The sequence below is a fragment of the Maniola hyperantus genome, chromosome 1 (assembly GCF_902806685.2).
Source record: "Maniola hyperantus chromosome 1, iAphHyp1.2, whole genome shotgun sequence".
Lineage (NCBI taxonomy): Eukaryota > Metazoa > Arthropoda > Insecta > Lepidoptera > Nymphalidae > Maniola > Maniola hyperantus.
Window position 1 is genome coordinate 14,570,467 of NC_048536.1, and position 120,084 is coordinate 14,690,550.

Here is a 120,084-nt window from a genome sequence, read left to right on the forward strand (position 1 = left end):
GCATTTACACATTCATCGAGGAGTGAAAACGTTTCACATCCCATCGTCCCGGGTTCGTCTCGCACGCAGCATGTGCTGTCAGTCGCGTAAAAATATTTGTAAGCGACGTTGTAGTTCTTGCATTTTACGAATGCGGGTGCTTCATGCTTGTATTTAATTCGTATCGGTATAAGAAAGTATACTTACTCATAATACTAAGTTACTTACTCGCGACTGATTGATCCGACAGGCAAGCACACTTATGTAATGTTCATAAGGTAACCACAAGTATAGCAGATTTCAAACTGTGCCTATTAGCATTTTTATAGGGTATACTGTGCAGTTTCAACTTTCGTGACGCGGATCTGTAATACTAATAGTATCTCAACAGGGAACTATAAAATGTTCAACATAAGTAAGGGCACTCATGATCATCATCATTGAATCTCCCGTTGAGATATTTTTAAGAAACTTAACCCTAAAACTAAAATAAATGGACATCAAATCGTCTTTATGACTATCAATTTATTTACGATAATTTTTGTTTATACAATAATCATAATCACATTGTGTACAGCAGTCTCTCTAATCTCGATCCTCATATTCACAAAGTGGGCAAATAAAAACTTTAAAAAAATTAAATAATACAATGCTAGTACCATAATATAAAAGGAAAAGGTGACTGACTGACTGACTGATCTATCAACGCAAAGCTAAAACTACTGGACGGATCGGGCTGAAATTTGGCATGCAGATAGTTATTATGACGTAGACATCCGCTAAGACAAGATTTTTTAAAATTCAACCCCTCAGGGCGTGAAATAGGGGTTCGAAATTTGTGTAGTCCGCGGGGACAAGTCGCGGGTATAAGCTAGTATGTATATATTTTTATGAGAGACAATCCGGGCTTAGTTTAACTTTTGTAATAACCACGATAAACATACAGTTCCCGACCGAAAGTAATGTACATCGGCATTTAGAATGACATTTCGGCTTTGTAGAACGTTCTCCGTCACTCATACGGCATACCTATACGACATTTCGTCGGTCTCAACGACAGAAACAGCGCTCTACAAATCTGCTATTTCCTTCTAAAGGTCGATGTACATTTCTTTCTGCCGCGTACTGTAGACGATTTGACGATTCAAAAGTACTTGTAAAAGTTTAATTGAATAAAAATATTTTTATTAGGCATACACGATGCGTACATTAAACGCAACGCATACACGATGCGTACATTAAACGCAACGCATACACGATGGGTACATTAAACGCAACGCATACACGCTGTGCGCGAGAAATCTCACTTGAAGTCACGCAGTGCATTTGTTACCAACAATCTGGCAATATATTTCAATAGTAATTTATGTATTGTACACACAAATAAAGCTTTTAATCGTCAACCACACAACACAATCCGCTGTACCAACGCAATGTTCCTTAAACACTACACTAGAAACTAAGTTAATCAACTTTCACGACACTGTATATCTTCCTGACGAACCAGAAGCAGGCCATGAACCCTATAGTGCCGGTGAGAAGGAAGAACAAAAAGACCATAATGAAGGTGTAGCCGAAGTAGAGGAAAGTGGAGGCCGCGTCGTCGATGTTGAGTTTGGTGACGAAGTAATGGCAACAGTAGATGAAGAGGTAGCCGGCGGTGGAGCCCGAGCTGAGGAAGGCCCGCCACCACCAGTGGTAGTCCTCCGCGCAGAGGTGGAAGTAGCAGAGCAGAATGGTGGTCTCGGAGCAAGTGATGACTAAGATCACGAACACGAGGAACAGGAAACCGAACATGTAGTACATCTAGAAATAAACCATACTGATATTATAAAGGCGAAAGTTTGTGTGTGTACGTGTGTATGTTTATTGCTCTTTCACACAAAAACTACTGGACGGATTGGCTTTTTTTATCTTAGTATCTTGCTAATCCCGACTAATATTATAAAGGAGAAAGTTTGTATGCGGGTATGTGTGTGTGTATGTGTGTGTGTGTGTGTATGTGTGCGTGTATGCTTGTTACTCCTTCACGCAAAAACTGGACGGAGTTGGCTGAAATTTGGAATAAAGATAGATTATACCCTGGATTAACACATAGGCTACTTTTTATCCCGGAAAATCAAAGAGTTCCCGCGGGATTATGAAAAACAATCCACGCGGACGAAGTCGCGGGCATCAGCTAGTTGCTAATAAATTTAAACAGGTGCTTGAATCTGGTGAGTTTTTAATTTTCAAGTTACTTCAAAAAAAGAAGGAGGTTCTCAGTTCTCAGACTGTATGTTTTTTTTGTATGTTTGTTACTCGATTACTCCGACAATTAAGAACCGATTTTGATGATTCTTTTTCTGTTTTGTAGGACATAACTTCAGAGGTGGTCCCATTTTAATTTGATAATGATCTGATGAATATCTTCGGAGATGGAGAACGGAACTCCTCAATGGATAAGATTAAATTGCTCGCGATCAGTGTAATAGCTTTGTAAACAGTAGGGTTTTAACCAAGCATAGCATATTTTAAACCGACATCAAAAAAGGAGGAGGTTCTCAATTGAAATGTATGTTTTTTTGTACATTGCTCTCATGTACAAAGATGAGAGAATGGCCATTTGTACACATACACCCACCATCCTGATGCACACGAGCATTGCTCTATTAATATCACAAAATAAAAATGTCATACCTGACTGGACCAGAGTGAGTTGAGTATGAAGAACAGTTGTATGAAGATGCAGCCGAAGGGTAACACGCCGCCCATCACGATTCCGGGCACGGGTTGTGTGTACAGAGACTGCTCGGGGATTTGACGCGGGATTTGATTCGTGCGGACTGGGTGCTCCAGAATCTGTTTAAAATGTATGTACATAATATAATAAGCAGTGTTAATCAATACTTTCAGTAGGTTGATTTCGTAAAACCTGCATCAATCATTATTACAATCTCAATTGTTCTGATTGGCTGAATTTGTGCGATTTTTGCTGCAACAATGCATTGTAGCTAATAGTGCGCGAGCGTCAACCAATCAGAGGTGATTGCGATCGTGACATTGAAGCTGTCATTGTACCGCAATCGTGCAGCAGGTTTTACAAAATTGAAATGAATTAACCAGTAAACACTTTATATTTTGTAGAAAATTAATTTTATCACAATTAACTTTAAAATATTATCTAAACTGAGATGCATAGAAGTATGCTCTTCTCAGACCTGGGCGCGTTTGGAACCCTCATAGCTTTAGATCCGTTGCCCAAAAAAAAAATTATCCAGCCCTTCTGTCATCTCATTATGAATTACTTAGTTTTGAGATGAGTACTTATCTCAAAAAACTGTCATGCTTTATCATAGTAATAATTATGATAATTTTCAAATAGATTTTTGAATAAAGGTCATAAATTCCCTAAAATAAGGTGTCCACTTACCCGTTTCCTAAATCCAAAGTAAGCGCCAATGAAGGTGAGAGGCACGGAGACTCCGAACCAGAGAGCCAGCAACGCAACCAAAGTGGAGAACGGTACGGCAGCGGAGGAGCCCTTGCCCCACAGCACCAGGTTCATTATGAAGAACAGGGAGAAAACCACGCTGTGAACCAACAGTTTTTTTTTCTGATACTACATACCCTTGACTGTGCCCCGATGCTGTCTAAGATGGAAGCGGGCTCACTTAGAAAGGCTATGACAGTTTCAGTAAACCTTCCCGTAAATCCATTAAAACACTTTCTGACCAACTGAGTTGTTCACATATGGAATAAATTGCCTAAGGATGTGGTTATGTCAAGTTCTGTAAACCAGTTCAAGAATAGATTGGACAAATATTTGGAAAACTCGAAGCACTTCTGATATAGGTGATAATAATACAAAAAAAATCGACCCTTCATTCAGCTGCACTTAATCTCTTTTGCAAGCTTCACACTTTACAATAACACTCAAGGGGTAGGACATACAAGACTGTGGGAGTCTGGGTGCTCAGGTTTCGTTCTCGGCCACATTAAAAGAGATTGCCCATTTTCTTAGGAGCTTTGGGCCCCCCCTAATATAATTGTTATGTCACCATGGTTCTAATTTTATTTTGTAGACAAATAATTAACTCTTTATATTCTGCAAACGATTTATATTTATTCACCCTGGTTATAAGGATATCTTATTTTTTATATTGCTGATATTGAGGTTATATTTAATTAATACTTCTTCAAAATAAATGCATGTTTACGATTCTAACTGTAATTGTGGATATTTTCAATAATAGAGTGAAAAAAGTCGTTATAAAACATAATCGTAAAAAAATAACACATTTAAAAAAAATTAATTTAAGTTTTGACACGACGCCACAAAAGAGGGCCCGTTCACGGGCGATCTCCTTTATTGGGTCCATTTTAATTGAAGGCTTAGCTTAACTGAATTTCCGATTAAGGTGCTCATCCATTTTTTTAATTAATTGGAGAAATAAAAACAGAGTATCAGTATTAGATACCAGAGAACGTAAGAGAGGAGATATAGTTCTTGCATTTCATGAGGGCGAGTGGCTCATGCTTGTGTTTAAGTCGTATCGGTATAAGTAATCACCATCAGGACCAATCAGGATTGGTCCGACATGCACGCACACTTACGCAATGCCCATGTAAACGACGTCACCACAAGTAAAGTTCACTCGCCTTCGTGAATTGCAAGAACTGTATCAGTGTACATACCCTGGACACACCATGGAGGTGAGCAGGATGTTGCTCTTCCACCGTCGGCCGCCGAAGCTCTTGTAGACCCTGGCGCTGACGTAGCCCGCGGCCGCACCCAGCAGCACCCAGGCCACGAGCGCGCACGTCATCAACGCGCCGCGGTTCGCGGGGGACAAGAAGCCCAGGCAAGCGAACGCGAGTGTTACCAGCGTCATACCGAATACCTACAATTTATTGTTGTAATGAGCATCATAGTTCAAATACTTTAAATGCATTCCTCATCAGCAGCACTAGCATGGCCACCACGGTCGAACTGTTAAACATGTATAACAGTATCAAAAGATGGATTAAGTAAAACAAGTATCATCTTTTCTTCTCTATGGCTCTTTGTACTGTGAAACTATATTTAATACTATATTTGACAACTAGTCAAATCAGTAACTTTTTATCAAACGTCAAAACGCGCGCTTAGTATGCGAGAAATTATGAAATAACAGTATGTGACGTCAAATCATAACGACGTACCTACTTTTTTAGTATTTTAGATTATTACACTTAAAACTAACAGAGGTCGTTTTTAAGTATTCTGGAAGGCGCTCTATTTATTTATTACTGAGAAACAATTTATTTTTAATGTAGGCAAATACCCAATTATTTTAGTAAGGCAGTAGGCGGGTTCTACAGCCATCACAATAACTTATAATGTACATAAAATAGATGTCGCCACAGAGTGTTTGATTTTATGCATACATCCTCAATCGCGCTACCAAAGTTTTCACTATGAAGCAGCATACAATTTCCAAAATACAACAGTCGGACCAGCTGCGCTGGCTGATGGCTCCCCAGGTATAATAATCCTGTGGAAGATGTGTGGAGTGTGTGTGTATTGCTAAAAATTCCCGTAAATTGCTAATGCCCATGGTCGCCATTTTAGTGACGTCAGCACTAGACTGAAGTTTCAAGCTGTCAAGCTGAAGTCAAAGTCAAATGATTTATTCAAAATAGGTAATAAATTACTCTTTTTGATGGTCAGATGTTGGATTTCTAAGATATAGTGGTGATAATTATTACGCAAACTTAAAACTAAAGCTACGAGGGTCCCAAACGCGCCCAGGTCTGAGAAGAGCCCACAACAAACTCAGCCGATATTTTTATTTCGGCTGATGTCAAAATGACGTCATTTCGATGTTAATGAGACATGGTTCCAGCGCAATAGCAATATGCAGGACTTATACAGTTCAGCGTATATATCAGGTATATACTCCTAATTACTGAGATAACTTACCTGTGACCCTGAGCCGAGGAATACGGCCAGTAACATACCGCGTCGCGGTGGTCTGAATACATCTCCATGGACAAGTTTCCAACCAAACTCCTCCTACAAGCAAATAAGAATGATTGAATATCAAACAATTTTGACGACCTCCTAGGCGCAGTGGTAAGCACTGTGGTCTTATTAGTGGGAGATCCCGGGTTCGATTTCTGGTCTGATGTGGTGGGAAGCTACAGCCGTGGCTGGTTACCAGACTACCGGCAAAGCCGTGACGCCAAGCGATTTAGCGTTCCGGTACGATGCCGTGTAGAAACCAAAGGGGCATGGGTTTAATAAAAACTACCATACCCTTTCCAGGTTAGCCCGCTTCCATCTTAGACTGCATTATCACTTACCACCGGGTGAGATTGCAGTCAAGGGCTAACTTGTATCTGAAGAAACAAAAATTATAGAACAATCTATCGCAGGTTCACTTCCTGTGCAATGGTCTCCTCTCAGAATGAGGAGGGTTTGGCTATAGTCTACTATGCTGGCCAAACTCTCCATAGCATTCTCAAATCTTTGAGAACACTATGTTTTTTGAGAGATTTCTCAGGCAAGCAAGTTTCCTCACGATGTTTTCCTTCACTGTTAAAACAAGTGATATTTAATTGCTCAAAATGCACATAACTCAGAAAAGTTAGAGGTGCAGGTCCAGGATCAAACGTCCTACCTCCTTTAATCACCAGGTTATCACCACCATTGTAAAGAAGTGCCATTATATTTTATGATTTATATATTTGTTTTATTTACGAGATAGCAAATTTGTAGAGCGTTGTCCCTGTCGTTGAGACCGACAAAGCGTCATATACTGACAGAGACAACGCTCTACAAAGCCGGAATGTCATTCTAAAAGCCGATGTACATTACTTTCTGCCCCGTACTATACTTTTGACATAACAGCTAACATATAGAAAAAAAAATATACATACCTGTGCGTCTTCACCACACTCCATTTGATTGTATCTAGCGATATCCTTATGCAGGGTCCTCAGCAAAATCATTGCAACCATACCACTAAGGAACAGCACAATAACCAGCGAATTTAATATGGAAAACCATTGTATATTAGTCTGTGGCATGGACTCCAGTATATAATCCCATCTCGATGACCATTTAATGGTGTTGTTCTTGATATAGGTAACACGGTAAGAGTATATTATGTTGAACTCTTCTTTGGAAAGCGCGCTTGGTATAATGAGTGGGTTGTTCCGCGCGTTACAATCCATATTTTCTTCTTTTTCGTGTTTGATGCTGGCTGGTTTAACCTGCAAATAAGTTTTTTTTTAAAGTTTTAAAACAATTTTTTTTTTCAAATAAAAAAAAACTGCTCCATGTGGTACTGACGTCATAATTGACTGAATTGCGGAATGTCAATCGCCCGTGTAAGCATAATTTTTGTTAGGTAAGCTATTTTTTAAGAAAATTCAATTCAATTTTGTTTTATGGAATGCGGCTGCAGCAGACAGGCGCAATTTACTTCGCCAATGACATGTGAAATTGAAGGGACACATTTAACAATGGTTGGTAATAGCTGAAAGAAATTCTTTTTTTTTTTTGATATTTCAAAGCCATTAGTCATTGAATGGACTTTTATCAGATTGTTATGAGTGCATTTAGGGTGCAATTCTTTCAGATATTTCAGTCTCAGGGTCTCAGGGTTCTCACGTACCTCTCTCTCATAACCAGTAGAAAGGTGCCTAGAGCCTAACTCACCTTAGCAGATATAATTCGTCCGCCATTATCACCAACACCTACATCCCACTCCTCCTCTCTGCCACTGTGGTACGTAATCTCCAGATCAACATGGTTGAACAGATAGTAGGTGCCGAATGCACTCTGTGCTGTATTCACTATGGGTGTGCAAGTATCCTAGTAAAGAAAAACATAAATTATCTAAATTTATTTATTTTAATTTTAAATACATGTCAAAAATTGCGGACCGCCAGGAATCCAACCCGCGTCTCCTAGGATCGCGCCCGACGCTCTGACCACTAAGCTACGGTACGCTTGCTGCCAGTGACGATATTTGTGATATATGCCATTTAGTAGCGACACCAGCGACACTTCGCAGCATCAAAACTACTGTCAAAGGCCCATATTACAATGCAGCTCTTTCAACGAGAAATGACATTATTTGCTTTGTAGTATATTTTTATAATTTTTTAAAATTATGTAGAAATTTCCTTGAAGTATAAGAATTTTGTGTAGGTAAAACACTAAAAAAAAATATAAAAAAAAAACTATGTTACTAAATGCTCATTAGGTAAATGTTAGTACAGTACTACCACTTTTATAAGTTAAGCAGATATGCATCCACAGAAATCTTATTTTGAAATAACGCGCAAATGTCTCAGCCAATAATAGCGCACGTCAGTAATTGGTTGTTGCCTACATGCCATGTATTATAATCATGAGTGAAATAACACGAGTCTCTGTTGTTCTTGTGTTTGAAATCTTAACATCAAGCAATAAGGATTAAGGTCTGCATTTCACTGGTGTACATTCGGTCGAGTCTGTATTTCATATAGTGAGCGTTGGCATGTGAGGTTGTTGATATATACAGAGGGGTATGGCAGTATATTAAACCCTAATCAGTTTCTATACTGTGTTGTGTTTAATCATCATAATAAAATGCAATGTGTATTTTCTTTGGCTCAAATGGCAATGACTTCTTTTAGTACATTAAATTTGAAGTATTTTTGTATGGTTATTTCTAATCCGTTTGCTTTTGAACATAGATGTTCCTTATATGGAGATAGGTGAAAAATTACTATCAAAAACATCATTAACGCTTTACTTAGTCTACATGGTGACTGATAACATCAAAACCTGATAGTGGTAATTCTGATACAATATTGTTATTTAGATTTAGAGTTTGATACAAGCTAAATCACAGATAAAAATATAATGAACTAGGTGACTGTAATAATCTGTGATTATAAGCATGAGATATGATGACTGTCAAATCACAGTGTATATAAAGGACTAAGTTACAGAAACATACAAAACATGATGGCAACATATCCATCGCTTAGACATTGTAATGAAAAGAACTGTATGATCTTTATTGTAATTCAACATACTGTGTTTTAATAATCAATAAGATCTGCTAGCTCCTTACAGATTTGCTCGATTTTATTGGTCGTTACTGCTGCATGTTAACAATTGATAGAATATCAAAGTTAGAATATTGTTGGTTTATAGATCAACAAAAACCATCCAGTGGTGATGGAAAAAAATATGACTGAAATGGACAAGAATATGTCAGGTACTTTAAGACTTGCAACTCCTGTTTTTAAAAATTACACACATGATAAATTAACTGTTTCAGTGCTACTGCAGTCCAGTTAGCGCCAGGCTTTGGTTGAGGTCTACAGAGATAACTGTACACTTCATAAATAAATAGAGTGCCAAGCCTTCAAAGCCAAAAGCTTCAAGTTTCAAGCCTTGATATTTTTTATTAAACTATACCATCATTATAAAAAGATCTTAAGAGAGAGAAAAAATACTTAAGAGGCTAAGCTGTGATAGCCTAGTGGTTAGGACGTCCAGCTTCTAATCGGAGGTTGGGGGTTCGATACCCGGCACGCACCTTTAACTTTTCGGAGTTATGTGCGTTTTAAGTAATTAAATATCACTTGCTTTAACGGTGAAGGAAGACATCGTGAGGAAACCTGCATGCCTGCGAGTTCTCCATAATGTCCTCAAAGGTGTGTGAAGTCTACCAATCCGCACATGGCCAGCGTGGTAGACTATGGCCAAACCCCTCTCACTCTGAGAGGAGACCCGTGCTCTGCAGTGAGCTGGCGATGGGTTGATCATGATGATGATACCATCATTAATTAAAATCAAAATTTTACTCACCAAATCTTTCCTGACTTGGCAACCCATAGGGAACCCAGTACTGCAATAAGTCTTTCCTCCTTCATTTACTAAGTAACACCAAGTCACAGGCATGTTGTCCAGGATCCAGTGGTGTTGGTAATAAAGTGCCATTCCCATTTTAAGGAGATTCAACTTCTTAATAGACTCCGGATCTGACGCTCTGTATTTCTTTTGACATAGGGATCGACAATTTTCATTGTGGAGAAAACTCAGTTTGTAAGGACTTGGTCGGATCCTCTCTCCAAAGACTACTTGACCAAGGTTCTCGACTGGTGACTGGGTCTCGTCAGAGAGGCAGAAGTCAAAATGGTGATACTCAAACGGTATGACAGATTCTTCTGTGTTAAGTCTGTTAACATATAGGGGTATCTCATTCTGAAATAAACAATATTATACAATTTTGTGGATTTATTTTACATTTGAATACATAGTAATTATAGTGTGTGAGATATATTAATTTCAATGAAATACTTCGCTTGCAAAAGATTAAATACAGAGTACCTAGTTTACAGGCTCTTCTGATACGTCAATTATATTATTTACAAGATTCTTTAAAGCCAAAATAATTTCTACATAGTATAAAATAAAGTCGCTTCCCGCTGTCCGTATGTATGTATGTATGTATGTATGTATGAACGCGTAAATCTTTTAAACTACGCAACAGATTTTAATGCGGTTTTCACCAACAAAAAGAGTGATTCAAGAGGAAGGTTTATAGCTATAGTTTAATTTTCAAAAAATTTGATATCCCTAGAGAAATTGAAATAATGTGATTTAGGTCGGATAAAATCGGAAGAGTTTCCGAGGCAATGACACCACATTAGTATCTACATTGGCGGGTCGCTAGTATCATATAAACAGGTTTTTTCCTTTATCAAGTTTATGTATCTGCTGACTATTTATTGCATCACATTTTTATCAATTTCTACCATTTGCAGTTTTCCTATATTATAGTATACTAAATATATTTCGTAGGTTTTAGTCATTGTTTTTCCAGCCGTTTAGTAACATTGTAAAGCAAACATCTAAGCCTAGATTATATTAAAATCAAATACCCAGTAAAATGTTCTAAAATAATAAGTACATGATCAATATTTTTTTAAGTACTTACTTAACAATATTTTTGTACTATTATTCCATTTACAAAGGTTAGGTACATAATTTTTTTGATAGTAACTGTTAAATATGAGGCACTACAATCTTATCATACATTACATATAAGTACCTATGTATGTATCTTACATATGTTAAATAATACAAGTAATTAAGTATTGCTGACACCTACCATTGTATATTGAAAGGTTTATAGAGAAATTTGCATCGAACACAATTCTTATCAAGGCTCTTGCCCAATAAAGTTAATAATTGGCTATAATAAACGTGGTTCGGTGCCATAGCGAAGCGAGAATACGACAGCCATTAGCAAGTTATCTTGGAAGTACTCAACAGTTACAAGAACTTACTTTACATGATTTCCCATTATCTTCACCGGCCTTGCAGTAATTCACGGGCGCTAGTCCGGGTAAATAAAAAGCCCTAATAGGTGTCAACAGCAGAAGTGCGCAAACCACATACAAGGATAGCCCCATGGTGTGCTGTAATTTTGTCTATTTAATGTAATTTTCTCAGCGAAAACTATCATATGTTGTACACATGGAAAGACGAAATCCACATAATCGAGTATCACTAAACTAAGACACAAATACCGGGCAATTCACCCGGGTTTTCAACAATTTTCAAAATGCCTGTTCGTCGCAATTTTACACTTCTGTCGAAAACTCGCAAACGTCACCAACAATTTGACAGATCACACCACAGAGTACTTTGTATGGATCACACACATCATAATAGAGCACAGAGTAGAAAATAATAGTCTAGCTTCGCTGGCAAGAAGCTTGAACCATTGAACCTATTTTTCTGAGTCTGGTTTTAACGTTCTTAATAATATATTTAAAAAATACTAGGAGCATGCAAACCACAGATGCAAACCACTTGAAAAAATTGTAACTAATTATATTGCTAAGTACCTATATATTTTTTTTAGCGAAAACAAAGTTTAAAAAAAATTAGATGTCTTTGTCTATGGTATTAAATTTATAGTTTATCAAATTTCATTGTCAATCTCAGAATCCTATATGTTATTGGTCTGTGCTCAGAATCGTGTTGTCTGAGTCCTTATCTGAGTCCTTTGGAGTCCTTTCTGAGTCTGAGAGTCTGAGGCATTGAGGCTTTGAGGTTAGGCCTTAAAGGACTGTTATCCAGGGCCGTAAAATAAATTAAAAAAAAAAAGAGGCTTTGAGGTGTTGTCAATCATTAAATTCTCCCGCCAATTAAACAATTGCCCGCCGGATTTGAGTTATAACCGCGGTACCAGTTTCTTTTTTAAGAAAAAAAGTAAGTAAATGTCGATCGATTTTATTTATTTGACGATCACTGCAACCTATAGGTAGGTCTACGTGCTCGCAAAACAAGTAGTCCATCCTGAAGTTATTACTATACTTATTGCGGTTTGCGAAGGTCATTGATTAAAGTTAAAGATAAAATAATATCACAAGCCCGGCTGAGAAATGCTTCTTTTTATTTTTTGTACAATACGCTCGTGTCCAGATTGGGCTAGTTTTGCGGTGTTAAGTAAGTAGGTAATTAAATGGACACTTATTTTGTATGTATATTTAATCGATCTATTTACACAAAAATACTGAGTAGCTACCCTATCTTAATTTTAATCAAGTCATTATTCTAATTAAAGTCAAAACAATAGTTGTACGTAAGAGGTGTTCAATTGAATCTACAATCACCACAACGGAGGCCTGTGAGTTCGCAAGTTTTTTTGAACGTCAACCAGGACGCCGGTGTCGTTTTCGAGGGTGAGACTGCGGGCGAAGGCCGAGATGAGGCCGAGGGCTGCGGCCGGCTTATCCGCGGGCACCATGTGACCAGCGCCTCGGATCATCACTTCTGTTAAGTTTCCAGCTGTCTTGTAATATCTGGTGGAATACAAATTACAGTAACATAAAAACATTGCAGCTCCGGTACATTTTCACAAGTTATGGTTGACGCTAAAGACTACAAAAAAATCACTTTGAATTGCACAAGTCAGAGTTCTTTATCTTTTTACCATAATTTGACAATAATTATGGGTAACCTTTGGTATGCTTTGCTTGTTATCTGAAATGGAAGTTTCACTATACCTAACGATAACTTTCTGTGGTGCAACTGGCCCATGCTTGGTTAGAGGGGAAATGGGACTGTTAGTCATGATCATGATTAACATTACAACAATTTCTTTGTAGTACATACAATTTATTTGATAGGGATAGTATAAAATAAGCTAATGCCTACGAATACGGTATTTGACAACTAGTATTGTAACTTTTTATCAAACGTCAAAACGCGCGCTTAATATGCGAGCTTCTATATGAAATACTGGTATGTGACGTCACAATCATTTGACGTGTTTTTTTTTAGTTTAATCGATAATTAAAATGGTTTTTATACTTCAAACTAACAAAGGACGTGGATTTAACGTATTTTGGAAGACCCTCTATTTACTTAATAATCACTGAGAAATAATTTCTTTTTGACATACTTGGGCCAACTGTCGAAAGTTGCATACCATTCCAGTGAAAAACTGTATTAGTATTACTTTTACTCACCCAGCTAATTTTCCGTCGTGGTACCAAGGAAGTCGCTTAGCTGATTTAAATTCTGACGTGCCGGAAAAAGAGAGCGTATCATAGGTGTTCACAGAGGGGTGGTATGCTACAATGATGTCCAGGTGGCCACTGAAATAGAAAAAAGTTAATTCAGTAAAGTACAAATTTTCTTAAAAACATTTCTAGATCCTAGAAATAGTAGGTACACTATCCAGGCCTAAAATAAAGCGATTACTGGCCGAGTAGGTAATATTGGCGAAGCCGCGTTCGAAGGCCGAGGCAAAGCGCAGGACGTCTTAAGTGATTTTACATTTTTCGCAATTTTTCCTTTACTTGCGTTTGACATTGCAAGAAGGAGTAGCCTATAGTTTTGATTTCTTTGACGGGTTTTGACAGACACACAGACATCGAAGTGATCATATAAGGGTTTCTTTTTAGGGTTCCGTACCTCAAAAGGTAAAAATAAACCCTTATAAGATCACTTTGTTGTCTGTGTCTGTGTGACCGTCTGTCCGTCGTGTCTGTCAAGAAAACCTATAGGGTACTTCCCGTTGACCTATAATCATGAAATTTGGTAGGTAGGTAGGTCTTATAGCACAATTAAAGAAATAAATCTGCAAAAAGTGAATTTGTGGTAACATCACAGAAAAAAATGTAAAATGTGTTCATGAACCAATATTGCTATTTTCCACTTTCAAAGTAAGAATACTGTACCAAGTGGAGTATCATATGAAAGGACTTTACTTGTACATTCTAAGACAGATTTTTATTTATTTTTATGCATAATAGTTTTTGATTTATCGTGTAAAATGTCGAAAAAATACGACTGTAATACGGAACTCTCGGCGCGCGAGTCTGACTCGCACTTGGTCGGTTTTTTTCTCTGGAGGTACAAAACCGTAAAAATACTAACTTGTAAAGCATGACCCTGTAGTTTTCCAGTAACTCCTCTAGCCAAGCTTTCGCACTGACCATGAAGTCGGGAACTAATTTTCTGTACACGACCCCGATTGATGTGAAGTTAGTGTTCCCAATGTGTAGGGCCCGCCTTATTTCGTCTCTCTGAAGGAAGTCGAGGTATGCGCCTCCCAAACTTATGTCGTCGTCCAAAAAGTTATAAAGATTTCCCAGCTTTGATTCCGTGAGGAACAGCTGCAGTAGATAGTTGTAGTACTGGAATAGATGTTTTTAAATATTTTATTAGTAACTAGCTGATGCCCGCGACTTCGTCCGCGTGGATGTAGGTTTTCAAAAGCCCATGGGAACTCTTTTATTTTCCGGGATAAAAGAAGGCAGGTCATGCCTGTCGTAGAGGTGATGGCCGTTGGAGCCGGAAAGTCCTTGAGTGGAGACCGCGTAGGTAGGCAAGCATAGTGTGGGACGCCCTCCAGCACGATGGACCGACGATATAAAGAGGCTGGCGGGAAGTGGCTGGATGAGGAAGGCTGAGGACCGGGTGTGGTGGCGCTCTTTAGGGAAATCCAGTGGAAACTACGATTTTCTGAAATAAAAAGTAGTCTATGTCCTTCTATAAGCTTTCTCTGTACCAAATATTGACAAACTCGGTTTAATAGATGGGCAGTAAAAACAGACAGACGCACTTTCGCATTTACAATATTAGATTAGTATGAATGTTATAGTATGGATTAACTGATCGGACACCTGCCACTAACAAAGGGCTTGATCTACCAATTTAAATTGCCTCAGCAAGCTATGGAGAAGACTATGTTAAGAGTTTATCTGAAGGATAGGTGTCAAATCAAGTTCCCAATAGCCAAAACCGTCAGCAAATTGAAGTGGCAGTGGGCAGGCCACGTTTCGGTGGGAGCGTGATGGCCCTCAAGCAAGATGGGCTGACGATATAAAGAGAGTGGCGAAAAGTCGCTGGATGACTGAAGACCTGGTGTTGTGGCACTCTTTGGAAAAGGCCCATGTTTAGCAGTGGACGTTCACAGGCTGAAATGATGATATATCCTTAAGTACCCATTAAGATGCCCATGAATAAAAACCATAATAATTTTAAGTAAGATTACAATAAAATATCAATTAAGTGTTATCAGGAACGAAAGAGAGTTAACGAAAAAGTCAGTTGGTTCATATACTTTCTCCGCGCGTCAAACTCTTAGTATGGAATAGTTGATTATTTTTCGTGATTTCAGGGTAGGCTTCATGGTAAAGTATTCCCTTTCCTGATAGGGTTATCATGCAGTTTCACTAATTTATGTCCATATTTTGTGACGGTGTTACCTATATTTACAAAGCTTCCCTGTATACTACGTTATGTGAAACTTCTTGCATTGCACCTATACCAGCGTACTCAACATAGTTTATGTCTGGCGAGTAGCAAAATCCACTCCTTTCTTTATCAGTCCACGGCAGCGCGTCTTCGGCGGAGTCTTCAGATGAAATAGACATTCTGTTCAAAAAATGCCGTAGACGATCATCGGTCAAGCGAGACTGACGCTGCTCTTGTGTCTCTGTTCCGCGAATTTCTGCTATTCTGTCTCTCTCTGACGATAAAACAATGCTATACTGTTGATTCCGGTGGTCATAATTATCCCTAGCCATGACCAAGCGCTCCTGGTGCTGAGTGAATGACTCAGATTCCCGAGACAGGGCGTGACGCTGACTGTCAGCCGTCAAACGCGCTTCACGCTGTATATACGTCTCAGAAGCGCGAGACTCAGCATGACGCTGACTGTCAGCAGTCAAGCGCTCCTGGCGCTGAGTAAAAGTCTCAGATTCCCGAGACTGGGCGTAACGCTGACTGTCAGCCGTCAAGCGCGCTTCACGCTGTGTATACGTCTCAGAAGCGCGAGACTCAGCATGACGCTGACTGTCTGCAGTCAAGCGCTCCTCGTGCTGAGTAAAAGTTTCGGATTCGCGAGAATGGGCGTGACGCTGGCTGTCAGCCGTCAAACGCGCTTCACGCTGTGTATACGTCTCAGAAGCGCGGGACTCAGCATGACGCAGACTGTCTGCAGTCAAGCGCTCCTCGTACTGAGTAAAAGTTTCGGATTCGCGAGAATGGGCGTGACGCTGGCTGTCAGCCGTCAAACGCGCTTCACGCTGTGTATATGTCTCAGAAGCGCGAGACTCGGCATGACGCTGACTGTCAGCCGTCAAGCGCTCCTCGCGCTGAGTACGTGTCTCGGATGTCAGAGACTCAGCGTGTCTCTGGGCGTCAGCAGTTAAACGTGATTCACGACCTGAAGTTGACTCATTGGCACGATACTGAGTCGTTCTCGCACGCATGGATGCCAAACGGGAGTCACGTTGAATAGAAGAGCTAGATTCAGCATAGTCCATTTGCCAGTCTAGCATTATGTTCTTCTTCGGTTTCTTGAGAAACTCTCAGTCTCTTTCTGGCAGCATTTCTCGTAGACTGAGAAAGATTAGGTCTCTTTCTAGAGGGCATTTTTATAAAAAGTACAAAAAGCACATATAAAACAACGGTAAACAATGGTCAATTTGTCATTATAGCTAAAAGAAAATTAAACCTAACGAATAAAGCTTATTTTTTACAACGAAAGTAAAATTTTACATTCTAATTATTTACAACAAAAAACTCTTGCATGTACCTTTGCCATATCCATGCCATATCTTAACAAAATCCAAAAAATTGCAATCCAAAAAATCAAGCACTTAATATTTATAGAAGATAGTTTGTAGTATCTACCACAAAAAACGCCTGCATAAACCTATGCTATAACCAAACATAATCCTAAAAATACAGAAGAAACCAAGTACCTACTTAATAATATATATTATAGAAGAACAATAATCAAGTAGGTACCGACCTAATTAGTAACTAAATAGTTCTGAAAAGAACTTTTTATACGATTTTAAATTCCAGATATTCAGATCAGATTTCAATTTTTAAGCTCAATTTGGATGCGTGTATAAGATAAATGGTTAGAGTTGCTATTTATTTCTTGAAATTGCTACTAAACTCTTTAGATTTTGCTTAAGAATTAATTCTAAACCATAGACATTTTATTTGTAAACAGAGGCACGTCAAAATGATAGAAGAAATACTACAGACGTGACAGAACAATTAACAGATTATAAATGGCAAATCTATGGTACTTACATGGCAAAACATAATAAAGATTTTATTATATTTTAGAAATAAAGTAATTGTAGATTTAAATAGAGTATAATGTGGTATTTAAAGTATATAAATTTAGTAGAGTTTAAACTCTATTGACTCTATTGAATTTAATATTTACATGGTATCACTATATTTTTATACAGAGGGTGGGAGTTAATCCCAGCCTATAAATGGCTCTGCTTTGACTGTAGAGATTATTAATTTTCCTATTTTTAATAAGAAGCTGTGACATACCTACAGGTACGAATATTGTTGATTTTATATTTCTATTGTTATACTATGTATGTTGTTTTATGTGTTGGTTAATGTGTAATTTATTATACATCTGGTATTCCTTTGTAATAGTTTATGCTTATACCCTATGTGGGTTGGATATGTTATGGTAATACCTACCATAGTTGTATCAATTTTTCAATAATTGTGAATAGACACCGCCGAGTTTTTTCTTGCCAGTTCTTTCTCTCGGTAGATATGCTTTTTCGAACTGGCGGTAGATTTTTCTTAAAGGAAATAATAAATTATATAATGATAAAGCAATAATTAATGGTAAAGATAAACTTTGATTTGGAGGGACTTTTCCCTGAATAAAACAGTTTATTTCCTTATACAATCTTTTATTTTGTTTTCTACCTTCAACCACGCCCTAGCTTTTTGATAACGAACTAAGGTTTAGGCTCTCAGTAGGTGATTCCTGACTCTATTGTCTCTATACTTCTGAGGCTAATCTAGCATCAGAAGTGGGATACGATATGGCTGAATTGTGCCTTTTCTAATGCAGTTTGTACAAGTTTCAGAAATACCGGCGAATTCGGATGGCTTTGTGAAAAGCCATCAAAGATGTTCCAACAGGCGTTGTGATGACTGACGTCCACGAGAGGTACCACAATGGACATTGGATACCCTAAATCTGGAAATCTTAATATGAAAATATGGTATGAAAAAAAAGTGAAAGTGAATTAAAACTTTTTTGCAAGACAATTTTTCAGGCAGGTAGGCCTTAGAAAGTTTTATTGCGTAATCATGGACCTATTAATACTCTGTGTAATGTAGTAACACAGTTTCATAGTACCTGTCGTCATTTATTTGTTTTAAAACTAATTGTATTATAGAAATAAAGATGTGGGTACTAAATAAATAAAATTTTTGCGGGTAATTTTGTGTTCAGTATAGATGTTCTGTTTCAATGACTCAGATTAATGTTTGAAGGTGTTTAATCGCATGATGTCCCAGCTAGTACAACAAATCGATATTACGTAAATTAATGTTAAAAATTTGCAGGTAGTTAGTTGGTATGAAATTTTTATTTAATGATCATACGATAAAATGTGGTTAAATGTCAGACTGACCGAGCGGTGAAAAACTAAAGCAAGTTTGTCAGTAAATATTTACTGATGATTAATTTGTGTTCTATTTTAATTTACGTCTGACGTCTAGCCGTATATTCGTAATTTATATGATAGTGATGTTGACATTGAATCATTGAATATTGTTTTACGAGTGATGAGTCATCTTACTTTTTTTTTTAGTTATGTTCTTGAGGCATTTCCTATGTAAGTACTTCGAGAACGAAGTACTTTTCAGGTTGGCCGAATAGATGTTTATTAATTATTTATGTGTTACATAATGACAGAGAAAAAAAGAACAGAGAAAAAAAAAAGAACAAAAAAAAAAAGAACAAAAAAAAAATTTTTTTGTTGTAGTTTTGTTTCAGAAATACACATTCCATTATTCGTTAAAATATGTTGATGATTCATTGATCAGAAATTGCGATTAGCGTGGCCATTTTGTTATTTTGCTATTGACTTTGCATCGGAGTTCTCACTCGCAAAACGTAGAGACGAAAGATTTGTGATACCTACCTACAATAGTTTAGAAATTTTGTTTGAGTTTATTTTTGTAGTTTTTATATATGGATAGGTTAGGCTGCTGATGTCTTATCCTGTTGCTATGCCGCTAAGTCCCATTCAGCAGGGGAATAGGTACCTTGCAATAAAGGCCGGAGGCAATTGTCAGATTATAGAATAGTAGCTACTGATTGTTTGATGTCATTGTTTTTTTATAAATACCCACCGTTATGTAATGTGATGTAATGGATCTGCCAAACCACACTTGGCCAGCGTGGTGGACTATGGTCAAACCTAAAACTTAAATTTAGAATATTGGAATTTAGAGATTCTTGACTACCCACTTGTGTTTGATATTTTTTAATTCCGTGGGTTTTTGTTTTGAATAATACTTTTTATTTTTTGACGTTTTTGATGTTTGAAGTGTTTAACTATTTTTGATATTGATAACTTCTTTGACGATCTTTTTAGTGTAAATTATTTTTGTGTGATATTTTTTGACATTTAATTTTTGATACCTACCTTTATGTTTTTATTTACGATCTTTTTGGATTTTTATATTTTATTGTGGAAAAATGTTTTGGTATTTATTTAAAAAGGAAGGTTGTTGGCACATCATTGGATGTGGGAAGCAACAAATGTTTTTGTATAGTCCAAGGACTGATTGCAGATAGACAAAAAGAGATTGAATAGAAAATATTTTTGAAAGTAAATAACGATAATTAGATAAGTTTACTCTTTGATTATTTTTACTTCTTCTAACATAGTAGTTAGTTTTGTTTTGATATATCTTACATATAATTACTTTTTATATACCTACCCTTTGTTTTTGACTTTGGTACTTTAGGAGTAAGAGTCGATGGTATTTTATTATTTTTGCAAAATTATTAACTTGAAATTGAAAAAAAGTTCTTATGATTTAACTTATTTTGAAATATTAATATTTTTGTAACTTTTTCATTTTGATGGTTCTTTTTTATGAAACATATTATTTTAAATTCTGATAATTTACAATTTGTTCAGTTGCAATTTTTCTTTGTTTAATATTCATCTCTATATTTTATTGGAATTTATTTAAAACTTTGATCAAATGTTCGATCAATGGAAAAATTGTATAGTGATATATGGATCAAAACCAATGGTGTTAAGGGACAATTTTATGATGGTTTACGATGTTGCCTTAAAACCAATGGTGTTGAAGGATATTTTGTAGATGATACTTTAAAACGTTGGAACCAACGGTGTTGAAAAGTATTTTTATAATATCGCTTTAATACCAGTGGTGTTAAAAATATTTTTTGATATTGGTTTAAAACCAATGGGGTTAAAGGATATCTTGTTTGGAAACATTTATGTGCTGTGGCGAGAAAAATATTTCTTGTATTTTTGAGAGTAAACTGTGTGGTAATTTTGTATGTCACACACATGTTTAAAATGTTTTTTTAAATTTTGTTGGAAGCCACAGACATGTTGTTTGAAAAAAAAAAAAAAAAAAATGTTTTGATGTTGTTAAAAATTTACTTTACGAATTGTTTGTTTTTATTTTGTTGCTTCGAGAACGAAGCAATTGTCAGTTTGGCCGTATAAGATAAATGGTTAGAGTTGCTATTTATTTCTTGAAATTGCTACTAAACTCTTTAGATTTTGCTTAAGAATTAATTCTAAACCATAGACATTTTATTTGTAAACAGAGGCACGTCAAAATGATAGAAGAAATACTACAGACGTGACAGAACAATTAACAGATTATAAATGGCAAATCTATGGTACTTACATGGCAAAACATAATAAAGATTTTATTATATTTTAGAAATAAAGTAATTGTAGATTTAAATAGAGTATAATGTGGTATTTAAAGTATATAAATTTAGTAGAGTTTAAACTCTATTGACTCTATTGAATTTAATATTTACATGGTATCACTATATTTTTATACAGAGGGTGGGAGTTAATCCCAGCCTATAAATGGCTCTGCTTTGACTGTAGAGATTATTAATTTTCCTATTTTTAATAAGAAGCTGTGACATACCTACAGGTACGAATATTGTTGATTTTATATTTCTATTGTTATACTATGTATGTTGTTTTATGTGTTGGTTAATGTGTAATTTATTATACATCTGGTATTCCTTTGTAATAGTTTATGCTTATACCCTATGTGGGTTGGATATGTTATGGTAATACCTACCATAGTTGTATCAATTTTTCAATAATTGTGAATAGACACCGCCGAGTTTTTTCTTGCCAGTTCTTTCTCTCGGTAGATATGCTTTTTCGAACTGGCGGTAGATTTTTCTTAAAGGAAATAATAAATTATATAATGATAAAGCAATAATTAATGGTAAGATAAACTTTGATTTGGAGGGACTTTTCCCTGAATAAAACAGTTTATTTCCTTATACAATCTTTTATTTTGTTTTCTACCTTCAACCACGCCCTAGCTTTTTGATAACGAACTAAGGTTTAGGCTCTCAGTAGGTGATTCCTGACTCTATTGTCTCTATACTTCTGAGGCTAATCTAGCACGTGCGTCACGTAGGGAGCCAACCGCGCGTCTGAGCCGCGCGGAAACTTGCCACTTAGCATTAAATTTAAAGGTAATTTGGACACGTCAGTTGCGTAGGACGCCGACCGTGCGACTGCGCCGCGCGGCTACCTATGTCCTATCCTATAGATGTTTCTTTCCCCTTGCGCCGCCTTCTCCACTCCCGTCCCCGCGAATGGATGCTAGCAGACACCAGTTTACATTGCATATTATGAGCACTGTATAGATACCATGAAAATTAATATTGTATTAATAAGTACCTACTTATTGTATTAATTATTGTATTAATAAGTACCTACTTATAGAACAGTTCTGCTCTAAGCTTTGTTTGCTTTGTGGGGAAAATTAACCCTGCAGTATGCAATATTAACTGTCTCCTTTGGAATGGTCTAATTTTCACAACAGGTCTATCCATTAAGCCTATACGATAAAGTGGGAACGCCAGCTTAAGATGAGCCATACGTTCAAAGGTTTCTGCATATTCCGAGTTTCAAGCTATTTGGACCATAAACTGAGGGTTATTATGTCTATTATTTCTGAACTACAAAACTGATGACTTTAAAATATTTACAGAACAATCTTTAAAATATCCCCTTTCTAACAAAAAAGGAATGAATGAAATCGGACTACGCGTTAATGAATTACAGCTCAGTATACATTTTAACTTTCAACCCCTCTCCTAAGGGAACCATGCTGAATTTCGGGATAAAAAGTATCCTATGTTAGACCTCATAGTATGACCTCAAATCGTACCAAGTTTCATTGGAATCCATTCAGTAGTTTCAGCGTGATGCGCGGCCGTGATACAGACAGACAGACAGACAGATAGACAGACAGACAGACAAAAATGAAAAAAATTACAGTTTTGGGTTCAGTATCGATTATAGAGTGCCCTCGAAAAAAAATTTTCAAAATATCTTCAATGTACAGAATTTGACCTGTTACAGTTTTATTATAAGTATTGATTTAAGTAATTAATTATTATTACCATAAGGTAGGTAAGTACTACATCTTACAAATTCAACAATCGACAATCAAAAAGTTTACAACGGTACCCAATTTGAATAAATGATTCGACTTTGACTTTGATTTCCAAAGATAGTTTTATTAAAATTTCTTAAATTTTTTTTTTTTTTAAATAGATATAAAAATTACAAATCAAAAGGTGCCCAGACTAAGTATGCTAACCGAGGTAAAGCCAGCCCTCCGGCCACCCGTAAGACAAGATGACAAGTCCTTAAAAATCGCTTAAGTGCGAGTCGGACTCGCACACGAAGGGTTCCGTACCATCGTACAAGAAATAAAACACTTTTTAATTATTTTAAATTTTCATAAAGGCACCTCTGAATTTTTTAGTAGGTATTTGTTGCTATATCGGGAGTAGCATTATGTGAAAATTTCAGGTATTATGGGTCATGACTGAGAGATACAGCCCGCGGACAAACAGACGGACGGACGGACAGCGGAATCTTAATAATAGGGTCCCGTTGGCACCCTTCGTGTACGAAACCCCTAAACAGGATCCAAAATATTAAATTTCTTTAAAGTACCTAAATAGGAAATCTTAGGAAATCCATGCCATACTTACAGCGTATGCTTTCAGCATTTCCCCTGAGTTGATGAACTGAACGACTGCAGTTTCCAGTTGGACCATGAAGTTGGCAACTTTGTCATCAACAAGACCGATTTCACGCACAAAATAACTGTATCGTTGCAAGGATAGAGGATCTATGAATCCATTCCCAATAGCTAAGCCCTGCAAAAATTTAATGAAGTGGCAATTAGATATAGAATAAATTTAATAGAATGCTAAGTATATGATGCCCGCGATTTTGTCCGCGTGGATTTAGGTCTAAAATCACATCGCTCTACTAAGTAAGTACATTTAGTTCTCTTGCGACGTGATTGAAGGACAAATGCGTGTAAAATAGCATGCCATCCGTAGGAAGTGCTTTATTTTCCCGGGATAAAAATTAGCTTATGTCAATTTTCAAGTCCTCAACTATACTCACCTACGCAAAAAATAACACTGATCCGTAGCTCTGTTACGGCGTGATTGAAGGACAAATAAACAAATAAATACACTGACGTATTTATCAGTACCCTTATTATAAATGCGAAAGTGTGTTTGTTTGTTGGTTTGTCCTTCAATCACGTCGCAACGGTGCAATGGATTGACGTGATTTTTTGCATGGGTATAGATAAAGACCTGGAGAGTGACATAGGCTACTTTTATCTTTATTTTAAATTTATCCCAGAAAATCAAAGAGTTCCCACGGGATTTTTAAAAACCTAATTCCACGCGGACGAAGTCGCGGGCATCAGCTTGTAATATTATAAAGCAGGGGTGGGTATAAATAAAATGTTATATTCTCACCTGTAGATTTATCGGCTCATCCTGTTCCCTATTCCAGAGTATTTGAACCCCGAGGGAAGGGATATGTTTGCCGGCATAGGACTCCCCTGCAATCGTCAGTGGTGCCTTTCGAAGTTCAGGGAATAACGTCAGGAATTGCTGTAACGCCGTGTACAAGTTTTCACCAATCTGTGAAATAATACCCATCAGTAAATCAGTAGGTACCTATCACATGATGATGATGATGATGATGATGATGGTGATGATGATAATGATGATGATGATGATAATGATGATGATGATGATAATGATGATGATGATGGTGATGATGATGATAATGATGATCTTTATAAAAAGTACAAAAAATAATTTTGATTGCCAAAGTACATACCTACTCAAATATTGATATACAGAGAGAGCCAGCGCGTGCCAGACCTTCTAAAGTTTAAAAGTTTAAGGGTGTTTGGCAGGGGGTTGCCACGATGTTAGACGTGTGTCTGGCATGACGTGATTTCTAATACTATTTCGAAGAAAAAAAAATTGACGTTATATTTTGACGTAAGATTTTTATAGCATTTTCCTGTTACCTCCAAAAGCCAACATCAAACAAACGTTCCTCCCAGTGTTGGGGACAATACGCAGAGAAACTTTCCGCTTTTATAAAATAACGAAGGTCTGGCACGCGCTGGCTCTTAGTCTATTATAAAATAGTGACATATTGATTCATAATAATAAAACTAATATATTCGATCGATGTATTAAACGAATCTAAGCAATTGAACTTAAAATTACAGATCGAAAATATCATCTAAACCACAAACCACCGCAACGAGGCAGGGTGCCCAGAACGCTGGCAGCGTTACCTCGTTGAATGCCCAGACTAATATGCTGACCGAGGTAGCTGCCAGCCCTCCGGTCCTCAGTTCATAATAATATGAGGACCATATTTTTTTAATTTGCTTACAGTAGTCTGATTGGTCGCGAAGCCACGGTCGTCGTCAGTGAAGCTGAACCCGGTGCCAACCGGGTTGTCGATGAATAGAAGAGAATGGTTCTTGCCCCAGGAGTATTTTTTTTCTGCGAAAGACGACAATATATTGTTATAGCCCAGCTCTAGTCATGCTGAATTAGGCTGGATTTCAATCAAATGTTCAATTTAATGCACATTATTCAGAATCCTATCAGCATGGTACCTACTTATTTCTTTATCGCTAAGGTGAATGACATTTGTATATTGTATGGAATCAGGCGTTACTTTGCGGAAATCCATGATATACAATGAACCAAAAGCTTAATAAGCTAAAATCAGGCAAACAATGGTGGCTGCTTTTTCCTGCATGTTTGGCAGTGGGAGGGCGGGCGGTGCATGTCGCTTGCTGCATTGTTTCAGCGGATTATAGCAGATTAAGCTTTTAAATCATTGTATTTCATGACTTTTTTCATTATTCACATAAAAAAAACCGACCAAGTGCGAGTCAGGCTCGCGCAATGAGGGTTCCGTACTACATTCGTATTTTTTCGACATTTTGCACGATAATTCAAAAACTATGATGCATAAAAATAAATAAAAATTTGTTTTAGAATGTACAGGTGAAGACCTTTCATATGATATAGTCACTCACTTCGAAAGTTGAAAATACTAATTATTAGTTCATGACCACAATTTAATTTTTTTTGTGTGATCTAACCCTAAATTCACGGTTTTCAGACTTTATCCCAAATATCAGCTATAAGATCTACCTACCTGCCAAATTTCATGATTCTAGGTCAACGGGAAGTACCCTGTAGGTTTCTTGACAGACAGACGGACAGACCACTACCCAGATCCTCCCGCATATAACTCTAACCGCCGTACTCAGAGTCGCTAATCGTTACTTAAGATTGAGTTAAAACGAGACAGATTTATGTGAGAGATATAGCTCTGTCTCGTTTTAACTAAACTTAAGTAACGATTAAGCGACTCTGAGTACGGCGGTAAGTGTTTTTGAGTCTTCGATTTAACAGTTATTGTCAGATGTTCGTGACGGCTTAGTGAGGCATGAAGATTGAAGACTACAAAAATGCTCAATTCGGACTTCCAAAGTCGGTTGCCCATTTAGTTACGGACTGGGTGATAATTTAATATTCGTTGTCATAACTAAGCACACGCCCCTCTGCACTTCTTTATAGTGGTTGAATACTATCTTGAGCCGTTGCTGTGGAAACAACCAAGACTTTGCTCTGTGCAGTAGGGGATCTACGTCCAGCGATGGGCCTCTATCTTGAAACAACGACAAAGAAAACCAGGAAACCAGAATTCCGATGCGGTTTTCGATTGGTTCAGTAATACTATTTTGTTTTGTAACACCTACCTTCAATCTGGAAATCGTCTAAAACTGTAAAAGGTCCTATTTCAGTAAAGAGGCCGTACAGAGAAGATGCGCCAGGACCTCCTTGAAGCCAAATAATCCAGGGAGTCTCTTCAACAGACTTGTCTGTCACAGGGAAATACCAGAAAAAGAGATTTGAGTTATACTCTTTGTTAACCTGCAATAGAACGAGAACGATCACAAAAAATTAGAAAACTGTACATATCTAAATATATAAAAGGAAAAGGTGACTGACAGACTGACTGATCTATCAATGCACAGCTCAAATTACTGGACGCATCGGGCTGCAATTTGACATGCAGATAGCTATTATGACGTAGGCATCCGCTAAGCAAGGATTTTTGAAAATTCGACACCTAAGGGGGTGAAACAGGGGTTTAAATTTGTGTAGTCCACGCGGATGAAGTCGCGGGCATAAGTTAGTCTACTATAAGAAGAGTAGAATCGAATAACCTTTCTAACACAGTGATGGCTCTACCGCGGTTGTTTGACAGCTACAATGTCACGATCGCAATCATCTCTGATTGGTTAATGCTCGCTCACTATTGGCTACAATGCATTGTTGCAACAAGAATCGCACAAATTCAGCCAATCAGAACAATTGAGATTGTAATAATGATTGATGCAGGTTTTAGACAATCGCCCTACTGATTCAATTCCTATTTGAGTTACTTAATAAAATTGGTTTTACATGGATGCTGGCTTTAACTTCTTCTTGCATCACTTATAGCTATTACTTATATATTTACCTAAGAATTTGAAAGCACTTACAAAATTTTAAATTTGAACTTACGGTATTAATCTAGAAGAAACTTGGCGTCGATAAAAAAAATAAGAAAAATCTTACTGTTAAATATCCTGAATAGCTGTCCATATCGGGCAAAATGAAGTCAGGGTCCACATAAGCAGCTCGCCTTGCTTCTTCAAGCTTATTCGCTTCTATCAAGGGAGTTAACAGCAAGGGTTCTCCTCCTTCATAACCTGCTCTAGTCCATGCAGGTTGGTATGTTCTTTCCATGAATGTGATAATCGGCTCCGGAGCTTCTCCTGGTGGTAATTCGGGTAAGGAATAGCTGCGGTCCGCGGTTAAAACTTGATGTAAGCATCTAGAAAAAAAAAACTTATCATTTATCATTATCGGATTCCATTACAAACAACTTTGCTCATTATGGCGACTGTTTGACTTAACAGAATTCCCAGAGACTCGACAGAGATGAGAGAAGTTTAAGAAAAACTCATTCCCTTATACAAATATCAATTAAAGCATGAAAATTAAAATAAATAAAAGCTAGCTATAATTGAATATTTTAGTCACAATATAAAAAAAAATCAGTAATAAATTTCGCATCATCAACACAAAAAAGCTTCGTTAAGTTTACGCTGTTGCGTAGTATAGCGTAAAAGATTTCTTCGGCACTCGAGCAGCAAGTTCCCACGGTATTAAATCAGGTTTCATCTGTAAAGCTTTTAAATTAAGTAGGTATACTTAATGTTTATTGATAGATATTTAGTGTAGGTATAAAGGTACCAAATTATTACTTAATACTTTTGTTAGTAGGTAAAGCTGAATATAAGTAAAGTTAAAATTCTAAATATAGATTTTTTAGCATTCACGAATCCTATTTTCCTCACTCAGATTTTTTAAGATTGTAAGAACATAATCTTGGCCAGAGCCCTGTATGAAACCGGTATGGTTTATAATTCAGATCATTACCTACTGCTAAATTGTCTAGAAACTCTTAAATTGTTGTAAAGTTCTACAATTAAGTAACTATGATAAGATATTTCCATCGCGACGAAACTGGACCCAGATCCAAATCTTTGAAAAGGAAACCAAAAAAATACTTACGTAAAAAGGATCAGCCATTTTGCGAGCATATTGGTATTTGAATAAATCCTGATGAGTAGCGAATATTAAAAAACAAAATCAAACTAAGTAAAGCTGTGTTCCTCCCCTGGGGGATGCCGGGCGAATGGAGCCTTGTATACCCGCTGCCGCTTGTCTATACTGCGCCTTGAACTTGGATTTATCTCGATCTATCTACAGAGTGCTCCGCAAAAAAATTGCGAACAGCATAATACTCGTATAAGTACACTTAGAATAATAAATTATGTTCTCCTAAGCGGATTTCGGCCACGGCTGCCAACTTCCGAAGACTAGCCATCTACGCAGGATAAAATATATCCATAGTCCGATGAGCCTACAATCCGAAGAGGGATGTGCGGGGTGATTCGCTTATTCAGTTTCTAACACTGAATGATAGCCACCGAGCTCATTTTTTAATCCGTTGAAGGGTTTCTACGAAAAACATTTTAATATCACCCAGTGAAGCAGCAACGTAGAACCAACCAACCTCGGTGGCTATCGTTCAGTGATATAAGTACACTGAGTTAGCGAATCACCTAGCTGGACCAGGATCAAGAGCTGTACATGCTCTTCAGGGCACTACGCGCGTCAGGCTCAGGCCACTGTTAACATACTTCCCTGAGACATGGCATGCAAAGAAATCTTTAAATCACTCAAAGGACGACGTGAAAGCTATCCTTGGAGTTTCTCTACGTAATCAGAAATGAAGAGACCCGATGAAGAACCAAAATACTTAGTTAACGGATTGCGAAGCTATAATGATAATTATAATTGAAAAGCGGTGTTGATACTAATTTATATCTCTCTAGCTTATTCCCGCGACTTCGTCCGCGTGGGCTGCATTTTCAAACCCCAATTTTACCTCTTTAGGGGTTGAATTTTCAAAAATCCTTTCTTAGCCGATGCCTACGTAGCTATCTGCATGCCAGATGCCCGATCCATCCAGTACTTTGAGCTGTACGATGATAGATATTCAGTCAGTCAGCCAGTCAATCAGTCAGCTGACTGCTGAGAGACGACATCAAACAAGTTGTAAGACGGCTCCCTATGACATGTTTGGTGTGCCAAACGGACGTCCACCGATTTCATCAATGTCTGGAAATCGGTGGCATTAGTTAAAATGAGGCGCATCTATAACTACTTGAACGAATCAATGCCAGTGAGGCTGCCAGTTAAAGAGCAGCTTTATTACAACGCTATGCGGTGCATAGTGTATGGAGATATAAGTAAGAAAAAAATATAAGTAAGAATCTTATGAAATAATTTGCAAGTGCAAAAAGGTTGCAAAAAAAAGTAAAATGAATCTTCCATAACAAATCGGGATCACACTGTAGAGACAGAGCGAACAGGTATAGGGTACCAATGACCTGATTAGCATAAACGCGCTCCCACGCTCCCGACATTTGCGATAGATTCTTGCACGCTCTTAAAATGTGATTTGCTCTATATTTAGGATGTTGATAGTAAAACACCGATGCGTTACAGTTGCTACGTGTCCCGCGTGTGTAATTGTAAGTAATCACTTCCAACTTACAACCCGGCCCGTAGCGAGAAGTTCCCACGCTCGACGTTTTTTTCTGACTCGTAACACCTAATTGTACATTCAAATTATGTGTTCGCGATATCGGCGATCATCTGTGAGATAAGAGGCGGCTTCGGATGACGAGTCTCCTTAAATATTCGATTTTGTTGTTCAACGTGCTGATTGACAGACTTCACACACCTTTGGCAATATTATGGAAAGGTAGCTCAGGCATGCTTGGGACAATGTTGATGTTGGTAGGTTGGTACGTGGTTTCCACTTCATAACAACTCTACTAAAAGCGGCCAATGGTTCCGCGACAATGTGGCCTAACCAGTAACCACTGACACTTCAGTTTACTATTGACGTTTAGACAACCTAAGCACGGTAATATTATCATAATTACCGTGACCTAAGATACCTATAAGCTGTCTTATCTAAAATAGGCCATTTCATAGCGTGCTTGGCAACTTTGATACTACCTTTAAAGTTGCTAAGCAAACATAATCTTAGGTTCACTGTAAATATTAGCATATTAAGATGCTCAACCGTTACTTGCGACTTGAGAGCCTAGATAATTATAATCTACTCTATAACTAACTACTTAGCAGACAGCGTCTCAAAAGTACCCAGTTCTATTAAGGTAAGAGCATCCTAGACCTACCTATACCTACGCAATCATGGATGTACTCGCTATGTACTTAACAAGTCAAGACCAAGTCTTTATTAAAATTCCACATTTGCGCAACATATTAGATTTCTACTAAAATTGTAGATCCTACTTTTTAATGATAACGATTTAATGATGAAAGTGGAGATTTTTTTTAAATTTATAGACAAGCCATCAGACCTGCTGGCAAGATTCTAACGCGCTACTAAACGTCTTTATGTGTACGCTCTAAGGCTGAAATCTATAGAGCGCACTTTGACTTTGCTCAGACTTAAGATCGAGTTAAAACGAGACAAAGTTATGTGAGAGCTGTAGCTCTGTCTCGTTTTAACTCTGTCTTAATTCTAAGCAAAGCCGGAGTGCGCTCTAGAGTCTAGCCTCTATAGATCTCACCTAAGACGCGTTTGGACCCAGCGTTCTTGAATCTCTATGGTATGGGAGTGCTGTACCAAGTATCATCGGGTTTGAAGCCGTTGCTTCATACCTAATATTATATCAATTCACCATCAGAAATTCCCGAATCCCCATGGCTTAGGAGTTCAGTACCTTGCAGCATCAGGATTGAGGAGTTGGGATCCGAAGTTCAATCATGTAGTCTACGCTTGGTACCCTAATTAATACTGCATTTCTTGCAATCACTATAGTTTAGAAGCGTTGTGCCCTGCATCACCAAGGTCGAGGAGTTGGAACTTGGAGTCCAAGCATAAAGTCGTTACTTGGTACTTATAATATTAATTCATTATGAATAAGCTTCCTGAATCGTGATGACTTAGGTGGGCAATAACCCTGCAGCATCAGGATTAAGAAATTGGATTGGATCCAGAAATTTTTATGGGATCACCACGGAAACTTCTGCTGTAATTTTGCACATCGGTCCAGAAACCTCGAAAAAATCGTTAAAAAAACGGGCCGAATTGAGAACCAACTGCTTTTTGGAAGTCAGTTAAAAATCCTACCATCAGCATGATCAACCTATCACCGGCTCACTACAGAGCACGGGTCTCCTCTCAGAGCGAGAAGGGTTTTGGCCATAGTCTACCACGCTGGCCATGTGCGGATTGGTAGACTTAACACACCTTTGAGAACATTATGGAGAACTCTCAGACTTGCAGGTTTCCTCACAATGTTTTACTTCACCATTAAAGCAAGTGATAGTTAATTAATTAAAACGCACATAACTCCGAAAAGTTAGAGGTGCATGCCCGGGATCGAACCCCCGACCTCCGATTAGAAAAATATACCAATTACTAAAATATACCATGATTTAATTGAATTACTAAGTGTTTTATTCCATTAAATCTTCTTCCAGGGCGTTATGATTAGGAACGGCCTAATCGATCCGCTTAGCATGTTGCACCACAGGGAGCCTTGCAGAATCCTCGGTATCCTGAGCAACGACCAGATAAACAAGGTCAACATACTCGAGCGCGTCGCTGTTTACTTGATTGACCACAAAAACTGGACGCTGACTTCCCAGGTATGAAGGGTATAGTCATTAGTGAGAGAGACCTTTTGTGTGAAGTTATGAGATGCCTTGTAAGATAGTATTAATTGGAAGACATATTATTATGAGCATGAGCTTTTTATGAACTTTTACCATCGATGTATAACTTTTACGAAATAAGTACCTAACTAGATAGAAATATACTCAATAGATTGTTATTCTGTTAAATTATACCTACTTAACTAACCTAAGTGTAGGCCCGTGGTACAACCATGTACTTACCACGGGCAAAGTTGCGGTCAAAAGCTAGTCTACTATGAAACCAAAACGTTTTAGGATAAAGTGTAATAGGTATTCAATACGTAACAAGCCAAAAACCGAACACAAGGTTATAATTTATCTATATTACTTAGTAAAAATTCTAATATAAGTGAGCTAATTTAATTAATGAACCAATTTTAATGAACCACAATTGATTTTGAACATTATTTTGAATGATAATTTAAATTGGCTCTAATTCAGATAGTTCAGCGGTATAAAAGGCTACGGAAAATTCAGTAGGTACCTACTTCATTAGCGATTGTTTAGTTGGTAACTGGTTGGTAAGCTTCCAGCTTACGTAGACATGAAGTTAAAACTACTGTTCCTATTATTGTAAGTACTTTTAGATTTTATACTTAGGTAACTAGCTAACCCGCCCGGCTATTTTAAACGAAGCCGGGGTTTCGTTTAAAAAAAAATCCTTTGTAGTCTGGGTCTGTAACTCTGTACTAGCCCCTAGTCAGGGCTGTTAACCAGTCATACGTACGCCAGGGCAGGCTCCAGGCTGACTGGCTGGCTGGCTTTCAGGAGAGGGGGATGCGTAAATGCATTTCCCAGCGTTAAAAAAAAAAGGCTCAACCTGCTCTGTAAAATTTTATGCAGTCTGCCAATCCGCACTGCGGGGTGATTCGCTAACTCAGTTTCTAACACTGAATGATAGTCACCGAGCTCATTTTTTAATCCTTTGAAAGTTTTCTAGGAAAAAATCCCAGTGAAGCAGCAATGTAGAACCACCCAACCTCGGTGGCTATCATTTAGTGTTAGACACTGAATTAGCGAATCACCTAGCTAGTTTAGCAATCCGCACTTGGCTAGCGTGGTAGACTACGGCCAAAACCCATCTCACTTTAAGAGGAGACCTGTTCTCTGCAGCGAGAAGGCGATGGGTTGATCATGATGGTGCTACAGAGGTATACGTATTATATTTTGTAGATGCGCTCAAAACATCGTAAGCGCTCATCAGAACAAGCGCAAGTTCCTGAACAAAGGTGATGGTTACCGAAATCTGCTCGAACGAACCTACGTGTCAGGTTACGAAGGAGCACCGGCAAGCGACGCGCAGTGTGGAGAGCCCCTCATCTTGACTCCGTACATACAGCAGAACAAGACATGTGAAGCTAGGCGTGCAGCGTACGTGGATTCCAAGCATTTTATACCTGGAGTTGACAGCTATGCTGGGTACTTGACTGTGAGTTTTTACCTATTCTATTGTGATACAAATACCTTATACCTGCCTATACATATTATTCAGTTCAGTATTAGTTCAGGATTTTGTTGCGGCAACCTCGGTTCTGTAGTGCATCAGCTATGTTTGCTGAGGCGCGGACAGATGGCTTCGATGCCATCTGGCGCAAGAAAACAGCATCACTATTGTCCAGAGTCCGAGGAAGCAGCAACGGGATCCTGCGCATGATAGCGGACAAAATGGATAGTCCTCTGATGGGGAAACTCGTGCAGAGGACTAAATCCCTTTTAGTTATTAAGTACTAACATAGTGATTAAGTATTTTGTTACTAACTCCTTAGTGTTTAAGTATTAACATAGTTATTAAGTATTTATATTTACTAACACATAATGGATCAATTGTTGTTAATAAATAAATTGAAATTGAAATTATATCACAGGTACCTAGTTTATTTATAACTAGCTTATGCTCGCGACTTCGTCCGCGTGGACTACACCAATTTCAAACCCCTATTTCACCCCCTTAAAGGTTGAATTTTCAAAAACCCTTTCTTAGCGGATACCTACGTCGTACTAGCTATCTGCATGCCTTTCAGCCTGATCCGTACAGTAGTTTGAGCTGTGCTTTAATAGATCAGTCAGTCAGTCAGTCAATCAGTCACCTTTTCCATTTATATATTTAGATAAGTAGGTACATATCTATTACATGAGCCTCTACTTTAATTTTTTTTAGGAACCACTTTAATAATAATTTGAATAGTAAAAAAGTTTTAAAGTTTTCAGAATTAGGTGCAAGAGGAATTTTGTTGCAGGTTTCGTCAAATCCTCATGACTCTGATTCTCATGACTCATGATTCTGTTGCTATTAAATGACGAGAAATGAATATCAGTAAATTTTAATTTTAATTCGTCTTGAAATGTCCATCAGTAATATAGTCGGGTAGTCTACTCACTCTAGAAGAAAATCTCCTTAGAGTGAACAAAACAGCCAGTAACGTATAATATTTATTGTGTCATTTCTGCTTTCGTTTAATTTTCCCCCTACTCAGGTGAACAAAGAATACAACAGCAACCTGTTCTTCTGGTATTTTCCCGTCATGAAGAAGCCGGTCAATGAAACCCCGCTGATCCTCTGGCTTCAGGGCGGCCCCGGAAGTTCCTCGTTGTACGGCCTGTTCGAGGAAATAGGCCCTTACACGATCACCAAGGACTTAAAAATCGAAGGTAAGTAAATATACTATTGCCAATTTTATCACTCATTCTTAATTTAAAAAAATCGGCAAGTGCGAGTCAGGCTCGCGCAACGAGGGTTCCGTACTACAGTCGTATTTTTCGACATTGTGCACGATAATTCGAAAACTATAATGCATAAAAATAAATAAAAATCGGTTTTATAATGCGCAGGTGAAGCTCTTTCATATGATACCCCACTTGATATAGTTATCTTACTTCGAAAATTGAAAATACTAATTTTTAATTCATGACCACATTTTTTTTTGTGTGATGTAACTACAAATTCACGGTTTTCAGATTTTTCCCCTAATGTCTGATATAAGACCTACCTACCTACCAAATTTCATGATTCGAGGTCAACGGAAAGTACCCTGTAGGTTTCTTGACAGACAGACAGACAGACAATAAAGTGATCCTATAAGGGTTCCGTTTTTCCTTTTGAGGTACGGAACCCTAAAAATCGGCCTAGAGCGAGGCAGACTCGCGCACCGAGAGACTTCGAAAGGATAATACATATACCTAAGTAGAAATAATTATTTATTTATTTGGTTTGATAGTTTGAACGTTTTATGGTGCTACAAATTAATAATTCAAGAAGAAAGTGCGTTTCCTTTTTTAAATTGTTAATTTCTTGTATTTGAATTTTGAAAATGAATCACACGCGATTAAAAAAATAATATTTTGCAGCAAAGAACCATTCTTGGAGTAAGGAGCACTCCCTCCTGTTCATTGACAACCCGGTGGGCACCGGCTTCAGCTTTACCGACTCCGATGACGGGTATTCCACAAATCAAACCGCGGTGAGGCACCAAAAAAAAAACAATTAATAGAGCTCTACTAATTACCTTAAAAAATAGTTACTTTAAAAAATATTTATGTTCCTACTGAATATTTAATATTGTAGGTACATAAAATGCGTTTGTTAAATCGAGGTTATCATTAAAATTTATGAATTTCTTACTAACAAAATTGCCTGAAAGCATCGACCACCGAGCACTAAACATGAAACTTAGGTTATACCTATAGGTAGGTATGTGTCGGTATCTAGTCACATTTGCTATTGTAACAATTGCCATTTAAAATGCCTACCTTTTCTGATTTTCTTGTAGAGCTAGCGCGCACCATGGTAAATTTCCGTACGTTTTTTCCCCGCAAAATCTGCGAACTATACTTAGAACTTCATAGAAGCGCGCGCAATGCGGAATCGATTCCGCACCGGATTTTGATACATATACATTCAAATTTACGGATTTTAAAACACACCACAACTCACCTCACCGTGGTGCACGCTAGCCCTTATAAGAAACTGGTTCCAAAACGCGGCGCCGCGTCGGTAGTCTGGACTTTTCATAAGTGCCATAAGTTGATCTACCTACATGAAATAATCAGTAGGTACCCTTATTATAAATGCGAAAGTGTTTGTTTGTTGGTTTGTCCTTCAATCACGTCGCAACGGTACGACGGATTGACGTGATTTTTTGCATGGGTACCTACTACTCGTGCGCAATAAGTTGAGACCCTGGGGGGCGGTGACGCCACAGACGCGTGCTTGTACTGTAGACAAAAATCGAAGCGCGTTGTCGTTGCGTGACGTGTAAGCAAGTACGAGACTAAGATGTTAAAAAAATGGCGTTGTCTACAGTACAACACGGGAGCTAGAGGGAAAGTTACAGGGGAAGCTGGCGGAGGGTTGCATTCCAGGCGAGTCTCAACTTATCGCGCACGAGTAGTATAGTTTTTACCTGGAGTGACATATGCTACTTTTTATCCCGAAAAATCAAAGAGTTCCCACGGGATTAACAAAAAACCTAATTCCACGCGAAGTCGCGGGCATCAGCTAGTTAAATATCATTTCATGTCATATGGTTCATTAAAAACCTGCCAATGAAATACAGATTGGTGAAAACCTATACAAGGCTCTGCAGCAGTTCTTCACAATATTCCCTGAACTTCGCAAGGCGCCATTTATCATCGCGGGAGAGTCGTACGCCGGCAAGCACATCCCTTCCGTAGCGATCCAGATCCTATGGCACAAAGACAAGGACCAACCTATCAATCTACAGGTAGGTAGACTATGACTGAAACCCTTTTTAGGGTTCCGTAGTAAACCCGGAACCCTTATAGTTTCGCCATGTCCGTCCGTCTGTCTGTCTGTTCGTCCGTCCGTCCTCGGTTAATCTCAGAGACTATCAGTGCTAGAAATCTGTAATTTGGCATGGGTATAAATATTAATCACACCGACAAAGTGATGAAATAAAATTTTGATATTTTTTTTTTAGGGTAGCTCCCCTACATGTAAAATGGGGATGAACTTTTTTTTCTCGTCTACCCCATAGTGTGGGGTATCGTTGAATAGTTCTTTTAAAAATACTGTGGGTCTGGGAAAATCATTTTTTGATTACTAGATCCGTTTGTAAAATATGTTTTAAAATGTTAATTTTTATTAGAGTCAAGTGTCCCCCCCCCCCTCTATCAGCCAAATGGTAGTATATAGGAACGTGAAAAAATTCACAGCAGTAGTATATAGAATCAATTTTAAAGGAAAACTATCATGGCTAAGTAGGGTTCACAGGTTAAGGAGTTACATCTGTTTTTCGAGGATTGTGACTACGGAACCCTACACTGCGCGTGGCCCACCACGCACTTGGCCGGTTTTTTATTCTGAGTGGAGATCCGTGCTCTGTATAATGAGCCAGCGATGGGTTGATCACGTTGATCATGATGATGATTATACCTACTGACTTTTTGGTGTTATGACTAAACTGATGAAAATCTAATCAAAAATGAAAACCACACAGGGCATAGCAATCGGCAACGGTTTCGTAGACCCGGTGACGCTGCAGGGGACCAGTTACGTGGCTCGAGAGATTGGCCTACTGGACGACAAGGATGCCGACAAAGTACGTGAAGCGGAAAAGGAAGTGGTCAAGTGCATAAACGAGAACAAACTTATGGAAGCTTTTGATGTAAGTAATAATAATAATCAGTACCCTTATTATAAATGCGAAATTGTGTTTGTTTGTTGGTTTGTCCTTCAATCACGTCGCAACGGTGCAACGGATTGACGTGATTTTTTGCATGGGTATAGATAAAGACCTACTTTTTATCCCAGAAAACCAAAGAGTATTCCCACGGGATTTTTAAAACCTAATTCCACGTGGACGAAGTCGCGCGCATCAGCTAGTGCCTAATAAAATAACAATAATAAAGCTATTATAAATACTATCTGTCCCGGCTGTACTGTACTCACGTGTGTAGTCGACGTTAGCCCGACTAGTTTCGAACCCATCCGGGGTCCTTTTCAAGGGAGTCCGTCCGCGCACGCGCCGCGGTTTTGACTGCGGGGCTCTACGGGCAGCGGCACGTGCGTCCCGCAGTCAAAACCGCGGCGCGTGCGCGGACGGACTCCCTTGAAAAAGGACCCCGGATGGGTTCGAAACTAGTCGGGCTAACGTCGACTACACACGAAAGTAAGCCGGGACAGATAGTATTTATAATGGAAATCACTCACGGTAGTTTAAACGCTAAAATAATAAAGCTTTATTTAATTCCATACAAAGTAGTTGACACTTGACAGTAAAGTTACAGTGAGTAAGTGATTAGGTAGTAAATAAAATTATTAGATACGTATAAATCTTTCGCCTTTTGATGTAAGTATCAGTCCGTAAATTAATCGAGTCTCCCAATAAGATATTAAGTAAGTCCGCGTGGACTACACAAATTTCAAACCCCTTTTTTGCCACCTTAGCGGTTGAACTTTCAAAAATCCTTTCTTATCGGATGTCTACGTCATAATAGCTAAGTACCTATATCTGAAATTTCAGCCTGATTCGTCCAGTAGTTTGAGCTGTGCGTTGAAAGATCAGTAGGTATCTATGTTTGTCAAACAGCTTTTCCTTTTACCTAAGTTAGGATATGTTTAGATCATCAAATTAAATAAGTGTTGGCAATCAAACAGGCGATAAAATCCGGCTGGAATATCTGACTGAGGTACTTAGGTACCGAAAAACCGAATCACACGCGGTCGAATTCGCGGGCATGAGCTAGTCAAATATAAACGGGCCTTACAAAGAACATAAAATAATTTGACGTCTTGTTTTATGACGTAGACACCCGCTGTGAATGAATTTTTGAAAATTCAACCGTAGAGCGGAGCGAGATCAATAATAAAATTAATCTATGATTCAACCCTTTAAAATAAGAGTTTGGATTTTGTGTAGTCCACGCGGAAGAAGTCACGGGCATAAGCTAGCTGTCAATATTATCATATTTTTCTTCTTGATATCCTGACTTTTCATTAATTTATTTGAAAACTACACAGTATCTGATCACAGCGATGTTTGAGCTGGACTACAGAGCGCGCCTTCAGAATCCGTACAACATTTTGAGCGACGGCGTGGAACTTTTTGGCAATTACGTGAAGTTTGTACAGCAACCTGAAATAAGGCGCGCTTTACACGTTGGGAATACGTCGTACACTAACATCGGCATAGTGTATGGCAAGCTTGTACCCGATTTTATGAACAGTGCCAAGAGTTGGGTCGAGGAACTGCTCGGCCATTACAGGGTTATGGTTTACAAGTAAGTACCTTGGATTCTGTCGTCTATCGAGGGACGTGTGGCCTAGTTGTGACAACGCATATCAATCAAGCCTCAATAGCTCAACTGGTGAAGGAGTGGACTGAAAACCGAAAGGTCGACGGTTCAAACCCCGCCCGTTGCATTATTGTCGTACCTACTCCTAGCACAAGCTTCACGCTTAGTTGGAGAGGAAAGGGGAATATTAGTCATTTAACATGGCTAAAATTCTTTTTAAAAAAAAACAACTATTTGCGATTGTTATGCAACGTTGATCCAAGTCGGTAACTGGATGGGTGACCGACTTTGGACGTCCAAATTTGCCGTGTCTTGGGGCACACATTAAGCCATCGGTCCCGGTTAATATTATTAAGTACTAACATCTGATAATAACTGTAAAACATAAGAAACGAAATCTCGTTCTCTTAGTGAGTTATGTATGCTGAATCTAGGAACTCATCGCAATTCGCATCATTATCCCAAGAGAACTCCTACCATTATGTGATTCATGGAACTGACTCACGAGTCACGACCCTCCCCAATCAGTACCCTTATTATAAATGCGAAAGTGTGTTTGTTTGTTGGTTTGTCCTTTAATCACGTCGCAACGGTGCAACGGATTGACGTGTTTTTTGCATGGGTATAAGTAGATAAAGACCTGAAGGGTGACATAGGCTACTTTTTATCCCGGAAAATCAAAGAATTCCCAAGGGATTTTTAAAAACCTAAAGTCCACGCGGACGAAGTAGCGGGCATCAGCTAGTATATGAATAAAGAAGAGCATTCTATTAATCAGCCTGTTTGCAGGCACTGCTGGATATAGGCCCTCCCGAGAGCGTGCCACAACAGTCTTTCACCTTAAGGTACTGTGCCGGTAGGGTGGCAACTAGCCACGGCCGAAGTCTCCCATCAGACCAGACCAAAGAAATTATAAATTCCCAAATAGCCCCTGCTAGGAATCGATTTCGGGACCTCCATACTTATAATACCACAGCGCTTACCTATATACCACTGCGTCAGGGAAGTTTGTGACACTACCAGCAAATATTTTTTTCTTTCAAAGACGTTTTCTTTTTTAGGGTTCCGTACCTCAAAAGGAAAAACGGAACCCTTATAGGATCACTTTGTTGTCTGTATGTCTGTAAAGAAACCTACAGGGTACTTCCCGTTGACCTAGAATCATGAAATTTGGCAGGTAGGTAGATCTTATACAGCTGACATTTCGGGAAAAATCTGAAAGCCGTGAATTTAGGGTTAGATCACACAAAAAAAATTAAATTGTGGCCATGAACTAATAATTAGTATTTTCAACTTTCGAAGTGAGATAACTATATCAAGTGGGGTATCATATGAAAGGTCTTCACCTGTAAATTCTAAAACAGATTTTAATTTATTTTTATGCATCATAGTTTTTGAATTATCGTGCAAAATGTCGAAAAAATACAACTGTAGTACGGAACCCTCATTGCGCGAGCCTGACTCGCACTTGGCCGGTTTTTTCTTATACCTTACTGTACTTTCAGTGGACATCTAGACACAGTGGTGGCGTATCATCCGTCCGTCAACACATACAATTCTCTGTCGTTCGCCGATGCTGACAAATATAAAAACGGCAAACGTAAAGTTTGGACAATAAACAAAAATGTAGCTGGGTAAGTTTAAAGTTTTTTCAGAATTATACCTGATCCCAATTTAACCTGAATCCTAAATCCTAATCAGTTCTGTGGACTCACTCGTCGCTTCCATTCAGATTAGTATAGATAGATGTTGATCCTAAAAGATTGAAAGAAAATACCACGAAAATACCCACATTCCTTGGCCTCTACGACAGTCCGTTTTGCTGTCAATCAACTTTTTCTGGGCTCTATTGTACTGTCCAAGCGTTAGGCTGCTTTTCTACCAGAGATGTGCTACGCAGCTATGCTGTGAGCAGGTCAAAGTCAAGCTACGAAACTATGACTTTCTACGAATGCTACGCGGTGCGGTGTAGTGGAGCGGGTAATTTATGTGTTATGATGATGTGCCGTCGCGAGGTAGCTATGAGATATGAGATATAAATGCGCGACTTGAGCTAAGCAATACATCGACGGTAGGGAGAACACGGGGCTATGTTAATGTGGCTATCAGCTCTTTCATATAGCTCGCACGTGCCTTACTGAGTCTACTAAAAGTAAGTAGGTACGTAGCAGAAAATAATTTATATATATCGATCTTTAGAAGGAGATAGCGGATTTGTAGACATATAGGTATGAGTGACAGGCAACGCTCTACAAAGCCGAAATATCATTCTAATGGCCGATGTATACATTATTTTCTCTTTTGTTTTGTTCTCCAAAAATAAGTCGATTCGATGCCAATATTTCTTAAAGTCTAAAATATACTTATCTGTTCATTTGTGTTAACTGTTTACACGCGCAGGTACTACAAGAAAGCCGGCAACTTCCTGGAGGTGATGGTGCGCAACGCGGGCCACATGGTGCCCGTGGACCAGCCGGCCGCGGCGGTGGCGCTCATCACCGCCTTCGCGCGAGACCTGCCGCTCAACAATTCCCCCTTCCAAGCCACCCAACTTTAGATCTTAAAAATTCTATTACAGTTCTTGCAATTCACGAAGGCGAGTGGACTTTACTTGTCATGTTCACTTGGGCATTGCATAAGTGTGCGTGCATGTCGGACCAATGTCGCCCACAAACGCAAACATTCAGTGTACCTGACTTATACCGATACGACTTAAACACAAGTATGAGCCACTTGCCTTCGTGAATTGCAAGAACTGTACAAGTTAATTTGACTTGACATCAGGTGACCCGCGCCTGCTCGTTATTTTTATTTTAAATAAAGTTAGCCCTTGACTGCAATCTCAATCAATCGGCCTGTTTGCGTCCACTGCTGGACATATACCTTCCCAAGAGCGTGCCACCACACACGATCTCTGCCTTCCTCATCCACCCACTTCCCGCTACCTTCTTAAGGTCGTCAGTCCAGTGGGTTGGAGGTCGTCCCACACTGCGCTTGCCGATACGCGGTCTCCACTCCAGAACACGTCAGCCACAGCGGCCATCGGTTCTGCAGCAGACGTGGCCTGCCCAGACTACAATGTCACCTGGTGGTAATTGATAATACAGTCTAAGACGGAAGCGGGCTAACTTGGAAAGGATATGGCGTTTTATTAACCCATATAAGTCCCGTAAATTGCTATTGCGCTGGAACCATGTCTCATTAACATCGAAATGACGTCATTTAGGCAAAGGGGAGGGGGGATGCTTGGGTTACCCCCCCACAACCCCTCCTTTAAATCTTATTGTATTAATAAATAATTAAAAATCAAACAATCTTTCTGTCTTTGCGGTATAAATATATTCCTTTTTGATAATTAATATTTATTAATCTAAGTACAGACTTATAAAAATATTAAAGTAGAAACAATATAAAATATCTCAACAACCATGTAGGTACCAAAATATCACGACAGAGGCCGATTCTCTAGTACACAATCTCTAAACTAAACTAAATTAACAGGTTTAAATCTAATGCTATCCTTTTCCGCAAGCAACATTATGAAAGGGATAGCAATAGATTTAGACGTGCCATTTTAGTTTAGTTTAGAGATTGTGTACAATGGAATTAGCCACAATGACTTTTGATTTAAGTTGGGCTTCTATTTTAATTATAACTACCTTAGACTAGATGATACGCGTGACTTCATCCGCGTGGATATAGTTTTCTTTAAAATCTAGTCGAAAATCTATGATTTTCTGGCATAAAAAGGAGCCTGTCCTTCATCGAGATGATATCTCTTTCGAAAAGTAGCCATATATATAAATATATATAAACAATTTAAACTTAAGATCTAAGATAAATTAATTTTATAATTTCAACATGGACCTATAGTTCGATAATATTAATTTAATAGATTAGCCGTTTGTACACAACTGTTAGGTACAATTTCAGAAGTCCGTAAATCCATGTACTCTTGATACTTTGGGTCGGGCTTCATGAGTTTATAGTGCAATGGGACGGAAAAGTCTTGACCCCTGATGAAGTTGGTCACGATTTATATATAGAGATATCGCTATGTTAAAGTAAGTATATCATCACTCAAGGGCAGGTTGAAGTATATGTTGTAGTCCCTTCTCCACCTCATAGTCATGACTCCACCGATAACTATACCTATTACCTATCAATAACAATACGTTCAATACAACACTGGCTATCAAACGTTAGTTAAACAAAAACTGTTAGATAAAATTTCAGAAGTCCATAAATCCATGTGTTCTTAGTACTTTGGATAAGGCTTCATGAGTTTATAGTGCAATGGGACGGAAAAGTCTTGACCCCTGATGAAGTTGGTCACGATTTATTTATATAAAGATATCGCTATGTTTAAGTAAATATATCATCACTCAAGGACAAGTTCAAATAATTATTGTACTCCCTTCGCCACTGAGTCATGACTTCACCGAAAACTATACCTATCAATAACAACATGTTCAATACAACACTGTTTATCAATCCATTCGTTAAACCAGAACTGTTAGATAAAATTTGAAAGTTCTTAAATCCATGTACTCTTGATACTTTAGCATGGGACGGAAAACGTTTGACCCCTGATGAAGTTGGTCACGATGATATCGCTATGCCAAAGTAAGTATATCATCACTCAATGGCAGGTTGAAATAATTATTGTACTCCCTTCTCCATCTCATAGTCATGACTCCACCGATAACTATACCTATCAATAACAACACGTTCAATACAACACTGGCTATTAAACCGTTAGTTAGACCAGAACTGTTAGTTAAACCAGAACTGTTAGATAAAATTTCAGAAGTCCGTAAATCCATGTACTCATGATACTTTGGGTCGAGCTTCATGCGTTTATAGTGCAACGGTACGGGAAAATCTTGACCCCTGATGAAGTGGATCACGATCTGTTTCGCTTGCTCCGGCTTGTCCACTGGTACTAAGTGACCCGCTCCTGCGACCAGAATTTCAGTGAAATTCCCTCCTGCTTTTACGTATCTGTTCAAAAATAAAACCTTTTAGTGTAAAAGTACTAGCTGATGTCCGCAATTTCATCCCCATGGATTTAGGCTTTTAAAGCCCGTAGGAACTCTTTGATTCTCTAGGATAAATATTTTGCTATTTATCCTAGAGAATCAAAGCTCGTAGCTTTAGTTTTAAGTTTGCGTAATAATTATCACCACTATATCTTAGAAATCCAACATCTGACCATCAAAAAGAGTTATTAATTACCTATTTTGAATAAATCATTTGACTTTTGACTTTTTGACTTGACTCGCGACTTCGTCCGCGTGGACTACACAAATTTCAAACCCCTATTTCACCCACTTAGGTGTTGAATTTTCAAAAATTCTTTCTTAGCGGATGCTTACGTCATAATAGCTATCTGCATGCCAAATTTCAGCCCGATCCGTAGGTAGGTAGGTCTTATAGCAGACATAAGGGAAAAAATCTGAAAACCGTGACTTTAGGGTTACATCACACAAAAAAATTAAATTGTGGTCATGAACTAATTTAGGAATTAGGTTTTTTCAATTTCGAAGTAAGATAACTATAATATAAAAATATAATAGAAAAAATTAAAATATGTTCTTGAACAAATATTGCTAATTTCATATGAAAGGGCTTCACCTGTGCATTCTAAAACAGATTTTTATTTATTTTTACGCATCATAGTTTTTGAATTATCGTGCCAAATGTCGAAAAAATACGACTGCAGTACGGAACCCTCGGTGCGCAAGCCTGACTCGCACTTGGCCTGTTTTTTTAATCTGATGGTAGAATTACCATTATCTTAGTCTTAGTGCGATGCGAGTATGGAAAGTTTCTGAAGAATAGAGAACCGGAATAATTGGAATTACCCAGCCAAAGTATTGTTGAACCACAACGGAATGCGCGGCGCGGCGAGGAAGTCGTCTCTGCCGCTCCAGCGCCACTTCTTGCGACGAGCCTCAGCGTTGAGCACGCACGGCGACGTCAGGTCTAGCTGACCACTGGAAGAGAAAACAGTGTTAAAACAGTCAAAACCCACCAAAAGCACAAGTTACCAGTAAAAATAATTCTGATTGCAAGCCTATGTTATAGGCTCGCGCAACGAGGGTTCCGTACTACAGTCGTATTTTTTCGACATTTTGCACGATCATTCAAAAACTATGACGCATAAAAATAAATAAAAATCTGTTTTAGAATGTACAGGTGAAGACCTTTTATATGATACCCCACTTGGTATTGTTATCTTACTTTCTTTTCCTTTCTCGCAAAACGAAAATTTGTATGAAACCGCACGAAGCTACTATGGCTAGTAAGGTGTGACGTCAAAATGCTATATCGCTATCTCTGTCTAAGCAGAAATATTTAAATGCTTATAACTTTTAGGTTATTTGATCGATTTAATTAGTTTTTAGGATTCCGTACCTAAAAAGGAAAAACGGAACCCTTATAGGATCACTTTGTTGTCTGCCTGTCTGTCAAGAAACCTACAGGGTACTTCCCGTTGACCTAGAATCATGAAATTTGGCAGGTAGGTAGATCTTATAGCTGACATTTGGGAAAAATCTGGAATCCGTGAATTTAGGGTTAGATCACACAAAAAAAATTGTGGTCATGAACTAATAATTAGTATTTTCAATTTTCTAAGTAAGATAACTATATTAAGTGGGGTATCATATGAAAGGTCTTTACCTGTGCATTCTAAAACAGATTAATTTTTAGTTTTATGTATCATAGTTTTTGAATTATCCTGCAAAATGACGAAAAATACGACTGTAGTACGGAACCCTCATTTGCTCGCACTTGGCCGGTTTTTTCAGTTAACGTCATTATTTTTATCCTAGTTTATAATAAAGTAATAAAAAATTGGAGTCAAATACCCAATTCTTTTTACTAAACGACCACTGTCTAGCCAATAATTTCATCAAAGTGCTAACAGGTGTTAATTAATTAATAACTTACCAGTATATCAAAATTCTGTAATTCTCGAGCAGAACCTCGATGTTCGAAGATACGATGGACAAGAAATCCGGCAACAGTTTCCGTTGCGCGGTCCCGTTGGAGAATGTGAACTCTAAGTCGCCGACGTGGAGCGACTCCTGCACGTCAGGGCGCGTGACGAAGGGCACGAAGTTCTCCAACCCTTCCGTGTCTTGTAGAACGTTGTACAGCTGATCTTTGGAGGCTATGCCTTGCAGTTTGTCCAGTAGCTTTTCGCGTAACTAGAAAAATATATATAATAAACTAGATGATGCCCGCGACTTCATCCACGTGGATTTAGGTTTTTAAAAACTCTTTAATTTTCCGAAATCAAAAGTGCCTATGTCCTTCCCTGGGATGCAAGCTATCTTTGTACCAAATTTCATCAAAATCGGTTAAACGGATGGACCGTGAAAAGGACAGACAGACAGACAGACAGACAGACGGACACACTTTCGCATTTATAATATTAGTATGTATTTTTTTAATTTTTTTTTAATGATTCCCCTTTCCCCTCCAATGGGCTACTTGACTCATATCTAATTTCGTCCAATAAATGATTATTTATTATAGTATTTTGCTTAAGACAACGAAATATATCAATAACAATTATTAAAAACGCAGGATGGATATATAAATCCAATTTAAAAAAATACAGTTTTTATTTTTATTTGAAACGCAGAAAACGCTGTCAGCCATGATGTGACGTCATTAAATATGTAAACAAAGAAATGTCATCCCTATGTCACGCGGGGACTAACGTAGTATCCATATATATAAAATTTAAAGTCCTGACTAACTTATATATCAACGCACAGCCTAAACATCTAAACAACTGGTCCTAGATACATGAAATTTGGTCTGTGTGTTCTTTGTAGGTAAAGAGAAGCTATCCACTAGGAAAGGATTTTTTGAAATTCCACCCCTGAGTGAGTTAAATGGGGGTTTGAAATTTATAAAGTCCACGCGGATGAAGTCACGAGCATAAGCTAGTTTTTATATATTTCTAAAAACTCATAGTAAACGTAAAAAAATATCGTTTTCTCTTTATAAACTGAATAAGTTATTAAGTAAGACTTACAACAAAGTGATCTTTGCAATAATAAATTTGGGTAGAAGTCGTTAGTCATATAGGATCCCTTTAAGCAAGTCTTTGCGTGTTACGTATATTTATTTCACTGGGCACTCTAATCCACAACTTTCCTGTGGTCTTTATCGATGCGTTTTTTACATTCTCGGATGATACAATAACGATAATTACTATATTTTTCATGTAAACTAGTATAGAAGTCATGTTTATTAAACTTTGGGAGGTTATGCTGTTGTTTACAAATGCATGACGTCAGAGCACAGATAATCTATCGGCCAAACATGGCCGACAGTGTTTTCACCTGTCTAAGAAAAATATATTTTTAAATTAAAGTTTTACGGTTTTTAGGGCGCAAAAAAATATAGTGTTAATTTTTTTGATCTAATAGGACAAATATTAACCATTTAAGACCTACTTAAAAAAAGTGTCAACTAGCCTATTAGCTTGTGCTAGGATTAGGTACGACAATAGTGCAACGGGTGGGGTTTGAACCAGCCGCCTTTCGGAATTCAGTGCGATCCCTAACGGTTGAGCTATTGAGGCTCTAAATAATTACCCCTATTATAAGTTTGAAAGTGTAATTGTTTTTTGGTTTGTTAGTTTGTCCTTCAGTCACGTCGCAACCGAGCAACGGATCGACGTGTTTTTTTGCATGGGTATAGTTTAAGACCTGGAGAGTGACATAGGCTACTCACTTTTTATCCCCAAAAATCAGAGTTCCCACGGGATTTTTAAAGACCTAAATCCACGCGTACGAAGTCGCGGGCATCAGCTAGTATATAATAAATACCGGCCAAGTTCAAGTCAGACTCGCGCACCTAGGGACTCGTACTACAATCGTAATTGTTCGACAATTTTGCACGATTTAAGGTCGACTATACTTACATGAAAAGCTGTGATAGCCTAGTGGTTAGCACGTCCGTCTTCTAATCGGAGGTCGATTCCGGGCACGCACCTCTAACTTTTCAGAGTTATGTGCGTTTTAAGTAATTAAATATCACTTGCTTTAACGGTGAAGAAAAACATCGTGAGGAAACCTGCATGCCTGAGACGTCCATAATGTTCTCAAAGGTGTGTGAAGTCTACCAATCCGCACATGGCCAGCGTGGTAGACTATGGCCAAACCTTTGTCACTCTGAGAGGAGACCCGTGCTCTGCAGTGAGCCGGCGATGGATTGATGATGATGATGATACTTACATCATGCGCAGCTTCAGCATCCCCTTTGGAGATCGCGTGTAGATACTGGTCCTGCAGAGGCTTGGCCGCGCTGGCGCCCTGCGCGTCCACCAGCCCCCAGTTGTAGAACACCCTCGTGTAGTCCGCTATGTTGCTGCGGTCCAGCACTGGGTTACCCAGAATGAGACCCTGGAACATTCCACTATTTATTCTAATCTCCCTGCATCGTATTCCTCATTGCTGAGAGTCGTGACCTCATACCATCTATTTCTTATATATATCTCATAACACCGTATATAAAAGAAAAAACTGACTGACTGACTGATCTATCAACGCACAGCTCAAACCACTGGACGGATCGGGCTGAAATTTGGCATGCAGATAGCTATTATGACGTAGACATCCGCTAAGAAATGATTTTTAAATTTTTATCCCTAAAGCGGTAAAACAGGGATTTAAAATTTGTGTAGTCCACGCGGACGAAGTAGCGAGCATAAGCTAGTAAATAAATAAATATCCTCTATTCCGCCAAAAAACAACAAATAAAAAAAATACAAACCGGACGTAACAAATACAATCTCGCACCCTCTTCGCACTAATGTGCGAAAAGGGGTAGGCCGCAGTAGGGTTGCATAAATTTTTGTACCTTTAAATTGATAGTCTTTTTGGTTTCGTCTCTCCCTTCCAAAATCTTCATCGCCAAAGCAGGCACGTATAGGCCGGCATACGATTCTCCAGCGAGATATAACTGCGCTTTGTTGAGTTCTGGATACACTTGAACTAGCTGTTTCACAGCGTTGTATAGGCTGTCTGCATACTGGAAAAATACATGGTAGGTATGTCTGCACTAACCCAGCTAACGGGCCGCCGTCTTTTGAAGCACCCTTTAAGTGTCAAAAACTGGCGATGGGTGATTTATTCGAATAACAATCGAAAAATAATCGATCTGGGACGAATGAATCGAGAGCAATTGCACAATTAATTTAGATTTTAGATTTATTCGTTCCTGTGACTGTGTGCTTAGCATTCGTAACGAATAGAATTTAAAAAACAATCACATGAATCTTACAATCCAATAATTGAACAACCGATTGTACATTTTTATTCGATTGTTTTTGGATTTAATTGAATCGTCCATAACAACGTGGAACAACAATCGATTGTTCAAATGTTCGATTCATTCGATTGTTTCTTTTTCAACATTCGCCAATCGCTAGCCTGCGAATGTGTCACTACGCGTATGTGTGACACACAAGCATATAAATTATTCTTCACTTGTTAAAATAGACTATCGGGAGTTTTTTATCTTTTGTTTTCTTTGGTCTGCACTGTGACGTTGTAAATTTTGAACTACTAATTAGCGTTTCGCTTTTAATTAAAATCTATTTTGTTCAAAGTATGTTGGTGCCACCTAGCATCAAGGGGCAGAACTACGCGTGGGTCGATGTTCAGAGTTCATTCGAGCCACAATAGATGGCGTTTGCTTCGTTGTCAATTGTCGTAAAAATAAAACAAAATAATTAAATAAAACTATAATATCATTTGTTTATTGTTAAGTCATTAACAAAACGGTTCTTATAATATATCCTTAGGTTCCGCAAATATTCAAAAATGAATTGGCTTCATGATCAAACTAACTGAGAGCGGCCACACTCGGGTTGCGTCTGGCAACACCGATAGGTGAGATTTAGAATTTTCCTGGAGTCAACATGTGAAGACGAATTTTTTTCGTTCCAGGAAAATCTCACTTCTTTTCGCCCATGGCTTCGCCTGGGAAAATACAATAGTTATAAATTTTAGTCATCCTAACGTATTTCGATGTTTCATCAGTTATGGTGAGTGAAAAATCAAGTAATGTGGATTCGACAAAATGGCGGTTTGGTTAGAGAAAATCCTAATTTTATGATTTCTTTCAGTTCCAGTTATTTTAACTTCCCAAATAAATGAGGATAATGGGTTGTGGGTGGACTTCTGAAAACCATTGGTGGCCAGGAGTTCAATAGGGTTTACGTTTACGTTTTACGTTTCAGTTTTACGTTTTAGTTTACGTTTTAGTTTTCGGTTTTCGTATTTATTTCTTTTGCACATTCACGTTGACAACTTAATTGCTATGGATAAGACTTGGTGAAAATCTTTGTAATGAAACATTTCGGTTGTGAAGAATCAAATAAATTGAGTTTTGGATCTTGGCCGATGCCGTCCAGCTACCTTGCAGTCTTCGCACCTACAAGTAAGCAAATGTTTGTATCCTGCAACAGTTTAGTGAACCTTCTTAGTGTATGTGTACAGTAAGAACCCTGTCTTTACTACTGAGCTTTTATTTTGAAACAATTTTATGAATTTTACTGTGTCATTGTCTATTCCATGCCAATGGCATCTTAAATTTAAAACATAGATCTTAGGTACTATCTACCTAAGTCATTCTAATGTATCTAAATTAAGTCTTGGCATTAAGCTAGAATAACTAAGCATTATTAGCCATCATTCTGTATTAAGCGACCCCGGTAAAAGTTACATTAAAAACAATTTTGCCTAACATCTAGCAAATTTCATTTATAACACCTCATATGCATTACAAGGGAGTCGACGGCTAGCTTCTATTCTTTACTAGGTAGATAGATCAAGTAAAGTAAATTATTATTTTCCTCTAATCTTTGTAAGGTGGTAGATTATTCCGTATCCGGGTATATTTCTATTCTGCCCAATTTATCACCCTTACAAATGGCGCCCGAACGTTTTTTTATATAGTTATTTCAGTATATTTTGAGAAATTTTGTGAATTTTATGAAATGTACTCCGCTGATTGTACAATTTTCTAAGTAGTGACACATTGCAAAGAGCACTAAGCTGTTTTTATGGTTAACTAACTAAATAATAACTAATAGTTAGAAATTTTGTTTGATAGTTTAAGTAATTTTCTGAGTATAGTCCAACATTGGTTTTTTTTTTTCTTATTTAATTAACACATTATAAATGGTGCTTATGCCGTTCAATTATGTTATTTGACTTACCTTGGAGGTGTATAAGTGAATGTTTGCCTTCAGTTTAGTAATAAACATTGCTTAACTGAGTTGTTGTTGGGTATTGCTTTCAATAGTAAGTACATCTTATGTTTGAAAATTCCGGTAACTTAGTATAATTAAAGTTTTGAAACGCTATGTCCTGTTAACTAGTTACACACATACATTTATAAATACTAAGAGTTACAACTTGTGAAACTAAATATATAAACTATATTCAGAGATTACATTAAGTTCAAGTAGGAAGTTATGAACAATTTTTTTTCAGTGACTTGATACTTCATTATTTTGTTGAAATTTTGTTTAGAGCTGTGTTAAGGTTATGATAAAAGCTACTTCACACACAAAACATGTTAAGTTTAATTGAATGCTGGTAGTTTAAAGTGACATTTAGAAACAGATTTTGTTGTATTTTAGGTTATGTGATTTTACGAAAACAAATAAACAACTATGTTACAAGTGAGGCAAGGTTTTTATCATCGATTGATTTAAGTTCAAGTTTCTGGCAAATTCCATTAGCTAACGACTCTCAGGAAAAAACCAGTTTTACAGTTCCTGGTAGAGGGTTATTCAAATTTAAAGTCATGCCGTTTGGCCTATGCGGTGCACCAGCACGACAGCAGAGGTTAATGGACCAGTTATTTAATCAAAATTTTTGTAGTGATATTGAAAATGGAATAGTATTTTGTTATATAGATGATATTGTTATTTGTTCTGCTGATTTTGAAACCCATTTAATTTTATTAAACAGAGTTCTGGATAAACTAAAAATGGCACAACTATCCATAAATTTTGATAAATGTAATTTTTTTAGAAACTCTTTGAAATATTTAGGGTATATAGTGGATGAATTTGGTTTACGCACAGATCCTGGAAAAGTTGCCGCAGTTTTGAACTTTCCGACCCCAAAAACTGCACAGGAGGTAAAGATTTTCCTAGGCACTTGTTCTTGGTACAGGCGCTTTATTAGGAATTTTTCAACCATCGCTGCACCACTCAATAGACTAACGAGTAAAGGAAAGAACGCACCTAAATTTGAGTGGAGCGAACAGGCAGAGGTAGCATTTAATACATTGAAGAATGCGTTGGTAACCGCACCTGTTCTTGCGGTACCGAATTTTGAAAAACCATTCAAAATACATTGTGATGCTTCTGCATATGGTGTTGGCGGTATGCTAACGCAAGAAACCGATGGTTGCGATCATCCCATTGCGTATGTCAGTAGGAGCCTAAATAAAAACGAAAGGAATTACAGCGCGACGGAACGCGAGGCTCTAGCTGTGATTTTTGCAGTGGAGAAATTTCAGGCTTATTTTGGTTCCAAGCCAGTCACAATTATCACAGACCATGCATCCCTAAAGTGGTTCTTAAATTTAGAAAATCCCTCAGGACGACTCGCCAGATGGGGTTGTAGATTATCACAGTATAATTTTGTTATCGAACATAGGAAGGGTTGTGATAATGTAGTTCCGGATACCTTGTCGAGACTCATACACGTAGATGTAGTTGGTGATCGTAATGATAACTCTAGTCAACAAGTTTTGGTAGATGACTGGTATGACAAAACATTTAATGGCTGTAAAATCAATCCAGCAAATTTTCCGAATTTTAGTATTTTGAACGATAAACTATATCGTTACAGTAAATGTAAATACCAGCTTCTCAGTGAGTTCGACTGGAAAGAGGTAGTCCACAAGAACGACATCCTTAGAATTATGCAACAAAACCATGCAGATGCAACTGCAGGTCATTTTGGTGTGTTCAAAACTCATCGCAGATTATCCCTCAGATATTTTTGGCGTGGTATGTATAAGGACGTGGTTGAGTACGTTAAGAATTGTGATACTTGCTCTGCGTATAAACACACGACATCAGCCACTCCAGGTCTGCTTGGGAAGCCTAAAGTCTGCGAGAGACCTTTTCAGGTCATTTCGGCTGATTTAGTCGGACCTTTGCCTAGGTCTAAATCAGGATTTACATTTCTTTTTGTGGTGACGTGTTGTTTTTCGAAATATACAATGTTGTTTCCGTTACGGCGTGCCACAGGTGCCGCTGTTGTTAAAGCGCTAGAGAATTTTGTATTTTTGAACCATAGTGTTCCAGAGACTGTGATTGTGGACAATGGGTCCCAATTTACAGGATCTGAATTCCGTAATCTCATTAAGCGTTATAATATTCCGAAATTACACTACACACCACTGTACACTCCGCAAGTTAACCTTGTTGAGAGGTACAATAAGGTTGTTATGACTGCTGTAGCCGCTTTTGTGAAAGATAACCACAGGTCCTGGGACGAAAACCTGTACAAGGTCCAGTTCGCCATAAACAGTGCGGTTAATGAATCCACTGGATTCTCCCCGTTCTTCCTTGTCCACGCTAGAGAACCGGTTTTAAATGGTTCCTTCTATAAGGACACGGATAAGGAGTACGAGGCCGGAATTCCAAGGGAGGAATACGCAGGAAAGTTTGGAACTTTGGAGGACATATTTGGTCAGGTTAGGAGAAATTTGTTTCAGGCTCATGCAGAGTATGCAACGCATTACAACTTAAGGCGTAGGTCTGCAAGCTATTCTGTTGGGGACATAGTGTGGAAAAAGACCTATCCACAAAGCGACGCTACAAATTTTTTCGCAGCTAAGCTGGCACCTAAGTATGAAAAGTGCAGGGTTGTCAAGGTTTTGTCACCTTTGGTTTACGAACTAGTTAGAGTAGCTGACAACCACCCAATAGGCACTTGGCATATTAAGGATATTAAGAAGTAGATATTTGCCATTACTTAGTTTGGTCTAAACTGTTTGAATATTTAAGTTATCAATATTCAATTAGGAATTTGTATGAGTGTAGTGATGTTCTGAATTAACAGTTACATTACCATGGTTCAGTTGAGGATGAATGTAGTGGATGTATGTAGGGATGAATATGTGATGATGGGAATGCTTGTGGTAGACCAACCGGTTGAGAAAGTAAAAATGCAAATATCGTACTTTGGGGATAACGAAAAGGGGGGGTTTTGTGTTTTGTTTTCGTTTTCCTTCTAGATAATGGATCATTTCTGTTATTTTTCCGATTCTGTTCCGAGATCTATTTTCTAGGAGAGTTATTTCGTTTTTTTTTTCTCATATTCCGATTTTGATTCGGTTTTATTTTTCCGAATGGGATAGAGAACGGTTGCCATATCAGATGGACCCGTTCACAACCAGATTTTCCGTATTTGTTGAGTAACAAATATTACGATGGTAGTTTAAAAGAGTGAACCACCGTAGGCCTAGACGCATTCTATCAGTCAGCTGAAGAATGATGCCAAGATGTTTCCACTCAAGTGTCTTAGACACCATGAAGTTTTTTTGTATATATTCTTTTTAGAAGTTAGGGTTGTGTAGTTAAGTATAATGTATAAAACCTTACACTGTTTTCAGTATATTTATTTTGTTAGACAATTTTCCTTGTTAGTAGTAGATGTGCGTTCACGCGTAACTTCTGTGTTTTTTTTGTTTGTTTCAGGCAAATTGTTAGTAGTTGTTGGATGACGCTGAGGGCAGCGTGGTTCAACCTGTTGAACCTTTTCGTAGGAGGGGAAGTATTGTGACGTTGTAAATTTTGAACTACTAATTAGCGTTTCGCTTTTAATTAAAATCTATTTTGTTCAAAGTATGTTGGTGCCACCTAGCATCAAGGGGCAGAACTACGCGTGGGTCGATGTTCAGAGTTCATTCGAGCCACAATAGATGGCGTTTGCTTCGTTGTCAATTGTCGTAAAAATAAAACAAAATAATTAAATAAAACTATAATATCATTTGTTTATTGTTAAGTCATTAACAAAACGGTTCTTATAATATATCCTTAGGTTCCGCAAATATTCAAAAATGAATTGGCTTCATGATCAAACTAACTGAGAGCGGCCACACTCGGGTTGCGTCTGGCAACACCGATAGGTGAGATTTAGAATTTTCCTGGAGTCAACATGTGAAGACGAATTTTTTTCGTTCCAGGAAAATCTCACTTCTTTTCGCCCATGGCTTCGCCTGGGAAAATACAATAGTTATAAATTTTAGTCATCCTAACGTATTTCGATGTTTCATCAGTTATGGTGAGTGAAAAATCAAGTAATGTGGATTCGACAAAATGGCGGTTTGGTTAGAGAAAATCCTAATTTTATGATTTCTTTCAGTTCCAGTTATTTTAACTTCCCAAATAAATGAGGATAATGGGTTGTGGGTGGACTTCTGAAAACCATTGGTGGCCAGGAGTTCAATAGGGTTTACGTTTACGTTTTACGTTTCAGTTTTACGTTTTAGTTTACGTTTTAGTTTTCGGTTTTCGTATTTATTTCTTTTGCACATTCACGTTGACAACTTAATTGCTATGGATAAGACTTGGTGAAAATCTTTGTAATGAAACATTTCGGTTGTGAAGAATCAAATAAATTGAGTTTTGGATCTTGGCCGATGCCGTCCAGCTACCTTGCAGTCTTCGCACCTACAAGTAAGCAAATGTTTGTATCCTGCAACAGTTTAGTGAACCTTCTTAGTGTATGTGTACAGTAAGAACCCTGTCTTTACTACTGAGCTTTTATTTTGAAACAATTTTATGAATTTTACTGTGTCATTGTCTATTCCATGCCAATGGCATCTTAAATTTAAAACATAGATCTTAGGTACTATCTACCTAAGTCATTCTAATGTATCTAAATTAAGTCTTGGCATTAAGCTAGAATAACTAAGCATTATTAGCCATCATTCTGTATTAAGCGACCCCGGTAAAAGTTACATTAAAAACAATTTTGCCTAACATCTAGCAAATTTCATTTATAACACCTCATATGCATTACAAGGGAGTCGACGGCTAGCTTCTATTCTTTACTAGGTAGATAGATCAAGTAAAGTAAATTATTATTTTCCTCTAATCTTTGTAAGGTGGTAGATTATTCCGTATCCGGGTATATTTCTATTCTGCCCAATTTATCACCCTTACAGCACCTATTCAATATAACTGTTACAATAATTACCATCTCCATATTTCGGGCAAAGCCTTCTTCGCTGTCCGTAAAACTGAACCCAGCTCCCACGGGGTTGTCGATAAACACCATGGAGTATTCAGCACACCATGAAAATTTACGTTCTGAAATCAAAAAATCTAGTTATAAAATAAAGACTATATATAGATGATGCTCGCGACTTAGTCCGCATAGATTTAGGAAAAATCCCATAAAAACTCGACTTTCCGGGATACAATATATCTCGTATTCTTCAAAGACGCTTAAATAAGTAGCGACTTATTGGGACACAATTAAGTGCAATTCTGCTCGCATAGCACTTCAGCCTAAAATTTAACAAACACCTCCCTATCTATCCCATAAAGACTTATATATCTCTCTCTATTATCTTACTTGGGAGCCATAGAAAGGGGCAACCTGCCGTAAGTATATTTTTCAGCTCACGTGACCATGTGAGTCCTGCCTACAAACTCAGTGATTTTAATAATAGCTATCAAGCTCATTTCACATTGGTTGGTTCTATGTTGCTGCTGCACTAAGTGATAATAAAATATTTTTTCGTAGAAAACCTTTGATGGATTAAAAATGAATGTCAAATGAGCTCATTACCCTGGTGGTATACAAGTAGATTGATAGATAAATGATGAATAACTCACTTTTTAACGTTTTGCTACTCATATCGTATTCAAACGGGCCCATTTCATCAAAAAGTCCCGCCAGGCTGGTAGCTCCAGGCCCACCTTGGAGCCAAATGATCCATGGAGTCTTTCCCTGGTCCTTTTTAGACTCAGGAACTTCAGTCGAGGGGAAGTACCAGAAGAATAAATTAGAGTTGTATCTCTCGTCAACGGTTAAGAAGCCGGAGTAGCTCGTGATATTGAGGAAGTCTTTGGAGATGACTGTGGAAGCTTCTCTCGCTTGTTCCAATTTGTTTTGCTGTATTAGTGGTGTGAGGATTAGAGCGGGTGTTGCGGCTAGTGATGTTGCTACCGTAATGAGTGTGATTCTGAAATAGAAACATGGAAAAAATTGTTACGATGGGTAATTAGTTACCTACTAGTTACATAACATAAGTAAGAATTGTAAAAAGAACACAGTTAATAGTATATATGACTGTAGAGAGGGTGTACTAGTCTGATATACTATTAACTGTGTGTGGCGATTGTTACAAAAAAAACTCTCGAATGAATCGAGAAATTGAAGAATCGACTGTAGATTTATTCATCTTCACAAAAAAGAAAAACAATAGATTGTTTGATTGCGCATTTGCATTCGATTTTCAATTAATTGTTTTTACTTGTCCCAGACCCGCGCGCCAAGGTAGGTACTTAACAATTGAACAAGATACCTACCTAGTAATCGAAAACAACAGATTGTTTTTCGATTGTCCAATTGTTATCGAATAATAACAACAATCGAATAATTTGATTGCTATGTAGGCTACAATAAATATGTAATACGGTGCTTTGCGAACAAAAGATTTTCTTTGGCAGGGTCGGTCTAACCCAAGAATAATAATACCCCTTCTTTTAAATGTTTATTGAATATTAAACTAAATTAAATGAAAGCCATTTGTTTTAAATTTGCCGCCATGTTTCACCCGACTTTCAGATAGGTCTATGACAATATACATAATATAAATTATAAGGATAATAGTAGGTAATAAAATTATTATTGCATTTATTTCAAAATAATGGTGCAACTTCTGTTATTTACTGCCGAAACCTAGTTTTTATAATCCAACCAAATCCATAGGTATTATAAATAATAAATAATGAAATAAAAAACTTAAGTTTTAAACTTTCACTAATCATAAGTTACTTACTAATACTTTAACAATAATTAATACATGGTTAACTTACGCAAAAGGTGTTGTTGCTCTAAGAAAATACATTGTTTATTTACAACCACATAACAGTGAAAGTTATTCCAGACATCCGGTTTTGAATCACGTTCATTCACAAATCACAAGGCTGTGGAAATTATTATAAAAGCGGCAAGCACGACGCACGACACACACATTTGCTAAGCACCACCACCCACCACAGAGTACTTTGCACACAGCACAGTACATGTACTTTGTAAATATATGAAATATGTAAATATGGAGCACCACAAACAAACCAAAGAGTACTTATCACAGGTAGGTACCTATGTAATCATACTCCAAGCAAAAGTGTGTAAATCAATGAGTTGCTACACTAAAATTTGAATTTATACCACTTTCTACTATAAGGTGATACAAATATTGTTAAAGTTTGGCACATAGTAAATATTACAAAATGCTAGCTGTTGCCCGCGACTTCGTCCGCGCCCCGCCGGAACTGTCTTTTCCCATGCATTTTCCAAAAAAATCTTTCATACAAACGTTTTACTGACAATAACGAACACAAAAAAGAATTAGGTACGTACCATTCCAATTAATTTGGTGCAGTCATTCGGAAGTTATGCGCATACATACATTGCGGCGATTTATTTTTATTTTTATACTTATCATTACGCGACAGGTCGACATGACAATCAGGATGGGGACGGGGCGTTCCGGGATAGCGCGGGTGACGTGCGTTGTGCGGCTGTGGGGAATGTCCGCCCGCCTCATACCTCGATTGCCATCTCGACCTGTCGCGTACTATAGATTACAATAACATTTTAAGCAAAAAACGGGATTTATATCATTCTGCCCCACCGACGGGGACGAGAAGGGCATCTGAAACTGAAAATGGGAAAAACTTCATTATAATTGGAAAGTATTTCTAGATAAGAAAGACCCAAATCAGTGAACACACCTGTTATTGCCGTTTGCGAATTTCTTGGAGTGCTTTCAAGTCCTAGTTTCTTTTAAAGGCATGTTTAGCGTTGTCAAAATTCAAATATGGTGTATTAATGTGCCCCTTTTGTATACCTACAACTGCCCTACTTCCCCCTACCGATATTATTATACCCTACTCCTTCGCTCAAATTAGTGTTAATTTTGGCACAATATAATATTTTATATATAAAAAACAAACTTAAAAAAAAAACACATTTTTATGTCAGTTGACTTAAAATATAAGTTAAATGAAATAATAACAATTTTGTATATTACACACATGGAACTAGTAGAATAAAAATTTACTACCAAGTTAGTAGTAAATCAAGAAAGTTGACAACACTGCATTTATCATTTCGCGGACTTGTTCAAAAATAGAACTTTTAACCTCACTATCTTATCTCCCTGTAATAAGGCGAATTTTACTATTAGGTACCTACGTTATCTCCAAAGTTCAGAAACAATCTTCTTTATTCGGAATTTATAATTTATTTTCATTGAAGACTAGCCTATACCCGGCATGCGTTGCAATACAACTAATCGCTATAGGTACAACTTCAGTTATTCAAGTAATTTTGAAACGTCAAATGCATCTGCCGCTGATGCGCGAATGCATAGGTGACAAACAGACAGACAAACTTTCCACTCCATACTAATATTATGAATGCGAAAGTCTGTTACAGGCCCTCACCGTCACGGACCTACCGAACCGATTTTGATATTTAACAAAATTTTATACAGAGGTAACTTGGATTCCGGATTATATGTATAGTGTGTTATCTATGCCGGAAACAGACATAGTCGGAAAATCGAAGAAGAGAATTCCCACGCGATTTTTAAAAACCTATATGTATTTAATTTTAGGTAGGTATTTTAAGAATATTGCAAGGGCTCACTTCGACTAAATCCGTGAGAACAGTCGGTGACAGATATTGTATAGTATAAATATTGCAAGGTTGAAGGTTTAGGGAAATGTTTGTCAAAGAACTATTAATAAAACTAAATCGAGACTTATTAAGGTTTTATAATAATAGTAATCATTTCATAAATCTAAACTTAACTAAAACATTTTATTATAACTATTAGATGGTTTTTATGCGATTGAGATATTATATTATGATATTTAACTCTGTTCTGAGTAAATAAGTCACAAAACTAGTCATTCAAAGAACCTCATTACCAGTATGAAACTGTCCAGCAATTTCTTTGTTAAAATTTTTTGCACGCCAGCAATTTGTTAAAAATTGCTGGCGTGCGAACAGAAAGGAAAAAAGAGCCCTTATAGGATCACTTCGTTGTTTGTCTGTCGTGGCTGTCAAGATCATCAAAGGACTCAAAACCTATAGGGTACTTCAGGTAGGAAGCAATGTCCTATAGCACAAGTAAAGCAAACATCCGAAAACTGTGAATTGGTGGTTACATTACAAAAACCGGCCAAGTGCGAGTCAGACTCGCGCTCCGAGGGTTCCAAATTCCGATAAAAATCCGATAATTCAAAACTATGATGCATAAAAAAAAATCTGTTTTAGAATGCACAGACGAAGACCTCTCATATGATACCCCACATATACTTAGTTATTATACCATTTTAATTTTTTTATGATGTAACCACAAATAGTTTATTACCAACCGAGTACTCGGCCGAGGACACTGACTAGCCACTGTACCTACTCGGTAGGTGTAATCTGCCCATAAGCTTCGTTTCTTTTGGGTATCCCACGGGTCACGACAGGTCACGGCTCTTTATTGCAAGTACACAGCGGAGTGGTTCCTCACGAACTCCTGCACGTAGGAGCCCTCCAGCAGGCCGAAGCGTCTGCTGAGCGGCTGGCTATGCGTCCAGCGCGCCACCAGATTCTGTATGGGCGCGGGTTTGTCCACCGGCACCATGTGCCCCGCGCCGCGGATCACCACCTCCGTCAGACGACCCCCCGTTTTGTGATAACTATAAAAAATTGCCTGTTAATATGTATATTACACTAGCTGCCCCGGCGAACTTCGTACCGCCTAACAGTCGATTCTTTTTCAGGCAATTTTTAAAATTTTTCTCTCCGTGAACCAACCTCGTACTTCAAGGAATATTATAAAAAAAGAATTAGCGGAATCGGGTCAGCTGTTCTCGAGATTTGCGCTCGCAACACATTTAGCGATTCATCAAACACGTGTCCGCTCCGCTTCGCTTCAACGGAAACGCACCCACGTGTTCCGTACGAATATTTTACTGTATAAAATATTAGCAAACTTACCCAGCAAGTCTGGCATTGAAGATATAAGGATATCTGGCAGCTTCCAGAAACTCCGAGGTTCCATTCCACTGCCACGTGCGGTAGTGCTCCGACGTGAACACGCAAGGCAGCATCTGGTCCAACTGACCACTACAACATAGGTAGGTATATAGTTTTATAAGGACTAGCTTATGCTCGCGACTTCGTCCGCGTGGACTACACATATTACAAACTCTTATTTCACCCCCTTAGGGGTTGTATTTTCAAAAATTCTTTCTTAGCGGATGCCTTCGTCATAATAGCTATCTCCAAGCCAAATTTCAGCCAGATCCGTCCAGTAGTTTGAGCTGTGCGTTGATAGATCAGTCAGTCAGTCAGTCAGTCAGTCAGTCAGTCAGTCACCTTTTCCTTTTATATATTTAGATAAGGATAAAGCTGTGATAGCCTAGTGGGTAGGACGTCCGTCTTCTAATCTGAGGTCGGGGGTTCGATCCCGGGCACGCACCTCTAACTTTTAGGAGTTAGGTGCGTTTTAAGTAATTAAATATCACTTGCTTTAACGGTGAAAGAAAAACATCGTTAGAAAACCTGCATGTCTGAGAGTTTTCCATAATGTTCTCAAAGGTGTGTTAAGTCTACCAATCCGCACATGGCCAGCGTTGAAGACTATGGCCAAAAATACTTCTCACTCTGGGAGGAGACCCGTGCTCTGTAGTGAGCCGGCGATCATGATGATGATAAAGTATAAAGAAAGAGGACAAGAAGGCACCCCGTGAACACGCCAAAATCAATAAGGTACCAAACGGGCGCCCTCCCGCGACTTCGTCCATTTTATAACCGCGAGGTCGGTGGGGCTATGGGAGGTGGTGATTACTACAACTATAAACATTACCCTCCTTCTGAACTGTGTCAGCAGTCATGCAGTCATTGCAATAATTCTTCTGCATAGCTAACACTCTGCCACTGTTGGCTAAAATAGGCCGAATATATCATATTAGCCAATCATAACATAAAAAGAAGCGCATACTAAAAAATCTCACCAATAAGCTAGAACTCGATAATTATTTTCAAGCAGTTCTTCAAACAGTGACTTGGAGCTGCTCAGGAAATCCATCGCCATAACAGAGTTAGCTGTTATATTGATGAACGAGTACTTGATGTCGCCGACGTGCAAAGCCCGCTTTATTTCCGTACTCTTGAGGTGGCTGACGAAACGACCGTAAGTCAACTCGTCTTTCAAGAAGTTGTAGGCTTGCTTTTGATGTGACAGGAACAACAAAATGGAGATCAGGCTGGTCCATTTCTGAAAAATCGTTGGTAGGTATCGAACATTACCTACTAAGAATTTTTTTCGATTGTGTATACCGAATTGATTAATGATATAAGTATTTTTTGAATCCCTAGTTGAAGACCCAAGAAAAAGTGTCCTGACGCAAAAAGACGGGAAGTGCCGGCCTTAAGAATGGGGTAAAGATGAGAAATTTAAAAAATAGCCGTTAGGTTCAAGTGATTTGACACACGGATAGATGCACTGGAGGAAACTATAAGGGTTCCTTTTATTACTGTGGAAAATTAAAAAGGCAAATGAAAAATTAAGTTAAAGTAAGGTATTAAATTACAGGGAAATCAAGAAATGGGCTTTGAAAATTTTTCGGAAAACTGAATTTTGATATGAACTTTTAAATTATTGTGCCCAATGCCGAGATAATCACGAAAAGCCGCTTTCGACGACCTAACTTGTGGCCTCTTGTGAAATTTTTACATGACACTCGATTGATTGGGACTTTTAACATTTCATTTAGATTTTAGACCACTTATTCGTTTAGAACTATTCAGTATTTAGTTATACTCACGTTTTTTGCTCCAACACTATTTTTGTTGGCTATGTCCTGTTGGAAGGACGTCAGCAACGGATTAACTATTTCTATTTGCTCTCTATTGAGGAGACCAAAGTACAAAAAGGGATGAGTCACATTAGCTATCTCACTCGGGTCCACAAAAGCGTTGCCTATTATTACACCCTGAAATAAATAAAAATATTAGCCTCTCTTTTGCTAGAGGAACAGACCAGTTTGGCCAGTTCGCCACCTGTTGGAATAAATTGGACAGTGGATCGCCATATTTCCTGCCGGGTACTGTACCTCTAAGTTGATATCAGATTCTGGCAAATCCTTGTGTTTGTGAATCTCTATGGCGAGAGCTGGCACATATTTTCCTGCGTAAGATTCCCCTGCGACGAATAACGGCGCCTTTCGCAGTTCCGGAAATATTTGGAGGAACTGAGATACTGCTTCGTATAAGTGACTGCCATACTGGAAACAAGGTAAAACATCTTCCTTTATAAACCTTTCTGAAGTAAAGAAATACTCTTTAATTAAACAGTTCAGTAACTCAATTCTAGCAGAGGTTGAAAAAAATAACAACTAAAAATCACACTATTTCCAATTTATCGCAACTATACGTGATAAAAATCCATTGATTTTTATTATTAAGGATCCAAAAACGGGGTTGCTCTAGTTGATTCAGAGGTTATGAATTGTGGACACTATAGACCTCCATATTTTGACACGTAGGAAATGGATAATCTAAGCATAAATTAATTTACTAGTACAAAACGATGCGCGATTTACTATGCGGGAAATCATAGTTACCGTGGCCATGTCCTTTACAAATCCATCGTCATGGTCAGTGAAACTGTAACCAGTTCCAACAGGATTGTCGATGAAGACGAGCGAATGGTTCTTCAACCATGTGTAAGGATTTTCTGGAAAAATAGTGATCACTTATTTAGAAAGTCAATAGTTAAACAATATTTATCGTCACACAAGTTTTTGAAGTGAAGCTTCCTTTCGGACATTATGCGTCCAATTTCCAAAGAGTAAAGTGAGAAAAACTCGTCACCGACGCGCGACGCTTCAACCAAGTTCTCGTTCTCCGAAGCCTGAATTAAAAAATCTATAAATCTTTAAATCTATGTATATAATTGACTGATCTATCAACGCACAGCTCTAATTACTATCCGGATCGGGCTGAAATTTGGCACGCAAATAGCAATCATAACGTAGACATCTGTTAAGAAAGGATTCTTAAATTATAACCAACTACTACTACTTTTAAATTATAACCAAACCCTGGAAATGCGGTGCCGGCTCTTAAGAAGGTTAATTAGATAGACTGCAAAAAATGTTCAAAAGATTAAACTTGCCTTTTAAATTTCCGAAAGTATTAAATTTAAACGGTCCTATTTCGTCGAACAGTCCAATCAAGCTGGACACAGCAGGACCTCCTTGCAGCCAAATAATCCAAGGTGTCTCATTCACCTTTTTGTTCTCAACAGGAAAATACCAGAAGAACGTATTGGAGTTATAAGTTTTATTCACTGTCAGAAAGCCTGAATAACTTTCATATCCTAGAAATACTCCTGGGTTAACCTTGCAAGCGTTCCGAGCTTCTTTGAGTCGTCCGCTTTCGATAAAAGGGGTTAGTATTAATGCAGTACCGTTGTCAACTCTTTCGGTCGTATCACAATGTATAACTTGTTCTTGATTAATGATATTATTATAGTCATCGTCATCATCGTTTACATTTGTATTTGCACATGCATTTACAAAAGTAATACTTTCACTGTTATTTTGAAATAATATTGACTCGTTTATACTATTACCGTGACCATCATCTTTGACCTTTTCAGGTGAGGTAATATTGTACACTGGGAGTTCTATGTGGATCTCTGGTTTGGCTGTGTCTTTAGGTATTATATCATTTGATATATCTATTTCAGTACCATCTTCATGAACGCTATTGTCTTCATGTTTTTTATAATTCGTTATATTTTCCCTAACTATTATATTATTTGAGATGTCGTCATCTTTGGATAAAATTACTTTTCCTTGGCTGTAATCAAAGAGAATATAACTACTGTATAAGTAAATAAACGTTTACTGTAAATCCAACTTAATTTGTAGCTCATACGATATGGCTCATACCTCATAGTTTAGAATTTAGTTTCAAATTGTCGAAAAAGGATACAAATTATTTGATATAGAGTTATAAGAAGTACGCACTAAGAAATTACATGGGATTTTTCCCGCAGAATTTTGTGACATAAATATCAATTCGTATAAAATCTGGCGGAGAAAATTTCGCACGCCTGAGAGTACTTACATAATGTTCTCAAAGGTGTTTGAAGTCTGCCAATCTGCACAGGGCCAGCGTTGCAGACTATGGTCTAAACCCTTCTTAATGTGAGAAGAGAACCGTTCTCAGTAGTGAACCTGATGATATATGTAGGTACATAGTTTAAGCAGCTCTTAACTAAGCAAAATGTGAGAGACTTACCAATATACCACTAAAACTAAAAACAATATCACAGTTTTAACCATCATCAATATTTCATTTAATACATTAATAAACAGTGTACAGATAGACTACGCAAAACACAATATATTACGTCGTCCACGCAACAATAAAATATACAATATATTTTCATTCAAATATCATATTACGCGTTATTACACTTGATCCAATCGTAATGTACTTAGCCTATCAACTTGAACTATGTGAACTCGACATGTTTAATAATTATACAGTGATACACTTGTTAACATTTTTACTTGATTCGTTTCAATGCCAGATCGCTCGATTAAAGATTAATTTTAAAATAATAAATATCTAATACATGACCAAAATTTGTATACATCAATACCCTTATTATAAATTTGAAAGTGTGTTTGTTTGTTGGTTTGTCCTTGAAACACGTTGCAACGACGGTGCAACGGAGTGACGTGATTTTTTGCATGGGTATAGATAAAGACCTGGAGACTGACATAGGCTACTTTTATCCCGGAAAATCAAAAAATTGCCACGGGATTTTCACCGAAGTCGCATCAGCTAGTAGGTAATATATAAAATTCAACGTCATGACTGACTGACTTATAATCAACGCACAGCCTAAACCGCTGGTCCTAGACATGAAATGCGTGTTCTTTGTAAAGAGTAGGTATCCACTAAGAAAGGATTTTTCGAAATTCCATCATTAAGTGGGTTAAAATTTAACCCACTTAGACACAACACCACGCGGACAAAAACTTAATTTTCCGGGAGATAAGCTAACTATGTATCAAATTTCATCAAAATCGGTTGATCGGTTGGGCCGTGAAAAGCTAACAGACAGACAGACACACTTTCGCATTTATAATATTAGTATGGAATTATGGATTTTGCCTTATTGGCAAAAAACTTGAACTCTAAATTTTTGTAAAATACATACTGTGCAGTGCACACTTTACTTATTTATAAATTTTGTTTATTGTTCCACGGATTACGACACCCCATCGACCAGAAAACTGAGAACTACTTAAAATAAAATAAAGTAAATAAAAAGAGCCTTTATTGCAGTGTTAAGTATTTACAGGTTTTTCTTATTACTAGGTAAATAATGCATTGAATACTTAAAATTATTACATTAAGGATTATTTACATTAACATTTTTGTTTTATATTTTATGTTCTGCGTGTCCATCGACATAGGCCTCCTCTAAACTTTTCCAAATGGTTCTATTTCTGGCTAGCCTTGTCCACATACCACCAACCAAGTTTCTTATGTCATCCTCCCACCTTTTAAATTGTCTCCCCCTTCTTCTCTTTTTGTTTCTGAGGTACCATTCTAGAACTTTTATGGTCCATTTTTCTATGTTATCTATTATCATGTGCCCTGACCATCTCCATTTTAATAGTTTTATTACTTTTTCTACATTCTTAAATTTTGTTTTTCCCTTTATGTCTTGTAGCTTTATTCTATCCCTTAGTCTAACACCTATTACACTTCTTTCCATACTGAGAACTACTTACAGCCTACTAAACAAAACAAACATTCCATTTTCAAAATGTACAGTACACCAAACCAGAAGTGCCACAAACCCGACAAGTGTATTTCTTCAAACGGGTTTTTGCAGTCGAAGGAGGCAGTGCTATCTATTGAGTAACCATTATTTTGTGCTATTTTCATCATCATCATGATCAACCCATCACCGGCTCACTACAGAGCACAGGTCTCCTCTCAGAGTGAGAAGGGTTTTGGCCATAGTCTACCACGCTGGCCAAGTGCGGATTGGCAGACTTCACACACCGTTGAGAACATTATGGAGAACTCTCAGGCATGCAGGTTTCCTCACGATGTTTTCCTTCACCGTTAAAGCAAGTGATATTTTAATTACTTAAAAACTCACGTAACTCCGAAAAGTTAGAAGTGCGTGCCCGGGATCGAACCCACGACCTCCGATTGGAAGGCGGACGTCCTAACCACTAGGCTACCACAGCTTCACCCTATGTGCTATTTTAAACCTTAAATATTCAATAGTATAACAATTAGTTCCCCAATCTGTCGTCAGCAAAAAGTTTCTATTAAGGCAAAAGTATATTTCTTAAAATATAATTTTATTGCGAAATTATTGACTGTGTGGTATTTTAATATCTACATAAAAAAAGCAGTTTACAGTAGGTATTTATCTTAAAAACAATAATGCTGATGCGTAAGTGCTTTTGTTCTTATTGGAAATAGTATTTGTAGCTGGTTCATAATTCTTCAACCCTTTTACTTTCTATATACTTCTATGCCAATGAGGTGACCATAAAAAAAACGTAAACTAGGTAAAATGAAAATGCGCACGCATTTATTTAAACACTTCAGAACAGCGAAATTTTCCGTATTTTCTTTTAACGCATTTAAAGCGCCTCTGAAAAAGAGAAATCCTGTATAGATTCTATATAGTATTTATAGGACTCACTTCATACTCGCTGAACGTAAAAATAATTATTACGTTGTATCCATTTTGTTGTTCCTGTCACATCAAAAGCAAGCCTCCAACTTCTTGAAAGACGAGTTGACTTACGGTCGTTTTGTCAGCCACCTCAAGAGTACGGAAATAAAGCGGGCTTTGCACGTCGGCGACATCAAGTACTCGTTCATCAATATAACAGCTAACTCTGTTATGGCGATGGATTTCCTGAGCAGCTCCAAGTCCCTGTTTGAAGAACTGCTTGAAAATAATTATCGAGTTCTAGCTTACTGGTGAGATTTTTTAGTATGCGCTACTTTTTATGTTATGATTGGCTGATATGATATATTCGGCCTATTTTAGCCAACAGTGGCAGAGTGTTAGCTATGCAGAAGAATTATTGCAATGACTGCATGACTGCTGACACAGTTCAGAAGGAGGGTAATGTTTATAGTTGTAGTAATCACCACCTCCCATAGCCCCACCGACCTCGCGGTAATAGAATGGACGAAGTCGCGGGAGGGCGCCCTTTTGGCACCTTATTGATTTTGGCGTGTTCACGGGGTGCCTTCTTGTCCTCTTTCTTTATACTTTATCATCATCATGATCGCCGGCTCACTACAGAGCACGGGTCTCCTCCCAGAGTGAGAAGAATTTTTGGCCATAGTCTTCCACGCTGGCCATGTGCGGATTGGTAGACTTAACACACCTTTGAGAACATTATGGAAAACTCTCAGACATGCTGGTTTTCTAACGATGTTTTGCCTTCACCGTTAAAGCAAGTGATATTTGATTACTTAAAAGTTAAAACGCACATAACTCCGAAAAGTTAGAGGTGCGTGCCCGGGATCGAACCCCTGACTTCAGATCAGAAGGCGGTCATACACCACTAGGCTATAACAGCCTTATCCTTATAAAATTATGTACCTACCTATGTTGTAGTGGTCAGTTGGACCAGATGCTGCCTTGCGTGTTCACGTCGGAGCACTACCGCACGTGGCAGTGGAATGGCACCTCGGAGTTTCTGGAAGCTGCCAGATATCCTTATATCTTCAATGCCTTGCCGACTTGCTGGGTAAGTTTGCTAATATTTTATACAGTAAAATATTCGTATGGAACACGTGGGTGCGTTTCCGTTGAAGCGAAGCGGAGCGGACACGTGTTTGATGAATCGCTAAATGTGTTGCTGAGCGCAAATCTCGAGAACAGCTGACCCGATTTCGCTAATTCTTTTTTTTATAATATTCCTTGAAGTACGAGGATGGTTCTTACGGAGAGAATTTTTTTTAAAATTGCCTGAAATAGAACCGACTGTTAGGCGGTACGAAGGACGCCGGGGCAGCTAGTGCTAATACATATTAACAGGCAATTTTTTACAGGTATCACAAAAAGGGGGGTCGTCTGACGGAGGTGGTGATCCGCGGCGCGGGGCACATGGTGCCGGTGGACAAGCCCGCGCCCATACAGAATCTGGTGGATTCGTAATTGAACTCCTCACGCGCCATTTTAACTAAAGTACGATTTTAATCCTTATTAATAATTCCGCATTTAGAGTAAAAAAAAAAGTGTACCAAACAACACCAAAATGTATTGGTAGAGCCATGGCTCAAGTTCTATGTGCTAAGGACAACCCTCGAACTTGTTATTGTGTGTAATTAAGGCCGCGTGCATATTTGAGACCTGGCTATGGTACACAGCACGCAATTTATTTTACCCATGCAAGCACGCTTAGCAGATTCCAGTTAGTCCATTAACTATACGTAAAATCCTTTAAAACAAATAATAGCTACCTATTAGAGTCGCTATATTAAAATATATACTTAGGTAGAATATATAATGTGCCTACCTATGGCACAATATTGTAAAATAATTGGAATCGCAACCGCCGAGTTTCTTGCTGGTTCTTCTCGGTAAAAAGGGTACCCAATCAGTGATAGATTCACAGGGCGCTTCAAAAGCACTAGTAAAAAAATCCTTGAATAAAAAATCTTTTAATTTTCAATATTAAATACTAGTTATGTAGTAATAATTTATATTCAAAACTAGCTTATGCTTCTGACTTTGTCCGCGTAGACTACATAAATTTCAAACCCCATTTAACCCACTTAGAGGAGGAATTTCGAAAAATCCTTTCTAAGTGGATACTTAAACTCTTTACAAAGAACACACCCTCCAAATGTGTGTTGATATATAAGTCAGTCAGTCAGTCAGGACTTTGAATTTTATATAGGTAATAGGTATTCAGATAATTTAACATACATAGTGCTGATTAATATAATAAATTGTGATTTTAGTACACTTAGGTAGGTAATTTGGGATGATGACATTAAGTTATATTATGATCCCAATTTACTTAATTTTGAAAAATAGCTACGAATACGACATCCAATCATCCAATTGTGGTTGTATTCCATTGGTATTTCACATTAGTAAAATCGAATACAACATCCAATCATCCACTTGTGGTTGTATTCCATTGGTATTTCACATTAGTAGATGCTTTGCGTCAAAAAATGCATCATGATTTCATGAACTTCGATGAGTTAAGCTTTGAGAGATCAATGTTAAGGTATGCTTGGAGATTACATGGCATATAGATTACAGATCGCAACCGAATTGGTCAATACCAAAAAAGATTAAGTAGGTACCTAAGTACTTAGATTGCCAGTGGAATTTGCTCTCTACTGACACAACTTAGGTACGGCGCACTGCTAATATGCGGGCGCCCTAAAATTTTCTTTACCGAGCATTGAGTAGCAAAGTAGGCAAGTAGGTATTTGGTGAAGGCACCGGCCGGTCGCGTTCGGAAAATTCTGCGAGAAAAACATTTAGCCGCTTCAGTTTTCCGTTTAGCTGGACCTAGACTGAAATATAAGAATATTTTTTTATTTTAGTTTTAATAGTGATATTATAAGTGATTACTATTCTTAGACTTATGTAAAATGTGACTGAAAAATGGAAGTAAAAGTTGATGTGGTAAGCGATTTTCAAAAAAAATTACATGACGAACTAGCGTGAGTGGTGATTTTATAAGTGGGAAAAAAAGGAAAAAGGAACCCTTACAGGATCGCTTCGTTGTCTGTCTGTCCATCTGTCGTGTCTGTCAAGAAATCCTATAGGGTAACTACCTACTTTCCATTGTCCTAGAATCACGAAACTCGGCAGGTAGGTAGGTCATATAGCACAAGTAAAGGAAAACCGTGAATTTGTGGTTATACTTATCACAAAAAAAAAATGTGTTCATGAACAAATAATTAGTGTTTTCAATTTTCAAAGCAAGTTAACTATTTCAAGTGGGATATCATTTGAAAGGGCTTTACCAGTAGGTACAGTCTAAAACAGATTTTTATGTTTAATAGTTTTTGATTTATCGTACAAAATGTCAAAAAATACCCGAGTACGGAACCTTCGGTACGCAAGTCTGACTCGCACTTGGCCGGTTTTTTTTAATCAAAAAAATCCTGGTCAAAATAAGTTTCGAATTACTTAGTATTTTCTGTGTAATTCTCGTAGGTCTACATTATTAAATGCAAATATTTACTACTAATTTCTAAGACTTATGTTATTATTACTACCATCTTAAACAATACACGTCTTGCTGCCGCGGACGTCCGTGTTGACTTTCTCTTTTCTTCTCTGTCCCAACAAAGTCCTGACCGGCACTTCACTCCTGACACATTCTGTCATATACTACCAGCTGATGCCCGCGGCTTCGCCCGCGTGGATTTAGGTTTTTACAAATCCTGTGGGAACCCGTGTCCCGTGTTAAAAAGTAGCCTATCCGTAGTAGACCGTGCCCGGGATTCAAGGTAATCCAGCACCAAATTTCGTAAAAACATTTAAAAACAACGCATAATTTTTTAAAAATCCCGTGGGATCACCACGATTTAGAAATGCAATTCCTTACAGCAAGTCTTTATCGAGGTAAGTATATCGGATGTAGTGAAGCAGGTACGTGTGAGCAAGGCCGCCCATTAACTTTCGACGCACGCGTCTGATTTGAATACCGAGCGGGTGCCGGCAGCACAGCGCTCTCCTATTGCGGGAAACAATGCTCGGTATGACGGCGGAGGCTACTACTGACTACGAGGGGAAAAAAGGTAGGGTTCGGTAGTCAGTAGTTCTATAGGATTTTTTTTTTAGAAATTTTTTTTTGAAAATGGCGCCGAACTGAAATTTTTTATCACCCTTTTAGTACGCCAGCTCTGTAATTTTACATAACACTATTTACACATCGACACACGATTACTGCTGGACATAAATAAATCTCTTGTAGGGACTTCTACACGCCACTGTCTTGCGCCACCTGAACCCAGCGGTTCCCTGTAACTCGTTTGTTGCCGTCTGTCCAGTCCTAGAGGCGGATCTGCCAAATGCCAATGCTGCAATGTCTATCAATTTTTTGAACTATGTGCCTTGTTCATTGCCACTTCAGCTACACAAGCTGTTGAGATAATACGTTCATTGATGCATTGAAAATATTCCTAATCGAAAAAGCCTACTTATTATAAAATAAACAACTACCCACTTTGACGATTAATACAGCGCAGTCTCCCTGCTAAAATTGCTGTGCCCCAACGGGATTCCAATATTGTCATTTTATAATAATAAAAGCTGGCCTGCCTGGCGGTGGAATTTAGAAAATTATCTATCTGCAATCTGCATGCCAAATTTCAACCCGATCATTCCAGTAGTTTGAGCTGTGCGTTGATAGATCAGTCAGTCAGTCAATCCTTTTATATATTTAAAACATGTGGCCTAATCGTATGATAAAGATTAATATGGCCGCTGAGACGGTTTATGATATTTTTAAAGAAGTCGTAACTCCATATACGATGTCCATTGTCCACGCCTTCAGTTTTGATATCAAATGGCAATGGAATGTTTAAAATACAAATTTAATTTTGAGGATTGAAAACTCCTCGATTTAATTGAAATTTTTTAAATGTGGAGTTACCTAGTTCTTCTGGCAGGAATAATGTTGCGGAATTCGTATTGCTCGCTACTTCGTCCGCGTGGACAATACAAATTTAAAACCCCTATTTTACTCCCTTAGCGGTTGAATTTTCAAAAAAAAAAATCTTAGGAGATTTCTATGTCATAATAGCCAGTGCCAAACAGCCCGATGCGTCCAGTAGTTTGATCTGTGCGTTGCTAAATCAGTCAATCTGTCAGCTTTTCCTTTTATATACATACCTTTGCATCATGGAGGGATGAATCAATTAAACTTTTTTTGTGTTTTCAGCACACAGTCCATCCGTCGTCAAGCAAAGAACAACCAGCCTATACCACTCAAGGGCCGTACACCTCATGGGGTACTCTAGACTCTACGCCCAAACATGCTAGGTAAATATGTATTAAAAAAACCGACTTCGAAAACTACTACAAAGTAAAAATAACTTTTGTTTCTACACGTGTATGTATGTATGAAGTCGGGCGAGCATAATTAAAGAAACTAGAAATCAAAGCGTGAAGTTCACTCGACTTCAATATACATACACGTGTAGAAACAAAAGTTATTTTTACTTGTAGTGGTTTTGCAAGTCGGTTTTTTTAATATATTTTTTGTGATGTAACCACAAATTCGCGGTTTTCGGATTTTTCCCCTAACGTGTGCTATTAGATCTACTTACCTGTCAAATTTCATGATTCTAAGTCAACGGGAAGTACCCTATAGGTGTCTTGAGCTTGACAGACACTTCAGACAGACAACGAAGTGATCTTATAAGGGTTCTTTTTTTCCTTTTGAAGTACGGAACACTAAAAACTGACCTGTATAAAATATATCACTTATTTTTTTATTCTAGGTCCTCAATACCGCCTCAAAGAGTCAGGCTATTGAGTGAAAATCAAAAATGTGTTGTGAAGGACACATATACAATACAAGAGATTGTGACGGAGCTAGAGGACCTCGGCGAGATAAAACCCAAAGAGACTGCAAAGTAAAAGTGTCCTCTGTTATTATACTAAAAGCACATACCTACCTATATAATTTGTATTCGTAATTTATTTTCACGAAGAAATTCTCGGACTGCTCATAATATGGGTTACCTTGGACGACTCATGTAGCCAAAACAAAACTAAAGGTAGTTTTGAAAATGTAAAGTTACTGTAACCCACGGCTTTTTCGCCCATCAGTCACGAGTTTTTTGTAGCCTCAATAGCTCAACGGTTAAGGAGTGGACTGGATTCCGAAAGGTCGCTGGTTCAAAGCACACCCGTTGCACTATTGTCGTACTTGCTCCTAGCACAAGATTTACGCTTAGTTGGATGGGAAATGGGAATATTAGTCATATTCTTTTGAAAAAAATAGCTGAGACAAATTTCGTCATTGGCAGCAAGCGAGCCGTAGCTTAGTGGTCAGAGCATCGGGCGCGATCCAAGGAGACGCGGGTCCGATTCCTGCTGGTCCGCAATATTAGATATGTATTTAAAATTATTTAAAAAATAGCATATAAAATATTTTCACAGTTATTACTTAGTACCTAAAATCCTTCTGTTCTTATCTATTTACTTTTTCCAATTAGTTAAGTTTTCTGTTACCAGCTGTAATAAATAAAATAAAAATATTATTAACAGGAGTGTAGATACAGTAAAGGAAATCGAAGAGGCTGTGGAAACTCCTCAGAGCCCGGTGCCGTCTTCTCCTGCGCGGAATAAATGCAAGCGTTTCAGTTTGCCAACATGGTGTGACCCATGCGTTACCATAGATCCGCAGGGTAAGTCCTTTGGGCTTACTAGGCTTGGGCTTAAAAGGTGTCTATTATTCAATACATTCTGCATCAGCACGATTCCGTCAGTTATTATTGATGTATGATGAAGTGATGGAGCAAAGATTTGTCCAGATATTTGTCATATTACATTACCTTATATTACATTATTAGCTAATGTTCGCAACTTCATCCGTCTCGTGGGAACTCTTTTATTTTCCGGGATAAAAGTATTACATACACATCGATTCATTGCTTCGTTGCGACGTGATTGAAGGACATGCTAACAAACTAATAAAACAACAAACAAACTGCAAAGTATCCAACGTAGCAGCTAAATTCCTATTTTCATATTGGGGAACTTTGATAATCAAGATCATTCAGCTGGGTCTCATTTTCCAGACATTATTTGAAAGATGCAAAAATCAACTAAGTAAAAGCCGTTATCGTAATTAGACATTGCGATAATTCAGGTCAAAATATATTTGAGAGAATCGAAATTATTTATTATCTTAGACGTTCATGAACGATTGATAGGTCATCAGCACTGCATTGATAGGTTAAATGTAATTTGTTATTGTCTCCCCTGGACATCAATTAAGATCATATAAGATACAAATAGATCGTAAACGTTTGATTAAAACACCATTATGGTACAAGAAAACGCCATAAACGATCACTTTTGTCTTCAGACCCACTTAGATCAAAGTAAGGACACTGGAAATTTAAAAATATTAAAATCAATTAGTAGGTATAAGTACCTACAGGAAGCTACAAGAGTTACGACCAGGCACTTGGTTTAGTAATAAATGCAAATACGCGCTTTAAAACTTACATCTCTTGACAGAAGTATTGAATAAAAAAATAAAAAAAATTGATGACCCATTTATAGACACTCCTGCAGTTACGGTATTTTAGGAACAAACCATTGCATCTGTAAGTAGGTAGGTACATCTGATATCCAATTAAACTATGGTTTGGGCAAACTATAGAAACATATTACCCTCTATAATATAATATTAATACGGCCTCTATTATATAATATAATAATATGGCTCTATATAATTTCTTTATCAGGTAGAGGCTACATAACTTGGTTGCTCCTGGTAACTTGCTGCTACAGCTACAATGCCTGGTGCATCGCTCTTCGCGCCACATTCCCTTACCAGACTCCTGAAAACACGCCCATGTGGATGACGATAGACTTTTTCTGCGATGTGATATACGTGCTAGACGTGGTGTTTGTGAAGCCGAGGCTCATGTTCCTGCAAGAGGGGTTCTGGGTGAACGATCCGGCGGAAACGAGAAAGAATTACAGGAAGAAACTGCAATATAAGGTAACGTAAAAAAGAAGTAAACTGGTAAGTAAAGTATTACAGTAAAACATTTGAGGTTCCCATTGGCAGTTCTTAATGTATTGCAAAGAGTAAATTATAATATAACCACTACGTTCTAAGAGACGGTACGTGATGTATTGTATTTTAGTGCTGAAAATTATCCTGACTCCCGATCGCTTTTGCCAGTCCCGATTGAAAACAAAAAACTTTTTAGTTCATATACTTAGTCATTGAGATCTCGATTTCCACAAAATTCATTTGTTTGGTAACATGAAAAGCAAAATCAAGGTTATCCTTTCTTCCAAGATAATTGGCACTAAGCGTTACTTATTTGAAATTTTTAATAAGCATTTTTTTTCAGTTTGACTTAATATCGCTTTTGCCACTGGAAATATTGTATTTATATTTCGGCACACAAAAAGTGATCCTGCGGTTCCCAAGGCTACTTAAATTGCAGACATTTTGGGAGTTCCATCAAGCAATGGACCGTGTTCTTTCTTCTCCGTATGTGGTAAGATCCTTATTTTATTCACTGAGGTAATTAATTTTTCGCAAACAAAGTTCAATTCATATTATTTTTACTACGATTCCACACTGCAATACAAAATTTATTCAGAGGGAATACATGAAAAGCAAAATTTTTGTTGGCTTTTGATCAATCTGAAAATTACTACTACGGTACTAGGTACACCATGTACACCAACATGAACCAAAACTAAAACTTTCTTGCTTCTCTAGACCGCGCCGCCGTAAACATAAAATTAAAACATCGGCTTTTGAGACCTGAGCAAAGGCAATTTAACTTTAATTGCGCCGTAGATAGGGAATATAAGGCAGAATCCTTAGACTATAAATTGCGTAAAATGGAATGAGCATTTCCGTAAAAACAAGCATTTTTTAGGTTCGTATTGGCAAGATGTTGTTCTACATCTTATACCTGATACACCTTAACGCGTGCGCGTACTACGCCATGAGCGATCATATCGGGCTTGGCTCCAACGGCTGGGTGTACAACAACCAAGGGAACGCTTACATCCGCTGTTTCTACTTTGCTACTAAAACCGCTACGTCCATTGGTAAGTAGAGATAATTTGTACATTCCGATAAGATTTATGGTTAAGAAGAATTGAGGAAGAAGGCAATATCTTGAAATACTTAAGTATAAGCTATGTAACCAAACCTAATTTTTTTAAAATTATTAATGAGCAGATCGAAATTCTTGAATTTGGAAAGTTTCAATAAGTATCAGATAAATTTAGCCAACAACGATTGTAATAATCAAAATGCGATAAAATATCCTGAAACCCTTGTGACGACTGACGTATCTATTATCATTGTGGATGGCAAAAACAGAGGAGAGTTTTAGAGTTTACAAAGAGTGCATTTTTTGGTGAATAATTGCAGATTTCTGAAGCTATTGTACTATCCCGGGTGGCCGGGGATGTGACGATATTTAGGGGTATCCAAATCACCCCTATGTATGTTTTTTCAAGTCTTGAAGTTTTATAACTACTGCGCTTGAACTCCTAAACTAAAAATCGCTGACATACATAGGGTGATTTGGATACCCCTTAATATAAGGTATTTAAATTTTTCTTTTAGACGTCACATCCCCGGCCATCCTGTATATTTTATTATTAGAACTCCACATCACTTTAACCTAATTTTCCTGTCCTTGAATTTCTCTCCCTCAAATATCCTTAAAACACTAAAGATTTTGAATCAAACTGAATTAAATTTGATACTACTAATGTACCTTGCAGGCAAGAATTCAAAACCCGCGAGCATAAAGGAGTACGTCTTGTACATGACCAGTGCTTGGCTGATGGGCGTGTTTGTCTTAGCTTTGCTTATTGGACAGATACGGGACATTATAGCCACGGCTACCAGGGCTAGGGTGAGCTAAGATTAAAATGTATCATTTTTATATGAGTAGACATAATAGTAAGTTAGTAAGTAAGCGCCCGCGCCGTAATAAACATTTTCAGTACTTGAGAAACTGCCAAAATGTTGCCGTATTTTAAAGAGGTTGGTATCCGCCGCAGTTTGGCACCGCTTAGATCCAGCGACTCCTTACGACTCGTTTGATGTCATCTGTCCACTTAATGGAGGGATCTTCCAACGCTGCGCTTAGCTCCCGCATGCGAGGCCGCCATATTCTACCGGCTTTTTGAACTATGTGCCCTGCCCAGTGCCAATTTAGCTTCGCAACCCGTTGAGCTATCCCGATTCACTCTGGTTTGTCTACGAGTCTTTCAATTTCTGATTTGATCGCATAAGGAAACTCCAAGCGTAGCTATGTCCATCGCCCGCCGAAAGATTTACCTATTGAATGACCTATTTATTTGAATTCTTATTCCAGACGGAATACCGCAAGACAATGGATGGATGTACCCGCTACTTGCGCAAACTAAACATGCCGGTGTCCCTGCAACGTCGCGTCACCTGCTGGTTCAGCTACACTTGGACTCAGCAACGATGCTTCGGTAGATGAGATTATTTTTTTACGATAAGCCTACTATTGTATAGGTACTTACTATTATGGAGGTTACAAAATGGTATTGTAATTACTTTACAGATGAATCAAAAATACTAAACTCGCTCCCTTCCAACATGAAACGAGATGTAGCTCTTGAAGTCCACATGACCACTTTAAGCAAAGTAAGTATCTGCCATCATCATTTCAGTCCGGACGTTCTCTGCTGCCTTTCGCTTTGTGCACTAGAAAGAAGGCTGAAGATGTCATCACACCTCATCTGTTCCTCAGCCTTCTTTCTCCAGCTACTTTCCACCGTTCTCTTTACGACCTGCGCAGACGAGGGACTTGTGTCCGCGAAGGACAAAAATAATCCTAATAAAATGACTTAGGTTTTTTCGGAGACACATATTATGCAACCAATAAGATTCTATTTGTCTTGTACTTTTTTTAACTTACGAGAGAAAAATAATACCATCACAACCACACCACCACCACACTACACCACACTATTATAGATGCGAAAGTGTGTTTGTTTGTTGGATTGTCCTTCAATCACGTCGCAACGGAGCAACGGATCGACGTGATTTTTTGCATGGGCGTAGTTTAAGACCTGGAGAGTGACATATCCTACTTTTTATCACGGAAAGTCAGAGTTCTCGCGGGATTTTTAAAAACCTAAGTCCACGCGGACGAAGTCGCGGGTATCAGCTAGTAATTAATAAAACCTATGGGCGTAGTTTAAGACCTGGAGAGTGGCATAGCCTACTTTTTATCACGGAAATTCAAAGAGTTCTCGCGGGATTTTTAAAAACCTTTGCCAGGTGCAACTGTTTCGCGACTGTTCGGCGTCCCTCCTGCGAGATTTGGTCCTCCAATTGCGGCCGGTGTCGTGTCTGCCGGGAGACGTGGTGGTGCGGCGCGGGGATGTCGGCCATGAGATGTACATCGTCAAGTGCGGGGAGTGCTATGTAAGAAACTCTGTACTAATAATTATGTATGAACTGCTTATGTCATGAAGTGACATAAGCAGTGAGTGATATGTAAGAAATTCTGGACTAAGATACGAATTATTCAATCACGTGGCTCCTGAAATTTTTCAGAAGGCAGAAATAAAAAACCAGAGGGTTGCTTATGTTAGTCACGGTTAGTCCTGTCACATGAGCAAGCAATTCGGGCACCTTTTTTGTCGCCTGTCGTGCTTGTACTAGCAGATGCCCGCGACTTCGTCCGCGTAAAATTTCTGGTTTCTCATGAGATCTGAAATTTTCCCGCTCCAAAAGGTCTCACTTACCTACTCACTCAGTCTCACCTTAAGACACGGAACCCAGAATACCTAAATGCCAATTTTCATATCTCTAATTTTCATATAACCCTTCCACCTCCATTTTACTCCCTTAGGGGGGAATTTAGTTAGATCCTTTCTTATCTGATACCTACCCCCTAGAAAGAACCCACCTTCCAAATTTCAAGTTTGTAGGCTTTATAGTTTCTGAGATTTCGTGATTAGTCAGTCAGTGAGTGGTATTTCTCTTTTATATATTTAGATTGTAGCTTCAATTGTTTTTCTTCTAATCTTATTTCTAGGTACTTTCACCGGATGAGAGAGAGGTATTGGCAACTCTTGGTGAAGGATCAGTATTTGGGGAAATTAGCCTCCTTGGTATCAACGGCTTGCGACGACGGACTGCTACTGTAAGGTAAACTACTGATTAATTAGTATAGTAGTAAAAACAAATAGTCTTTTTCTGCAACTCTGGATTCTGGAAAATCAATGACACTTTGGAAATGGGTTTCGTATCGGTCATTGTTTTATTAGATACACCAAACAGAGACCGGGAGCCGCAGCAGAAATAGTTGAAAACGGTAAGCGGCGCAAATATGCCTCTCTTATCGAGAGTTATATTTTTGTTTCGTTTGCCGAAGAGACAATGGGGCCATTGAGTTTGAGTGCTAAAAAAAATTACGAGACATTTCACCGCGACTAATAGGCCCATCTGGTGACAGGTGGGTTAATTTTTTGCACAACGGATCAGCCTGGCTGTCCAGCACGGAAATGCAGCCAGTATTATTGGCACCATTCCACGCGGGCATGATTTGTATAATAATTAGAAAAGGCTCAAGGTTTTATTGTGATATTTTCTATTAAAAAAAATTAAATATAATTTGAACTCTTCGGGATATTAATTTCCCAAAAAAATTACCCATATTTTTTTAAACATTTAGTTATAGCTGTGAATTTTAAGATTGGTTATGAGTAAGCTTTATAGTATATCTAAACTTCTATATTAATAGATCTCGCGGATACTCGAGCCTTTTTGCACTATCGCGAAACGACCTCGACGCAGCACTCAAATACCACAAGGAGGCCGCGAATATTCTACGCCTTCGAGCTGATCAGATGATAAAGGAGAACGCCGCGAGGCAAGTCAGGCAGAAGCTAGAGAGGGAACAGAGTAGGAAACATAGCGGGGAGTCAGCTATGAGAAGGAGGAAGAGTGCCGTCAGTGGAGATAGTAGCAGCACTGCGGAGGGGAGAAAACTTCCATCGGCAAGCTCTCAATCTCGAAGGAAGTTATCTGCTGTTTCAGAGGACAAAGTAAGTTTTACAAACATATTCTATACAAAGGTTTTACATTTTTTTTTAAATTCAGTTACAAGTTAGCCTTCGACTGCAATCTCACCTGGTGGTAAGTGATGAGATGATGCAGTCTAAGATGGAAGCGGGCGAACCTGGAAGGGGTATGGCAGATTTTAATAAACCCATGCCCCTTTGGTTTCTACACGGCATCGTACCGGAACGCTAAATCGCTTGGCGGCACGGCTTTGCCGGTAGGGTGGTAACTAGCCACGGCTAAAGCCTCCCACCAGACCAGACCAGAAATTTAGAAATTATAAAATTCCAACTAAGACAACAAAGGTCACAATGTTTACCACTGCGCCAGGGAGATCGACAAAAAGGTGTATTGAATGAGGAAACATAGTTAAGAAGAGTTACTTTCGAGAATGTCAAGTCAGGCAGAAGTCAGAGAGGGAACAGTGCAGGAAACATAGCAAGGAGTCCTCGTGCAATTTAGCCTTAATTTAGTATTTCACTACTCATTGAGGCCTTTACTCTTCGTTCCTCGTTCATCGTCAACCAACAGACGTCCACTGCGGGACATACACCTCTTCTACGGACTTCCACGCACCAAGATTTTGTGCTGCCTGAATCGCTGTGCTTTCCGGTGCGATGTCGACCCAATATAGTCCTTAACCTGCTAAAGCTGAACCGTATTTTTGACAGAACAGTTGACCCATAGAGTTAAAATGGCGCGTCGGGAGTCATTTTTTACGGACTATATGTCAGTTACTCTGATTCTGAAATTGATCTCCTCATTTCTGATTTAGTCACATAGGGAAACTCCGAGCATAGCTCGCTCTATCGCGTGTTGAGTTACTCTGAGCTTTCTTATTCCTAAATCAACTTCTTTTTCCAGCCTTGTCCTCCGACTGGATCAACCGACAGGTCTGCACTACCGACGACTGTTCTCGCCAGCGCCAGCGAGTAAAATGCATATTATATTATACACGTTGAAATTTTAGTGGTTTTAGAGCCGTGGCTGAAATCGCCTTAAGCAGTACTATCGACTCCACTTACACACTTTCGCATTTATAACAAATGTGTTGTTCTGTTATACAAATAAGATATCAAACAATAAAAAAATTAAGAGTAAATCACATAGATGGTGCTGTCCGTTATTAACTTGCAGAGTTCTACATAAAAGTGTTAGGTATATCTTGTATGATGGAATAGAAGCCTTCGTGTGCAAGTCCGACTCGCACTTGACCGGTTTTTATAGTGCTTTTTAATATTTGTTTTGCAGCGGCAAATTCCTAATGGAATACCTATGTAGGCGAGGTGTTAGATTACAAGAAATTTTACAAACACGCACAGGCTTAGTCTGATGAGATTACAGTTTATAGTATGGTACCTATTAGAGTGTATTTTTATGTATACCTGTATATATGTATATATAAGTTGTATAACTTCTTAGGTATGGATTGCCTGGACGAGATCAGTTTGTTTTTAAGTGTATCCTGTATTCTTACTTTCTGTAATTTTGTAAACAATAAATTTGCTTAAATTAAAAAAAAAAATAGACTTTGTTATTGAATTCCAAGTCCCAAGTCTTCAATTCTGATGTTGCAAGGCACTGAACTCCAAAGCCATGTGGATTTGGTAAGTTTTACTGATGAATTGATATTTTAGGTACCAAGCAATGACTACTTACACTAAAAAGCTTAAAATATTAAAAAACTGACTTCCAAAACCACTAATAAGAGAGCATAATAAAAGAAATTAAAAATCAAACCGTGAAGCTTGCCCGACTTAATATACCTACATACAAGCGTAGAAACAAATTTGAAACATCTTCTCTGTGGTAAAAAAGAAGGTAAAAAAAGGTAGGAACAGTAACAAAATTTGAACAATAATTCAATTAAAATTATATTCATAACGGTTGGGCCGTGAAAAGCTAGCAGACAAACAGACAGACAGACACACTTTCGCATTTATAATATTAGTATGGAAGTGGATTTTGCCTTATTGGCAAAAACTTAAACTCTAAATTTTTGTAAAAGGAAATAGCTACTGTGCAGTGCACACTTTACTTGTATAAATTAAACTTACTTTTGTTTATTGTTCATTAGGTACTTAAACTCGCAGATTACGACACTAAGCACCCACCAGGCACCAACAACCAAAAAAGTGAGAAGTGAGAATTAGGTAAGTACATCATTAAACCATCTTTTACCTGTAGTCCGATTCAGTTGTCCGGTCAACCGAACCACGGAAAAAAAATATTTTCCGTGGATATACGATTTAAAAATACAAATTTAGTGTGGCCACTAAAAAAATTAAATATTTACGTGGTCCGGTTGTCTTGTTTAGGGGAATATCATTTTAATACATCTTTTACCTGTAGTCCGGTTCAGTTGTCCGGTCAACCGAACCACGGAAAAAAAATATTTTCCGTGGATATACGATTTAAAAATACAAATTTAGTGTGGCCACTAAAAAAATTAAATATTTACGTGGTCCGGTTGTCTTGTTTAGGGGAATATAATAGACCATAATATTAAAAGTACATTTTAAAATGTTTTAAAAATGTTATTTAATATTTAAAAATGTACTTTTAATATTACGAAAATGTTACTGTCTATGTCTTAGGTAAAGATCCGGTACGTGCCAATTATGGTAAACAATAACGGGTGTTTATAGGGTTTTCTAGGATGCTGAATTTGATGATGACATTCATTTTCAAATTCAAGGTGGCGGACTTCCACTTTTTACAAAAAATAGACACGGGTGTCGTTTTTAGGATTTTTCAGGATGGTGAATTTGATAATGACATTTATTTTCAAATCCAAGATGGTGGACTTGCACTTTTACAAAAAATAGAAATGGGTGTCTTTTTCAGGGGTTTCCAGGATGCCGAATTTCATATCATTTATTTTTAAATCCAAGATGGCAGACTTGCACTTTTAACAAAAAATCTAAATCCAGTTGGATTTGAAAATAAATGTGATCATGAGATTCAGCATCCTGGAAAACCCTGAAAACGACACACTTGAGTCACACTCTTACTCACGGGGTGTGACTCAACGGGAATAACCCTGAAAATTGAGCATCTGCTGAAAGAATATACTCCAAGGAGTTGAAATAATAAAGGTTGCCTACTTCCCCCTCCACGTAACACTGGGATTGCGAGTTGATGCCCATTAAGTATCAGTACTGTACCACCTTGCCTCGAAATAAAGTTTAAAGGTTGAGACATAATAAAGTATGTAGGTACTTAATATTTTCAGCTCTACCTTCTGTGTAAGGCGAAAAATGAAAATAATATTCCAGAATTTAGTATAATACTTATAATCGAATTCACAATCAATAGGAACATCAATGTCAATATTAAATAGTTTTAGACTAGACCATAAAATGTTATCATAAAGGTTATCTAGCTTAAGCACTAGATCTTCCGTGGTCCGGTCAACTGTACCATGGATAAAAAAAAATGTTCCATAGTCCGGTTAACTGTACCATGGATAATTTATTTTATCCATAGTCCGGTTGACCGGACAACTGAACCGGACTACGGGTAAAACATCGACCATAAAATGTTATCATAAAGGTTATCTAGCTTAAGCACTAGATCTTCCGTGGTCCGGTCAACTGTACCATGGATAAAAAAAAATGTTCCATAGTCCGGTTAACTGTACCATGGATAATTTATTTTATCCATAGTCCGGTTGACCGGACAACTGAACCGGACTACGGGTAAAACATCCATTAAACAAAACAAACATTCTATTTTCAAAATGTCACAGTAGGTACACCAAACCACAAATGCCACAAACCCGACAAGTTTATTTCTACAAACGGGTTTATGCAGTCGAAGGAGGCAGTGCTATCTATTGAGTAACCATTACTTTGTGCTATTTTAAACCTTGAATATTCAATAATATAATAATATTCCCCAATCTGTCGTCAGCAAAATCAACGAGCAAAATCGGTGAGCAAAATGTTGTTTGTAAACGAAAGTGACAACCAGTGACAACTGACAACTAAATTACGTTTTTATTCAGGCAAAAGTCGATTTCTTAAAATATAATTTTACTGCTCAATTATTGACTTTGTGGTCTTTTAATACCTGCACAAAAAATAGTATACAAGTATTTCTCTTAAGAACAATAATGCTGGTGCGGAAGTGCCTTTCTTCTAGTTGGTAATAGTATTTTGTCAATAAAACGCATTCTATGTAGTTACTTCTATGCCAATGACGTGACCATAAAACGAAACGTAGACTAGGTGAAATGAAAATGCGCGCGCAGGTGCGCTTTATTTAAACACTTCAGCACAGCGCAATTTTCCGTATTTTCATTTAGCGCATATCAAGCGCCTTTGTAAAAAAGAGAAATTCTGTATCTAGATTATATACAGAATTTATAGGACTCACTTCATACTTTTTCAGCGCTTTAATCGCTGAACTATTCAATCAAAACTACGAAATATATGGCTCTCGCGATAAATATTGACACTAGGCTTCGCAGCTAATCATTTATTATACGGCGAAATGAAGTAGCCCCTAAAACTGAAATCAGAAGAGCTTTCAGAGAAAGATTTTTGATTTGGTCAAGTTAAATCTTTTATTGATTGGGGTTGAAAGTTGAAACTAAGTGCAAAATGAAGTGCAGTGATATTGTTTAAAAAAACCCTATTGATATCTACATATTATTCATTATAAGGAACTAAAAAGAATGTCACATTGATTAAATAAGCGAAAATACGATAGTAGGACGGAAGAATAACATAATTAATTCATTACCCATCAAAGATGATATTCGATAAGCTCAATTTATGGAAAAGGGTAAGTCAAAAGATTTTGTTTAATGTTAAGATCTAAGTACTTACTACTTATAATAATTATTAAACGCATATCAAACGTTACTATTTTTTGTTGTTTTTTCGGGCGGCTTTTTTTCATTTGCGATCTCTTATTAACTGTGAGTACCTACATACAGGTGGAAATGGCAATTGGGGAGGGAATGTCCCGCACATCCGCACAGCCCTCGCGCTACCTCGGTGCGGGCGAGGGCGGGTGACGTGCGGGTGTGCGGGGCCTCTCCCCGCCTCATACCCCGATTGTCATCTCGCCCTATCGTGGACTATATATTGTGTTTATATCTCTTTACAATGTCGATTTTTCGACTCATAGAGTTTCAAATTACAATGGTAAGTAGGTACTAAAGAGATTTTCATTTAAAAAGGCAGTTTTTTTGTCTAATAAATGTTGCTTAGCTATCAAGTAAACACTTTAATTAGAAACTTTACAGCTGTAAAAGGGTACGACCACTTAATTAGCTATAAACCATGGAAATAGCTTTCTGTTTCGCATTAACAGCAGTAGGACAATGAATTTTATTTTCCAATTTCTGTGAAAGGTGTTTTTAAATAGGCACAGTACGCGGCAGAAAATAATGTATATAAGTATCGGCGTTTAGAATGACGTTTCGGTTTTGTAGAGCGTTGTCTCTGTCACTCATACCTATACGACTTTTTGTCGGTCTCAACGACAGAGACAACGCTCTACAAAACCGCTATCTCCTTCTAAAGGTCGATGTACATTATTTTCTGCCGCGTATCTACCTTCTATCTTTTGTATAGGTTTTTGGGTAAATTCTGTTACCTCTTCCAAATTAGCACACTTCCGTCTAAAGATAAAATCATCACTTACCACCATACGAGATCGCTAGGAAGGGCTAAAATGACATTAGATTAAAAACCGGTCAAGTGAGAGTCAGACTCGCGCACCGAGGGTTCCGTATTCGGGTATTTTTTCAACATTTTGCACGATAAATCAACAACTATTATGCATGGTAATAAATTAAAATCAGTTTTAGAATATGCAGATAAAGCCCTATCATAAATGATACCCCATTTGGTGTAGTTATCTTACTTTGGAAATTGATGATACATTTTTTGTAATGACCACAAATTCACGGTTTTTGTATTTACTTATTCCTTTACTTGTGCTATAAGACCTAATTTCCTAATTTCGTGATTCTAGGTCAACCAGAAGTAAAGTACCCTATAGGTTTTTGACAGACACGACGGACAGATGAACAGACAACCAACGAAGTGATCCTATAAGGGTTCCTTTTTTCCTTCTGAGGTACGGAACCCTAAAAATGGATGGTCAAAATGTTGAAGTCAGATAAGTAGATCAAAGTGCGAGTAAAAATTGCATCCAATGACATTTTAAATATCGGAACCACGATTTGACTTGAGTGGTAGGTAGGTTTGCTAACCAACGATCTAATATTGTGTAGGAATAGAAATATCATCATCATGATCAACCCATCGCCGACTCACTACAGAGCACGGGTCTCCTCTCAGAGTGAGAAGGGTTTTGGCCATAGTCTACCAGGCTGGCCATGTGCGGATTGGTAGACTTCACATGCCTTTGAGAACATTATGGAGAACTCTCAGGCATGTAGGTCTCCTCACTATGTTTTCCTTCACCGTAAAAGCAAGTGATTTTTAATTACTTAAAACACACATAACTCCGAAAAGATAGAAGTGCGTGACCGGGATCGAACCCCCGACCTCCGATTAAAAGGCGGACGTTCTAACCACTAGGTTATCACAGCTTCAATATATATTTAATAGAAATATAATGATATTTAATTCGAATAAACTTTTGAAAGTATTTATGTATCGTTAAATCTTCTGCTGGTCTGGGAAGTCTAAATATCACCTAGAAAGTACCTAATTAATTAGCGCTAGGAGCCTATGGCTTCCTTGCCATGTTCCAGCAGGGCTGTGTGAGATACCGTAGCGAAATGTGCGCGAACCCCATCAAATTCAGAGTCTCTTCATTTTCCCACCTTAGCTATGAGCTAAGCTCGGAAAGAGACGGCTGCTGATGACATAGAGAGAAAATTTAAACATAGATTGGAACTGAATAGTTCTCCAAGTCCAGTCCAAGTCATCCATAACAATGCAATAATGATTCGCTTTCTTGCCCATGTGTTGTGTTTGTCTGCTTGTTCGTTCATCTGTTCGGTGCAAATTTTTCAATCTATTTTCACTAAGGAATGTGATTGTTTACCCCATATGCGTTTACTTAACCCCTAGGGGACGCACGGTTACCCGCATTACGGGGCAGGTGAACGCCTTCTGAATTTTAAGAAGAAACAGATTTGATTTGTTTAATTTTATATTTGAACTAGCTTATGCTCGCGACTTCGTCCGCGTGGACTACACAAATTTCAAACCCCTATTTCACCCCCTCAGGAATTGAATTTTCAAAAATTCTTTCTTAGCGGATGCCTATGTCATAATAGCTATCTGCGTACCAAATTTCAGCCCGATTCATTTAGTAGTTTGAGCAGTGCGTTGATAAATCAGTCACTCACCTTTTCCTTTTATATATTTAAGATTAAGATTAGCATATGTTTGCGACTTAATCTTCGATTATCTATATAATATAATATATAAAGCTGACTGACTGACTGACTGAGCTATCAACGCACGGCTCAAACTACTGGACGGATCGGGCTAAAATTTTGCATGCAGATAGCTATTATGACGTAGACATTCGCTAAGAAAGGATTCTTGAAAATTCAACCCCTAAGGGGGCAAAATAGGGATTTTTTTACTCTACGCGGATGAAGTCGCGGGGATAAGCTATTAGTGTAATTATAATTTAAAAAAGGGGTCACGACCTTCAGCAATGAGAGAGAGTTGACTACGGAACTTGCCCGAATGGCCAAGTCGGATATCGTTTATTTACACTTGGTCACTAGCCCGAATCCCCGGTCCACAGTAATCGGTTACTTCGCCGAAATGTTAGCATAAGAATTCCGCCATTAGAGTAAAAAAAGTGTACCAAACAACACCCCAATGTATTGGTAGAGCCATGGCTCAAGTTCTATGTGCTAAGGACAACCCTCGAACTTGTTATTGTGTGTAATTAAGGCCGCGTGCATATTTGAGACCTGGCTATGGTACACACGCAATTTATTTTACCTATGCAAGCACGCTTAGCAGATTCAAGTTTGTCAATTAAATTATTTTATTCAACCAAGAAATTGTTGCACAGCACAAAAACTCCTTAAATCTAGTGCACAGAAAATTCAAATTGACTTTTAAGTATCATTACGAATCTTTTGTATGGGAATATAGAAAAGTGTTGTTTTTAGACTTTTTCAGGCAATTTTTTAAATTTTTCTCTCCGTAAAAACCATCCTCGTACTTTAAGGAATATTATAAAAAAAGAATTAGCGAAAACGGTTTAGCTGTTCTTGAGATTTGCGCTTAGCAACACATTCAGCGATTCATTTTTAGGGTTCCGTACCTCAAAAGGAAAAACGGAACCCTTATAGGATCACTATGTTGTCTGTCTGTCGGTCTGTCAAGAAACCTACAAGGTACTTCCCGTTGACCTAGAGTCATGAAATTTGGCAGGTAGGTAGATCTTATAGCTGACATTCGGGGAAAAATCTGAAAACCGTGAATTTGTTGTTACAATCAAACAAAAAAAATTGTGGTCATTAACTAATAGTTAGTATTTTCAATTTTCTAAGTAAGAAAACTATATCAAATATGAAAGGTCTTCAGCTGTGCATTCTAAAACAGATTTTTATGTATTTTAATGTATCATAGTTTTTGAATTGTCCTGCAAAATGTCGAAAAAATACGACTGTAGTACGGAACCCTCACTGCGCGAGCCTGACTCGCACGGTTTTTTTTAATAAATAGAGATAATTTATAATACTTAGTGCTGATCAGTATAATAAACTGTAATTTTAGTACACTTACAGCCGCACTCAGAGCCGCTTCATCGTTACTTAAGGCATTAATTAGTATGGGTAAGGAATGCCTTAATAACGATTAAGCGACTCTTGAGTGCGGCTGTTAGGTAGGTAATTTTGGATGATGACATTTCTATCGAGTAATATTATGATCCCAATTTATTTGATTTTGAAAAATACCTACGAATACAACATCAAAACTTCCACTTGTGGTTGTTTTGTTTTGAAAAAATGCATCATGATTTCATGAACTTTGATGAGTGAAGCTTTGAGAGCAAAAGTATGCTATAAAGTCTATTCACTAACATAGTGTCGCTACCCAACTAGTGTTTATTATTTATATTTATTTTTTACAATAAACATAAGAACAATATAGCAGGCATTCTATTTTATTCTTAGAATAGAAAACATTTATTTAACAAACACAGTGAAAAATAACATAATAAAAGCAAAATAATAAATGCGCCTGCGGGTATGGCGACACTAAGTTAGTGAACAGACTTTACATGACATACATTGTAAATACATGATATAGAGATTACAGATCGCAACCGAATTGGTTAGATTAAATAAGTAGGTACCTAAATACTTAGATTTCCAGTGGAATTTGCCCTCCACTGAACTTACCACGCACCGCTAATATGCGGGCGCCCTAAGTTTTTCTTTACCGAGCACTGAGTAGTAAAGTAGGCAAGTAGGTATTTGGTGAAGGCACCGGCCGGACGCGTTTGGAAAATTCTGCGAGAAAAACATTTTTCCGCTTCAGTTTTCCGTTTAGCTGCACCTAATCCGAAATAAAATAATTATTTATTTATTTTAGTTTTAATAGTGATAATTATACCTAAGTGTTAACTATTTTTAGACTTATGTAAAATGTGACTGAAAAATGGAAGTAAAAGTTGACGTGGTGAGCGATTTCCAAAAAAATTTAAATGACGAACTAGAATAGAATAGAATAGAAATCAATTTATTGGTTGATCCAACACACTATAAACACAAACACAAATATTTACAAAAAAAACATTCCTTAAAATCTAATTCAAACAAAATATAGGTACCTAGTGTCTAGAATATGTCGTGCCAACGAAAAGGCCCGAACTCAGCTGAATGTTGTGGTTACACGATGTAACCACAACGCTGGTTTTCAGTTCGACCCCAAACGAGGGAAGTCCTAGTTATTAGCAACATTATTTATTATGTACTTAAAATTAAACTTAAAATAAAATAAAATAATTAAAATAGATCAAAATTGTGTTCTTTATTTGTATGTTACTGCTATTATAGATTTATCAAGTGAAATAGTTTTTTAGGTGTGTGGTTTTTTAGGAGTGATGTTTTTGTTTGGACTGCCACAAACTAGCGTAAGTGGTGATTTTATAAGTGGGAGTTCCCACTTCCCAGTTACGATTAATAATAAATGACACATTAAAAATCAAATGCCACACTATTAAATAAATAAGTTACGACTTCCTTATATTAGCTACTTGTTTCTAAGCTTTCTCCTTAGGACTGATCTGGTGATTTCTGGTCTTATCGATAAAAATGTACCACCAAGCGATTTAGCATTCTTGAAACGATGTTGGGCAAAAAGCGATTTAAGTGGGGTTTTATTTAAATAAACTGCCATACCTCTTCCAAATTATAAACTGCATCGTCACTTATAACTAACTATATGTACATTAACGATCAAATAAGTATGGCAAGCAAAAAAAAGCGGGTAACCCGATGTTATAAATTTGATAAGTGACTAGAAGATGTCCGAGACTTTATCCGCGCGGATTTACGTTTTTGAAAATCCGGTGGAAACTCTTTAATGTTCTGAGATAAAAAGAAGTCTATGCCATTCCCCAGATCTTTGTCAATATGTATTCTTTACCTACCCATACTTCTTTTGACAATATCCACGCAAAAAAATTATCGAATACGTAGCTTCATAGCGTGATTGAAAGATAAACCAACTAGCGAACACACTTTTGCATTACTTAGTAGGACTATGACCACCCGCCATCAGGTGATTACATACCAAAGGGACCGCCAATGCAATGTCGGTGTTTCATTAATTTGTTTACTTAGTTGCCGTTGAATATTTTGACCAATTTGATGTAATTAAATAGGTATATATACCTATATCTACACTGGAAAGGCGGAAACTCAATAGTTTTTTAAATAGGTTTTGATGAATGTCATGACTCATGGCGTTAACTCGGATCGATTTATATTACTTACTGCGTAGTCAATTTTTACAAGTTTCAAAGTCGCGATTTCACCTGGTTGTAAGTGACGATGTAAGTACTTAGTCGAAGATGGAAGAGGGCTCACCTGAAATCGATATAGCAGTATTTATATTTTAAAATGGTCGCCATACGAATCAAAAAGTACATAGTGCTATGTCTTGTACGATGGTATGAAACCCTTCGTGGATACATAGCTCATACCCCAACTTAACACATAAGTTACTTTTTTATCTCGGAAAATCAAAGAGTTCCTGTGGGATTTTTTTCACGCGGACGGAGTCGCTGACATACTCTCGTATTAATTAATGTTTGAAAAGAGAAACCGCTGAGTTTCTTACCGGCTTTTCGCGGTAGGAAGGGCATTCTGAAACCGTGTTATTTTTTTGATTCATTTGAGAATTCAATAGCACTTGTGAAAGTATATTTGAATAAGTATACAATATTTCAAAGTATTTACGTAAATATTTTGTAATAAGTAGGTAAGTATATAATACATCCAAGGTAGGTAGGTCTACCTATTACTTACCTAGGAAGAATCTACCATATTATCTATCTGATAATAATGATTAAATTATCTAGGTATCACCTAAATAGTATGCAATAGATGGATTTCAAATTTTAAAATTTGATATAGGACCTTTTTGATCTTTAGGTCGTGTTTAGACTAAATTCTGCAGAATTTTCCTCAGGGAATTAAGAGACTAATTATAGTGAATCTACTTACTAGCTAAGTCTTTCACGCAATTAAGCGCTTAGCTTGAATACTCGATGGCTGTAGAACACGCAATTTCAGAACTACGAAAATAACTGTTTTGTTTATTTGTTGATGCAATTACTACTTACTACAGCAAGATAGTGTGAAAATGCGATACGTAGTGCAAGCGCGGATTATGGTACAACCATTGGTACAATCCTAATGTGTGATCACGATTTTTCTCTCTGCATTGCTGAGGGGCGTATCGAGTGCCTTGATAGCCAAGTGGTTAGGACGTCCGCCTATTCAGAAGGTCGGGGGTTTGATTCCGGGCATGCACCTCTAACTTTTCGGAGTTATGTGTGTTTTAAGGAATTAAATATTACTGCAGGCTTTAACGGTGAAGGAAAACATCGTGAGAAAACCGATGTTCGCAAAGGTGTGTGTAGTCCAATCCGCACTTGGCCAGCGTGGTGGACTATGGCCAAACCCTTCTCATACTGAGAGGAGACCCGTGCTCTGTAGTGAGCCGGAGATCATGATGATGGATGATGACGATTGCTGACCCCTTCCATATATTAATCACATGGTGACCTAGAGTTAGACGTCGTCCTCTCGAGAGGTCAACGCTTTTTTATGAGCGTTTTTGGTGAAGGAAAACATCGTGAGAAATGCTACATGCCTGAGAGTTCGCCATAATGTTCCCAAAGGTGTGTAAATAAGCGTGATGGACTGTACGTAACCCTTATTCGAATTTTTAAAAACCCAAATGTACACGGACGAAGTCGCGGGCATCAATTAGTGCAGTACGCGGCCGAAAGTAATGTACATTGGCCTTTAGAATGACATTTCGGCTTTGTAAAGCGTTGTCTCTGTCCAACCTATAAGACGTTTTGTCGGTCTCAACGACAGAGAAATTGCTGTACAAATCTGCTATCTCCTTCTAAAGATCGATGTACATTACTTTCTGCCGCGTACTATAGGTATATGATATGTTTGATCTAGTGATTAGCTATTTAGCTAATAAGTAAGAGCACACACCCTGTCCTTCGGAGCTAGCTTAGCTGTAAGTAATTAATTTACTTAAGATCTACCTACTAATAGATCACTTTTTGTGTGAAGAACAATTTATCAAACTACGGACCGACCAGTTTCATAATTGGCGGTAACAGTCACGTTACCGGTAAACTTTTAATAAAAGTGCTAAAATATTGTTATCAAAATTGGCGCAAGATCGTGGCAAGTGGAAGTCCCTACAAGAGACATATGTCCAGCAGTGGATGTCTATTGGTTGATGATGACGATTGTTATCAAAAACTTCCGAACTCCAAAAGTCTCATTGAGATTTCGATTTTTGTTCCGTTTGCCGTTTAAATCTGGGGTCATCGAGTCATATGCTGAGATCTAGAGCGTAGCTACCAACTTTGAGTTTGTTCAGGTTTATTAAGTAAATAGTTTCAGTTAAAACTTAAAACAAGATCGGTTTACCATCACCATCCGTGATGGTAAACCTATCTTCTATCTCCGGACGTCCGTGTTGATTTTGTCCCAACGTTCTGACCGGCACTTCACTCCGGACACATTCCGTCAGTATATACTTATTATATACCTATGTTACAATATCTTCCCTTGCACCTGGGCAGAGTTAGTAAAAACAGTAGCATAAAAAGATCAAATCGAGGTAAGTATATCGGATGTAATGAGGCAGGTGCGTGTGAGCAAGGCCGCCCATTAACCTCCGACGTGTGTGATTTGAATACCGAGCGGGCGCCGCCGGCAGCACAGCGCTCCCCTATTGCGGTAAACAATGCTCGGTATGACTCGCGGAGGCGGAAAATTAAAACGTTACATTTGGGACTAAGTGGCTTTTACCCGACTACGAGAAAAAAACTGGTCAAGTACGTGTCAGAATACTCATAAGATAGGGTTCGGTAGTAGACTGAATTATCCGATTCGAAGGACCGATTTTTTTTAGAAATTGGCGGCAACCTGAAATTTTTTATCACCCTTTTAGTGCGCCAGGTCTGTAATTTAACATAACACTATTTACTCATCGACACACATTTACTGCTGGACATAGATCTCTTGTAGGGACTTCCACACGCCACGGTCTTGCGCCACCTGAACACAGCGATTCCCTGTAACTCGTTTGATGTCCTTTGTCCATCTAGAGGGGGTCTACCAACGCTGCAATGTCTAACGATTTTATGTCGTTTCATCTAGTTCTCCTATGAATCTCCCGACTTCTGATTTGATAATACGTAGATAAACTCCAAGCATAGATCTCTCCATCGCCAGTGGCCAGCTGAGTGACTCTGATCTTATTTAAACTTACACATACCTAGGTACACTGAAATAAAGATTTTATGATTTTCTTTTTACCCGTACTTATTGACGTTTTTTCTAACAAAAGTTTCTGTAGATACTCGAAAATGCTTTATCCTCAAGTCTAACCTCGCCACAGACTAATATATCTAAGTAAATGTGACCTAATCGTATGATAGCGATTAATATGGCCGCTGAGACGGTTTATGATATTTTTATAGAAGTCGTAACTCCATATATACGATGTCCATTGTCCACGCCTTCAGTTTTGATATTAAATGGCAAAATTTGAGAATTGAAAATTTCATTGAAATATTTTAACTGCAGAGTTACCATATCTTATGGTAGGAACTAGGAATAATTTATTTATACAAGCCTATAAATAGTTAAATATTATAAATACAAATCGAAAATAGGTATGAATCGTCTATTACTAGTATTAATTATTAATTTTAATTTAATAAATTATTAATTTTAATTACTTACCTAAGAATCTAATGAAGACCGTGGTGGTTCCAATCCCCAAAAACAAAACCGGAGACTTGTCGAAATTGAGCAATTATAGACCCACTGGGTACTATAATTGGTAAAATATTCGAAAGACTTTTACATCCGTTTCATATGAAAAATGTTAGTATCGACGATGCGCAATTTGGTTTTCGTGCCAATGTCTCAACCGATTCTGCTATTTTCAGCCTGAAAAACACTGTCAAATATTATACTAACAGAGACACTAGTATATATGCCTGTTTTTTGGACCTAAGCCGAGCTTTTGACCTGGTAAATTATAATTTGCTATGGTCGAAACTCAACAAGCACAAAGTGCCATCTAATGTTATAAATCTTTTGAGATATTGGTACGAAAACCAAAGCAACAAGGTAAAATGGGGCGACACACTTTCTAACGACTATAGGTTAGAATGTGGTGTACGCCAGGGCGGATTGACATCGCCGGACCTTTTCAACATTTATGTGAACAGCCTGATAGAGGAACTGAGAAGTACCAAAATCGGTTGTCATGTCGGCGGAGTTTGTATTAACAATTTAAGTTACGCTGATGATATGGTGCTACTCAGTCCCTCTATCAAGGGGCTACGGAAGTTGTTAAGTATTTGTGAAAAATACGCTTTAAGTCATGGACTTAAATATAACGTTTCCAAAACGGAAATGATGGTATTTAGATGTGGAAAGGGTCCGGACAGTGTCCCTCCAGTGTATATGAATGGTGTGGAAATCCGGAGGGTGGCGACGTTCAAGTATCTTGGCCACATCTTGACGGAGAATCTCAGTGACGATAAGGATATCGAGCGCGAGAGGAGGGCGCTTGCCGTAAGATGCAACATGATCGCGCGTAGATTTTTCCGCTGCAATGAACAAGTTAAGAACACTCTTTTCAGAGCGTTCTGTCAAAACCTGTACACTTGCCAACTATGGTTTAACTACACAAGACGCTCGTATGGTGCCATCAGGGTGCAGTACAATGATGCCTACCGCATCCTGATGAAACTACCACGATTTTGTAGTGCGTCCATCATGTTCGCATCGGCAAGAATGCCCGACTTCTTCGCGATTATTCGCTCCAGAATAGCTTCCTTTTGGGAGCGACTACGGCACTCTAATAATGAGATTCTCCGGACGATGTGTGAGCACTTGGATGTCGCCATCTACCGGTATTGGTTGACGCAGCATCGCAGTGCGAATCGAAAATAATCATAGAAATACTATACAATAATACATCATTGTACTTATTTTTGTTATTACTTTTATTGTACATTTTAATTATTTTTATTTTTATTTATAATTTTATTGACTTTTGTAATAATATGGGTACATTTTGCCTGAAATAAAGAACATTATTATTATTATTATTATTAGAGTGCCCAGAACGCTGACTGCGTTACCTCGTTGAATGGCCAGACAGATATGCTGACCGAGATAACTGCCAGCCCTCCGGTCTCCATAATTTAAAACCCCTATTGTACCTGTACCTTAACGGCTGAATTTTAGTGTTTATTTTTACGGCAAGTAGCCAGTGCCAAATTTCGGCCCGATGCGTCTAGTACGTCTAACTATAGTTTGAGCTGTGCGTTGATAGATCAATCCAGTCAGTCATTTTTTCCTTTTATATACCTTTGCATCATGGAGGTATTAATGCGTTAAACTTTTTGGTGTTTTCAGCACACAGTCCATCCGTCGTCAAGCAAAGCACAACCAGCCTGTATCGCCCAAGGGCCGTACAACTCATGGGGTACCCCAGACTCTACGCCCAAACATGCTAGGTAAACATACATTATATTGTCTCTTGGAATGCCGGCAGAATACCTACCTATTATGCCTATCGATTATTATCAGCTATTATACTATAGTGCCTTTCGAATTTCATTTGATTCGTCCTGAAATTTTAGTCAATTAATGTTTTTAGAAGTGTATTTTTGACTTGTAGGTACCAAGCAGGTGCTTATTTTTTATTCTCTTTTCAGTATAACAAAAACAAGCTACAATATTGAAGTAAATATAAAAGATGACATTGAACATAATAAAAAGTAAGTAAACATCAATAAAAGTGAAGCCATAACCTATTCCTAGCGAGTATTATAGGTTCATGAATCATGCTAGGTCCATGTTCCTAGCATGAATTTTACGACTTAGTTGAATCTGAATACCTCCAACTATGTATACCTAATTTAAAAAACTGGCGTAAGTACTTTGACTTTGCTCAGATTTAAGACATTTTAAATCGAAACAACATTACTTATATCGCTGGTTAAAACTATCTCATATTAACAAAGTCAAAGTACGCTCTATAAATCTGTCTTAAATTAAATAAAAAAGAAACTGAGCTGTATAAAATATAATATCACTTATTTTTTTATTCTCTAGGTCCCTAATACCGCCTCAAAGAGTCAGGCTATTGAGTGCAAATCAAAAATGTGTAGTAAAGGACACATATACAATACAGGAGTTTGTGACGGAGCTAGAGGACCTCGACGAAATAAAATCCAAGGACATTGCAGCAAAAGAGTAAAAGTGTCTTTTGTTATTATACTAAAAGCACATACCTACCTATATAACTTCTATTCGCATTTTATTTTTACGAAGACATTCTCGGATTGCTCATATTATGGGTTACCGTGGATGACTCACGTAGCCAAAACAAAACTGAAGGTAGTTTTAAAAAAAATATAAAATTTTTGTAACCCACGGCTTCTTTGCCCATCAGTCACGAGATTTTTTGTAGCCTCAAATCTCAATGGTTAAGGAGTGGACTGGATTCCGAAAGGTCGCCGGTTCAAACCCCACCTGTTGCACTATTGTCGTATCTACTCCTAGCACAAGCTTTACGCTTAGTTGGAGGGGAAATGGGAATATTCTTAATAGTCACATTCTTTTGAAAAAAAATAACCATTAAAATATTTTCACAGTTATACTTAGTACCAAAAATCCTTCTGTTCTTATCTATTTATTTTTTCCAAGCTGTAAGTTTTCTGTTAGCTGTAATAAATAAAATAAAAATATGATTAACAGGAGTGCAGATACAGTAGAACAAATCGAAGAGGCTGTGGAAACTCCTCAGAGCCCGGTGCCATCTTCTCCTGCGCGAGGTAAATGCAAGCGTTTCAGTTTGCCAACATGCTGTGACCCATCCGTTACCATAGATCCGCAGGGTAAGCGCTTTGGGCTTCCAGTACCTACGCGGCAGAAAGTAATGTACTCCGGCCTTAAGAAGACATTTCAGCTTTGTAGAGCGTTGTCTCTGCCAATCATACCTATATGACGTTCCAATGACAGAGACAACGCTCTACAAATCTGCTATCTCCATCTAAATGTCGATGTACATTACTTTCGGCCGCGTACTGTACTAGGCCATGTCACATTCCAGGTCTTAACTATACCCATGCAAAAATCACATCGATCCATTGCTCCGTTGTGACGTGATTGAAGGACAAACCAGCAAAACAATAAACCAACAAACCAACAAATAAACACACTTTCGCATTTACCCATAACATGGGTAGTGGTACGGTAGATTATTATCCTTCATACAGAGTCATGGCTGTGGAAAAACTGATACAAGAAATCCTACCTCTAGTCTTCATTATTATTGCATTTAGACCCACTTAGATCAAATAAGGACAGTGGAAATTTAAACATATTAAAATCAATTAGTAAGTATAGGAAGCTACAAGACTTTGGACCAGGCACATGGTTTGGTAAGAAATGCAAATAAAAGCTTTTATACATATACACCTCTTGATAGAAGTATTGAATTTATTGATGACCCATTTGTAGACACTCCTGCAGTTACGGTATTTTAGGAACAAACCATTGCATGTGTAAGTACGTAGGTAAGTACATCATAATATCTAATTAAAGTATGGTTTCATGGTTTGGGCAAATTATAGGAAGAAATTACCATAAAACTATATCATTTAGAAGCTCTATATAATTTCTTTATCAGGTAAAGGCTACATAACTTGGTTGCTCCTCGTAACTTGCTGCTACAGCTACAATGCCTGGTGCATCGCTCTCCGCGCCACATTCCCTTACCAGACTCCTGAAAACACGCCCATGTGGATGACGGTAGACTTCTTCTGCGATGTCATATACCTGCTAGACGTGGTGTTTGTGAAGCCGAGGCTCATGTTCCTGCATGACGGGTTCTGGGTGGACGATCCGGCGGAAACAAGGAAGAATTACAGGAGGAAACTGCAATATAAGGTAACTTAAAAATAAGTAAACTAATGATTTTAAGCTTATTTCGTGCTTTAACGACATATTTTAATGTATAATACGGGTACTACACATTAATTTTTGTTTTTATTTGTCGATATTTCAACCCAATTGCACGGGTCGTGGTCACGACGGGACTGCGGTGCTGCGAGAGATGAAGTTCGCGCTATCAAGGGCAGTAGCGAACTACCCTCTTTCTTGTTCTTTTCGCTGGAACTTCACGAGCTGTCCGGCAAAATACACTCACAACGTCACTATTAACTTTCGATGTCGTACGATGCTGTCCTGGTTTGCAAACCACGTTTTATACACTAAAATAAGTAATGTACGTAGGTAAAGTGTTACATTAAAACATTTTTGGGGTTTCCATTGGCATTTCTTAATCTCTTTATGTATTGTATTTTATTGCTGAAAATTATCCTGACTCTCGATCGATTGCCATTCCTGATTAAAAATAAAAAACTTTTTTTATGATATACTTAGTCATCGAGATCTCGACTTCCACAAACTTCATCTTTTCTAGATAATCGGCATTAAGCGTTACTTATTTGAAATTTTTAATGAGCAGTTTTTTTCAGTTTGACATAATATCGCTTTTGCCACTGGAAATATTATATTTCTATTTCGGCACACAAAAAGTGATTCTGCGGTTCCCAAGGCTACTTAAATTACAAACATTTTGGGAGTTCCATCAAGCAATGGACCGAGTTCTGTCTTCTCCGTATGTGGTAAGATCCTTATTTTGTTCACCGAGTACTATTATTTATTCTGTGACTGAGCTAATTTATTTTTCGCAAACAAAGTTCGACAGTCAATTCATATTATTTTTACTACGGTTCCACACTGCAATATAAAATTTATTCAGAGGTAATACATGAAAAGCATTTTTTTTTGTTGGCTTTTGATCAATCTGAAAATTACTACTACGCTAGGTACGCCATGTACAAATAGACCTGACCAACATTAATCAAAATTAAAACTTTCCTGCTTCTTTAAACCTATCATAAACATAAAATTAAAACAGCGGCTCTTGAGACCTGAGGACAGGCAATTTAACTTTAATTGCGTAAATGGAATGTGCATTTCATAAAAAAAACATTTTTTAGGTTCGTATTGGTAAGATGTTGTTCTACATCTTCTACCTGATACACCTGAATGCGTGCGCGTACTACGCCATGAGCGACCATATCGGGCTTGGCTCCAACGGCTGGGTGTACGACAACCAAGGGAACGCTTACATCCGCTGTTTCTACTTTGCTACCAAAACCGCTACATCCATTGGTAAGTAGAAATAATTCGTGTATTCCAATAAAAAAATCTGAATGTGTGACCGCTCTAGCTATTTAATACGAAGAATTGAGGAAGAAGGCAATATCTTGAAATACAAGATGCTTACAAGATGTAACTAAATCTCAAACTTCTAAATGGTCAATGGGCAGATCGAAACTCTTGTATATTTGGACAGTTTTAATAACAGATAAATTTAGCCAACAACGATTTTAATAATCAAAATGCGATAAAATATTCTAAACTCCTGAGTCTTGTGACGACTGCAGTATCATTATCATAGTGGATGGCAAAATATTTATGGGGAAATGCCTATATAGAACCCCCAAAAAAGAGGGGAGTTTTAGAGGGTTTACAAAGAGTGCATTTACTACTACTACATATTTTATTATTAGAATCCCACATCACTTTAACCCAATTTTCCTATCCTTGAATTTCTCTCCCTCAAACGTCCTTAAAACACTAAAGATGTACTTTACAGGCAAGAATCCAAAACCCGAGAGCATGAAGGAGTACCTGTACATGACCGCTGCTTGGCTGATGGGCGTGTTTGTCTTCGCCTTACTTATTGGACAGATACGAGACATTATAGCCACGGCTACGAGGGCTAGGGTGAGCTATGATTAAAATGTATCATTTTTATATGAGTAGACCTTGAGTAGACATAATAGCAAGCAAATAAGCGCTGTTAATGAACATTTTCAGTACCAGAGAAACTGCCAAAATGTTGCCGTATTTTAAAGAGTTTGCTATCCGCCGCGATTCGTTTGATGTCATCTGACCACTCGATGGAGGGGTCTTCCAACGCTGCGCTTAGCTCCCGCGTGCGAGGCCGCCATTCTACCGGTTTTTCGAACTAAATATGTGCCCTGCCTAATGCCACTTTAGTTTCGCAACCCTAAGAGTGTTTCAATTTCTGATTTGATCGCGTATGGAAACTCCAAGCGTAGCTATGTCCATCGCCCGCTGAATGGCTTGCCTATTGAATAACCAATTTATTTGATAATTTATTTTTGTTCCAGACGGAATACCGCAAGACAGTGGATGGATGTACCCGCTACTTGCGCAAACTGAACATGCCGGTGTCTCTGCAGCGCCGCGTCACCTGCTGGTTCAGCTACACTTGGACCCAGCAACGATGCTTTGGTAGATCACTTTTTTTAAAGCTTACCTATTGTTTTACGATACCTTACTCTTGTACTAGGGCAGTTACGAAATTGTATTGTAATTACTTTACAGATGAATCGAGAATACTTAACTCGCTGCCTTCAAACATGAAACGAGATGTAGCCCTTGAAGTCCACATCACGACTTTGAGCAAAGTAAGTATCTGTCATCATCAGTTCAGCCTGGACGTTCTCTGCTGCCTTTCTCTTTGTGCCCTATTACACCTCATCTGTTCCTCAGCCTTCGTTCTCCAGCCACTTTCCACCGTTCTGTTTACGGCCTGCGCAGATCACGGACTTGTGTCCGCGAAGGACAAAGATATCCCTAATAAAGTGACTTAGATTTTTCGGATTAACATATGCAACCCATAAGATTCTATTTGTCTCTTATGAGAAAAAAATAAAACCATCATCACTACCCATATTATAGATGTGAAAGTGTGTTTGTTTGTTGGTTTGTCTTTCAATCACGTCGTAACGGAGCAACGGATTGAAGTGTTTTTTTTGCATGGGTGTAGTTTAAGACTTGGAGAGTGACGCAGGCTACTTTTTATCCCGGAAAGTCAAAGAGTTCCCACGGGGTTTTTAAATACCTCCAGTCCATACCTAAGTCCAAAGTATAGTATATAACTAAATTAGTCGCGGGTATCAGATAGCTGCTAGTAATTAATACAACCGTTGCCAGGTGCAACTGTTTCGCGACTGTTCGGCGTCCCTCCTGCGAGATTTGGTCCTCCAATTGCGGCCGGTATCGTGTCTGCCGGGAGACGTGGTGGTGCGGCGCGGGGATGTCGGTCATGAGATGTACATCGTCAAGTGCGGGGAGTGCTATGTAAGAAAATCAGTACTAAATATGTATGAACTGCTTATGCCATGAAGTGACCAAACAAATTAAATTAATCTTCGGGAAGTAGAGACAAACCATCCAGAAATGTTAAAGTGTATTTACTTTGGACGTACCATATGCGGTAGGTAGAGGTTACATGTGCCAGTGATCCTGGCACCTCGACAGTCGACATTTCGTCTAGTGTCATATCTGTGGAAAGAAGTAGTGGAGTGTTGGCCGTGAAAATTACTTCAAACTTATTAAGACTGTATTAAGATACGAATCATTCGTGTCACAAATTGGATAGAAATATCATGTGGCTCCTTAAGTTTTTCAGAAGTCAGAAATAAAACACCAGAGGGTTGCTTATGTTAGTTACTGTTAGTCTCGTCACATGGGCCAGCAATTTGGGCACCTCTTTTTGTCGCCTCTCGCGCCTTGTAATATGCTTGTAGCTTCAATTATTTTTCTTCTTAACTTATTTCTAGGTACTTTCACCGGATGAGAGAGAGGTATTGGCAACTCTCGGTGAAGGATCAGTGTTTGGTGAAATTAGCCTCCTGGGCATCGACGGCTTGCGACGACGGACTGCTACTGTAAGGTAAGCTGCTGATTAATTAGTAGTAAGTAGTGAATACAAATAAATTAGTCTTTAAATCCTTTTACCGAAATTCTGGATTCTGAAAAATTTATGCCAATTCAGAAAGGGTCTGCTATCGGTCATCAGTTTATTAGGTACGCCAAACAAAATTAAATATAATGGAACTCTTCAGAGACATTGTTTTCGTTTTATTTGGAGGATTACAATAAATAATCCCATATTGGGCATCATCATATTTTTTTAAACTTTAATGGCGTTGTTAAGATTGATGAAGATTAAGCTACTCATACTAAATTTCTAAATTAATAGATCTCGCGGATACTCGAGCCTTTTTGCACTATCGCGAAACGACCTCGACGCAGCACTCAAATACCACAAGGAGGCCGCGAACATTCTACGCCTTCGAGCTGATCAGATCATAAGGGAGAACGCCGCCAGGCAAGTCAGGCAGAAGCTAGAGCGGGAACAGAACAGGAAACATAGCGGGGAGTCCACTGTGAGGAGGAGGAAGAGTGCCGTCAGTGGAGATAGTAGCAGCACTGCGGAGGGCAGAAAACTTCGATCGGCAAGCTCTCAATCTCGGAGGAAGTTGTCTGCTGTTTCAGAGGACAAGGTAAGTTTTACAGACATATTCTATTTAAAGGTTAGGCGTTTTAGGCATATGCCTAACCTTAGGCCCATAATAGACATCAAAATATTTTTTTAAATTCAGTTACAAGTTAGCCCTTGACTGCAATCTCACCTGGTGGTAAGTGATGATGCAGTCTAAGATAGAAGCGGGCTAACCTGAAAGGGGTATGCCAGTTTTATTAAACCCCCTTTGGTTTCTATGCGACATCGTACCGGAACGCACGTCACCCGCACTTGCCCGCACCGGGTTAGCGTGGGGGCTGTGCGGGTGTGCGGGGCATTCCCTCCCCAATTGCCATCTCGACCTGTCACGTACTATAAGTATTACGCATAAAATTGAACTCCTCACGCGTCATTTTAACTTTTGTGTCAAATTTCATGCCAAAACTACGATTTTAGTCCTTATTTTAAAGGTGAACCAAGGGTGAACCGTACTTACTTTTGAAATGACAGTTGATCCATAGAGTTAAAATGGCGCTAGTAGTAATTTTTTATGGACTATATTATGTCAGTTACTCTGATTCGAAAATTGATCGTATCTGATTTAGTCACATAGAGAAACTCCGAGCATAGCTCGCTCTATCGCGTGTTGAGTTACTCTGCGCTTTCTTATTCTTAAACACAGAGAATTCAACCTCACACGAAAACAAAATCGTAAAATGTTGGCGGGGGACAGGGGAGAGTGAATTTGTTGTGATTGGTGGACTCAATAGTCACGTAATCAAGACAATGTGCGGAATGAGGGTACCCAACGGGTGTGGGCCGACTTTTATGCTAAGGAACTGCCTAAGCTCGGTGATCGGGGATGTCCAGCTATTAGGCGTCTATAGATGGTGGTCTGTACTCTGTGTTCCTAAATCAACTTCCTTTTTTCAGCCTTGTCCGCCGATCGGATCAGCCGACAGGTCTGCACTACCGACGATCGTTCTCTCCAGCGCCAGCGAGTAAAGTGCATATGTGCATGGTGGAATTTTAATGGTTTTATAGCCGTGGCTTACTATCTACTACACTTATTTGTTATGGGAAACTCCGCACTTTCTTTATTGGATAATTTTTTTTGATACCAACTCGAATCTGCGAATCTGTGAGAAACATTAGTAGTGTGAGGCGAATACGAGCACCACGCCACGTGACAACCACGCTGTTACTACTACTGGTTCGCGAATTTTTCCGAGCAATAATTTCTCGATTCAATTTTTTTATTTCAAGATTAGGTCAATATAAATGGTCGAAATGCTGCTCGATGGCGATTCACTCAGCCATGGCTCTACAACCATTGAAGTTTCACTGTGTATTTTAACCAAAGATTTAATATTATACCTAGACATTTCTTTCTATATACCAACCATCTATATACACGTATATCTACCTGATATATATATATTAGTATTTATATGATATTTCCCTATTTTATTATATACCTATTTGCTGAAAAATTAATATCAAAAAAATTGATGTTGTATTTACATAACATTGTAATTTTTACATTATATAGGTACCTACCTAGATAACAATTTTCAAATATGTAAAAATCTAGTGATTTATAGGTTATAGCCAGAGTTTTTTTGATTTTCTGTATTTATACATTATAATATATTGATTAAGTGGACATAAATTCTTATAAGTACTATAAAAAAAAAATTAAGTATAAAAAAATGTTACAAAAAAATCTAGTCTGTTTCTTTAACTAAGCTCAATTCTCGAATTGGAAATTTACTTTCCAAATATTATAATCCGATTTTATTAGCATTAAGCATATTATGTGTCTATTTACCAGCATAAAAGATATATTATAATTGTCCTATTATTGTGGTTGAAGCTACGGTCACACCTGCGCATTATGAACGCGGAATACGAGACGCGATGCTATGTCCACACCTAAGCGATTATAGTCGCTTTAGTTGCGCAGGTTTGGATGATGATTTAATTAGTCATTTAGTGGGTAGGTAATAGGTATTCATAGTGCTAAAAATAATACATACTTACTAATCTATTTAATAATAATAATAATAAAAAAGATAAAAAAAAATGTCTACCTACTTATAGACCTACCTTCTTAGCGCGGCTTGATAACGTTACCAATAATAAATAACGTAGGTACCTACTTACCTACGTTACAAAGCGTTATTTTTCATTGCCCTGCCTCACTAATGTTAACGGCTTGCGCAGAGGAGGGACTGCTGTCCACGTACGACAAAAACCAGCCAAGTGCGAGTCAGGCTCGCCGACCGAGGGCTCCGTGCTACAGTCGTATTTCTTCGACATTTTGCACGATAATTCTAAAATTATGATGCATATAAAAACAAACAAAATTCGTTTTAGAATGGACACGTAAAGCCCTTTCATATGATACCCCACTTGCTATAGTAATCTTACTTTGAAAGTTGAAAAGAGCAAGAAAAAAAATTTAAAATGTTCATGAAGTAAATATGGCGAATGAGTTCTCAAATCTTAAACGGTAACTTTCGAGTGGAGGGTAGTAACGTTATTTCAAGCCCTGCTTTCTTTTACTGGAACTAATATCTAAGAACTACATGTGTAGATTGTAGAATATAATATTACTTAGATGAATAATTATTTTTTGGCCAAAATAAACGGCTACTACATGTTACTTGATTTGTTTTATTCATCTCAAACTTAAAGAAAAACGATTCCCACTGCTGGGCAAAGAATAATTACTTCTCATTGAAAATGAAAATGAAAATGAAAATCTTTTTTTATTCGTATAAACTTTTACAAGTGCTTACGAATAGTCGGATGCATCTACCACTGGTTCGGAATGCCTTTCCTGCCGAGAAGAACCAGCAAGAAACTCGGCGGTTGCTCTTTTCAAATATTTGATATAGGTACAAAATTATGCCATGTATAAAATAGTATTTGCAGTCTTGTGCATTGCTGGAGCGAGCTGCAGGTCAAATCCACGCTCTTTTATCATTTAGATAATCTTCAATTGTGTAATATGCTTTTTTCAGGAGCATATTTTTAATAGATTTTTTAAACTTGTGCAAAGGTAAGTCCAAAATAGTTTGCGGGATTTTATTATAAAAGGTAATACCAATACCCACAAATGACTTTTGGACTTTCCTGAGGCGGAAGGCAGGAGCTGCAAGTTTGTTTCTGTTTCTAGTTAGCCTATTGTGTAGATCACCAATTTTCTTGTAACTAAGAATATTTTGTCTTACAAAAATTATGTTATTATAAATATATTGAGAGGCTACAGTAAGGATATCTATTTCCTTAAATTTCTCTCGAAGGGAATCGCGTGGTCTTAAGTTATAAATTGCGCGTATTGCCCTTTTTTGTAATACAAAAATTCTCCCAATATCTGCCGCATTCAGCGTACACACACACACACATAAAAACTTTAACCTTTACAAGTGAAAGGTTGATTTGATTACTGATAAGATACTTGCCACAAAAAAGCGATTTTTGAAGTTCGTAGTGACAAATAAAACATCTGACTGCTGCTAGAGGTCAACGAACGTTGCGTAGACAGGTGGCGCGGGGTCGACGCCGCGTCGTAGGTGGGGCCAGAGTTTTGCACGCTGCACGCACGGGTTTGAAAAATACTAAATTACTAAAACTACAAGTGTAAGGCAAATGCTTGTTGGTATTGGATTGTGATAAGGTACTTAGTATAATAATAGCGCTACTACGCAAGCATTTTAATTAGACCCTACATTACATACTTTACAAAGTAAAAAATAACTTTTGTTTTTACTTTCGTCGGTTTTTTATTTTATTTTTTTAAGTCCGCCCGGACGGGCCCCGCTGTATAACTTAAATGCGAAGTGCACCTGGCCTGACCTAGGTAAGCTTTATAAGCAGGTAATCATAATAATTTTCTATGTTACCATTAAGTATCTTAGCTAAGCAGCTAAGTAGTAGAGTAGATTATTATGTTTAAGTAGCCATCTTTCTACAGTTTAAAACTTTAGTAAGTTTACATATTTAATATTCTTTCCCCTAGCATCATCTAATGCACAGAGTACTTTTAACATATTATGGAAATCTAATGCTATAATTAAATTATTATTATGCTGAAATTGCGTGCCCAAGCGACCAAGTTAATTTAAGTTGAAACATGGGGATGTAGCCTTTATGGCACAGTCGTAAAGGCCTTGAAAGCAGTATTTAGTATTTGCAGCTAAATCAAACGTTAACGTCAAATGCTTGCACTTTTCCTTTTAAATTACTATTGATGTGACGTGATTTTTAGTAAAGTCAAGAAAACATTCTTTATTGTAATACACCAAAACAATAGAAATATAAAAAAGATAAACAAATAAACTACAAGTAAACTTACATACTTATATAAATGTAAGGTCAGTTTAAATGTTTTATTATCCTTTAACAAATGTCCGTGACTTTGTCTGTGAAAGCTAAGCCGTCCAAAACAGGTCTAGAAGAAACCCTGAAACCTCGACTTATCAACATTTGCGGTGATTGAAGTCAGATTTGCCACCTTAAGTATAACTACATAACTCGCTCTTCCGCACGTTGTCGTATTGTAGGCGTACCGCTAAACTTTTTGGCGTGTTGGTACGAAGACGTTCCGTGCAAACACTTTTGAGATACCTACCTATGGATCTTTTAACAATAACGGTGATGTTATATTTCTTTTTGTAATCGGGTACGGAACCCTAAAAATAATGCTCGGTTAACCCACCCTTATTACCACTGTTTGCCTACTGCGAAACCCTAAATACAAAAATTACCTAATAAATGTTCGCTTAATTGCATGTCGCCTGATTCCTGTGGAATGCGTGACTAAATAAAAAACCGGTCAAGTGCGAGTCGGACTGGCACACCGAAGGTTCTGTACCATCATACAAGATATGAAATGATGTATCTACTTTATAATTTTTTTAATTAGCGTGGCAGCCATTTATAAATTTGCCATTTTGGTTTTTTACGACATATTTGCATATTTGTCGTTATATTATAGCGGCTATAGAAATAGCTACAGTACGTGGCCGAAAGTAATGTACATCGACCTTTAGACGGAGATAGCAGATTTGTAGAGCGCTATCCCTGTCGTTGGACCGACGAAACGTCATATGGGTATGAGTGACAAAGATAACGCTCTACAAAGCCGAAATCTCATTCTAAAGGCCGATGTACCTACATTACTTTCGGACACGTACTGTACACACTATTTCATCTCTGTACTTTTACGGTTTAGGAAGTAGGTACATCAGGCTGGCAGACGGATGAACAGCGGAGGATTAATATTAAGATCCCGTTAGCACCCTTCGGGTACAGAACCCTAAGAGCAGGGTGCGTGGTTATCGTCATTTGGTAGACGTTGATGGAAAAAATTGGTCGTTACGCGAGAAAATTAAGTAAACTTTTCACGAAACCTTGTATATCAACCTTTTATTTGAATATCAGCTTTTAATTGAAATTGTGATAGCCTAATTTAATACTCTTAGTTATTAGGTACGTCTATATGAATTTAGCTTAGTGCTTTCAGTGTGGATTAATTTATTGAGCAAAGTTAGTTTCAAGTGTAAGAATAATACCGATAAATTAGTTGGGAAGGTAGAAAAGTATGAAATTAAGTTTAAAATACTCATCTACTCGGCACTTCACGTAGGTAGATTTAGTAAGAACAGGAGGTACCTACTAAACATAGGCACCAGAGCCACCAGATTCATTTATTTAGGATCGGATGGGTTTATCAAGTATTTAATAATTATGCTCAAAAGGCTCGTAACAGAAATCTACTATGTAGGTTAGGTACATATTATAAGTATAAAAAACAGTTTTTTTTTTTTTTATTTATTAAGATACAAGTTAGGCCTTGACTGCAATCTCACCTGATGGTAAGTGACGATGCAGTCTAAGGTGGGAGCTCGCTAACCTGGAAGGAGTATGGCAGTTTTTATTAAACCCATACACCTTTGGTTTCTACACGGCATCGTACCGGAACGCTAAATCACTTGGCGGCGCGACTTTGCCGGTAGGGTAGTAACTAGCCACGGCCGAGGCCTCCCACCAGACAGATTGTTATGATTTGATATAAAGTCAAAATTAACGAATGAAATAATGTTTTATTGTAGGAACAATGAACACCAAAAGAGAAATATAAAATGAAAATAGTTACCTATGTACTATTGGCGGGTAAGTATATTATCGTAAGTAGTTACGATAACACAGCTAAGTATAATATTATCGTGGGCACGACAACAACTTTCTAAGCAAGGCAAAGGAACTCCGTGCAGTACAAACAACCCTTTGATTGGGGCAAGACGCCGTAATGTAATAAGCTGAGACATCCATTGCTGCGAGCATTATCTAAATTTGTCATAGTTTCTGTGATTTATTCGTATATAATAGTAAGTTAAAAGATGAAATGGAGAACAGCATTTGTAAAATTATAAAGTGAATAAAGTTTCTAAGCCTAAATTTATTTAAAAAAAGTGTTAAAAAGTAAAGGTAAGTTTTGATAATTTTAAGTACCTACCTACTTACTCGTATTATAAATTGCGAAAATGTGTTTTTTTTTGGCCTTCAATCACGCCGCAACGCGACGAAGATCGACGTGTTTTTTTGCATTGATACAGTTTAAGACCTGGAGAGTGTCATAGGCTACTTTTCATTCCGCAAAATTAAAACGTTCCTACGGGATTTTTAAAAAACCGCTGATAGTACCTAATTTATAAAAAAATAATTTAAACTCATAAATTACGTTACAATGCGCTAGATCGGCTTGTCTTGTACCTACGTAAAATAATTTAGTAAATTTTATTATAGTGATAATAATACAAATTAAATACTCACCTATACAATACAAATAAAATCATAAGAGTAAGTATCTACCTTATAAGTATTTTTGTACAGATTTATATTCGTATAGTGAAAACGATGAAATTATAATAATTAATTATTGCCCTCCAACTACGTATAAAACTATGTATGTAGGATAAGTCCAAGCGCAAAGCTTGCTACGGGTTACGTAGTACATACTCGTAGGCCGTAGCACTCTTAGTAGCACCAAAAATTGAACAGTTTTTAAATCATATTTTTAACCCTGTTTAAACGAAAATTTTTAACTGTTTTATTTTCAACCCTGGTTAGTTATAGTAATTTTTCTATTTAAATTGAAGGACTCTTTCTATTTCATTTACATTACAGTTGGCTAAGTGCGGATTGACAGACTTCACACACCTTTGAGAATAATATCATGGATAGCATGCAGGTTTTCTCATGATGTTTTCCGTCACCAAAACCAAGCAAGTAAAATTTGATTGCTTAAAATGCACAGCACTCGGAAGAGAGAGGTGCGTGCCCGGAATCGAACCCCAGACTCCCCGACTAGGAGGTCTACACCTTAACTACCCACCAATTAATTGTTATTCCATCATGATGAAACGACTGCTAAGCAATCGGATGCCATAAAAATATTCTAGCATCGTAACATCTAATTTCATTATTTATGTTGTCGTTAGTCACGAAATCGTGGTTTTACGATAAATTGCCTGTCCCTTGGCATAATTTTTTTTGGTTACAATGTTAAAATTTTACCCATTTTTTTTAGACTCCATGGCCCCAGGGTCTCCAAGGCAAACTGAACAAAAATGTAACTCTCGATAAGTGAGACATACTTGCGCCGCTTGCCGGTTTCACCCATTTCTGCTACGGCTCCCGGTCTTGATACTGTCTCCCTGATATGATACGGGACCAATGTGTCAACGCACGTTGCGTTCCCGTTCCCAGGGAACCAGCGTCAATCCATCAGGTCTCTTGTCATCATCCCGACATGTTAATATTCTAATACAATAATGAAAAAAACAAACATTAGGTAGGTATAACTAGACCTAAATTCGTACCAAAATGATACGATTTTCTTAAAACAAAACTAGCGCTACAAAGTTTGTTCCGTTCTTTGAGAAAATATGTAGGTATTTCCTATTATACCATTAAAAAGTTTTGACAGTCTGACAATAAGAAAACTGTGTCCAAGGAAAATCGATGCACCATTTCGCTCTGCATTATGTTGAAAAACTTGCAGCTATTTTTCATAAACTGAATGATTGCATGAATAAGTAATTTTCCGTAATAAGCTCGGGCGGATGCCAAAGTTATGGTGCCCTGACGTTACCGGTTAAGCAAATTGTTTATTAGCTTCGTGATGTAACTAACTAGGTACATCTACCAACCTTGGCTTAAGATAGGACAAGCATGATCTAACGACTTTTTACCTGCACGCTACGCTATTTACCTACCTACCTTACCTACTAACTTGATCTCAAAGTACCTGAGTTAGTAAAGTATCTAAATTGATCCAGATTTCAGTAGCCTGTTGATTTGTACCAGTATATCCTAACACCACTATACAGACTACAGTACGCGACCAAAAGTGATGAACATCGATCTTTAGAATGGAGACAGCAGATCTGTAGAGCACTGTCTCGGTTGATCACACCGACAAAGCGTCATATGGGTATGAGGGACAGAGACGAACGGTCTACAAAGATGAAATGTCATTCTAAAGGCCGATGTTCATCACTTTTGGTCGCGTACTGTACTTAATATGGTCAATGCCACACCTATTAACGTATTGTACGTGTCAGAATATTTAACATAGCAAACAGAGTATCCGGTTTGAAGGACCAAATCTATAGATTATAAGATCAGATATAGAGATAAGATAAGACGCAGCACCGACGGCTATGTGCTCCCGAGGCACGGGGGTGGACCACTGCTAACTTTCTAACTTCGGGGTAGCACTGAGAATTCTTAACAGAAAAACCCAAATCCTAACTATTTTCGGGCCAACCCGGGGTACTAACCCAGAAGCATCGTCGTCCGCAGTCGAACATGCTAACAACTAGAACAACGAGACAATTGCCTCATCATCTATTAATTTAACTTTCTGTTAACTGACTCGTTCATACACTTTTTAAATACAAGATTTAAAAAATGTATGAGCGACCTACTTAGGTACATACTTAATTTTTATATGTGTTGACTGTAGCTATAAAAATTAGGTCATCAATTTTTTTTTCAAACTACGATATAGATTATATTATAGACAAATCACTCGGTAAAGGTTTTCAAATGCAAGTACAGATTAAAATCTCTCAATCGTATCATAAGTACAATAAAACCATTGGCTTTGACAAAACGGCGATCCCACGATAAGCTACGGGAGAAATTGAGCTTCTACACGAAGGTACCTCCCCGTCTGATACAAGCAGTTAAAATTATCAGATTATAAGCAAATGGAGGGCAAACAAAATAGACGATTTATTACATAGATGCGAGCTACTGTGGCGTAGGTAAGCGGAACACTATCTATCAAAACATGGGTTCGGTCATGCTAATATTGACTCGAATTACTCAAACAGGTTTTTGGTAAAATATTTGGCAAAACTGTGGCCTTTGGAACTATCAATCAGTTTTATTGAGTCGGTGTTATGTACTTTTTTATGTGAAGTATCCACTGAACTATTACTAAAGCTTAAACCATAGATCTTTGAAAAGCCGACAGCCTATATGAAACGGACAAAGCCGGCGGTTTACCTACCTACTCTGTGTATCTCGTGGTTGTTTACGAGATACCTACTTAATTATAATTTTCGTTAGGTACGAACGAATAAGTACTAAGCAGTGATAACCTAGTGGTTAGGACGTCCGCCTTCTAATCGGAGGTCGGGGGTTCGATCCCGGGCACGCACCTCTAACTTTTCGGAATTATGTGCGTTTTAATTAATTAAATATTACTTGCTTTAACGGTGAAGGAAAACATCGTGAGGAAACCTGCATGCCTGAGAGTTCTCCATAATGTTCTCAAAGGTGTGTGAAGTCTACCAATCCGCACATGGCCAGCGTGGTAGACTATGGCCAAAACCTTTCTCACTCTGAGAGGAGACCCGCGCTCTGTAGTGAGCCGGTGATGGGTTGATCATGATGATGATGACGAACGAATACGCACCATTAGGTACCTAACATACTTACCCACCTATTTGTTATATAAATAAATTAAATAGGCAGCTCGAAGCTAAGTAATTTTTTATTGAAGTCAAATATCACACACACTACACAACTCATAAAATATAATAGTGTGCAAATTATAGCTTTGTTTCGAGTGCCTTATTTGATATTTTTTTTCACATTATTTTGATTTCACAAGCAATTTTAGACTTGCCTTTACACAAGTTTAAAAAATGTGTTAAAAGTATGCTCCTAAAAAAAGCATATTATACAGTCGCAGACTATGTAAACGATAAAAAAGCTTGGATTTGACTCGCTCCAGCAATGCACGGGGCTTCAATGGCTTGTATAGTACGGTATAATAACATTGTAAATTGAAAAAATTAAAAAGAGCAACCGCCGAGTTTCTTGCTGGTTCTTCTCGGTAGGAACGGCATTCCGAACCAGTGGTAAGTTACAACTGCCTATTCATAAGCACTTTTAAAAAGTTTACATGAATAAAAAAACATACTACTCTATTCTATTTATGATTGCTAGCTGACTTACAAAATGGAGGAGACCTTAAGGTCTAGGGTGAAGGAGAGACGTGTATTTTTGTCTCTATCTTCATCTTTTTTTCATCTGAGACCACTTTATACATATTTTTCATTAGGTGTGATTGTGGTCGAACATGTGCAAATAAGAAATTTAAAAATCTATCTAAGAATATATAGGAAAGTACACCGATTCCTCTGACATTCTTGGTGCAATTTGCGGATTTTTTTTCAAAAATGTTTATTGAGAAAATTTTGTTTCAGTCATTTGAAAAATGGGTCGCGCGAAGGAGGAGGACCAGCCGATCAACAATCCGGCGGAGGCGAAGAAATACCTCGACGAAGCAAATGGACACTTCAAGAGCGGCAACTACGGGCGAGCTCTGGCATCATTAGAAAAGGTACAAAGGCAAGGTTTTTTTTTCACGAGTGCATGCGATTCCATAAAATTTCCATGTCACAGAATTATGCGGATAAAATCGCGCGGTGAAAATTCTCAGTAAGTATACCTACCCTTACAAAAACTTCAATTCGTCGTCATCACAGAATATAAGTAATATTATGTCCCTTGAAGGGTTTTTCACGACCGGACCGTGTACCGTGTTTGTCCAACGGCTCCTTGAGACTCATATTTTGCTTAAACCACAAGTGAACAAAAAAAAACATTTACCTAAGTGCAATGTTTTGAAAATATTCTTCTGCAGAAACAAAAATAATAAAAACCCCTTGTAGAGTGTTGAAGGATTTAAAACGAAACATGCTGAAATAACACACCTACTAGTACCTGCCAATCCGTACTTGGCCAGCGTGGTGGAATCCGTGGCCAAATCCTTCTCATTCTGAGAGGAGACCCGGGCTCAGTGATGAGCCGGCGATGGGTCGATGATGGTGACGATAATGATTGGCCCTACCTATAACGTTGGCAAAAAGTGTATGTACTTATACGCTAGGTATCTAGTTGACTATCTAAGTAAAAGGATATCATACAACGAAACACGTAACTTTACGTCTCGGTCTATCTTTTTATGAGTTTAAGAAAATCTCAACCCGCCATCGAAGCCAGTAGGTATAGTATACCACTCACATACGATAGACGTACGCACTTGCCAAGTATAGGTACACTTACGTAGTAAGTATACGAAGATACAAGCTTCTAAAAGCTTTTGAAATTTGGAAAACTTTCTTACCTACCTTCGATTTATGTGAGGAGAGAAATCGTAAAATGCAACACCCAAAAGCATCCCTATTTCCCAACCACTTTAGGGAAACGGAAGGCGATAAGTGGGTGCGAAAACACATTCTGTCACCATGACGACCACAGCTCGGGCGTCGGTATCGATGCCTCTTCACACACCTACATGTTACGTAACGCGAGATCACCAACATGTCGAATTTAACTGTGACTTTCGAAAGTGAGGATAATGCTAAAGCTCAAGTGCGGTCCATCCTCGGCCCGACAAAGGACTCTGAGTTCCTGCAGAGCTTCGTTCGCGTCGGAACAGGAGAAGACGATGAGGAGCTACCAGTCCCGAAAGCGTCCATCAGCAAACGAGCTCCAGTGGAAAAGCTCGACTCTACTGATGATGAAAATTTGACCGTAATAATACGAAAGGTGTCTGAAAAACCTCAAAAAAGGAGAGTTCGTCGGAAGCCAAAGCGTGAGAGACGTCGTCGGGAAGAAGAGTTATACACTGATAAAGATCGGGCTGCAGCTGTTGTGATAGGGACGAGGGACATCAAGCAGTCCCTGAGTATGAAGGATAAGGCGGAGAGGAGCAACAATCTGCAGATCCCGATGGAGGCTGATGCTGGCACGTTGCTGGCGTTGGCACGTGCTGAGATGATGCGCGAGGGATATCGCACTGCGCTGACGTTTGTCGATAAGGTATTCTTAATGACATGACATGATATTTTGAAGCTAATTTAAATGTAAAAAGACTTATCAAATAAACAGTTACAGGACGAAGAAAAGAGAAGCTATTGTAGATGTTGTAGATACATATTTATTTGACCAATGCATAATGATTTGCTGCTAATTAGCTTTTGTCTGCGCGCTTGCGTACACTATTTTTTAAGTGCAGCTTTAGGTAGGTGATGGCGGTCTTTTATAAAATGGAACGCGATGTAAGTAGTAGGTATCTCATTGGTTGGCCGTATGATTGAGCGGAACAGAGTACAAGTTTGCTTCTGTCAGGTGTCCCACTCCAAAATTTTTGTTTTCATTTTGTTTTTACGTCTTATCCATCACGCCGCAACGAAGCAACGGATCGACCTGATTTTTGAAATGGATATATAATTATACTAGAGCTAAGTACTTTTTACATTTCCCTCAGGAGTCAGGACTTTTAAATAACAATCTCAATGTCATTCATTCATAAGAAATCACGGATGAAGATAAAATTGAAATGAAAACCATCGCGTCGTTGCGGACCTACGAACATGAACAATTTTAAAAAGCTTCTGAAATGCACTCTAAGAAAATTATTCTTTGTTTCAGGCAATCGATCTAGCCCCTGACGAAAAAGCAGCTTACGTGTCTCGCAGCCGATGCTACCTGCTCCTCGGCGAGCCTCACAAAGCCCTGGAAGATGCGGAGATCGCCCTGAAGCTCGACCCCAAACACGCAAAGGCACTGCTTCAGAAAGCTGAAGCACTGTACTATTGCGGCGAGTTTGAATTGAGCCTGGTTCACTATCACCGAGGACTGCGTGCGAGACCTGATCTGAGTGAATTTAGGCTTGGAGTTCAAAAAGCTCAGGTGGGTTTGCCCTAAGAAAGTATATCTAAAAATTATACGCTTGAACATTTATGTAGGACTGAGGAATCTACCCATTTGTTTTGTGCTATTGAGCTTATTAGAATTAGTTTAGATAGTCCGCAATCAGTGGAAATGGTAGATTCTTGCTTTTTCTTCTCAGTAGGAACTAGGAAGGGTAATTTATTTATTTTAAAAAAGAACTTGTATATTTTATGCTTCGGTGAGTGTCGGAAGGACCAGGTCAATACGGAAAAAGTATTGAAAATGAAATTGGATGCTAATATTAACGCACAACGCACAGCCAAGCTCTAGTCTATAAATTTAAAAAAAATGTTTTCCGTAACTCTGGTCTTGAATGGTCATAAGCGCCAACTATTTTACCTACCTACATAACACTGACATTATGTTTAATCTTTAGCTCAACTCTTCAATAGCTCACTCAACGTGTACCACAATACCACATTGTGATCAAACTCATGCAATATCCTACCTAACTTGTCGAACCCTTGTAAAATGGTTTGATATCACTTTTATTTGGAAGGGACAAGAAAATTAACAAAATAGAAATCATTAAAAATTAATATTTATGTATTTTGCACTGGTATTTTGATTTATTGTTTCAGGAGGCCATAGAAAATACCATCGGCGCAGTAAAAGCGGTGAAGAAGGCCCCAAATAAACGTAGACTATCGAAATCGTCCCGGCCAGTTTTAGGTCAGCTGATGTCTGACAAGATCTATTTGGAGAATCTCCTCAAGAACCCAGACCTAGCAATTGCGGATAAGAAAAACGTCGTGGTTCTGAAGCAAGCGGAGGAGGCGATACGATTTTTGGAAAATAGAGAAGAATTTTGGAGGCAACAACAAACTGCTACGAAACACTAAGTATTAGAACTAAAATGAGTAAAAACCATAGGTCCTATTAGGTACATAGGTGGGTGGTGGGTGGATGATTAGATAATTATTAAATTAGGAAGGTACCGTACGCACTTACGTATTGTATTATTAGGATCCATTATTAACAGCATATCATACCTACTACTTTCTAAGCTATAACATTTAAATCGGAAGTAATCCCACGTTATATTGTGCAAAATGATATAAATTAAGTAGCATAGGGCAATAAAAAGATACCCTAAGTAGATTAAGATTTAATATTGAGCATGTAAGATGTTATTAAATTAAATGTTTACCTACTAGGTAGTACAATAATTATTTTCACTGTTTCCTGTGATAATTTTTCCCATACTTGTTTAAGTTAGGTACGTTACGCCTCCTCGCACTGTATCCGTGGTATATAAACCGGGGATGTGCGAGGATGCGTAAGTACCTAGTTCTTACGCTTCGGAATGCCGTTCCTACCGCGATCAGAACCTGCAAGAAACTCGCCGGTTGCTCTTTGAAAGTCTCGCTTGGTTTGTATTTTACTGTTTTTATTTTTAAAGAAAACCTCCAAAAATATTTTTAAAAAAATGATAAGTAAGTGGAACATCAAAAGTCTGAATTAAAAGTTTGGTATTTCAAATAGGTATATAGCTTGATATATAGCACGTTGCAACTTATCAGATCAATAAAATTGATTCGTTTGACAATGCCAAAATATTATGGTACGTTTAAACTACCGTGAGTGATTTCCATTCTAAATAATATCTGTCCACGGCTGTACTCACGTGTTTAGTCGACGTTAGCCCGACTAGTTTCGAACCCATACGGGGTCCTTTTTCAAGGGAGTCCGTTAGCGCACTGCGCACGTGCCGCTGCCCGTAGAGCCCGTTGTGAGGGTGGCTGGGGTGGGCGTTGTGGGGTGGCCCGTATGGGTTCGAAACTAGTCGGGCTAACGTCGACTAAACACGTGA

General features: G+C 38.0%; 9 protein-coding genes across 12 annotated transcripts; 5 read left to right on the top strand and 4 right to left on the bottom strand.

Annotated features, from left to right (window-relative positions):
- Positions 1-484: 484 nt before the first annotated feature.
- On the bottom strand, positions 485-11,635 carry TM9SF2 (transmembrane 9 superfamily protein member 2). The gene is made up of 9 exons (XM_034971692.2): positions 11,302-11,635; positions 9,818-10,213; positions 7,667-7,822; positions 6,883-7,218; positions 5,924-6,016; positions 4,657-4,862; positions 3,392-3,551; positions 2,659-2,820; positions 485-1,785 (listed from the first exon to the last, which is right to left on the bottom strand). Exons 1-9 carry the CDS (start codon positions 11,425-11,427, stop codon positions 1,444-1,446), a joined length of 1,977 nt encoding a protein of 658 aa, XP_034827583.1. The 5' UTR covers positions 11,428-11,635; the 3' UTR covers positions 485-1,443.
- Positions 11,636-12,615: 980 nt separating this feature from the next.
- LOC117985037 (venom serine carboxypeptidase-like) lies at positions 12,616-28,674 on the bottom strand. The gene is made up of 9 exons (XM_034971728.2): positions 28,572-28,674; positions 27,570-27,828; positions 26,705-26,879; positions 25,318-25,430; positions 24,375-24,542; positions 23,586-23,753; positions 14,408-14,667; positions 13,495-13,623; positions 12,616-12,825 (listed from the first exon to the last, which is right to left on the bottom strand). Exons 1-9 carry the CDS (start codon positions 28,598-28,600, stop codon positions 12,633-12,635), a joined length of 1,494 nt encoding a protein of 497 aa, XP_034827619.1. The 5' UTR covers positions 28,601-28,674; the 3' UTR covers positions 12,616-12,632.
- A 4,153-nt stretch (positions 28,675-32,827) lies between these two features.
- On the top strand, positions 32,828-42,292 carry LOC117996849 (venom serine carboxypeptidase-like). Its single transcript, XM_034984988.2, has 9 exons — positions 32,828-32,879; positions 33,480-33,735; positions 34,781-34,955; positions 35,652-35,764; positions 36,860-37,027; positions 37,763-37,930; positions 39,286-39,545; positions 41,066-41,194; positions 41,961-42,292. The coding sequence occupies exons 1-9, from the start codon at positions 32,851-32,853 to the stop codon at positions 42,115-42,117; spliced, it is 1,455 nt and encodes a 484-aa protein (XP_034840879.1). The 5' UTR covers positions 32,828-32,850; the 3' UTR covers positions 42,118-42,292.
- Positions 42,293-42,876: 584 nt separating this feature from the next.
- On the bottom strand, positions 42,877-59,743 carry LOC117985023 (venom serine carboxypeptidase-like). The gene is made up of 8 exons (XM_069499336.1): positions 58,678-59,743; positions 57,472-57,821; positions 56,828-56,940; positions 49,449-49,619; positions 48,824-48,991; positions 46,518-46,777; positions 45,428-45,559; positions 42,877-44,564 (listed from the first exon to the last, which is right to left on the bottom strand). Exons 1-8 carry the CDS (start codon positions 58,707-58,709, stop codon positions 44,177-44,179), a joined length of 1,614 nt encoding a protein of 537 aa, XP_069355437.1. The 5' UTR covers positions 58,710-59,743; the 3' UTR covers positions 42,877-44,176.
- An 889-nt stretch (positions 59,744-60,632) lies between these two features.
- Positions 60,633-66,401, bottom strand: LOC117996860 (vitellogenic carboxypeptidase-like). Its single transcript, XM_069499335.1, has 8 exons — positions 66,188-66,401; positions 65,055-65,743; positions 64,501-64,613; positions 63,991-64,161; positions 63,703-63,870; positions 62,890-63,152; positions 61,871-61,999; positions 60,633-61,569 (listed from the first exon to the last, which is right to left on the bottom strand). Exons 1-8 carry the CDS (start codon positions 66,232-66,234, stop codon positions 61,368-61,370), a joined length of 1,782 nt encoding a protein of 593 aa, XP_069355436.1. The 5' UTR covers positions 66,235-66,401; the 3' UTR covers positions 60,633-61,367.
- A 2,064-nt stretch (positions 66,402-68,465) lies between these two features.
- LOC117996870 (probable serine carboxypeptidase CPVL) lies at positions 68,466-70,109 on the top strand. Its single transcript, XM_069499724.1, has 4 exons — positions 68,466-68,470; positions 68,753-68,917; positions 69,567-69,699; positions 69,990-70,109. Exons 1-4 carry the CDS (start codon positions 68,466-68,468, stop codon positions 70,107-70,109), a joined length of 423 nt encoding a protein of 140 aa, XP_069355825.1.
- Positions 70,110-71,279: 1,170 nt separating this feature from the next.
- Positions 71,280-83,436, top strand: LOC117982314 (cyclic nucleotide-gated channel beta-3-like). Of its 2 annotated transcripts, XM_034968672.2 has the most exons (15): positions 71,282-71,600; positions 72,534-72,548; positions 73,870-73,970; positions 74,432-74,566; positions 75,204-75,343; positions 76,412-76,671; positions 77,033-77,182; positions 77,573-77,747; positions 78,435-78,568; positions 79,034-79,157; positions 79,250-79,332; positions 79,972-80,118; positions 80,735-80,847; positions 81,443-81,746; positions 82,627-83,435. In XM_034968672.2, the coding sequence occupies exons 1-15, from the start codon at positions 71,580-71,582 to the stop codon at positions 82,696-82,698; spliced, it is 1,974 nt and encodes a 657-aa protein (XP_034824563.2). In that variant the 5' UTR covers positions 71,282-71,579; the 3' UTR covers positions 82,699-83,435. The 2 variants fall into 2 exon arrangements, with proteins under 2 accessions (XP_069355433.1, XP_034824563.2); XM_069499332.1 differs by lacking the exon at positions 79,972-80,118 and having other exon boundaries at positions 71,280-71,600; positions 82,627-83,436.
- Positions 83,437-86,056: 2,620 nt separating this feature from the next.
- LOC117996879 (cyclic nucleotide-gated channel beta-3-like) lies at positions 86,057-107,607 on the top strand. 3 transcript variants are annotated; one of them, XM_069499324.1, is made up of 15 exons: positions 86,057-86,553; positions 97,934-98,034; positions 98,236-98,298; positions 98,636-98,776; positions 99,281-99,357; positions 100,215-100,474; positions 101,065-101,214; positions 101,593-101,767; positions 102,255-102,385; positions 102,796-102,919; positions 103,013-103,095; positions 103,625-103,771; positions 104,254-104,366; positions 104,676-104,979; positions 105,873-107,607. In XM_069499324.1, exons 1-15 carry the CDS (start codon positions 86,521-86,523, stop codon positions 105,942-105,944), a joined length of 1,974 nt encoding a protein of 657 aa, XP_069355425.1. In that variant the 5' UTR covers positions 86,057-86,520; the 3' UTR covers positions 105,945-107,607. The 3 variants fall into 3 exon arrangements, with proteins under 3 accessions (XP_069355425.1, XP_034840912.1, XP_069355421.1); XM_034985021.2 differs by having other exon boundaries at positions 86,058-86,553; positions 99,281-99,420; XM_069499320.1 differs by lacking the exon at positions 86,057-86,553 and adding an exon at positions 91,199-91,409 and having other exon boundaries at positions 99,281-99,420.
- Positions 107,608-116,855: 9,248 nt separating this feature from the next.
- Positions 116,856-119,343, top strand: LOC117996900 (outer dynein arm-docking complex subunit 4). The gene is made up of 3 exons (XM_034985044.2): positions 116,856-117,356; positions 117,969-118,229; positions 118,853-119,343. Exons 1-3 carry the CDS (start codon positions 116,856-116,858, stop codon positions 119,111-119,113), a joined length of 1,023 nt encoding a protein of 340 aa, XP_034840935.1. The 3' UTR covers positions 119,114-119,343.
- The last annotated feature ends 741 nt before the right edge of the window (positions 119,344-120,084 follow it).

Coding starts and splice junctions, on each gene's coding strand:
- TM9SF2 (XM_034971692.2), bottom strand. CDS start 11,427: ATGGGGCTATCCTTGTATGTGGTTTGCGCACTTCTGCTGTTGACACCT. Junction 7,823..9,817: donor GCCAAGTCAGGAAAGATTTG/GTGAGTAAAATT, acceptor TTTCTTTACTAG/GATACTTGCACACCCATAGT. Junction 4,863..5,923: donor TCCTCGGCTCAGGGTCACAG/GTAAGTTATCTC, acceptor AATAAATTGTAG/GTATTCGGTATGACGCTGGT.
- LOC117985037 (XM_034971728.2), bottom strand. CDS start 28,600: ATGCTCGCAAAATGGCTGATCCTTTTTAC. Junction 27,829..28,571: donor AAATGGCTGATCCTTTTTAC/GTAAGTATTTTT, acceptor TTTTTTTTCTAG/ATGCTTACATCAAGTTTTAA. Junction 23,754..24,374: donor ATGAGCCGATAAATCTACAG/GTGAGAATATAA, acceptor AAATTTTTGCAG/GGCTTAGCTATTGGGAATGG.
- LOC117996849 (XM_034984988.2), top strand. CDS start 32,851: ATGAAGTTAAAACTACTGTTCCTATTATT. Junction 37,931..39,285: donor AACTTATGGAAGCTTTTGAT/GTAAGTAATAAT, acceptor AAAACTACACAG/TATCTGATCACAGCGATGTT. Junction 41,195..41,960: donor ATAAACAAAAATGTAGCTGG/GTAAGTTTAAAG, acceptor TTACACGCGCAG/GTACTACAAGAAAGCCGGCA.
- LOC117985023 (XM_069499336.1), bottom strand. CDS start 58,709: ATGTATTTTCTTAGAGCAACAACACCTTTTGC. Junction 46,778..48,823: donor ATGCTGAAGCTGCGCATGAT/GTAAGTATCATC, acceptor ATATTTTTCTAG/TTACGCGAAAAGCTACTGGA. Junction 45,560..46,517: donor TACAGAATTTTGATATACTG/GTAAGTTATTAA, acceptor TTTCTCTTCCAG/TGGTCAGCTAGACCTGACGT.
- LOC117996860 (XM_069499335.1), bottom strand. CDS start 66,234: ATGATGGTTAAAACTGTGATATTGTTTTTAGTTTTAGTGGTATATTG. Junction 65,744..66,187: donor TTAGTTTTAGTGGTATATTG/GTAAGTCTCTCA, acceptor CTTTGATTACAG/CCAAGGAAAAGTAATTTTAT. Junction 64,614..65,054: donor TACTTTCGGAAATTTAAAAG/GCAAGTTTAATC, acceptor CTATTTTTCCAG/AAAATCCTTACACATGGTTG.
- LOC117996870 (XM_069499724.1), top strand. Junction 68,918..69,566: donor TATCGAGTTCTAGCTTACTG/GTGAGATTTTTT, acceptor CCTATGTTGTAG/TGGTCAGTTGGACCAGATGC. Junction 69,700..69,989: donor ATGCCTTGCCGACTTGCTGG/GTAAGTTTGCTA, acceptor ACATATTAACAG/GCAATTTTTTACAGGTATCA.
- LOC117982314 (XM_034968672.2), top strand. CDS start 71,580: ATGGAAGTAAAAGTTGATGTG. Junction 76,672..77,032: donor GGAAGAAACTGCAATATAAG/GTAACGTAAAAA, acceptor ATTTTTTTTCAG/TTTGACTTAATATCGCTTTT. Junction 77,748..78,434: donor TAAAACCGCTACGTCCATTG/GTAAGTAGAGAT, acceptor TGTACCTTGCAG/GCAAGAATTCAAAACCCGCG.
- LOC117996879 (XM_034985021.2), top strand. CDS start 86,521: ATGATATTCGATAAGCTCAATTTATGGAAAAGG. Junction 102,386..102,795: donor CCACGGCTACGAGGGCTAGG/GTGAGCTATGAT, acceptor TTTTTGTTCCAG/ACGGAATACCGCAAGACAGT. Junction 104,367..104,675: donor CGACGGACTGCTACTGTAAG/GTAAGCTGCTGA, acceptor CTAAATTAATAG/ATCTCGCGGATACTCGAGCC.
- LOC117996900 (XM_034985044.2), top strand. CDS start 116,856: ATGTCGAATTTAACTGTGACTTTCGAAAGTGAGGATAATGCTAAAGCT. Junction 117,357..117,968: donor CGCTGACGTTTGTCGATAAG/GTATTCTTAATG, acceptor TCTTTGTTTCAG/GCAATCGATCTAGCCCCTGA. Junction 118,230..118,852: donor TTGGAGTTCAAAAAGCTCAG/GTGGGTTTGCCC, acceptor TTATTGTTTCAG/GAGGCCATAGAAAATACCAT.